This window comes from Budorcas taxicolor, chromosome 2, assembly GCF_023091745.1.
Source record: "Budorcas taxicolor isolate Tak-1 chromosome 2, Takin1.1, whole genome shotgun sequence".
NCBI classification, from domain to species: domain Eukaryota; kingdom Metazoa; phylum Chordata; class Mammalia; order Artiodactyla; family Bovidae; genus Budorcas; species Budorcas taxicolor.
Window position 1 is genome coordinate 165,426,855 of NC_068911.1, and position 142,353 is coordinate 165,569,207.

The 142,353-nt window shown below is 47.3% G+C and overlaps 4 protein-coding genes across 8 annotated transcripts; 2 read left to right on the forward strand and 2 right to left on the reverse strand.

Moving 5' to 3' along the window:
• Window positions 1-5,999: 5,999 nt before the first annotated feature.
• On the forward strand, window positions 6,000-14,138 carry FNDC5 (fibronectin type III domain containing 5). The gene is made up of 7 exons (XM_052653597.1): window positions 6,000-6,207; window positions 6,534-6,554; window positions 7,772-7,887; window positions 8,630-8,828; window positions 9,375-9,464; window positions 11,583-11,716; window positions 13,013-14,138. The coding sequence occupies exons 1-7, from the start codon at window positions 6,000-6,002 to the stop codon at window positions 13,226-13,228; spliced, it is 984 nt and encodes a 327-aa protein (XP_052509557.1). The 3' UTR covers window positions 13,229-14,138.
• A 5,547-nt stretch (window positions 14,139-19,685) lies between these two features.
• Window positions 19,686-65,372, reverse strand: S100PBP (S100P binding protein). 4 transcript variants are annotated; one of them, XM_052635637.1, is made up of 8 exons: window positions 50,866-50,929; window positions 48,365-48,406; window positions 45,336-45,452; window positions 43,772-44,619; window positions 43,239-43,324; window positions 41,759-41,862; window positions 22,077-22,164; window positions 19,686-20,222 (listed from the first exon to the last, which is right to left on the reverse strand). In XM_052635637.1, the coding sequence occupies exons 4-8, from the start codon at window positions 44,615-44,617 to the stop codon at window positions 20,081-20,083; spliced, it is 1,266 nt and encodes a 421-aa protein (XP_052491597.1). In that variant the 5' UTR covers window positions 44,618-44,619; window positions 45,336-45,452; window positions 48,365-48,406; window positions 50,866-50,929; the 3' UTR covers window positions 19,686-20,080. The 4 variants fall into 4 exon arrangements, with proteins under 4 accessions (XP_052491597.1, XP_052491599.1, XP_052491598.1 ...); XM_052635640.1 differs by lacking the exon at window positions 19,686-20,222 and adding an exon at window positions 37,141-37,168 and having other exon boundaries at window positions 22,083-22,164; XM_052635639.1 differs by lacking the exons at window positions 48,365-48,406; window positions 50,866-50,929 and adding an exon at window positions 65,306-65,372.
• Window positions 51,204-83,096, forward strand: YARS1 (tyrosyl-tRNA synthetase 1). Of its 2 annotated transcripts, XM_052635632.1 has the most exons (13): window positions 51,205-51,370; window positions 55,801-55,947; window positions 56,060-56,235; window positions 63,862-63,991; window positions 66,862-66,942; window positions 71,920-72,012; window positions 73,931-74,066; window positions 74,517-74,602; window positions 77,725-77,860; window positions 78,810-78,907; window positions 79,778-79,971; window positions 80,499-80,640; window positions 81,897-83,094. In XM_052635632.1, the coding sequence occupies exons 1-13, from the start codon at window positions 51,314-51,316 to the stop codon at window positions 82,005-82,007; spliced, it is 1,587 nt and encodes a 528-aa protein (XP_052491592.1). In that variant the 5' UTR covers window positions 51,205-51,313; the 3' UTR covers window positions 82,008-83,094. The 2 variants fall into 2 exon arrangements, with proteins under 2 accessions (XP_052491593.1, XP_052491592.1); XM_052635633.1 differs by lacking the exon at window positions 55,801-55,947 and having other exon boundaries at window positions 51,204-51,370; window positions 81,897-83,096.
• On the reverse strand, window positions 83,014-111,520 carry KIAA1522 (KIAA1522 ortholog). Its single transcript, XM_052635627.1, has 7 exons — window positions 111,286-111,520; window positions 89,435-89,605; window positions 89,296-89,351; window positions 88,874-88,997; window positions 88,207-88,323; window positions 85,582-88,101; window positions 83,014-85,149 (listed from the first exon to the last, which is right to left on the reverse strand). The coding sequence occupies exons 1-7, from the start codon at window positions 111,518-111,520 to the stop codon at window positions 85,127-85,129; spliced, it is 3,246 nt and encodes a 1,081-aa protein (XP_052491587.1). The 3' UTR covers window positions 83,014-85,126.
• Window positions 111,521-142,353: the final 30,833 nt, after the last annotated feature.

Below are 142,353 nucleotides of genomic sequence, written 5' to 3' on the forward strand. Positions count from 1 at the left end.
TGTACCCGCTGAGCCGTCGGGGAAGTCCAACCACTACATGGCCTCATCCAAATCTAAGGCAAAGCGCTACCAGACGATTTAAAAATCACCGTCCCACGGTGGTTTGGCCCTCACACCGTCTGTCAGGCAGAGACCTGAATGTTCAGCAGGGCGAGGACCCGTCTGTCACACGAGGAAGTAACACTTTAAAAATGTCAGTCAGATCACATCACATTTCTTTTAGAAGCTTTCCACTGCAGGCAGGATAAATCTAAGCTCTATTCCATACCCCTGGTCCCTGTGCTAGTGGTTCTAGCCACCTTCATCTCTTCCTTCCTGCTCATGAAGCCCCAGTCTCACTGGCTTCTGTAAGTTTTCTGATGGTGCCAAACCTGTAATGGCTGTTGTGCCTGCCTGCTTTTTCCTTCTTAGTTCAGATGTCACAGTCTCCGACCACACTCTGTAACCTTCCCCCACCCACTTTCGCACCCTAAATCATGCGCCACCATTTTTACTATGGCTGTGTGAGTCTCTGAAGGCGTTTCACTTAGTCACTGGTATTGTTGTTCAGTCGCCAAGTTGTGTCCGACTCTTTGCGACCCCATGGACTGCAGCACGCCAGGCTTCCCTGTCCATCATCAACTCCTGGAGCTTGCTCCCACTCATGACCATCGAGTTGGTGATGTCATTCAACCATCTCATCCTCTGTCATCCCCTTCTCCTCCTGCCCTCAATCTTTCCCAGCATCAGGGTCTTTTCCATTGAGTCAGTTCTTCACATCAGGTGGTCAAAGTATTAGAGCTTCAGCTTCAGTATCAGTCCTTCCAGTGAATATTCAGGGTTGATTTTCTTAAGGATTGACTGGTTTGATCTCCTTGCTGAGAGTCTAAGGGAAACTCAAGTCATTATCTCACTTGTTTATTGCCTGTCTCTCCCATTGGAACAGAGGTTCATGGGGGCAGGGACATTGTCATCCCCTTCACAGCTGTGTCTTTAGCACCTAGCACAGGACCTGGCACTTAATAGGTGCACAATATATGTTTGTTGAATGCAGAAAGCCCTCCCCAGCCCCGACTTCTCTTGCAAGCTCAGAGCAGTCTTTCACACCAATCCTATTTTCCCTGCTCCCTCTGTCACAGCCCAGAGCTTATAGCGACCCCTCCCTGCCACCCTACTCTGCCTCCGTATTTCCCCCCCACATAGACGCTATGTCTCCCAGGCCTCAGGGCCAGTGCTTCCTTTTTCCCCTCTGCCTCTTTCCCCTCATTTGACTAATTCCCACCTGACTGTCAGTACTAATTAAAACGCCCTCCCTGCTTTCCTTTTAGGTTTTGTTTGTTTTTGGCTTTGCTGTGAGGCTTGTGGGATCTTAGTTTCCCAACCGAGGATCGAACCCATATCTCTTGTGATGGAAGCACTGAATCCTAACCACTGGACCAGCAGGGAATCCCATCCTTTTACATTAATACTCTCTCCTGGCTCCTATATATCTGTGGTTCCTCTTGGTCCAGAAGGCAGTTCGCTCTTTGTCTTTTAAGAGTGTCTGTCTCTTTAAGGAGTTCCTCAAGAACTTGGACCAATCTGGTTCATCGTGATGTCTTTGGCACCCAGCCCCAGGCTGGCCTGGTACACAGACATTCAAGAAACATTAAGCTGGGTTGGCCTCGTCATTGCTGCGATGGGCACTTTGGGTGATTAGACGGGCCAGACCATTGTCTCCCAGCTGTATGACCCGTGGCAAGCTACCTCCTCTCTTTAAGACTCAGTTTCTATATCCGTAGATGAGTATAACATTCCCAACGTCTCAGGGTGGTGAGGACTCAGGAGAAGCTTCTAGAGTGTATGTAATGCACCGGCACATAGAAACTGTTGGGTCCAGTGGTGGGTCCCTTTCCCGGTATGGTCTTGGGCCTGGGCTTAGCAGCTGCCTCTGTGAGCAACGAGCCTCCTCAAGCCCTCTAGGGAATGAAAATGTATATTCACTGGTGGGACCTGGGCCCAGGACCCTTGAGGAGCACCCAGAGCTGAAGGAAGGATATAGGCAGACCAGATCAAGCCCTGAACTGGAAGCCACATCACTGAATTTGAGCCATGGCTCCATAATTTACTGGCTGTGCCACCCAGAGTGAGTCCTCACACCTCTCTGAGCCTCAGTTTCCTGATCTGGAATAGCTGCTAATAACACTCATCAGTCTAAGACTCAAAATAACATGGACAGCCTTTCTGCCTCTGCAGCCACCATGGTGCCTGTGAAAAAGCTTGTGGTGAAGGTGGGCAAGAAAGAAAGAAGCAGGTCCTGAAGTTTCCTCTTGACTGTACCCATCCTGAGAAGATGGACTCATGGATGCTGCCAGTTTTGAGCAGTTTCTTCAAGAGACAAAGTGAATGGAAAAGCTGGGAATCTTGGGGAAGTGGCAGTGACAATCGAAAGAAGCAAAAGCACGATTACTGCAACTTCCATGGTGCCTTTTTCTAAAAGGTATTTGAAATATCTCACCAAAAAATATTTGAAGAAGAATAATCTGCGTGATTGGTTGCATGGAGTTGATAACAGCAAAGAAAGTTACTAATTGCACTACTTCCAGATTAATCAAGATGAAGAAGAGGAGGAAGAGGAGGATGAAAACTCAGTTATCTTCGGGGGAGGGGCTTTCTTGGTGGCTCAGTGGTAAAGAATCCACCTTCCAATGCAGGGGATATGAGTTCAACCCCTGGTCCCAGAAGGTCTCACATGCCTCGGAGCAACTACTGAAGCCCACGCACCGGGAGCCCGTGCTCCAAAAGCAGCCCATGCAACAATGAGAAGTCCACGCGGCAACTGGAGAGTTGCCCCCATGCACCACAACTAGAGAAAAGCCCGCGTGGCCACAAAGACCCAGCACAGCCATAAATAAATAGACACAATTTTAAAACCCTCCAAACTCAGTTATCTGGAATACTTTGTATAGGTTCTTGAATAAAACTCAGGAACCAAAATAAATAAATAACATGGACAAAAAGCCAAGTTCTGGGTAAGTGCTTGATTACCCTCAAAGCAATCTCCTGTCCTTCTCCTAATTCTTCCTGTGATTTGGAGGGTGTGTATTCATGAGGCACCTTAGACAGGGCTATGACCATTCTAGGTGGCAAAGAGGAGACTTCCCATCCTAAACGCTCACCTGCAGCCTAGGTTAGGCACTGGAACACTGGAGAACTCTGGACACTCAGGAAGATCCAAGCACTTATGATCTCACCAGGTGTGCCAATGTGTAAGTGATGTCAGCCCCCCAGGAGGCTTCTGTGGAGTTCTCCTCCAAATGGAGATCTGTGCAGTTTTGGGGGACAGAGGTACACCCCTCTCCCCCTCCCAACCACATCCCCATTCATGCATTCATTCTTCCACTGCTGTATTTCCAGAATGTTGCACAGAGCCTGGGACATAAGTCTCAATAAATAAATATTAGAAGAACAAGTTTTTACATGCAACACACCCTTTTTGATTGTCTACTGCTCTTAGCCCTGTGCTAAGAGATCGTGTATAGATGGTGCACATAAAGGAACTGGCCCTGACAGCTCTCTCCCAAGATCACCCAGGGGGCCTCTAAATGCTCCCAGCTCTTCCCACCCCAGACCCAGCTTCCACTGGTTGCCACGCTTCAGGCATCAGGACTTTCCCCAGAACTGAGGTAATGCCCCAGCACCCCACGCATCATGGAACCCTCGAAGGCATCATGCCCGCAGCCACAATTCTTCAAATCCTGTCTTTCGTGCCCGGTCCATCCTCCAGCCACGCTTCCCCGTCGTCTCAAACCCTCAAACACAGCCATCTCCCCACTCGCAATGCCCTACATCTACCTGGGCTTATACCCTACGAGGGCAGCAGGTGGCGCTGAGGCTCCCTTTTCCCCTTCGCTGGACTGGACTCCGGACCCGACCAGGACCCTGTCCCTCCCTCCTCTTGTCCCCAGCAGGGACAGGTGTGGACTCTGTGACCTCTGACTGACCCCTCTCCTTCCTGCTGGCTCCTGCGATGAGGCCTGAGGAGACTCCAGTTGCTCCTGCAGGCCCCGGGTTGTCTTTTCCTGCCTGGTGGGTGAGGAGGGTCCCTAAGGGGCCAAGCTGCAGCTGGTGGGGCGGGGCTGGGCGGGGTTGGGCTGAAAGCAGCTGCCAGGGAGAAAGAAAGAGAAAGAAGAAAGGAGAGAGAGGAAAAAAGAGAGAGAAGAGGGAAAGGAGAGGAAGGGCGAAGCGCTCTGGTTCCCGGCTCCTATCCCAAACAGGTGGAGATCTCAACTGAGGCTCACCCCAGGATAAGGTATGTGGTTGAGGAAACAGAGGGGCGGGGGTGTCAGCCAGCCAAGCAGAGCAGGCCTGGGGGTACTGAGGGGCTAGTGCTCAGCCAGAACCCTTGAGCTCCCTCCCATCTTAGCCCTTCCAGGGTGATCAAATAGAGACTTGGGGGCAGTACAGGGAGTCGTGGGGTGGGCATTAGGAGACGCGGGCTCTATTGCTGCTCTGACTTGCTCTGTGAATCTGCACCCAGCTCTTCTCCTCTCTGAACCTCAGGTTCAGAGAGACACAGGCAGGGGGGATCCTGAATGTGTTGTGGGATAACTTTGCAAGGTGTCCCCTTTGCAAAAAGAATTAGGTCTTCCAGGGGCTTCTGAGACCAGAAGGCTTTTAAGACCCAAATGGATGCCCCCTCATGGTGGGATTTCAAACAATGGAGGAGGGGGCTTATTGAGAGAGAAGGGTGGTCCCTCCCTGTCAGGGGCCCTAAGGCCCTGGTCTGTTCGCTGCTCAACCTTGTTTCTCTGACTGGCACTCAGCGTGAAGAGTGACACAGGGTGGGGGGTGGGGGGCTTCCGCAGGAGTCTGGCGCTCCAGAGATGCTCTCATTATTAGGGAGAGGGTGGTGGGTGCAGCGTGAGGGCGTTTCTCTGCCACTCCAAGATCAGAAGAGTGGATGAGACCAAGGATGTGTGGGCCGAGGCAGGGACAGTGGTAGGCATATGGATGTCCCCAGGGTGATGACGGAGGGGTACTCAAGCCCTTTCTGAACTGTGGCTGCACTTTATAGAGTCATTAGCTCCTTCACTAGATTCAACAGGGGCCTGAAGGGCAGGGGTAGGGGGGGTGCTGGAACAATTCCTCCCTCACCCCTGCTCTTGAGAAGAGATTGTTCCAGATTGTTCTCTCACTGGGAAGAAGCTGGCGCAGGCAAGTTAGGATCTCAGGGATCCCAAGCAGGGAGACAGTCCAGTCAGGCACAGGATGGGGAGTCAGATGGGCCTGTGTTCCCTGCTGTGGATCCTTGGGCAAGTCCAAGCTGCTGGCTCCTCCTGTGCAAAATGGGGATAGCAGAGCAGGCCCTGACGGGGTGGCAGGCCCCCGCGTGCATCTGGCACCTCGGGGATGCTCACTGTGGAGAGGAAAACGGAGGCGCAAGAAGGGGAAGGACTGGCCTGGGGTCTCAGGCCCTGGCCCTCACCCTCTCTCTTCCCAGCCCCAGGGTAAACACTGAGCACCCTAGCGCCTACTGAGCACTCTATGGAGTCACCCCCATCCCTACTGGGATTGCTCTCCGCTGCTCCCTCCTGCCCCAGTCTGCAAAGCCTGCTTGTTCTGGGGCAGGGGCAGAGTGAGGATGGGGACCCCCAGGCGAGGGGGCACAGAGGAGAGTCTGGTGGCGCTCGCCCTTCCTTTCTCCCCCCTCCCCCGCCCCCGACAAAGGGCAGCGGTGGCGGCCGGGTCAGGGCTGCGCGCGGCGGGCACAGGCGCTGCGAGGCCAGGGCTCACTCAGCACGGCGGGGCGCCGAGAGCCCGGCTCGGGCACAGGCGAGAGGCTGGGAGCGCCAGCGGGCGCAGCCTCGCAGGCCGGGTCGCGGGCCCTCGGGGTGGGGGCGGCTGGGGGGCGCCCTCCGGCCCTCACCCCGCCCCCGCGCCTCTCCCCGCAGCGGGGGCGCCCCGCCCCCCCGGGCGCCCGACGTGGACGCGGTCGCCGCCGCCGCCGCCGTGCGGGAGTCGCTGTCCGAGGAGCCGACATGCAGGCGGCGCGGGGCGGCGCGGGGCGGCCGGGCCGGGCGGGCCGCGGGCCGGAGCGCCAGCGCGAGCGGCCGCCGGGCGCCGGAGCCGCGTCCCCCTGCGCCGCCCCGGGCCGGCCGGCCGGAGCCGCCGCCATGCACCCCGGGCCGCCCCGCGCCGCGCTCCGCCTGTGGCTGGGCTGCGTCTGCCTCGCGCTGGTGCAGGCGGGTAAGGGGGCCCCGGGCGGGGGCACGGGTGGGCGTCCTCCGGTCCCTTCCGGGCTCCCTGGGGACCCCGTCTCTGGCCCGCTCACTGATGCCCCTTTGCCACACCTCCAGCCCCTTTCCTGCCTACTTGACCCCCGACCCCACCTCCAGCTCTCAAACCCCCTCCCGCTCCCCCTGGCCCTGGGATCTAGGGTCTTGGGATCCCCAGCCCCCTCCTCTGTTGCCCTGACCCTAGGCCTTTCCTTCAGGAGCCCTGGCTTTCTCTGGCCCAGGGAGCAGCTAAGGACACAGTCCCCGCACCTCAGGCCTCTCTCCCTGCCCCCAAAGCCTTGCAGGCCAACTCTGCAGGTCAGGGTGGCCTGGGTCCTGTGGGGGAGAGGATTGGCACCCGAGGGCACCGCATGGGGGGGGTGTGTGGTGGACCCCGAGCCTGGAGGCCGGCTGCCCCCTGGGGCCTGGCCTCCCGGGCACTCTGCCTCTCCTGATGCCCTGTGCCAGTCCCTTCTGGCTGCTGCCGCCTTGCTAGTCTCCGTTCCTGGCCCCTCTCCCTGGCCCAGTGCTGTCTTCCTGCTTCTGTCCTGCGTCTGTCCCCCGTCCCCCCTTGCCTCTTCTCGGGTGCAGTGGCTGCTGCCCCTGTCTGTGTATCTCTGTCTCTCTTGGATTCCACATCTGGCTTTGTGTCCCCAGGCCCCAGGCCTATGAGGTGAGGGGGGCGGCTCTAGGCTTAGGTCTTCTTCCCCTTTCAGCGCCTGCCCTTGGGGGATACAGAAGCTTCAGTGACTCTGCTGCCCCTCTCTTGGGAGGTCCTTGCTTCTCTAACCCTCACCATCCCCCTCACTCTCGTCTCCTCTGATCCCCTTTGTTCTGTCCCCACTTCCAGAAGGCCCTACCCTGTTCCCTTGACTCTGCTGTAGGGGCCCTGCTCTCAGTGACCCCGTCTTCCTCTGCTGCCTCCCCACCTGCCTCCTGGGGTTGGCAGGGTCTGGAGAAGGCCCTTCCCCAGGCTTCTCCTGCCTGGCCCTCCACAATCCTGGGGCTTCCTCTCTCAAGCCTCAGTCCCATCCCAGGACTCGCCCAGCTAGACTCTTCTCGACCTCTGGGTCTTTCTCCTTCCCTCAAGGTCACTCACTTGACAGTGCCATTTTGTAGCAAGAACCCTGGACTGGGAGGCCTTCTGACCGCTTTCACCAGACTCACCTTCAGCTCCTGCAACCCCGGCCACCTATGTCTCCTCCGTGCCTGTCCTCCACCCCACTCCCCACCTCCCACTGACCCTCCATGAGCCCTGGCCCTGGCCCAGGCTCATCAATTTTAGCTGGACTCTAGTGGTGCCAGTTGTGGTCAGCACGGGCCCCTGCCCTGGATCCAAGGAGCCTGGGGCTTCTCAGGCTTGGCTCTTCAACCCCTAAGAAACTGAGACCACCCCTGGGAGCCAGTCCCATCGGAGGCCTGGATTTCTTCCTGTCACTGCATAGCCACCTCAGATTCCCCTTTCATGCTTATGAGACAGTGGATCTGCGCCTCACAGCAGAGGTGCTCAGACTCAGGTGCCTCCCCACCCCCAGACAGCCCCTCGGCCCCAGTGAACGTCACCGTCAGGCACCTCAAGGCCAACTCTGCAGTGGTAAGCTGGGACGTCTTGGAGGACGAGGTTGTCATCGGATTTGCCATCTCTCAGCAGGTAACCCTCAAGGGTCCCTGGGAGGGAAGAACACATCCAGGTACAAGTGATGGGTGGGAGGGGAGGGAAGCAGAAAGACAGAGGAACAAGGAGCAAGAGAGATGGGCAGAAAGCTGCACAGGGGGCTGGGAAAGGAGGCCCCAGAAGGGAAACCTATGGTTGGAACCTGGGAATTAGGGGCAGGATTTTGATCATAAACAGACGTCAGTTTAGGACCTGGTTCCAGTCTATGGGTCGCAAAGGTTGGACACGACTGAGCCACTAACACACCAGTTCTCTTGGGTTTCTCTCGTGGCTAAGTGGTAAACAATCCGCCTGCAAGTGCAGGCAACTCGGGTTCCATCCCTGGGTCGGGAGAACCCCTGGAGAAGGAAATGGCAACCCACTCCAGTATTCTTATCTGGGAAATCCCATGGACAGAGGAGCCTGGCGGGCCACAGTCCATGGGGTCACAAAGAGCCGGGCATGATTTAGTGACTAAACAAAATCACCACCACCACCAGTTCTCTCAAGATATATGTCCTTGGGCAGCTTCTGAAACCTCTCTGAGCCTATCTTCTGCCCTGTAAAATGGAGAGGTGGATACCTACCTGCAGAGGTGATGGGATGCTTGAGTCAGATTGTGGCTGTGGGGGCTTTAGCCCGGTAGCCAGGGTGAGGCCTCATCACTGCTGGAGAGGTGGGCAGATGTGGCATGGGGGCCTGGGCACTGAAACCCGGGCCCCGGCTTTGGTCTTGGCAGAAGAAGGATGTGCGGATGCTGCGCTTCATCCAGGAGGTGAACACCACCACCCGCTCGTGCGCGCTCTGGGACCTGGAGGAGGACACGGAGTACATCGTGCACGTGCAGGCCATATCCATCCAGGGTCAGAGTCCAGCCAGCGAGCCCGTGCTCTTCAAAACGCCACGTGAGGCTGAGAAGATGGCCTCGAAGAACAAAGGCAGGCCCGGGCCACCATCAGCACGGGACGGGGTGTGGGGAGGGGTGGTCCGGGCTGGGGCGGTGCATGGCTGACAGACAGCACGAAACCCGCCCCCCATCCCTCCCCAGGACCCTGCCACCTAGTCAGGCAGCCCCCTGAGAGAGGGAGGTCCTCTCCGGTCCCCCAAACAATGGGACACAAACTTGCAGCTTTAAGTCCAGTTACTGCCCCCTAAGGAGCCATCAGTATGTTCTCAAATCTCTTTGGGGGCACAAGTAGAAATAAACCCTGATGTTGGGAGAGCTTGAAGGCAGGAGGAGAGGGGACAACAGAGGATGAGGTGGTTGGATGGCATCACCGACTCAATGGCATGAGTTTGAGTAAACTCTGGGGAGTTGGTGATGGACAGGGAGGCCTGGCGTGCTGCGGTCCATGGGGTCGCAAAGAGTCGGACACGACCGAGCAACTGAACTGAGAAATAGCACTTGATATTGGGGCTTGGCCCTAGACGGGTGGCTGTTGGAGGGGCAGGGAGCCCCAGACCTAGCGTCTCTCTCCATACAGATGAGGTGACCATGAAGGAGATGGGGAGGAGCCAACAGCTGCGGACGGGCGAGGTGCTGATCATCGTTGTGGTCCTGTTCATGTGGGCCGGTGAGTCGGCCCGAGCTCCCCTTTACTTCACCTGGTGGGGGGGCGGGAAATGGGGAACCCTGACCAGATCCTTTTCTCATGAAAATGAAGGACGAGGGGCTTAGAGACAGTGAGAGAGGAGGATTTAGGAACCTAAGTTCTGCTCTGGTGGGCCAGATCTGATCCTTTTTGTAACTCACCCCTCACCAAAAAAAAAAAAAAAAAGCAATTCAGTAGCTGCCTGGGTGGGGTTGGCCAAAAGGTTCATTTGGTTTTTTTCCATGACGTCGTATAAAATACCCCAAACGAACATTTTGGCCAACCCAATAGGATTCTGTGAGTGCTTGCCCTGCCCCCCCCTCAAAGCAGCCATGGCTGCAGCAGCCTCTCTGTCCGAGCAGCTCAGGGTTGGGCCACCCTCTTATCCCACTCATCTGTCTAGACACAGCTCTGAGACCGCCTGCATGAAGCCTCCCAATCCGTGCATTAGAATGTTTCTCCTGCCTCCGTGCTCCCAGGGCACACTGTGTGCTCCTCTCTGAATGTAGCTCTTCCTAGCTAAGTTAGTTGGGCTCCTCCCTCCCTCTTTTCCCACTTGTCTGTGAGCTCCCTGAGGATAGAGACTATGGTCTCTGTCCTCAACCCAACCAGAATTTACTGAACAGCCACTCCATTCCAGAGAGAAGTGCTACAGCTGGGATTAAGAAGAGCCAGGTGCTTGTAAGGATCTCAGCCTGGGAGATGCCAGGCCCATATTTAACTATAATTCGACGTGATGAGTGCTGTCAGAGCACCATGCGTGGGAGCAGAGGACAGGGGCTTCATTCTGGAGCTTGGAGTAGAAATCAAGAAAAACCCAGAGAGGGGGTAAATGGGGATTGTGTTTTGAAGGATGAGTAGGAGTTCCCCAAGCAGCCAAAAAAGGAAGGGTGTTCTGGGCATAGTGTGTGTAAGAAACGAATTAGGCTCAGTCTGGCTCAGTGCAGCTGTGACCCTAGAGAGAAGGTAGAGAGTGAGGAGGGAAGGATGGTGAGGCTGTCAAGTGGACTGAAGTCTTTTTGAAGGAATTAAACACCATGTCAAAGTTACATTAACATCCATGGTTGAGAGGGTATCCATGGTTGTTGAGGCATATGGAAAAATATGTTCTATAGACGCAAAGGAAAGCAGACGCTTGAAAGAGAAAGGAAAAACAAAGGATTGTACCAAAGGGGAGCTTTGCTTATGTGGCATGCTATTAGACTTGGCACAGATAGTATTCACATAATTGAAACAATATAAAATAGTGAATTAACCCCAAATTGTGGTGTAATTCTGCTAGAATGATGGGGAAGGAAGTTGAGGGGGTTGTTGGGCTTTGTCTCCCATGGAGGGGACATCAACAGATAATCTATAAAACGGATCAAGAAGTAGCTCTCTATTAAAGAGTTCCCTGGTGGCCTAATGGTTAGGATTCTGGGCTTTCACTGCTGTGACCTGGGTTCAGTCCCTGGTCAGGGAACTAAGATCCCGCAAGCCATGCAGCATGGCCAAAGAAAAAAAGCAGAAGCACTGTCAGTCAAGTACAGAGGTGAAAACGGGGAAGGCCTCTATGGGAGTTGGAGGTGGTTTCGTTAATATTACACTACTGGCCTTTCAAAAAAAAAAAAATATTAGTTTAACAGTGTTAAACATTTAGGAGAGTGCAGGCCCTGGAGTGCACACCCCAGCTGCACCCTGTGACGGTGAGTGAGTTATCTGAGCTCTGCCTCAGTTCCTCCTTGGTAACCTGGGGAGGCTAATAACTGGTGCCCCCCGAGAGCTGTGAGGGTTCAGCGAGGTGGACTGTCAGGCCCTGGCACGTGCTAGATGGATGCTCTCGTTGCTCTTTACTCTAAAGGAAAAGGAAGCCCTCTGAGGTCTAGAAAAGGGAAGGGAGGAGACAGGGTCAGAAGGGTGTTGTGGGAAGGCCGGTGAGGTGAAGGGGTTTCAGGGTTACAGACAGGTGGACATGGGAGCCAGAGGCAGCCTCCTGCATCAGAGCGGGTAAGAGGCCACCTGGAGCCTAGACCCGCAGGAGCTCAGCCGGGTCTAGCGGGAAGGAAGCAGAGGGGTGGGGACCAGGGCTCTGGGCTCTGACTCCCCACCTTGTCCCTGCAGGCGTCATCGCCCTCTTCTGCCGCCAGTATGACATCATCAAGGACAACGAACCTAACAACAACAAGGAAAAAACCAAGAGTGCGTCAGAAACCAGCACACCAGAGCACCAAGGCGGGGGGCTTCTCCGTAGCAAGGTGAGGGCGAGATTGGAACCCCGGGGCTGGCTCCCTGGTAGTCCCTGGGCTACCGAGGGGTCAGCTCGGGGCCTGGCGTGGCTGCCGTGGGACAGAGCCAAGCTTGGCCGCTGCCTGTGTGACACAGGGCACGCTGCAGATTGATTTTGGACCCTCTCCTTTTGCAGGGTGCCAGGGGCCAGGAGGGGTTTAACCAGAGTGCAGCAAATGGGGGGGGCAGAGTTCCTGGTTGATGTGGGATGACAAGAGTCGGGGTTCTGGGCTCCTTCCGCTCCTGCTCTGCTGTGTGACCTTGGCAGGTGCTTCATGAACTCTTTGTACCTTCATTTCCTCTCCTGTAAAACAGATATGAAAACAAAACCTTTCAGTGCTTGCTCTGGGCAGCTCAGAAGGAAGACGTAGAGAATGGGAGAGAATCTCATGGTTCTGACGATGGTTGTCCAACAAACATCTGGTCCTCTCCACATTTCCTCCCCTCTCCATCTCCTTACACCCTCTGGCTTCCTGTCCTCTCTCTCGGCTTCTATCTGGCACTTTCCTGAAGCCTCTTATTAACCCCCATCTCCAGAAGCACCTCAGCAATGTCAGTGGCTGAGGCTGTGCTCAAGAGGCAGATCTGCAGGAGGCGAGAGGACCGGCCGGTGGGGCGGCTCTGCTGGGGCCCAGGACCCCGTCCTGGCCATTCAGCTCAGCGAGGCCGGAGGCTGGGCGTGAGAAGGCAGAGAGACCAGGCACCCAGGCAGGGCTCCTGCTGCCTTCCACCTGAGACAAAAGCCTGGCTTTTAGGCTGCAGCCCTGCTGCTCCCTTCCTTCTGGCGTCTTCTCCCTGTTTCCAAACCTTGCAAGAACTCTATTCAATTCAGCCCTGGCCGCTTCTCTCATTTCTTCCCTCCCAGTTTCCAAACAAGCCCTCAGTGAACATCATCGAAGTGTGACTGCCTGTCTGCAGGAAGAAGGATTTGATTTTTCTTCTCTGCTGGTCCCTGGGTCTGTGGGCTCAGGGAGAGAGGGGACTGCCGAGGCTGGAGACGGGGAGGCCCCGCTAGTTGCAGTCTCCCTCGGTACTCCCATCCTGGTCTTGTGACAAAGGCTAAACTACAGACCCCAACTCTGCAAAAAATAAAACAAGCCACCAAACTAAAAGGCCTGGCCCCATTCTGGAAAAGGCAAAGCTGCATGAGACACAGCCTTCTTTCTTCCTCTTCACCTCTCCTGGACTGGCCTCCTCTCTGAGAAAATGCACAAAGCTCCTGGGAGCTGACACACACCTGGACTGACAGAAGCTGTGTCTTTCAGGGAAGCTGTGGGGCTGCCTGCCGGGCAGAGTCCTGGCTGCCATCAAGCCTTCGCCGGATCCAGCCATCAAGGACTTGTTTGTGGTGCGATGCACAACCTTGTGAGTGTGCAAGATGTTTTCTGTTCTGTCTCTTTTGGAAAACACAATTGAAGGGCTTTACTCCAGAGGGCAGAGGGATTCCCCGACTTGTGGCCTGTATCCTCTACCTTCTTTGACCCTTGTTTTTGACTGTAAGATCATCAGTCTGGGGTCTGAAGAAGACAGAATGGAAAAGAAACCTTTGAAGGTACGGGCTCCGTTTCTTTAGGAAAAAAATATCTTGGAGTTGCAACAGTGCTGGCTTGCACAACTGAAAAGATATGTCCACATGGAATACCCTGGGGGCTGCTCATCACCCGCTCCGGGTTGGACTCTGCTGGAAGGCAGGCCCGAGCCATTCACCATGGACAGTCAGCAGTCCCGGCCTCTGGGGTCTCCATATCTTGCCATCTCATCCAGGGTTCTGCGAAAGCTCCCCGGAGTCCTCATGTCCTTCCCTAGAGCCTGAGTGGTGTGAGGTGACGGGTCCCTCCCTCCACTGCCTCTTTCTGGTTTAAAACACAAATGGTGCTTGCTAAGGGAGGGCAGAGCCTTCCCTGGGACTGAAAAGTTACGGCTGCGGAGTGCCTGCGTGGGAAGAGATGGACCTCTGCGTCTTCCATGGGTGACTGAGGACGAGTGTATGGGAGACCACGCCTGGCACAAGCCTGGCACACCATAGGCGCCCAGTGGATACCTGTTGAACTGAACGATAAGAGCAATGGCCCCCAAGCCAGAGAGCTGAAAGCCATTACCCCTGACCGCCCCTTCCTTCCGGTCTATAAGAGCTCTCATGGCTGGGGCAGCCGCCACTCTGCTTTGCCCGAGTGTGGAGCACAGGGAGGGAGGAGACACAGGGTAAAAGGCAGATGTCGGCAACACTAAGGGCTTCCTCATGGGAGGGCATGAGGCTCCACTCATTGTCTTGTGACTTCCATCCCTGCTGAATGGGGCTGCAAGGCCAAGGCTCCTTAGGGCAGAGGTCCTTACCTCTGATCCAGTTAGAGCAATAACCACTTTTTAAATGTAAAATAAAAAGACAAATGAAAAGGCACATCCTTGTCTTCTGGTAAATGCCCAAATGTTGCCCTCTTTTTCTGGCAGTTGGCAGCAAGTCAGGATGTGTGGAGGAGGGAGGCAGTTCTCTCTCCGTTTTGGCCTGCAGCTTCTTTAGGGACAAGCCTGCCAGCCAAGCTGGAGTTGGAAGGGAAATCTCGAACAGATGGGGGTGCACGTGTAGGAGGAGAAAATAGCTGCTCTATCCTATGACTGAGCCCCTCCTCCCCCCTCCACCCCAACCGAGGTTGGGCTGCCTCATCACATAGGTATGCAGGCTGGAGCTCAGTTTATAAAACAAAGGGTTTTCCCCTCTGGATGGGGTTGGTGCTTTCCCTGGCCAAAGGAATGCACACAGCCCTGCTTCTCCCAGCATGAGGGGGAAGTCAGGAAGAACTGCAGGAGCTGCTGGCTGCTGCAGCTCAGAATTCACAGCATGCTGTTAAGGCTGTTAAAGGAACATCATTCTGATCCCACAGCAGGCTGGAAGGTAGAGTAATGATGCCATTAGCCAATGAGCAGACCAGTAAATGGGGGCACCTTGAACATTTCTGTCTAGAGCGGGGAGGAGCTTAGAAAACATCAGGTGAGTGGGACTTAGAGTAGGCTATTCTGGAAGGTTTTGAGAGCAGAGGGAAGCAGGTCTTGGGAGTCTGGGTAAGAAACTGGAAAATTGATTAGCACACAGAACTTCAAGCCAGACCTCAGAGAGGTACTTCCCAGGCCCTCTGAGCCTGTCCAGCACCAGAGGATGGAGAATCTCCAGGTTGGCATCCGGTATAGACAGCTATCCGTGGCGTCCTGGGAGTGCCGCTTGCGGTCTTCACCTTGTCAGTGCCAGCACATCATCTTAGGGCTTGAGGGGAGTGGTGCAAACCACACTCCTTACTAAATTCCATTCCCTGTAATCATCTCCCTAAACTCCCAAGTTCCCCAACAATTGAGCTGGTCTCCAGTTAACTGGAGTTGCGCGGTGGACCCGACCGCTGTGACCTTTCTTTCTTCAGCTGTCCCCTTTCTTCAGCCCTCACTTGGCTCTACAGATTCCCCACAGCTTGGGAAGGGCCCAGGCAAGTTGCCTGAGACCGGGACCCCTGCCCTGCAAGACCACAGGCCTGTGGGAGGACCGCTGGACTGAGGCCGAGACCTTCAGGCCAGTTACTTCTCTGAGGGGGGTCCTGGTCTCCTCTGTCAAAAACAGAAGGGTAAGAACAGAGGATTCCCAGACCTCACCCCCGCTAGAGTGGGAGCCAAAGCGCTTCCCTCTGAGAACAGGGAGGGGACCCCAGGGTCTGAGGAGAGGAAGGAGGACTGGTGAATTTCCATGGGGCAGGAGTCTTTCCTTTCTCCAGTCCAGCCCCCTCAACCCCAGCTTTTCAGTGTGGGCCTCCTCTGGAAAAGACCCTGACGCTGGGAAAGACAACGCAAAAGGAGAAGGGGGCAGCAGAGGATTAGATGGTTGGATAGCATCACCAACTCAAAGGACATGAATCTGAGCTGACTCTGGGGACAGTGGAGGACAGAGGAACCTGGCGTGCTGCAGTCTGCAGGGTTGCAAGAAGTCAGATGTGACTTAGCGACTGAGCAACAGCTCCGCTCAAATCCACTTTAAAGATGTCTAGTTCAGTCCTTTACAGAAATATGTAGTATCTCACCTCTCCAGTCATGTGATGTTCCAGACCTCTACTTTCTTATCCTCTTTAATAAAATCTATTTGACAGATTTTGGATTTTGCTTTTAAAAAGTGGCCTCCAAGAACAAAATGCTTCTGTAAGCAGGACAACCCTCGCCCCCAAGCTCCATGGGTACAATATGCCCAAAACCTCGTTATTTGAAGATCTTTGTGTACCAATAATTCCTTAATGATTCAGCATTTCAGGACTAGATGGCTTTAAAGATTGTCCAAAAGATGACATTCCACTGCTTCCCAACAGGTGCTTGGAGGGTCAGATTTTCCATCTGTGGCATGTTCCAGTTGTCACAGGGTGAGGACAGATGGGGAGGATTGACAAGGCGGGAGCTTTTAGTTAAGGAATTCCACTGTTAGCCAGCTGATACTTCCTGTGACAAGTGGACATTTTTTTCCTGACAGGTGTTCTGGCCTACAAAGCAGGCATACCCTAGAATCAGCTTAGGAATAATTGCCTTCTCTTAGAAAAGCAGGACAGTACTAAGAAAAGCAGGGAACTCTGCTTTCTAGTTTTAGATGGTTGGGATTTTTTCCTCCTGTACAAGCTCACAAGAGGCTCGTTAGAAAATGAGCTTTTAGACAAGGTCCACTTCTCCTCCTCCTCACTTCTCCACAACATAAAGCAAACTGAGGGTAAGGGACATCACCAGCTCGGAGAACCCCGCCTGGTCTCTGAAACCTTTGATGCCTACAGTAACACAGTTAAAAAGGAAATAAGCGGTTACTGGACAAAGGAACACCTATGCCTGCAAGGACAAAATGGGTATGTGTATATAAGCGAGTCAAGAGACCCTTGGGTTCAGACAAGACTATCAAATAGCTGAGTATTTAGCAAATTAATATTGAGCCTTTTGCCTGCACTAGAATACTTATCAGACAAAACTTACATCATGGCAGGACAGACCCTGTCCAAACATGTTGCTCCTTATTTCCTCAGCACAAACCGAGACAGTGAGAGCACTGGTAAATGCAGGCGACAGGCTCTTACTGCCTTCCCTTTCATCCTTGCTCCTGAGGAGAGTCTAAGAAGCTCAGGTTCACAAAAGGGACCTAAGCAAGAAATGCTGTATCTCCCACATCCATCCCACTTATCTGACCTTCGCTTCAGGTTCACAAAAGGGATCTAAGCAAGAAACGCTATGTCTCCCACATCTACTGACCTTTGCCTCAGGTTCACAAAAAGGATCTAAGCCAAGAAACGCTGAGTCTCCCACATCTACCCAGTTATCTGACCTTCACCTCAGGTTCTAGGAGCGATTTCTGGAGAGGCTGGGTTAAGAACAACTATCAGTTCTGGTTTCTCACATCCCTTTCAAAGGAAGACTGCCCCAGATAGCTCGGCTTCTTCCTCAGTCGGCGCTGGCACTGAGGGCAGAGAGCCACAGTGGGCAGCTGTCCAGCCACAGGAAGGGATCCACGGCAACGGCTGTGTGATGGGGCCGAGCCCTCCCCCCACTCGGCAAAAACAGCAGCACAGGGATATTTCAGGCTCTCTCTGTGTCAGGCTCCTGACGTGCACTATATGTAGCTGCAAATCCCAATCAATCTCAACATTTCTTAACTGCTGGAACGCCTTTCTCAACACTGTAATTTACCTTCAGAAGAACTGGGAGCACACACCCTCGCCTCCCCAATGCCACGTTCTACTAACTGCCGCCCCCTCCCACACCCCACCAACCTACCTACATAGAGAAGGAAGGAAGCCTCCTCTAGAGGCCACAACAGAAGGCCATAGTACATAAGCCACTGACAAGAACTTTTATTTCTTTTTAATGACATTAAACACAACTGCTACAAGGGGAAAAACATGATACACAGGAGGCACCAAACTTCAGTTTCATAATTGATCTGACAACAACCAAAGTAAATTGGGGTCGAATTAGATGCAAAACTACAGGTTATTTCAGGCTCTTTTAGTTACAAATAAACTATGTAAACAGCACAAGTCTACTCTGCATTGTTAAGACCCCTGTGGTGAGAATGTCAGCACAGATGAAGAAAGCTTGGTAGGCAGTTCAATGCACAGAGCCCTTACTCAAATAAAACAATATGGCAAGAATTCTACACGAAAATTAGACTTAAGAGGCCAATACCAAATATGAGATACATAGCGTTTAAAAACAAATTTAAACTCCAGATTCTACCCACTACCATCTTTAAGGCGAACATGCCTGATAATGAGTTTTCTTTGGCTTTGTTTTTCTTCTTAAAGAATACCATGTTAACCGCTAGGGAACAGTTCTCTCCTCCCCCAGTCCAATAGATTTAATTAAGCTGCTAAAGCTTTGGAAAAACAGAATTATTTGAGCAAAGAGGAAATGTGATTGTCACATTTTCAAGATAACCCGTCACTCATTAGATTTGGCAAAGGCGATGCTCCCGTGACATGTCAGTCTTAAACCTTCCTGCACCAGGGAGGCAAGCGCATGCGACTCCAGACTTCTGCCCAAGCAAACGGCCATCCCTTCACTCCTTGGTGATCGGCGGGGAACGAGACAGCTAGATATTCCAGCAATACTTAGTTCTAACTATGCTATAGTTTCAAAGTCGGATGTTTGTCTGTCCCACTCCATCAAGCTGATTTACGCAAACTTGGAGAAGTGACTGACGCTGTAAATGCCAACTGAAGTAACAGATTTTGACTCTTGCCTTTGAACAGAACTTCTCCTTTGCATTTTGGCCCCAGATTCTCAACCAAATTTCCAAGGAAAAGAGACTCCTTGACTGGATAGAAATGGTAAACACTCAGGGACATCCATCTAAATTTACTGGTAACAATGACCAAGTTTCTCCCAAGTCAGTTTCTAAAGCAGAGTAGGATATTTATGTTAGGTTACTTGCAGACAAAGATGGGGCTGATGGAGCAACAAAACCTGACAGGCAGCGAGCCCAGTATCACAGGCTGTGCTATAGCAACTAGGTACAACCTTCACAGAGAGTGAACAAAAGCACCAACGCCAGACTGCAAAATCTCCCAAGAGATGTCTAGAGCTGTCTGTAAAGAGCATAACAAACTCCAAAGACATCCATTAAGGTAGCTGCACAAAGCTCATCAACTTGGCTTAGAGTACTAATCCTTAAGATCAGGTAATGCTTTGTGCACCAGCTTCATCAAAACTATTTTAAATCCACTTTAGTAGTTTTGTAAAACTGTACATCCTCTGACCAAGTGAGGAGGTGGTAACATCTGGATCAAAAGGCACCTCTTATTAACTAATAATGGAGACAAAGAACAGCTTCTCCAAAGTCTCTTCCATAGGATGGAGGCTCACTAACTAACTTGCCAACTCATACTCAAAGCTGGGTTCAGCAGATGAGACTGAAGACCAACTGACACCTCTCAATAGCACTGCCTTCTGGCCTGTCCTAGAGTCAAGACTCTGGGTGGGCAGCTCTTCAGTAAAGAGCGCAATGAGGCTGCTCTTAAGAGGCATCTCTACTTCCAACAGGATGCAGGAATATACCAGTAGAGCCCTAAGGTCACTGGGGAAACAAGGAAGGAAGCACAATCCTTGAAGAAAGACAGAGAAGGCAATCAGTCACAAGACCACAAATCAACAGAGGTTGTTAGTCACCAGTCTTCTGTTAAGTTAAGCTATGTAAGACTTAGAAACACTACTGTGTAAAATAAATTTAATGAAGAATGGAAAAAAAAAAAAAGCCAAAAAAATAAAGACAGCTAGTAGGTACAAAAAGAAAAGAAGATTTACCCTTTTAATTTGTCCTTTCAACTACTTCAGATGTCCTGGATTACCAACTTTAAAATACTGACAAGTATTCAGAGATTCAAATAAAAAAAGTAAGAAGGGTTGTTAAAAGTGACTTGTATCCATTTATAAGTCATCAGCAATAATTAAAACTGGTTTGCAGCCTGATAAAGAATCTCTTCCTTCAAGAGATTAAAGAATGATTTCTTTTGGGCACTAGAAGTAGACTTCACCTCTGCAGAGAGGCGGCTCTTTGCTTGAGCTGGGATGTTCTGACTTAATGCTGGCTTTCAGGAGGCAGCCATCTTTAATTTAAATTAAAAAATTAAAACTATGTCAACTCAACACTGCTTAAATGCATACACACACAAAAATGAAGGACCTTATACAAAAAATTTCAAGTCAGCAATATGCATTTCCAAAAGGTGACAAGTTCTTTAAATAAAAATATTGTGAAAAATAAAATTCTAAATCTACAAAGCATGGAACAGCAGAAGAAGAGATGCTGCTCTGGACAGGACCCTGGATAGGGCCCTTCACTGCTGATGGGAGGAGACAAATGGACCGTATGGGAAATCTGGTAGACGCTGGAACCGATGGTGGCTTCGCTTATTCCGGTCAACCCACTGGGTCAGACTGTATCTTTGCAGAGATTTCTGTCGGAACCGGGCGTAGTTCCTATCAGGAGAGGGGAAAATAAAAAGAGGACAGATGAGGGTTTCAGCTGGAATGGCTATTTATACACAAAAAAAGGCCAAGATAACTATTTAAAGAATATTGTTATTTTAGAAAATTGGACATTCATTTTATATTTTGATTCTCACAATTTTAGAAATTTTGTATTATTTTCCTGATATGAAAGTCATTCTGTAAGCATTTCCCTCCAATTTCCAAAGCCACCTAATTCCCATGTAAGTATTATGGTAATATGGTCCACATACATGAATGTTCTAAGAAAAACCAGTGTGTAGCGTATAGTAATGTTTAAGTGGGAAAAAACCATTTCCTTCCTCTGCAAACATTCAAGACAGGATTTATATTTCATTGCTTGCATCAGATCTGTACCTCCAACAGGACCTCCCGGTCTGACAGAGCTCAAGGTTGCTCAGGACACAGCAGTTAAAATTAGAATAAAATTCCCAGAGAAGGTAAGGCATCACATGAGTATCACAGTGTAAGTTAAGAGACTGAACAGACTCGAAGACTGAGAGCCTCCTTTAGTCTTGTACTGGGCTGGGGATTGGAGCAGGACCCTCTGAGTTAATTTCATCCCATTCTCAACTCAGCTGTTCCTAATAAACACCTGGGAAGCTTTTTCTTTTTTTCTTTTTCAAGATACAGATTCTTGGCCCCTCGCTCCACCTTTAGACTTAATAACTTAGAGTCCCTTGAGTCAAGCCCTGGACATCTGTATTTTTAGGTATCTCCATAGGTAATTATGTGGAAGAGCCAAAGTTGAAAGTAATTTTAGCAGCAGTTGGCATTTATCTAGCCCTATATGCAAATAAATACTTGCCGAATTCTTTAAACATGTCACCTCATTTAATCCTAATGACAATCCTACCAGCAAAGTTACTCTAATTTAAACTCCTTGTACAAGTTTAGGAAACTGAGCCTCAGATAAAATAACTTCCCCAAGGCCATATAGTAGAGTAAGGAGAAGCGCCTAGATTTGAATTCACATCTGACTGCAGAATTTAATAACTATTACACAACACTGCTGTTCAAGAACTGCTATCATTTTGATTACTATAGAGGAAATGCTGAGTGTAAAGGCCCTGATGTGGGAGCACATCTGATATACTTGAAAAATAGCAGGGAAGCCAGTGTGACCAGAGCAGAGTTGAGCAAGGTGAACAGTAGAGAGGACGCTGATGAGCTAACCAAGCCAGGTTAGACCATGCATACAGGCACTTGCAGGGGAGCATGGAGATGGGAAGCCACTGGAAAATTCTGAGCAAAGAGAATCTGACTTATGCTTATGGCTGACAATCTCTTAGGCTGCCCCAGTTGAGAACAGTACGCAGGCAAGGGCAGAAGTAGGAAGATCATTTAGGGGACTTGCAACAATCCAAGTGAAAATGACTGAGAAATGGTCAAGTTCTGGATAATATTATACATAAGAGCTTATAGGATCTGCTGATGCACTGACTACGGAGTAAGGACTTACAGGTGACTCCAAGGTTTCTGAGTAATTGGATCGAGTAACTGAACAGAATTGTAAAACAACAATGCATCAAGAAAGCAGAAGATTTCAAGACTAGAAAGGCCCTTTGAGGTCAATTAGTCCAATATCTTATTTTACTGTTGAGAGGACCAGAGAAATGAAGTAATTTGATCATAATCATGTAGCTAAAGTGCAAAGCTAGGATCAAAACCTGTTTCCTGAATTGTAGTCCAATTCTTATTCCATTATTCTCTATCACTTCTTTTCTACCTCTGTAGTTAAACAATTATAGTCCCAAAGCCCTACCACAATTCTCCTGCAGCAAAATTCTACCCTTTTCTTGCTTCTTCTAAATACCCACTTACCGCCTGGTGAGGTCTGAAGGATGCTGCCATTTCTGGTTGTGCATGTGATGAACTTGATCCATCAAGGCACACAGCTCCCCCAAGGTACCTGTGACACAGAGAGATGAGTGGTTAGGAAGCAGCTCAGTGAACTACCATGTCAGCCTAGGTCAAAATATGTGCTTTCAGGAAAAGAAAAAATAGGCACTGGTTCTAAAACTATTTATGATTATCACAAGCACAAAAACAAGCCAGAAAGGAACCTTGCTCTTGGATGATATGAAGATGAAGCAGCAGCAATAATGACAGCCACCATTCATTCATTCGACATTTATTAGCTCCTATCATGTGTGAGAATCTTTACTGGGCCCTAGAATATGGTACAGACGAGACACTGGACCTACCCAATGATGTTTATACAGGAGACAGGCAATTCCAAAGCTGTGGCAAGTGTAGTGTCAGGAGGAATATGTGATGCTATATGAACACAAAGAGTGGAGAATGGGGGTTTGAAAAAGACCCGTCCAGGGGAAGTATATTATAAGCAGGGATCTAAAGGATGTATAGAGGTTAATGAGGTAAAGGGGTGGGAGGTAGGAGTAGCCAATAGAAATAGCTAATATAAAGGCCCAGAGACACAGACAGTGAAACATTCAAGAAACAAGAGAAGTTGAGAATAGAAGGTGGGTGGGGGCTTTCTGCTTAACAAGAAAAATCACTGGAGGCAATTTCTCAAACACCTAGGATCCAGGCAATGTCCTAGGCACTTTATATATTATCTTACTAATTCTGAAAAAATACCTTGAATGGAGATAGATTTTATTAACATCATTTTAGAGATGGGAAACTGTGGCTCAGGGAGGTGAACCTGCCTTAAATGATTATTAAACTGGACTCAAAACTGGCTCCTGTTAGGTTCTATGCTTTTGTCACTTTGATAATACTTATTTTGCACTTAAGGGCTGAGACTTGGGCTGCAGCTCACAAAAGCAAAATTTATGGTTAGAGAGAATAAAATAATTCCCCTAGACCAGTGGCTCTCAAATTTTAACACGCATCAAAATCAGCTGCAAATATAAAGCAGGTTGCTGGGCCTAGCTTCTGTAGGTTTGGAGTGTGACAGGAGAATTTGCTTTTCTAACAAAGGCCCAAGTGATGTGCTGTTGCTGGTCTGGATATCACACTTTGAGAACCACTGTCCTAGACAGTGGAGACCTTTCCTCTAGCTGGTTTACGTATTTCTCATTACCTTTCCTACTCTGCTCTCAGAAACCAAGAGCTGTCCAACTAGGCTAGAGATCATCTTTTCAAGTTCTGATGAAAGATATTTACTCAACTTTTACAACCAATTTAATTTATTTGAAGCCTCAAAAAGCCCAATTCTGTAGAAAAAGTATATACTTTGGAGTTACGCATACTTGAGTTAAAATTCCAATCCAGCCACTAACTAGCTCGGTGACCCTGGGCAAATCATTTCACTTACCTATGAAATGTGGACAGTAGCAATATTTTGCCTGAAACTGAATATTAGAGATATAGTACATAAAAGATCTAGCATACTTCCTGGCACACAGGCAGTGTGCAGTAAGTGGTAGCTATTATTATTACGTTACAGCCTCAGGACTGTTAGTTTGCAAAGACTCTTCCAATGATAGTCAATCACCTATTTACATGGAAAAATGCCTATTATATGCATCAGTCTACATATAAACTATGACTTGTTTTATAATACTCAGTCTCATTCTCTAACCATAAAGAGATGATACTTTTCAGGAAAAATTTCAGATTCATTACATTAAAAATTTCTATGCAGTTTAAAAAAGCACAACCAAGGGAAAAAGAAGGTAACTGACAAGATAAAAAGTATACCTGAAATGTATTTGCAAGGGTTTACTGTCCTTATTCTATAAAGATCAGTCTCCTCATGAAACAAACAAAAGAGATCAAGGATATGAGTAGGTAATTCACGAATGTAATACAGTAATCAGGGTTGTTGTTCAGTTGCTAAATCATGTCCAATGCTTTGTGACCCCATGAACTGCAGCACACCAGGCTTCCCTGTCCTTCACTATCCCAGAGCTTGCTCAAACTCATCCATGAGTAGATGATGCCATCCAACCATCTCCTTCTCCTCATGCCCTCAGTCTCTCCCAATATCAGGGTCTCCCAACATAACAAAAAGATGTTCGATCTCATTAATATGGAAATAAAACATATTAATCTCACTTCTTGAGAAGGAAATACAAATCAGAAATGAGTTTCCCTTTAAGAGAGAGGTAGCTTTTGATTAGAAAATCCTTGGCCAATTTGATTTGTTAAGCTAAAATAAAAGTTCTCTATTCAAATTGCCTTTCCTTTATCATACTTTCACATCATTAGCAGCCCCCTTCTTCTACCCCCCACGAAAAGAACATTTCAATGTTCTTTGGCGAGGAAATCAGGTTTGTAAGAATTTCAAGATACCTTTTTTTCTGACAAAGCATCACCAAGCACTCGGCTAACTGCTTTGCACTGCTGCTGTTGTTCAGTCAATCGTGTCCGACTCTTCGCAACCCCATGGACTACAGCACGCCAAGATTCCCTGTCCTTCATGATCTATCGCAGCTTGCTCAAACTCATGTCCATCGAGTTGGTGATATCATCCAACCATCTTATCCTCTGTCATCCTCTTCTCCTTCCTTCAATCTTTCCCAGCATCAGGGCCTTTCCTAACGAGTCAGTTCTTCAAATCAGGTGGCCAAATTATTGGAGCTTCAGCATCAGTCCTTCCAATGAATATTCAGGACTGATTTCCTTTAGGATTGACTGCTTTCATCTCCTTGCAGTCCAAAGGACTCTCAAGAGTCTTCTCCAATACCAGGGTTCAAAAGCATCAATTCTTCGGCACCCAGCCTTCTTTATGGTGAAACTCTCACATCCATACATGGAAAAACCACAGCTTTGACTATACAGACCTCCGTTGGCAGAGTAATGTCTATGCTTTTTAATATACTGTCTTGGTTTGTCATAGTTTTTCTTCCAAGGAGCAATCATCTTTTAATTTCATGGCTTTACATATATTCTATCATTTAATCCCAACACCTACATGAGACAAATTACATAATCTCCATTTTGTTCATAAATAAACTGAAACTTAGAAAAGATACTCATCTGTGTGTGCATGCTAAGTCGCTTCATTTGTGCCTGACTCTTTGCAACCCTATAGACTGTAGCCTGCCAGGCTCCTCTGTCCATGGGATTCTCCAGGCAAGAATACTGGAGTGTGTTGCCATTTCCTACTCCAGGAGATCTTCCCAACCCAGGGATTGAACCTACATCTCCTCCAGCTCCTGTGTTGCAGGTGGATTCTTTCCTGCTGAGCCAGTGGGGAAACCTGATACTCAACTATCATCGAGTAAATGGGAAAGCCAGGATTCAAATCCATATGGAGCTATTAATCCAAAAATCTTATTTCAGCTCATAGCTTCAATCTCTTCTTCCTACAAATTTAGAGATGCTAACAAGAATGGAAACACTTTACTTTTCTCTTCTCTTCATAGTTTTTAACAGATGGGCTTTCCTGGGCCAACGATCAGGACCACGGTTTTATTTTAAGTTGTGGCTAAAAGGTGGTGAAGACTGTCCTTTGTTTTGTGGCTAAGAATGAAATTCATCTAAGAATGAAATTAGGAGGAAAAAACCTCAACATTTCAAACATGGGATCAACAGTTCACTGAAACCTTAATCTATAAATATGCAGCTGACTGATTTTGGGGAAAATCCAGTCTAGTAACTATCCTTAATAGGTTAAAAGTAAATCAACTGTTATAAGGGGAGGAATGATAATGTTGAATGCTTGCTATGCCAATGGCCCTTCTGACAGGTCTTACATATCACCATACTTTATACCATGGGACCAAGAACAAAGACTCTCTCTGCTGGCTAATGATCTAAGAGCTGGCCTAGCACCAGCAGATCATTAAGTGAATCAATCAGATACTCTCCCTTGGAATGTGAACAAGAGCTTAAATAATAATAAGAGAGAGAATAGCACACACAGGTAGGGCTCTACGACAGGATGGACACTTGAGATAGCTAGTAAAGAGCAGCAGAAGCACTAGTTATGGAGACAGATTAGAAGGATCAGAATCAGTAACTCAGCAGGGAAAACCTATTATATAGGAAACAAAAGGCACCTGTTTTTGAAGGGGCCTGGCTCTATGGCTGATTCTTTTTTAGTATGAGACAGAGCTACATTGTTGAGCCTCTAATCTTCATCCTTTCCTATAAATCCTTAAATTCAGTTACTTAAAGGCAATCACAATGTCTCTATTTAATGTAATAAAAAAACACCTAGTACAGGGGAGGGAATGAAAAAGAAAGGAAAGAAAAAAAACTGTGCTACAGGGTTATAGGCTACTGCTTTTCAGTTCATTCGCTCAGTTGTGTCTAACTCTTTGTGACCCCATGGCCTGCAATATGCCAGGCTTCCCTGTCCATCACCAACTCCCAGAGCTTGTTCAAATTCATGTCCATTGAGTTGGTGATACCATCCAACCATCTCATCCTCTGTCGTCCCTTTCCCCTCCCGCCTTCACTCTTTCCCAGCATCAGGATCTTTTCCAATGAATCAGTTCTTCGCATCATGTGGCCAAAGTATTGGAGCTTCAGCTTCAGCATCCTTCTAATGAATATTCAGGATTGATTTCCTTTAGGATTGACTGGTTGATCTTCTTGCTGTCCAACGGACTCTTTTACAAAGAGATTAATTAAAAAGGAATAGAGAATTCCCTGGCAGTCCAATGGTTAGGACTCTGAGCTCTCACTGCTGAGGGCCCTGGGTTCAATCCCTGGTAGGTTAATTAAGATTCCACATCCCACAAGTCATGTGGTACAATCAAAACAGAAAAAAGAAAAAAAAAGATTAACCAGAAAGCAAGAATGCAAACATGTCACCTCCAGGTCAACAGAACTATGATAACGGATTTCGCTTGCAGTCCAGTGGTTAAGACTCCATGCTCCCAATGCAGGAGACACAGGTTCAGTCCCTGCTCTCAGAACTAAGATCCCACATGCTGTGAAGTATGGTCAAAAAAACAGCAAACAAACAAAACAAACCCCTGTGATGATTTAGTACAAATCTTGACTGGTTTTCCATGCACACAAGGCAAAAAACGAAAGAAATAGGAATTATATAATTCACTTCTGCAGTGTTGTATTATATAGGGGATACTGAATGATGTATGAATGTCCTCAACAGTACTGGCAAATACAGAAACAGAATTTACATAACCACTGCAACTTATGGTTTCAGCAAAAATCAAAGCAGAAACTTCTAATCATAACGAATGGGCATATCTCTACTGCAAGCAACTAGAGACTAGGCAAAATGTATGAAACAACTGTTTTCAGACTGCTCAGAATTGTGATCTGTTCGGGAAGATCACAGATTCCTTTAGTCTTAAAGGAAATCAGTCCTGAATATTCATTGGAAGGACTGATGCTGAAGTGCCAATACTTTGGCCACCTGATGCAAAGAACTGACTCATTGGAAAGACCCGGATGCTGGGAAAGATTGAAGGCAGGAGAAGGGGACGACAAAGGATGAGATGGTTGGATGGCATCACCGACTTGATGGACCTGAGTTTGAGCAAGCTCCAGGAGTTGGTGATGGACAGGGAAGCCTGGCGTGCTTCGTTCGGTCCATGGGGTTGCAAAGAGTGGGACACAAATGAGCGACTGAACTGAACTGAAAGGAAGGGAAACAACTGAGATGAGCCTTGAAATTTCCTATGAGTCTAGGAGCTTATAATTTTTCAAAATTAAAATACTGTTTTTTAAATGAAGGCCCAACAAACATAAAATAAGTAAACAAAAGCAAAGAGACTTCATCACCAGCAGATCTGCACCATGAGAAACTAAAAGGAGTTCACCAGGAAAAAAGAAAATGTGAGATGGAAACAAATCGAGAGCACTGGAAATATGTGAGTAAATATAAAAATCCTTTTCTCATTTAAAAAACATTTTTAAAAGATAACTGTCTTGGGACTTTCCTGGAGGTCCAATGGTTAAGACTTCTCGCTTCCCCTGCAGAAGGTGTGGGTTTGATCCCTGGTTAGGGAACAAAGATTCTGCATGTTATGCAGCATGGCCAAGAAATTTTTAAAAAAAGATAACTACTTATAGTAAAAGCAATAATATATTAAAGAGTTTATAATATATGTATATGTGAAATCAATAGCAAAAAAGTGGAGATTTGGAAGGGTACTATTATTAGGGCCTTACAGTATATGTTAAAGTGTTAGTCATTCAGTCTTGTCCAGCTCTTTGAGACCCATTGACTGTAGGCTGCCAGGCTCCTCTGTTCATGGAATTTTCCAGACAAGAATACTCTAGTAAGTTGCCATTTCCTTCTCCAGGGGATTTTCCCGACCCAGGGATGGAACTCAGGTCTCCTGCATGGCAGGCAGATTCTTAACCATCTGAGCCACTAGGGAAGCTTAACAGTATAAGTGGTAAACTATTTGAATGTAGAGTGATTAAAGATCTGTACTGTAATCTATAGAGCAACAGTTCTCAAATTATGTCCCATGGTCCCCAGGAGTTCTCAGTACTCTTCAAAGCCTTCACAAGATCAAAACTATTTTCGTAACAGCACTAAGATGTTATTTTCTTTTACTACTTGTTACTTGCCAGTGTACTGGGGAGTTTTCAAGAGGCTACATGACGTGATACGGAACCCAGAACCACATATGAGAATCTGGTAGTTTTCTATTAAGCCAGACTTAAAATTCTTTTTATTTATTTAATGAATTTATTTGGCTGTACCAGGTCTTAGTTGTGGCATATGGGATCTTAGTTCCCTGACCAGGGACTGAACCCAGGCCCTCTGCATTGGGAGCATGGAGTCTTCTTAGTCACTGGACCACCAGGAAAGTCCCAAAATTTTGGCATTGTTTTGAAAAGTACAGTTATTTCTAATAAAAACACTATGTTAATTTGTTACCTTAAAATATATGAATAAATATTTTAATAATTTACCAGTTATATGGTTGCGTAAAGATAGATATAATGCACACAAACACTCACTTTGGGACCCTCAATTTTTAAGAGTATGAATAATCTGTAAAACTGCAAATGAGTCCTAAGACCAAAACCTTTGAAAACTGCTATCCTAGAACCACCACTGAAAATAAAGAGGTATAGGTAGTAAGTCAAGCATGGAGATAACAGAAAATACTTAAAAATACTCAAAAAAAGCAGGAAAAGATGAAAGAAGAAACAACTGGTAGACAAACAGAAAACAAGTGATAAATTTTAGATTTAAATCCAACCATGCTGATAATTATTAAATATAACTGAAATAACACCTGAATTAAAAGACAGATTGTGAGACTAGGGGAAAAAAGCAAGACCTAACTATAGGTTGTCTATAAGACATACATTTTAAACACAAAGATATAGCTAGGTTAAAAGTAAAAGGATGAAAAAAACATACCATGCAAACACTAGTCAAAAGAAAGCTCAAATGGCAATATTAATATTACACAAATAAGACTCCAAAACAAAAAATATTACTAAGAGTATAGACAGTTCATAATGATAAAGGAGTCAATTTATCACAAGGACATAATATTCCTAAACATATTATGCATCAAATTGCAGAGTTTCAAAATACATGAGGCAAAAATGACAGAACTGAAAAGAGGAATAAAAATATCTTCAACTAGGGTTAGAGATACGAACACTTCTTTTTAAATAAAAAAATCTGTAAGGATATAGAATTGAACACCACTATCAACCACCAAAACCTCATTGAAATTTATAGAACACTTTACCAAAATCAGAATATACATTTTCAAGTACACATGGAACATTCACCAAGATAGACCATATGCTGGCCTATAAAGTAAGCCACAGTTTATTTAAAAGGACTGAAATCACACCAAGTATATTCTCTAACTGTAAGAGAATTAAACTAGAAATAATAGGAAGACAGCTGAAAATTCCTAAATATTTGGAAATAAAGCAACACACCTCAAGAAATCACAAGGGAAATTATAAACTGCTTTGAATGAAATGAATACACATCAAATTTGTGAGATGTGCCTAAGTAGCACTTAAGAGGGAAATCTGAGACTTTAAATGCTTACAGGAGTTAGAAAGGTCTCAAATCAGTGCTCTAAGTTTCCACAATAAAAGCTACAGAACAAGAGCAAATTAAACCAAAGTAAATGGAAAAGAAATAATAAAGTGAAGAAAAGAAAACAGCCAAAAATAATATAGAAATATGAAACTAAAGACTTACTTTTTGGGAAAAAATAAAATTAATAAAGCTTTAACTAGATTTAAGAAAAAAAAAAACAGACAAATTACCAATATTAGAAATGAAACAGTGAACATCACTACAGATCCTACAGTAAATAAATGATAAGGAAATATTAAGAATAATTTTATGCCAATAAAGTAATCAATTTAGATAAAATGGACAAATTCCTTGCAAGAGACAAATTACTAAAATGGACTCAAGACGATAAAGAAATTCTGAAAAGCCCTGTATCTACTATTAATACATCTGTAGTTAGAAACACTGCCAAAAAGAAAACTCCAGGCTTTATGAGTAAATTCTACCAAACATATAAAGGAAGAAACAATACCAATCCTGCAACAAACTGAGAAACTGAGAAGAGAACAATTCCCAGCTAATTTTATGAAGCCAGCATCACCATGATACTTGAACCAGAAGAGGACAATACATACAAGAAAAATTAAAGACCAATATTCCTCATGAACAAGACAAAAAAAAAAAACACCTAGAAAGAATAGCATATTGACTAAAGATAATTCATCAAGACCTAGTAAGATTATCCCAGGAATGCAAGTTGGTCTAACAGACAAAAAAAGGTCAATAAATGTAATACACCACATTACAGAAAAAAAGAAGAAACACCATGGCTCAAATAAAATTCATTTGACAAAGTTCACTTATTCATGATAAAAATTTGCACCAAACTACTAATAAAAAGGGAACTCCCTTACCTGATAAAGAGCATCTATGATAAAGCTGTATCTATGTATCATACCTAATGTACTAGAGGTCCTAAAGGTCCTAATAATGTTCTAATGTATGATAAAGGTGCTATCAAGCAAGAAATAAAAAGCTTACAGATCAGAAAGGAAGGAGTAAACTGTCCTTATTTGCAGATAAGGTCATGTTAGCACAGTCTAAGGAGTCTATTAAAAAGTTACCAGAAGTTACCAGAAAAATTTAGCATGGTTATAGGATGTTAAGTTCAACATAAAAAATCAATTATAAAAAACCAACACAACCATCTCATCCTCTGTCATCCCCTTCTCCCAGAAAAGCCAAATAAAGTAAATAAATACTTATATATATATATAGTCTGTATATGCTAGCAATGACCAGCTAGAAATTAAAATTTTATTGCTTACAATATCATAAAAAGCATAAATGCTTATGAATTAATTTAACAAAGTATGTACAAGACCTGCAGAAAAAATTGCTAAGAAATTAAACACAGAAATAAATGGAGATATATCCTCATCCACGATCCTCATCATGAACTGCAAGCCTCAAAATCATTATAATATTAACTTTCGCCAAACTGCTCTACAGATGCAACATAATTCCAATGAAATACCCAAAAGGTTTTTTTTTTAACAAATTGACATGCTAAAACTGTTTTTTTTAAATTATGGAAATCCAAAGGACAAAACAATTTTAAGCCTTACTGTAAAGTTATAGTAATATTGACATAAGAAAAGACTCATGTACCAATGGAACAGAACAGACAATTCAGAAATAAACCCATGGAAAATATAATCTTTTTAATATTAGAACTAGATACTCATATTTAAAAACAAAACAATCACAACAAAAAGCCTAAGACTTTGCCTTACAAGAGCATTAAAATAGTATAATCACTTTGGAAAACAGTTTGGAAGTTTCTTATAGAGTTAAAAAAAAGACAGATATTAAATGACTCTAATTCCACTAATTATTTACCTTAGAGAAATGAACACGTTAACACAAAAATCCCATATATGTATGTTCATAGATGCTTTATTCATAATAACAAAAAACTAGAAACAGAAATGTCTATCAACAAACGACTAAACTGTGGTATATTTATACAAGGAAAAATTCAGCAGTGAAAAAGCAGAAAACTATTGATATAGACAACAATATGGAGTCATTTGTTGTTGCTTTAAAAAAACTATTTCAAGTAAAAAACCAAACATAAAAGCACATATTGCATGATTCCATTTATATGAAATCCTAGAAAAGACAAATCTAATCTACAGTGACCAAAAACAAATCAGTGCTTTCCCAAAGCTGGAGTTGGGGCAGGGACAGACTGACTGGGATGGAGCACAAGGGAAATTTTTAGGGTGATGGGAATGTTTTATCAATTGTGATTGCTATGATGATCTCACAAGTACATAAACTGTCAAAACTCACCAAAGTGTACACTTAAAATGGGTGCATTTTATTGCATTGAAACATACTACAATGAAGTTGATTTAAAAAAAGAAAAAGGTAAGGTTTATTTCCAGATAAACATACCAGGTTGGCTTGAGTTTATCTCCTCTTGCCCCTAACATCTTTCACTAAACTAGAAATGAAAGGTCTGAAATCAATGATCTTAGCAACCATCTAAAGAAAACTAGAAAAAGAAAAGCAAACGAAACTCAAAGTAATCAGAAAAAAGGAAGCAATAAATACCTATCAGAATTAGTAAAACAAAAAAATAGAAAAAAAATCAATAAAAGGCTGTTTTTAAGAAAGAAAAAAAAAAAAGAGAATAATACTGTTTATAAAGTTTTAAACCAGACTGATTAGAAGACAGAAAACACAAATGATCAATATTAAAAATGGGGACGATATCACTAGATAATATATAAAAGGCTTATAAGGGAATATTATTAACTGTGAGCCAATGAATTTAACAACTTAAATGAAATAAATTCCTTGAAAGTTACCCAAGTTCACCCCAAAAGGGATACCAGTTTTTCTATACAAATTCTTCCAGAGAATTCTCAATTCATTCTGTTACGCCAACATTACTCTGCTACCAAGACCACACAAAGAGATTACAAGGAAAGTGAAGACCACATCCCTTGTGAAGATAGACTCATAACAAAATTCATGACAAAATTTTAGCAAATCAACCCAATGCTATTATTAGAAAGATAATACTTTAAGACCAAGTACAGAATGCGTAAGACCAGGAATGCATGATTGGTTTAATAATGGAAAAATCAAAGAATATAATTCTCTAACACTGTATGATTATCTCAATAGATGCAGAGAAAGTATTTAATAAAACCCAATGCCCATTTCTAATAAGAGCTCTCAACAGATCTTAAATATGAGGGAACATTCTCAAGTTGATAAAGGGTATTCAAAAAGAAACATAAAGCTAATGTAATAGTTAATGGTGAAATACTAAACGTTTTCCTCTTAAGAGCAGCTGCAAATTACTGGTATTACTTGTATTCAGCACTGTACTGGAGGTTCTAGCCAGCATAATAAGTCCAAGAAAAATAAATAAAATGGCATCCAAATTGGAAATGAACAAGTAAAAATGTATTTATTTGCTAATGACATGATTGCATATGTAGAAGCTGATAGAATCTACAAAATAGGTAACAAAACTAATACATCAATTTAGCAAGGTTGTAGAATATAAGATCAATGTACAAAAATCAACTGAATTTCCATATACTAGCAATGAATAAATCTTGGTAAAGATGGTAGCAACTGGAATTCATACAGTGGGTATATGAAGTGGTACAACTGCTCTGGAAAATAGTTTGGTAGGTTCTCAACAAGTTAAACATATCATTGACAGCATATCCATACAAAGATCTGTACATGAAAGTTCATAACAGCTTTATTAAATAGCCAAAAACTGGAAACAATCCAAATGCCCATCAACAGATGAATGGATGGATACACAAACTGTGGTAGAGCTATTCAGAGAATACTACTCAGCAATAAAAAGGAGTAAACTACCAAGAATATGATGAATTTCAAAATAATTACATTTTAAGAAAGAAGCCATGCTCAAAGAAGTGCATAAAACGACAGCAAACCAGTGATGGCCTGGGGAGTGGAGGGAACAAGAAAAGACAGAAAGGGAAGAATTACAAAGGGGCACAAAGAAATTTTGGGGTATTACAGTAGTTTTATTTTGGTTGCAGTTAGTTTCAGGGTGTTTACATATGTCAAAATTTAATGAATTGTATTTAAATTTGTACAGTTTATTGTATTTCATCCATTATAACTCAAAAGAGAAAAAATATCTGGAGATAAATAAGAAATTAATTCATAAAATAAGAATATTGTAAGGAAAAAGGCTCAAACAGGAAAGAATTCTTGGAAATCACAAATGTGAATGTAAAAATAAAGAAGTCAATACAAGAATAGAAAATATCCCAGAAAATATTAATGGACAAAAGAGACACGTAGAAAAAGGAAAGAAAAGATAAGAGACACAGAAGATCAGTTCCTGGAAGTTCAATATCTAACTATTAGAAATTTCTTACAGAACAGATTATACAGAGAAGAAACAATCAGAAAGAAGAAAAATAGCTACAGGGACTTCCCTGGTGGTCCAGTGGACTAAGACTCCATGCTCCCAATTCAGGAGGCCTGGGGTTCGATCCTGGTCAGGGAACCAGATCCCACATGCTACAACTAAGAATTCCCATGCCCCAACTAAAGAATCCTACATGCTGCAACTACAAAGGTCCCACAAGCCACAACAAAGATCCTGCATGCCACAACTAAGACCTGACACAGCCAAATAAATGAATACATACTTAAAAAAAAATAAAATGTTAAAAAAAAACCTGCACCAAGATATCTCAATAATGAATATAAATTATCAGATACAGTGGATAGAAAAGACTCTAAAAATTTTCAGAGAGAAAAAACAGGTCACATACAAAGAAAAAAAAATTAAACTGAGGGACTTCCCTGGTGGTCCAGTGGTTGGAAATGCAGGGGATGAGGGTTCGATCCCTGGTTCAGGAACTAAGATCCCACATGCTCAGGGTTACTGAGCCCCCAAGCTCTAGAGCCTGCAGGCCACAACTAGAGAGAAGCCCACGCCCACAACGAAAGATCCTGCAAGGTAAAACTAAGACCTAGTGTAGACAAAAACAAATAAATGAATATTTTTTAAAAATTAAACCAAAACCAGATTTCTTAACAGCAACACTGGATGTATGCCTTCAAATTTCTAAGCAAAAACGACTTTTCAATTTAGAATTCTCTATCAAACCATCAATCAAATATGAGGACAAAGACATTTTCAGATATGAAGGAGCCCCACAAATTTATTTCCTATATGCCCTTACTTAGAAATTCTCAAAAAAGAAAAAGAAATTCTCGGAAGATGTGCTTCACTAAGACAAAGATCAAGAAAGAGAAAGAAATGGAATTTAGAAAATAGGATTTAACCCAAAAAGGCAGTAAAGGAAAATACTAAGATGACAGCTCTGCAGCAGGCCTAGAGAACAAGCAGTACAGATTAGAGCAGAAGAACAGAAGGCTCAAGGAAGAAAGTCTCCAGAAAATAATTAAAAAGGAATTGATAATTATTGGGCATATCTGAGCATTTGCAGGGGAAGAAGTGAGTAAGTGTGAACGACAGTCGCTCAGTTGCGTCTAACTCTTTGCGACCCCATGCACTGTAGTCCGCCAGGCTCCTCTGTCCATGGAATTCTCCAGACAAGAGTACTGGAGTGGATTGCCATTTCCTTCTCTAAGGGGAAGAAGGGGGAATACTAATAAGAATATCAGTTGCACTTGTAAAAAAACTAAAGATAAATTCATTTGTAATGTTTAAAAAGTGAGGTAATTAACAACTCCAGAAAAATAAATAAATTCAAGAAAGAAAAATGAAACCATAGTACTATACCACTTGGCTTTGCAGTATACAGTATTTACCTAGTTGTAATACAAATAATGAATACTGATTTAGGAATCATTAGGAAAGCCAGCACCAGAAAACAGAAAATAGCAAGCATTGGTTGTTGTTCAGTCACTAAGTCATGTCCTACTCTTATGTTACTTTTTTAAAATCACAATTAAAAAAAAAGACTTACAGGGTCATGTCAGAAGACGTAGGAGCCCACTTAAAGGATTTCTCATTAGTCAAAACCGGAACAAATTAAGCAACAAAAAGGGTCATGACTATAACTGATTAGAAGATATTGATTTTTTTAAAAAACCATAATAGTGATACCAAAAAAACATTCATAGAAGAATTAACAACTAGTAATTCTAGAAAAAATGATTTATTTAGAAAACAAACATTTCCTACACAACTCTGTGTAGTAGTTAATTCAGACAGAGATCACCAATGAATGTTCAAACCATTTAGATGAACAACAGTTGTGCAAGGATTTTCAAATGGTACCAAAGCATCACCCCCAAGATAATTTACTAATTACAAAGGGGAAAATGTACCTTCAAATGCAAAGATGTAGCAGTGAACATTTAACAAAGTGATCAAACTTAGCATCTCTATTAGTGGACCAATCTGTCATTAGATGGTGCCTCCTTACTTGATACAGGATGTATACACAATGGTATCTATGAATTATTCCAGCTTATTTTAAATGCTTAATCTGAATCTAATCCCTCCTCTAGGCCCAACTTCCAGTTTACAGGAAATACAGTGGATGGAGGAACAAGTTAAACACCACCACAAGGAAACAATCAGACACAATTCAGAAGGAGGGACAATCTACAAAACAAGTGACCTAGATTACGAGAGACTAAGGAGACGATAACCAAACACATGATCCTTGATTAGATCCTGCTTGAACACTTTATAAGACATTTTTGGGAAAACTGGATGGAATACAGACTAGATATTAGATAATTTTAAGGAATTATGATTAAATATAAATTACCAAAAAACATGTGAAAATGTTTAACCTCACTAATTATTAAAACAAAATGTTAAAATTTACTTATTAAATTGGTGGCAAAAATTAATATTAGTTTTTGGGGCAGGACAATTTGGTAACATTTAACAAAAGTTTTAAAAATGTTTATATACTTTACCCAGCAATTCCACTTCTAGGCATTCATCCTATAGAAATAAGAGTTGTACATAAACATTTATGAACCAGAATGTTCACTGCAGCATTACTAATGAAAATGGACATAACCTAATTTATCAAGATGGAATAATAAATTAGATGGTTCTTTTAATCATTAAAAACCCTTTGAGATACTTAATATGGAAAGGTCCTTAAATACATTAAGTAAATGGAAGAGAGTAGTTATTTTTTGTGATCCTAGAGGGCAGAACGAGGAACTACCACTGGAAATTATAAGGAAGCACAAGTTGGTCAATGTAAGGACTAAGTTTCTAACAATTAAAATTTTCTGAAAAGAATCTGAAAAAGAATGAATATATGCACATATATAACTAAATCACTTTGCTATACACCTGAAACTAACACAACATTGTATATCACATTAAATAAAAAAGAATTTTCCAAGCAATAAACGGCCTGCTTCATGAGGTAACAAGTTCTGCACTATTAGATGCTAAGTAAAGGCTTAATAATCTTTTGGCAAAGATATATGGCATAGATTTACATGGTAGGAGATTAAGGAGAAGATCTTAATGGTACTTTCCAACTCTAAGAATTTATAATCCAATATAAAGTTATCTGTTAGTAGGGATGACAGAAAGGAAGTGGTAGGTATTTCTTTGTAAATGCTATTAACGACCCACGTGGCACTAAACTAAAAAGAGATTATACATATATTATAATAATGGAGTTGAAGGATGATTTAATTATTATATTCTGTATCAGTAATATACAAATTACTGACAAACTGAAAAAGATGATTTAACCTAATGCAGAGGGTTCAAATTGAACTGATAGGAACTAATTCTGAATCTGCCCCCTATTATTTCTCTGTGTCTAATAAGGAGCCTGCAGAGTTAAACTCTTCCAAGGTGTAAGCAGCACTAAACATTTCAAAAAGGACAGGAGGTGCTCTGCTCCTTCTCTTTGCTTCCGGCTGCTCAGAAATTCATATATAAAGAAAGGAGACAAAGAATATGCCCATATCCCCCCTGCAATATGATATATAAAATCTTTAAATTTTTGAGATGTGGAAAGTGACACAGAATTTAGTATCACACTGGGTTTCTAGAAGGCAGAAGAAAACACTGGAGGCCTATGAAGGTTTTAGAGTAGCTGGTAATGTCGGAAATTCTTAGATGTCAAAAAAGAAATTCCCTAAAAGATGCACTTAAGAAAAAAACAAACCTTTTATTATGGAAAATTTCAAATATACACAAAAGTAGAGAACAGCATATAATAAGCACCCTCACCTTCAATCACTCAGTCATTGAGCTTCATTTATCAACATTTTTGTAAAGCTGTTTTCTCTAATTTTTCAGATTGAGTTTTTATATTGTTTTGTTTTTCAATTTATAAACAAGTACCTGACATCACATTATTTTACCTATAAAAACTTCAGTATGAAAAGACACAATTTCTTGCTAATAATACTATTCAATAAACTTGCTATGGCAATGTACTGTTCTATGTATTATAATACTTACACATATAATTTTCATGTCAATTAAGCTTCACTGTTATCTTCATCTTATAAATGAGAAAACTGAGTTTTTACTGGCTCAAGGTCACAAAGTCAGTAAGCAGTGGTGCTAGGGTATGAACCCAGATGTTAACTCTAGACCAGACTTTGTTCTCCCAACCATTAAAGCAACTGACTTTTCTCTTAGTTATTCTAGTTGTTCCTCATGGGATACAGATTGTTGCCAGGAGCCAGCACGGGAGATCCCACTCATGACAAGGTCATGTGGAAGAGACCTGATGAGCAAGGCAGATCAGGACTCAAGGGACCCCCTGGACCTGCTCGAGCATCTACCCCAAAGCCAGAATCTGTCTGTCTTACTATTTTGTGCCTTTCACCAACTCTTCTGACATTAACAGGGGGCTATCCCCAACCACCTTTCTCTGGGAAAAAATCAACTTACGGCTCTAGTTGATAAGTCTCTTGGGCATGAAAGGAATATTTCAATTCAAACCCCCTCTGTTGGCATTCTAGCTTGCTTGGCAGGTTTATCCAGGCTCTTGCAGCTACACTTGTGATTGTTCACAGCCTCCCAACTGTGAGAGGCACGGGAAGCCTAAAACATTCTAAAAATATAGAGCCTTTCGAAGAGTTAAAAACTATTAGAGTAGTGCTGGTGTAGGATTTCATTGTTGAGCCAATGCTTGCTGCCAAGTTCCCATATCCATTATCCATTGTGCACCTGGGAGTGCATTAGTTAACATAGTTGGAATGTAAGAAAAACAAGCAGTAGCCTTGGAATTAACCACATCAGACCTTTGAGCTAAGTGGTTCTTTCTTTGTTGTAACTCACTGCACCTTTGCTCCACGAAAATGTAACTCTGTTTAACACTTTCTGAGGCTGACACAGATTAAAAATATAAAGAAAAAACATTTCAAGGGAAAATAAGTTTTCTGGTTGAGCAGCCTTTATCAAAAGAGGGTCATAAAATGTCCACAGGCCTCCAAGGCCAGAAGATAATGTACACAACACTGTTTATGGGAAAGGTATGCAAAAAAAATCCTGATTTCGATAAAGACAAAACAGATGTAATGTTTGGGCTGACTCTGCATGACTGCATCTTTCATTTCCCTCTATGTACAAGTCAAGGTATAAAAGTTCCTTTTGAAAATACAGTTATAGGCCTCGCTCACCAAAGCTTGGTCACCCCGTGTCATTCTTTCTTTCTCTCTCTCCCTTTATTTTTCAGGCTGATCCCTTGGAGCGCAGAGGCTCTCTGAGTTCACTTTCCTGCCCGGGGTTCTAAGACCCTCTCAAGAAGGTGCTCTGCACGTAGGCGCCTGTGGCCTACGTGAACAGAGCAAGTCCCGTGCTGGGGCTTTATTGGCTTTCTGCGTAAACCAAGGAATATCAACCTCTTTCTCTCCTCTATTTTCTTATCTGCAACATTATTTCTTCATCTCTCTCTAAATCTCTCTCACTGATGCGGTCTCCCCTGAGGGTACCCCTGGATCCTGCTGGCGCTAGACCCCAGCAGATTGTTGTGATAAAATGGAAGAGGGATTGTTGAATGAGGAAGAGATTGGAAAAGATACAGTAATATGAGCAGCTACTCACTGCTCTTCCCATGAAATTTTCTTTTTAAATGCCCCAAATGAGAAAGGAAAATGTGACTGGATATGATCATTGTCAACTACCTAAGATATAAAAGAAAGTAAGTCACCTTAGAGAGGGGAGCAACGATCAAGTCTCTTCCACAGAGGCTGAATATAAATGAACTACTTTTAATCTGCCCCTTTAATGACAGCAGGGGTGGGGGTGGGGATGTCTCTAGTTTCACACATGCTTTTAGTTCAAGCAAAGGGATCTCACAAGTAGAGGGCCAAGCAATCAGTACACATGTACTTAATTGCTTAATGAAATCTGAGGAAAAACATAAAAGAACCTGGAGTAAAAATTCTTCTGGCTGATATCTCAGAGTTCTCAACCTTTAGCTCATAGCCTTATAAAACAAAAAAGAAAAAACCACCAAGTAATTCAAGATTTGTCAAAGAAAGGAGAGTTCTCCTTGGATCTTTGGCCAAAAATCCTTCTAAAATCCTCCCTACTGATTTACAATAGATCTTAGAGTAACTGAACTAAATTATCTTCTGTGTGGAGGCTGCTTAGGACATCCTTCTTTCCCAAACACAAACTCCTTCCCTGTTCCTACTCCACCTCATTCATAGTTATATTAGAACACTAACCAATATTGCAGGATAATTATGTTTTCTTTCTCTGGACTATCAACTTCCAGAGTCCAAGACCCACCTTACTCTTTACATTTTCAATCCCTTACCTTCAAACTGAGCACTACTGAAAGTACCTGAGAAAACTGTACTGAATGAATAGAGAAAGAAGCTAAGATGATAGAATATGAACTGATCTTTCTGAGAAGCATTTCTTTCACCAGTATTTTCTAACCTCCATAACTTCAGTATAATTTACAAGCTTCCCTTTAGGAGTCTTCCCAACAAGTAATAGTTTAGGATGAACAAAAACATGAACCATAGTCTCCTGAGGTCTAGAGAAAGAATCTAGCCATTTTGGTTTGCAACAGCTTTTAACCGACTAGGAAAAACTCAGACTGAAGATTCTGAATGGTAGTCAACCCTTCTAAGAGCTTTTATTCAGATGCCAAGATGCAAGATGGTATCCAAAATACCTACTTTTTACTTTTAAAGGCTGAAGGCAACAGGGATAAAAATTTTAAAAAAAACAAAAATACAATGATTACTAAGCAGTGCCTGGTTGTCATTTCTACTATTTTTCAGACCAAAAAAATCCGAAGCAAAAAACATCCCAGACAAAAAATGTCTGGTTATAGACCTCAACCATGGGGGAGACTCTTTTCATGTACTGCTATGAGTCGTCTTGGATGCCTCTCTAATACTAGTTAGCCAAACAAGTTTGAGGATTATCTGGTTAGGCAATCCCTTAAAGTGAAAACCTTTAAGGAAACTACCTTTCTCACCAACTTATAAAAATTCAAGACGATCTCCCAGTTTAAGCTATATCACACTGGAATAAAAAAGTCTCATCATATTTTTTTAGGCCATTCTTTGGTTACCATGTTACCTTGGTTTGAATCCACTGGGTCTTCTATATGAGCAATGACATTCCTGAGATAACTTTGCTTCTGCTTTTCTAGGTCTGACGGTGAAAATGTTGGAACATTAGTCCTTTAACAAAGCAAATCAGGAGGAAAAACAATTGGTTAGAACCGTGAGTAGAGTGCTTTGTACAGAGAAGTCATATACTGTTGATGGATTGTGTGCGCTTAGTTGCTCGGTTGTGTCCGACTCTTTGCAATGCCATGGACTGTAGCCCAGGCTCCTTTGTCCATGGGGATTCTTGAGGCAAGAATACTGGAGTGGGTTGCCATGCCCGCCTCCAAGGGATCTTCCCAAACCAGGGATCAAACCCAGGCCTCCGCATTGCATGTTAATTCTTTACCACCTGAGCCACCAAGGAAGCGATGGATTAGAACAACTAACTCTCAAAACACTAAGATGCAATGAGAAAAGACAGTGTTAGTCACATAATGCAAAGCTGCAATCAAATACAGAGCTGAGGAAAAAAGATACAACCTCCTGTTAACAAAATATAGCAAAGTGAAGACTACCTACTCCACAGAGAGAGAAAGCATTTTGAGAAATTCAAGGTTAGTAAGGAAATAACTAACTTCATAGAGCCACACAAAAATTGAGTAAGATAAAGACCAAAAAGAATCAGCTAGATCTGGCAATCTTTGCTCATGCTGATTACACTGTACTGAGTATCTGTGGATGAGATCGTGAATTTATTACTGCCCCAAGTAGCCTGACTTATGTACCTTGGTATAATTTTCATTGTATGCAATTCACAAAGCTCCTTGAAGTAACCCAAACAAAACAAAGAGAAAAAAAACAGAAAACTGGGATTAGGAGGTTATAGTCAAAAGACTTTAGCCTTATTGTACTACTGAAAAAATTCAATATCTGTAATCAAATTTTAAAAAAATCTCACTGTAAGGAAGCACATATGACACAACCTAAAAAAATAGCTTTGCTAATTGAAAAGGCCCATGTAGAGATACTGCCATCTCCTGGCAACAAGAGAATAGACTGAAAAGGTAACCCAAATCTGCAACCTTTGTAAAATTTTTTCACCAAGGACAGATATACACAAGTTGGGAGAAATGTTTAAATGACTTTCTACATAGATATATCTTAACATTTTTGTTAAAATTATTCTAACCTCCTATGCCTGTGACCAGGCTTCCCCACACATAGGAAAAGAAATCTTACATTTAAACAGTGCTTTCACTAAAGTGTTTTTTCTTCTTAAAAATAACCCTATGAGGCAGCAGAGAAGGCATCATTAGCCTCATTTTATTGACAAAGAAACTGAGGTCATTTGACTTGCCCAAGATCACACAGTTATTGGTAGTCCCAGAACTTCAAGTATGCTTACTCGTGACGCAGGGCTTTTTTCCCACACTAAGGAGAAACTCAGGAGAGGAAGAAAGCAATTGAATAGAACCAAGAGAAACCAGACTATTTCACTATATCCTTACCTCGTTTTGGCTTGCAGAACAGGAATGACTTTGCCTAGTCTTTTTTCATGGACCTTTAGCTTCCCAGAATCCTTGTCAAGAACATCCTGCTTTTTTCAGAGCAGAAGGAATGAAGAAGGAAAGATGGCCTTAGTTATAAGAAAATAACTGAAAATATTACTTATGGAAATATTCTTGAAGTAAAGGTTACACAAGCATACTTGTGAACTTTACTGTACTAGGTACTAACACAGGTGCTTTAAATGAGATAATGATAGTAATCTCAACAAAAAAAGTAAAATAGTAAAATCATCATCTTATTCAATAAATGGTTAATTTTATAAGTTACTATGAATATATTATTTAATTAATTTTCAATATATTATAAAGTACTACTTACTCCAATTTATAGATAAGAAATTGTGAGGAAACAGAGAAGCTAAATAATTTGCCCAGGGACACAGTGCTAGTTAGGCTTCAAACTCCCATTTATCTGAATACAAAGCTCTGTTATATAGTTTCATTCCTCTCTTCACCTTGAAAAACATACTCACCTTGCTTGATGAACTGGAAACTGGTAACTTCATTTCAAAACTTGATTTATATGATCCATTTCTCTGGGATGACCCTGTATTAGGAGTCTCTGAATGGTCCAAGATCTGAGAGAATACAGGCGTAGGTTTCTTACTGTCGGACATATTTTTATCAGAGACAGTATGTTGAAAATTATTGTTTGAAGAAGGGAGTGGGGGCCCATCATAGGCAGAGTTATTGGGGCTGATCCCTTCAGATTCTGTGCAAAGTGTGCTCTCATTTGGGCTAAGATCATCTTCTCTCATCTCTTCCCCAAGGGAGGAGGGTTTTTCAGTAATTCTGGATGTAACTTTGGACACATAAGTCTTGTCCTTATCAAGTACATCACAAACTGTTGGATCAAATGGTGCAACTGTAACTTTTATAAGATTCTTTTCTAGTGCAAAGCGTCTGTTCAATGGTTTCGTAGGAGTTGGTCCATGACCAACTGATATAGTTAGTTGAGGTAGTTTGAATGTGTCAGGGGTCTCAGCTTCTGGTCCCATGTTGTACGGTGAATCTTTCTCTTGGGGAATGTCAAGTGGAATTTGACTCCCTTTCTCTCCCTTCTCAACATTCCTGCTGTCATCACTAGGCAACCCTCCTCCCCAAGGAAAGTGCTCATTTGATAGGTCATCATCCTTTAAGAGTTCCTGAATCTGTTCCTCTGTGAAACTGAAATGGCCATCATCTTCTCCATCAGATAGCTCCAGCAAGGAGTCATCCAATTCATCCTCATCCAAGGAACTCCAAGAAAAAGGAGCATTGTCTTTAGGCAAGAGAGAGGTACCAGAAGACTGTTCAGAGGGCACTAGTGAGCACATCATATCTGGAGAAATAAGAGGCAGTTTCACTGAGAACAGGAAATATCCTTTTATCAACTCCAATCCGCTTTAGAGAGTTATGGTGTCTTAGTATTTCAAATTCTTCGCACTATGATTTGTAACACGAGAACGTTTTAAGATATTTAACTTCACCAGAATCATGGAAATAGGTATCAAAACAATGAGTTGTTTTTTTTTTTCTATCAAAGTGGCAAAAACTAAAATGACACAATAATCTATTTTGGTGAGAATGTGAGAAACAAGGATTCTCACATACTATCAGTGAGAGTGTAAGTCAGTACAATATTTTGTGGAGAGTAATTTGGCCATAGCATCTGACTCAGCAATTTCACTTCTGGAAATTTACCTTGCAGATACCTGTACAAAGGCACACAGATACAGTTACAAAGGTGTTCAAAGCAGTATTATTCAGAACATCCAAATATTGGAAACAACTAGATGTCCATCACCAGAACTGTTCACTAAAATCATGGTGCATTCATCTTATGGAATACTTTACAATTATTTAAAAACAATGAAGTGGATCTGTATGTACTATCACTGGAATAATATCGAAAACATACAACAAAACAAATACACATATATAAAATGTTTGAATTTTCACAGTGTATACTTTTTAGAAAACACACACATATTACTTTTGAAATTTAAAAAGAAACAACTTGATGCATACAAGAAGAAAAAAAATTGTCTTTCATACTGTGTGGAGCTGTTGGTGTGATCCCTGCCTTTGCCACGAGACCAAATGGAAAAAGGGTTCAGCTCCTGCTAGCTGTTCCTTTCGGGAGACTTGTCAAAATGATTGACTCCCACCTTCCTGCAGGCACAAAGAAAATTAGAGGATCTTCTCATCACTTTCAACTCTGCTAATTACAAAGTCAACTGCATTATGCTTTAAGACACTCCATCTATTAATTTTGATCTTGATATTTTTTAAAATACCACAAAGTTGGATTCTGAGTCAAGAACATCAAAGAAAAATCTTTAGAGGAAAAATTATGCAACTTAAGGAACTAGTTTTCTTCCTCCCAACAATTTATACTTTCTTAAGAAAATCATTTGTTCTAGTAGGATGAACATGGTCTTGAGAGTCTAAAGACCTAGGCTACAGTCTTGGTTCTGTCACTAACTAGTTGTGATAATTTGGGCAAACCATTTAACCAGGGACTTGTTTCGACTTGTTTCCTCATTTAAAAAATATGGAAGGGATAGAGAACTGATGTCTAAGATTTCACCAAGATCCAAAAGTTGTAGTCATGACCATACATACAAAAACCTCATTTTCAATACATATATAAACACAAAGAACAGGTCTAGAAAAACACAACACAAAATTGATGATTAATAACCTGCAGGGGCATCAACAGAGGGACAAGGGGAGACTTCACTATTTTACTTAATATTTATATATACTTGTGTAATTAAAAATTAGATCTTAAGTAGCTAACGATGGACCTGATTTCTCATTATTTTCTAGATGGCAAAAGTGATAGAAAATTTGGAAAATTCTTATAGCCTTTTAACTGTAAATTCTTCCCCACCCCACTTCCCTCTCTAAATTTTAGTTCTGGTTCATGCATTCTTTCAGAAAACATTTTCTGAACTACTATCAACACACATGACTGAGCTAGATAGTATGTCTCTATATGATTTCTTAGAAATAAAGATATGGATTCCACCCTCAAGGAATGTATAATCTTCCAATAGAGACAACAGTCAAGTTACGCATCAATGTGAGAAAACACAAAATGGTATGGGCAATAAAGCAGTACAGAACCACCTGAAGTAATGTATGTTAACTCACTGTTGCAATCATCTTGCATTATAGGCATATGTCAAGCCATGTTGTAAACCTTAAACCAATACAATGTTAGTCACTCAGTCGTGTCTGACTCTTTGCAACCCCATGGATTGTAGCCCACCAGGCTCCTCTGTCCATGGGATTCTCCAGGCAAGAATACTGGGGTGGGTTGCCATCTCCTTCTCCAGGGGATCTTCCCAACCCAGGGATCGAACCTGGGTCTCCTGCATTACAGGCAGATTATGTACCGACTGATCCACCAGGGAAGCCCCAAACTAATATAGTGTTATATGGGAATTATATCTCAATAAAACAGGGAAAATTAAAAAAAAAAAAAAAGCCTTGCTCATCTTAGAAATGAGATAAATGGGACAAAAAGGGGAAAACTATTAAGCACCTATACTATAAACTACACTCTGTGAGACACATTTTACAACTCTAACTCATGTAATGGTATAACACAGGTCTTATCAAAGAAACTAAACTGTTATAGTCAAACTTAAGAATTGCTATGATTTTTTATCTTATTTTACCAATTTTTTAGCAATCATGGAAGAGTTCTAGGCACCAGGCTTCCCAGGTGGCTCTAGGGGTAAAGAATCTGCCTGCCTATGCAGGAGATGCAAGAGAGAGATGCTGGTTGGATCCCTGAGTCAGGAAAATCCCCTGGAGTAGGAAATGGCAACCCACTCCAGTATTCTTGACTGGGAAATCTCATGAACAGAGGAGCCTGGCGGGCTACAGGCCATGGGGCCACAAACAGTTGGACACAACTGAGTGACTGAACACAAACTCTAAGCACTGAAGCAGGTGTCTCTATGAAGGAAAAAGTAATTTCTCTGCCCCGTGACTGGGTTATAGAGTAAAGTTATTTCTTTAGGGAGCAATAGAAAAAAGGTTTACTTTTGAAAAATGTTTCCTTTACTTAATAAAGTTTGTGCTTGTCAAGCCCAAGTATGACAGACACTGGGGTTAAGTAGCCATTTTCTGAGAAGCTCTGAGTCACTACCACCACTCTCCTACTCCTTCCAAAAGTCTAGTCATGGGAATTCCCAGGTAGTCCAGTTAGGTCAAGGATTCTGCGTTTCCACTGCAGGGAGCATGGGATCCTACATATTGTGTGATACAGCCAAAAAAACACAAAAAACAAAGGGTCTAGTCCAGGCACTTGCTTAACCAAATGAAGAAGTCAATACATTTTCACTCTTGGGAAACTAAAGTTCAGAGGCATTTAATGTACCAAGTATACAGAGCTGATATGCTAGAACAAGGATCCAAACCCAAGTCTAATTTCAAAGGCAATGTTTTTTCTTGACTTTTCTACTATCCTTGTGATAGACTTGCCCAGAGTCAGTCAGCAAACGGCAATCTTCTACATTCGGTACACTCTCTAATGTACTATGAAGGATGCAGACATCAAAGAGGGCTTTTGGTCCCTTGGCAAAAATAATTTAAGCCACTGTATTATGCACAGGCTCCGCTTGATTTCCCAAGTGGAATAGAAGAATGTAGAAATGACCTGTGAATGTGGTCAAACCTCAATGGAAAAAAAAAAAAAAATCATTACTTGCTAACTTTACTATACACACACAGGACCAACAGTTCCCATAGCCACTGAAAGCATCAATTCCTTTGCCACATGACATCCAGAGGCACAGAGCCAGCTCTTCTGAGCTTTCCTCACAGGATGCTCCAATTGGTCTAACTTTGCTCTAAATTTGCATGTTCTTAGCATGCAAAACAATACCATAAACATATATTTAACTTCCACAAATCATTCTCTTTACAATTTTATTACCTCATTAAATTTTTTTATAATTGAAAACATATGCAAAAACAACGTAATAATGAATACCCACATACCCATAGCCCAGCCCCAACGACTATCAACCCATTGCTAATCTTGCCCCATCCACTTTCCCCTTTACCAGATTATTTTGAAGCAAATCCCAGGCATCACATCATTTCATCTGTAAATAACAAAAATTCCTTATCATATAATATCCAGTTCATATTTCCAGCTATTTTTAAAATGTCATATAAAAAAAAAAACAGTATCCAAGTAAGGTCCATACACTAAAGCTGGCTGATTAATCTTGTATTTTAATCTACAGATTCCCATCTTTTTTTCTTGCAGTTTGCTAAAGAAACAATAAACTGCATATGGATACAAACATGGATATATTATAAAATTATAAAAACATGCCATTTCAAGAGAGTGATTACCTCTGGTGGTAAGGAGGGAAGAGGAATGGTAAGGGGGCGTGAGTAGCTTCAATTCTTTTTGTAATGTTTTATTTCTTTAAAAATCACTAACAGGAAAAGACCTAAAACAATAAAGCTGAGTGGGGGTTTAATAGTATTCATTATTATGTCATATGGTGTAACTGTAACTTTTATATGCTTGAAATATTTAATAATAAAACCATTTCAAAATTAAGAAGCCAGTGGGGAAACAATGATTACATTTTGAAGTTTCAAATGTCCCCTCAAGTAAAATAGGGACCATCATAGTACCTATCTCATAAGGTCGTTGTAAGAATTATAAATGAGATTATGAATACAAAAGCACTTAGCAATACTACAGGCACAATGTAAAAGATAATAAAGTGAAGTTCCACAAAGACAGCCTTAGTATTTGCCTGTCTGCCATTCTACCATCACCTGCCTTTCCTGGCACTTGCTTTGTCATAATCTTAAATATGAAGATCCTGGGACTTCCTCAGCAATCCAGTGGCTAAGTCTCCATGCTGCCAAAGCAGGGGGCTCAGGGTTCAAACCCAGGTTAGGAAACTTAAGATCCCACATGCTACCACCAAAAAAAAATGTTTTAATAAAATATGAAAATCGTATTTTTTAAAGAAAAATATATTTCCCATCTCCCGTTTATCTCTTAATTCTCTGTGACCCTATTCTGTCCTTCCATGTCTCTCTCATCTGTCCACCCCCTTCTTCACACTTCAGTTTACCACCCCCTCGCTCTGTTCTCTAACCTGGTTGCAACCTCAGAAACCAGCTCCCTTTCTATTTTTATCGTACCTAAGAAAACCTATTGCCTTAAAACACAAAGCCTTATTCAGCCCACTAAAACTGCAACACCAAACACAACCTCATACCCCTCTTTCGAGGCTCTAAAACCAAGACCATTACCAAGCTGGATGTGACAGGTTTGGCCAAGAGCAAGGATTATTTCCAAAAGACCCATTGATCTTTGAGCTTTGATTTCCAACCTTTCCTATGTGCAATACGTGTAAGACATACAGCATTAAAGACACTCGGTAGCCTTTATCACTCCATGAAACGGGCATAAAGTTTAAGCCAAATTAAACTGAACTGCAATTATCTGTAAGAATTCTGCAACTCCCTTTGAGGTAACTGTAGACACTGCAGGAAAGAAAAACAACTCCGGCTGCAAATCTCTGCTTTAGGTAACGGCTGACTTAGATAAGGGTGCCAGGACTTTCCTCCCACAGAAACCAAATACTACTCAGCCGAGGCAACAGGTTTCTTTTTAAAAAGAAAATGTTTTTTAAATGATTTAGACAGGATGCTAAAGCTTGAAGCCTCTAACAAACCCATCAAACTGGAAATCAGGTTGGGGCAGCAGATGGGCAATTCAATCACTTCCTCTCCCGGGCCCACCCGGCGGTGCCAAGTGCCCGCTCTCCTGCCCTGGAAGGAACTGGTGGCACCTCCGATCCTCGAGTGCTTGATCGCAGTTCGCCCAACGTAGGATACGGCTTGGCCGCCCCCAGCTCTCCCTCAGAAGCTCTATAGCCGCCGTACTGCACTGCCCTGCGGGCAGGGCCTTCGCACTTCCCTCCTCCCCGAAGACCAAGAGTTCCCGCCTCGCCGCGGAGGCGGGAGCAGCTCGGGGCTTGCTCCCCATTCTTCCCCCACCAGGAGCCAAAGCAGCCCCTCAGCAGAGCGGCGCGGTACGCCCTCACCCTGCGGATGGCTGCCCGTCCCACACCTCCGCTCTCCCCTGGGGCGAGCCAGCCTCTCACCGCTGCCTACCAGCCTGCAAGGCGCGGCCGGAAAGACAGCGATTTTTTGCCTAGCAACACCCTCCCCGCCTTGGGGCAGGGGGCAGAGGCAACCCCCACCGCCACCTCCAGTCCCCACCCCCACCGGGAACAGAAAACGGACGTCGTTCGCCCCTCTCGGGTAACCAGACGGCACCCTATGCCTGGGCAGGGTGAGGGGCATCTATCGTCCGCCGACGTGAATGGGGGGAGGGGGCACAGACACTCCCCCCTCCCGCCGCCATCACCTCAGAAACGAAAACGAGCCCTTCTCCCAGCAGGGTGAGGGCCTCAACCCCTCAACGGGGCGGACGGCGTGCGCGGCCCTCTTGAGAAGCAACAGGCGCCCCCCTCCCCGTCCCAGCCGAGGCTCGCCGACCTCCGCTCCTCCCTCAGCTGTTCACCTCCGGAAGCCGGGCCAAAGCCTAGGCGAACGACTGCGCCTCACTCCGCCCCCTGCGCCATCTTATCGCCCCCTCCCCGACCTCCCCCACCCCGAGGCTGCCGGACCAGCGCCAGGGGGAGGGCAAACAGGCAATGATTGGCAGGAAACCGCCCCGCCTCTCAGAGGGTTGCGCCCGGCGCAGGCGCCGAAACCCCGCCCCCACACCGCCTACCCCCACCTACGGGCTCCACCCCTTTTCGTCTCATCGACCCGCTCGACACTTGGCTGTTCCTGGCTGGTGGTAGGAGGAGAAGGGTGCAGGCGGATCAAGCCGAGCGACGAGTTCAGCTGATGCAACCTAACCTGGACCCGCGTGACAGTTTCCGGCACGCGGCGGCGGCGGCGGCAGCGACCGAGAAAGGGGCCCGGGTGCCGGGCTAACCGCTGGAGACAGCAGCGACAGAACCATGGGGGATTCTTTGAGCCCTGAAGAGAAGCTAAACCTTATCACCCGGAACCTGCAGGTCGGGCCTCGGGGTTGAAAGTGCGCGGTTGGGAACTGGGGGCCGGAGGTCCAAGTGATCCTTAGCACCTCTTACGGGGTCATAAGTGTATGGGACCCGGGATTCCGCGCCGAGGCAGCCCTGAGAGAGATTGCAGTCCTTGCTGCCGGTCGGTCAGTCAATCCATTACTACAGAAATCACAGTAATCTCACCTCCTGTGTGCCATTACTTGTGTTGAGCCAGGCTTTGAATCCACCCCACCCATCCTATTATGTGCCGGTCGCGGTGCTAAGGTGCTGGGGGGTACGTCAGGACCCTACCCTTCCAGAGCATGTCTGGAGGAAATCAGACGTTTGCAAGGACCCAGGATCCTGACATTTAATTAAGTCGAAACTAGTACTGAAAGGTGCTTTACGCGGAGATCTTTATTGAAAGGAAGTTAGGAGGAAGGCTGCGGAGAGTGTTCAGGGAAGGCTGAGAAATAACCTCTAAACTGTCCTGAGGGATACGGATCACCTCTTCACTTCAGCTATGTTTTGCTGGTTCCAGAAACTGCAGTAGTAAAAGTTAACCAGGATAATGGGAGTTAAAAATGCATCAGGTAGAGGGAACCCAGGTCAAGAGCCAGAGGGGAGAAAGAACTCTGTGGTTCTGAGAGAAGGCTAAATTGGCTGGAGTAGAGGAAGCAAAGTGCAGATCAAGCACTTAGAAAATATTTACATTGCTCATTCTCTCGACTCTCTCAGGTCTCTGTTGTCACATCATCTGTGGCCTTTATTTAAATAACAAACCCCTGCCACCAAAACTGCCTCATCCCTTACTCAGCCTCTTTTATTTTTTCTCCATAGACCTGATCACGATCTGACATATGGTACATCTTACTAGTTTATTTAGGAGGAGCAGGCAAGGACCAGGTCATGAGGGTGGTGTTGGCAATGTTTGACAGTGGGGTTTATTCTGAAGGAAGTAGCTTGCTTTTCTCTTTTTATAAGATACAATTCATGTACCATAAAATCCACCCTTTTAAAGTGTGTGGGTCAGTGGGTTTTGATGTAGTCACATGGTGTTCAGTTACCATCATTATTTAATTCCAGAGCATTTTCTTCATCAAAAATAGCCTGTACTCATTACTAATCACTGTTCATTCTTCGCTTCTCCCCAGACCTAGCAAACCACTAATCTCCTTTCTGTCTTTAATTTGCCTATTCTAGGCATTTCATATAAATGGAATCACAATATGTGGACTTTTATGTCTAACTTCTTTCACTAAGCTTAATGTTTTCATGTTTCATCCATGTTGTTACACTTACCGGAACTCTGTCCCTTATTACAGCTGAATAATATCCCATTATATGTTGGATTCCTGGATCGGAAAGATCCCCTGGAGAAGGGAATGGCAACCTACTCCAGTATTCTTGCCTGAAGAATTCCATGGACAGAGGTGCCTGGCAAGCTACAGTCCATGGGGTCACAAAGAGTTGGACACAATTGAGCGACTAATACTACTTTTATATGAATATACTACATTTTATTTCTGTTTGTCAGTTGATGGACCTTTGAGTCATTTTAACTCATAACTTGATCTTTTCTTTTGTCCACACCACACAGCATATGGGATTTTTTCCAACCAGATATTGAACCCGCGTCCCTTGCAGTGGAAACACGGAGTCTTAACCACTGAACCAGAGAAGTCCCATTCTCATAACTTCATCTTAACCAGAGATTCTTGCATGCTTCGCCTTAGCCAGATTCTTTGTTTCCTAGCCTCTCTCCATAAGGAGAGGTTAGGGAGAAACAACACACAAAGCTAGTAGCATTGATTTACTCAGGTTTTAAAGATTAAGTGATATGACCTTTCCTTGAGTAGTAAAAACTCCAAGTGTCCACATAGTCAGGGGCTTGAAGGATGCAGGATCAGCCTCCAACTAGCTTGGAACATACGATTTTAACAAGTACTGCTAATAGAAATTCAAACCAGCAAAAACAATTTTTGTCTTTCATGGCTTCCAATAGTTTTCCCAAACCATCACCTGAAGAAACACTAAAATCTCTTGTCACAGTATACTAGCCTATTGGGCTTCCCTTGTGGCTCAGCAGGTGAAGAATCTGCCTGCAGTGTGGGAGACCTGGGTTCAATCCCTGGGTTGGGAATATCCCCTGGAGAAGGGAAAGGCTAACCACTCCAGTATTCTGGCCTGGAGAATACAGTCCATGGAGTCGCGAAGAGTTGGACATGACTGAGCGACTTTCACTAGTCTAATAGGATTTTTCTAATATTGTCTTAGGGCAAAGGAAATTAAATAAACTATTTAAATGGCTAATGAGTTAATCAAATTTTGTTCTGAAGACCTCTCTGGCTTACTTTTGCGGTGTGGATTGAAGAAAACGGGTAGATTTGGGAGACCTGTTAAGCTATTACAGTTATCTTGGTGTGATCTAATGATGGCCAAGACTTTGTTGGTTGTGTAAAGGTGGAAAGAAGTAGGAGGACTTAAGAGCTGTTTCAGAGTAACTTTCGCAACTCAGTACTGTTTACTGCACTAGGGGTGAAACTGTAAATGAAAAAGATGCCTGGGAAGTGAAGGAGAAAGGTGAAAGCATGAGTTTAATTTTGAACACGTGATTGAATTAACTGGGTTGATAACAAGTACATGTTCTGTATAGGTGTGAGCAGGAGATTTGGTAGTTGCTAGGGAGACCTGGGAGAAGGTGATGGCAACCCACTCCAGTACTCTTGCCTGGAGAATCCCAGGGACGGGGGAGCCTGGTGGGCTGCCGTCTGTGGGGTCGCACAGAGTCGGACATGACTGAAGTGACTTAGCAGCAGCAGGGAGACCTGGGTTCAGTCCCTGAGTTGGGACGATTCCCCTGGAGGAGGGCATGGCAATCCACTCCAGTGTTCTTGCCTGGAGAATCCCCATGAACAGAGGAGCTTGGTGGGCTACAGTCCATGGGGTCACAAAGAGTCAGACACTGAGCGACTAAGCACAGCACACAGCACAGCTCATAGGTAGTAATTGAAGCAGCTGAAGAGGATCAGTTATGGAGAATGTAAAGGAGAAAGAGATAGGCCCTGAGGATTGCTAATATTTATATAATTAGGAAGACAAATAGCTGCAAAGAAATCTGAAGGACAGAAGCCAGAGAAGTAGGAGGAAAACTAAGAGTGAAATAGAGGAAACCCAAAGAGATTTCCATGAAGTGAGGACTAAAAAGTATTCATTCAATTCAGCAACTTGGAGGCCATCTATGATCTTAGCAAGAGCATTTTCAGTTGTGTGATGCTGTGTGGAATTCAGACTGGAATGGGAGGTAAGGAATGGAAAGCAGAAGAGACACCTTTCAAGAAACTGGCTGTGAAAGGAAGGAGCATGAGCTGAAGGTAATTGGAGGGAAGATAGGGTTAGGGACAGTCCCCGTTTCCCTAAAGTCACTGTCATTACACCAGAGTGGTACTAGCAAGAGCACCAGCTTCCTTTGGTTCTCACTCAACACTGAGAGCCTGGCTAGACCTCTCTGCTGGCTCTGAGTCTGGACTCTCAGTGAAATATAGCTTTGTTTTCCTTGTCACAGGATAAAGGATGAGCAGGTGGTGGTGGTCAGTTACTCAGTTGTGTCTGACTCTTTGGGACCCCATAGACTGCAGCATGCCAGGCTTCCCTGTCTTCACTATCTCCCAGAGTTTGCTCAAAGTCATGTCCTTTGAGTCAGTGATGCCATCCAGCTATCTCCTCTTCTGTCGCCCCCTTCTCCTCCTGCCCTCAATCTTTCCCAGCATCAGGGTCTTTTCCAGGAATTGGCTCTTCAAATCAGGTGGCAAAGGATTGGAGTTTCAGTATCAGTCCTTCCAATGAATACTCAGGATTGATTTCCTTTAGGATTGACTGGATCTCATTGCTGTATAAGGGACTCTGAAGAGTCTTTAGCACCACAGTTTGAAAGCCTCAATTCTTCGGTACTCAGCCTTCCTTATGGTCTGATTCTCATGTTTGTATATGACTGCTGGAAAAGCCATAGCTTAGACTATGTCAGCGAAGTGATGTCTCTGCTTTTTAGTATGCAGTCTAGGTTTGTCATAGCTTTTCTTCCAAGGAGCATCTTTTAATTTCATGGCTGCAGTCACTGCAGTGATTTTGGAGCCCAAGGAAACAAAGTCTGTCACTGTTTCCATTTTTTCCCCATCTATTCGCCATGAAGTAGTGGGACCGGACGACTGAAGCGACTTAGTCCCGGCAGCAGCAGTGGGCCCGGATGCCATGATCTTCGTTTTTTGAATGTTGAGTTTTAAGCCAGCGTTTTCACTCTTCTTTCACCTTCATCAAGAGGGTGAAGTTCCCTTTAGTTCCTCTTTGCCTTCTGCCATTAGCGGGGTATAATCTGCAAACCTAAGGTTATTGGTTGAGTGAGGTGGGACACCGCCATTAAAGCAGCTCTTCTGCTTCCACTATAGGAGGTTCTCGGGGAAGAGAAGCTGAAGGAGATATTGAAGGAACGGGAACTTAAAGTTTACTGGGGGACAGCAACTACAGGCAAGCCACATGTGGCTTACTTTGTGCCCATGTCTAAGATCGCAGACTTCCTGAAAGCAGGATGTGAGGTAAGAACTAATATTATAAACTGAGCAGTTGTCCTTGAGCAACAGCCAAAAGAGAGACTTACTCGCTTGTTTGGAGGTACTTGAACAAATTCACATTATCTTTTCTGTCCAGGTAACAATTCTGTTTGCGGACCTGCACGCATACCTGGATAACATGAAGGCTCCATGGGAACTTCTAGAACTTCGAACCAGCTATTACGAGAATGTGATCAAGGCAATGCTGGAGAGCATTGGGGTGCCCTTGGAGAAGCTCAAGTTCATCAAAGGCACTGATTACCAGCTCAGCAAGTAAGTGCTCCACCCTCCTCATGGGTCTGGTGCTTCTAGCTAGTTACAGGCCTGGGGAGTCAGGGCACTCTAAATTTGGATTCGAAGATATTGGGCTCTCCTTGTTAAGAACCATTAAAGATTGTATATACTTTGTCCTTTTAATTCATCTATCAAAAATCTACTGGCTGGTAAATGCCTAGGTACCATACTATTTGCTGGGAATATAAAAGTCACCACAACAAAGTCCTTGGCCTTGTAGACCTCACAGCATATGGAAAAGTGGCAGCCTCCCTTTCTCCTTCCAGACTCAGCAAATAGTAATAAAAGAAATGTGAAGAAAAAATCATATTTGTAACATCAGCATTCATATAATTTTTTGCTCTAATTTTTTAAAAATTATTTGTTTATTAGGCTTTGCCAGGTCTTAGTTGCAGCATGCAGGATCTTTAGTTGTGGCATGCCGGATTCAGTTCCCCGATCAGGAATCGAACCCAGGTCCCTCCATTGGGATTACGGAGTCTCAGCCACTGGACCACCAGGAAACTCCCTGTGCCCTAATTTTTTAGCTTCCAGTTTCCTAAGTAATCCTCCCTGCCCACTGCCTCTTTCAAATAAGCCATGTATCTCTATAAAGGTCACTTTTACATTTAAACCCTTAGACCAACTTTTTAAAAGGTAAGCATTGTTCTATCCTATTTCATAGATAAGGAAATGGATTCAGATTTGACTTTCCCAAGTTCATGCAAGCTAGTAAGTGTAAGGGCCATGATGTGAACTCAGATCTATTGCTTAAGAGTTTTAAATAAAGCGTATACCTCAGAGATATTGCAGGTTTGGTTCTAGACCACCTCAATAAAGGGAATGTCACAGTAAAGTGAGTTGCATGAATATTTTGATTTCCTAGTGCATATAAAAATATGTGAAAATATGTGTTGGACTTCCCTGGTGGTCCAGCGGTTAATACTCCCTGCTTCCACTACAGGGGGCTTGGGTTTGATCCCTGGTCAGGGAAGTTCTGAATGCTGCAACTAAGTGTGGACAAAAATAATAAGTAAATAAAAGTTGTGTTAAGTGTGCAATAGCATTATGTCTAAAAAAGCAGTGTGTGTGCCTTAATTTAAAAATACTGTGTTGTTAAAAAATGCTAACCATCATCTGAGCCTTTGGTGAGTCATAATCTTTTTGCTGGTGGAGGGTCTCTCCTCAGTGGTGATGACTGGCAACCAATCAGGGTGGTGGTTGCCAAAGGTTGGGATGACTGCGGCAATTTCTTAAGACAACAGTGGAGTTTGTCACATCAATTAACTCTTTCACAAACAATTTCTCTGTGATTTGTGATGCCTTGTGATAGCATTTTACGCACAGTAGAACTTCTTTCAAAGTCGGAATTAGTCCTCTCGAACCCTGCCACTGCTTTATCAACTAAGTTGATATAATATTCTAAATCTTTGGTTGTCTTTTCAACAGTCTCCATTGCATCTCCACCAGGAATAGCTTCTATCTCAAGAATCCACTTTCTCTGCTCATCCATAAGAAGCAACTCCTCGTCCATTTAAGTTTTATCATGAGATTGCAGCAGTTTGGGCTCCACTTCTAATTCTAGTTCTCTTGCTCTTTCCATTATATCTGCAGTTATTTCCTTAACTAAAGTTTTGAACCCTTCACTTCCACCTGTGAAAATTGGAAGGACTTTCTTCCAAATCCTTGTAATGTTGATATTTTGCCCACTTCCCATGAATGACAAATTTTGTTGCATTTCTAAAATTATGAGACTTTAATGTTGAAATTACTGTTTGAGCCACAGACTGCAGAATGGATATTGTGGTAGCAGGCATGAAAATAACATCAATCTCATGGTACACCTCAGTCAGAGCTCTTGGATGACCAGATGTATTGTCAATGAGCAGTAATGTTTTGAAAAGAATCTTTTTCTGAGTTGTTGTTGTTCATTGTGTCCCACTCTTTGTGACCCCACGGACTGCAGCATGCCAGGCTTCCCTCTCCTTCACCATCTCCCAGAGCTTGCTCAAACTCATGTCCATTGAATCGGTGATACCATCCTACCATCCAAGTATCTCGTCTTCTGTCGTCCCCTACTCCTCCTGCCTCAGTTTCTCTTAGTTCTTCACATCAGGTGGCTAAAGAATGGAGCTTCAGCTTCAGCATCAGTCCTTCCAGTGAGTATTCAAGACTGATTTCCTTTAGGCTTGACTGGTTTGATCTCCTTGCAGTCCAAGGGACTCTCAGGAGTCTTCTCCAACACCACGGTTCAAAAGCCTCAATTCTTCAGAGCCCAGCCTTCTTTATGGTCCAGCTCTCACATCCATACATGACTATTGGAAAAACCATGGCTTTGACCATACAGACCTTTGTCTACAAAATAACGTCCGTGCTTTTTAATATGCTGCCTAGGTTCGCCATAGCTTTTCTTCCAAGGAGCAAGCGTCTTTTAATTTCATGGCTGCAGTCACCATCTGCAGTGATTTTGGAGCCCAAGAAAATAAAGTCCGTCATTATCTCCCCATTTGCCATGAAATGGTGGGACCGGATGCCATGACCTTGGCTTTTTGAATGTTGAGTTTTAAGCCAGCTTTTTCACTCTCCTCTTTCACCTTCATCAAGAAGCTCTTCAGTTTGTCTTCACTTTCTACCATAAGGATGGTGTGGGCTTAAAATATTCAGTAAACCATGTTGTAAACAGATGTGCTTTCATCCGGGTTTTGTTGTTCCATTTATAGAGCACAGACAAAATAGATTTAACATAATTCTGAAGGGCCTTGGATTGTTGAAATGATGAATGAGCACTAGCTTCAACGTAAAATTGCTAGCTGTATCCCCCCTAACAAGACAGTCAGCTTGTCCTTGAAGCTTTGCAGTCTGGCACTGACTTTTCTCTAGCTATGAAAGTCCTAGATGGCATCTTCTTCCAATATAAGGTGTTTTGTCTACGCTGAAAACCTGTTGTTTGATGGAGGCACCTTCATTAATTTTCTTAGCTAGGTCTTCTAGATGACTTGCTGCAGCTTCTGTATCAGCACCTGCTTCTTCACCTTGCACTTTAATGTTATGGCTTCTTTTCTCTTAAACCTCATGAAGTCTGAAGTTAGCAAAACCCCTATTGCTGTTACTATCACAAAAAAATTATAGTTTGATGAAGGCTCAGATGATGGTTAGCATTTTTTAGCATGTATTTACTAAGGCATGTACATTTTATTTTTCGGGTATGTAGAATTTTTAGGCATAATGCTATTGCACACTTAATAGAATGCTGCTGCTGCTAAGTTGCTTCCGTCGTGTCCGACTCTGTGCGACCCCATAGACGGCAGCCCACCAGGCTCCCCTGTCCCTGGGATTCTCCAGGCAAGAACACTGGAGTGGGTTGCCATTGTCTTCTCCAGTGCATGAAAATGAAAAGTGAAAGTGAAGTCACTCAGTCGTGTCCGACTCTTAGCGACCCCATGGACTGCAGCCTACTAGGCTCCTCCGTCAGCATAGTGTAAATATAACTTGAATATGCACTCAGTTCAGTTCAGTTCAGTCACTCAGTCATGTCCGACTCTTTGTGACCCCAGGAATCACAGCACGCCAGGCCTCCCTGTCCATCACCAACTCCCAGAGTTCACTCAAACTCAGTCCATTGGGTTGGTGATGCCATCCAGCCATCTCTTCCTCTGTCGTCCCCTTTTCCTCCTGCCCCCAATCCCTCCCAGCATCAGAGTCTTCTCCAATGAGTCAACTCTTGGCATGAGGTGGCCAAAGCGTTGGAGTTTCAGCTTTAGCATCATTCCTTCCAAAGAACACCCAGGGCTGATCTCTTTTAGAATGGACTGGTTGGATCTCCTTGCAGTCCAAGGGACTCTCAAGAGTCTTCTCCAACACCACAGTTCAAAAGCATCAATTCTTTGGTGCTCAGCTTTCTTCACAGTCCAACTCTCGCATCCATACATGACCACTGGAAAAACCATAGCCTTGACTAGACAGACCTTTGTTGGCAAAGTAATGTCTCTGCTTTTCAATATGCACTAGGGAACCAAAGCTTTATATGACTGACTTTATTGCAATATTCATTCCCTTGTGGTCATCTGGAACTGAACCCACAGTATCCCCAAGATATGCCTGTAACATGAAAGATCACGTATGACAATAATGAAGAAGTTTGAAATATTGCAAGAGTTAACCAAAATGCGACACAGACATGAAAGGAACAAACACTGTTGGAAAAATGGCACCAATAGACTTGCTTCATGCACAGAACGGTTGCCACAGAGGAAACCCTTCGATTTTTAACAAATACCATATCTGAGGCACAATAAAGTAAAGTGCAGTAAAATGAGGTCTGCCTGTACTAGAAAATTCACCTAGAATGCAGCTCAGAGATGAACAAAAAAGCTTTAAGCATGCTTAAGTTATAGATAAGAACTTTTGTTTCCAGCAATCTGACAGACTAGGTACTCTGATTAACCTTCCTGCTGAAAAGTGTTTTTTTTAATGCTGGATAAGATATTTTTTAAGGCTTCTAATTGCTCGAATATGGGCTTCCCTCGTAGCTCAGACAATAAAAAAATCTGCCTGCAAGGCAGGAGACCCGGATTCAATCCCTGAGTTGGGAAGATCCCCTGGAAAAGGGAATGGCTACCCAGTATTCTTTTTTTTTTAATCACAATTTAATCTGGTAACAAGAGACGTCCATGCATGTGTGTGTGCAAAGTCACTTCAGTCGTGTTCGACTATTTTCAACCCCATGGACTGTAGCCTGCCAGGCTCCTACCTCCGTGGGATTCTCCAGGCAAGAATACTGCAGCAGGTTGCCATTTCCTTCTCCAGGGGATCTTCCCAACCCAGGGATCGAACCTGGGTCTCCTGCTTTAGCAGGCAGGTTCTTTACCACTAGCACCACCTGGGAAGCCCCAACTCTGGTATTCAGTCAGTCCATGGTGTCTCAGAGAGACACAGCTGAGCAACGAACGCACGTGTTCAACTCAGTCGAGAATCCTCAGTGGTCAGGAATACTCAGTGGCCGGGAACCAAGTGAAGGTGGGAGTACAAAGAGGTTTATATTCAGTTAATCTAAGATGTATTTTAAATGCTGCTGATTAATCTAATGTGCCTTAATTTTTAATAGTCATCTAGGTTTCAGAGGTGCTAAATGTTTAAATAAATGTCTTAAAATCTATAAAAGATGATAAGAGGAACACTGAAGACTACACGTACCTTGAGGAAACTCCTTGAATTGTATGTACTTGAATTGTAGTTTTCATGGCCTCACAGACCACAGTGGGAAAAAAGGGAAAGGTAAAACTAGAGCCAAGAGGCACAATATTTAAACGAAAAACCAAGTCAGAGGGAAGGAAGTTGTTGATGAAACCATGTAAGGACAATTAAAAGACATGAATTTCCAGACTGAAAGGGCTCATTGAGTGCCTGATACAATGAATGAAAATAAACCTACACTGAAGTGCCGTATTTTGAAATTTTAAAGCACTGGGAACAAAAAAGTATGTGCAGATTTCCAAGGAGACAGAAGTCACATACAAAATAACAGCAGTCATAATGGTTCTGCACTTCTCCAAAGGAACACTGAAAACTAAAAGGGGATGAAACAGAGCCATTAAAATTCTGAAGGAAAGGAATTTCCATCCTAAAAATCTGTACCTACACAAACCACCATTCAAGTGTAAGGGCAAAATATCTGAAAATATTTATTGAAAAAAATTATTTTCAAGTTTTTGTTTGCCATTTGTATTTCCTTTTCTGTCCGTCAGGTGTCTATGCAAGTGTCTTGGCCCATTTTTTTTTTCACTTTTTTTTATAAAGTTCCTTGTGTTTTCTAGATGCCAAGTCCTTTGTCATTTATATAGCATGGAGATAGGATAAACAACTGGAACAGAATAAACATAAACAACTGAAAGAGTGTTCAGAAATAGATCCTCACAAATATGGAAACTCGATATGTGACAGAGCTGGAAGTACAGGTCAGCAGAGCAAGAATAAACTTTTTAAGAAAAAAATGATGCAGAGATTTTTAGCTGTCCATATTGGGGGAGAAAATGATCCCTTCATTCCAAGTGGATTAAAGATTTAACTGTTAAGGCCAAACTATAAAACATTTAAAAGACTACATAGAGTAAGACTGTCCTCTGATTGTGGGTTAGGGAGAATTAAACAAGACATACCAAAAACACAAATCACAGGAAAAGATTGATGGATTCACCTTTACTAGAATCAAAACCTCCACTACATCAAAAGTAAGATAAAAAGACAAGCCACCTACTAGGAGAAGACATTTATAACATATATAAGTGGCAAAGGAGTATTATATGTCAAAAACTGCAAAACCAGTTGTCAGAAATTGGGCTTCGCTTGTACTCCAGTGGTTAAGTGTCTCGCTGCCAATGCAAAGGACATTAGCTTGATCCCTGGTCCAGGAAGATTCCACATGCCTCGGGGTATCTAAGCCTATGCACCATGACTACTGAGCCTGAACACTCTAGGGCCCTTGAGCCACGAGTACTGAAACCCAAGCTCCCTAGAGCCTGCAAGCTGCAACAAGAAAAACCACTGCAATGAGCAGCCCACGCTCCACTAGGGAAAGCCCACAAGCGGCAGCAAAGACCCAGTGCAACCAGAAATAAGTAATTTTTTAATATAAATAAATAATATTTTAATGGCAAAACTTTATTAAGTAATAAAATGGATTAAAAGCCACTTTGGAAAATAGTTTGACATTATCTTGAACTGAAGTTCAAGATGCAAATCCCTTGTCACACAGAAATTCTAGTCCTAAGCATATATAAAGGAACTTGCACATATGTACCAGGATACATGTGTAAGAATATTTATAGCACATTGTTTAGAGATAGAAACATACTATAAGACAAGACAGAAATAAAAAAGTTCAGGCTAATGGTTACTCTGGAGAAGGAAGAAGTAGGATTGTGGAGGAGTGCACAGGAGCCTGAGAAGTAATTAAGTCTTTTTTTTTTTTCGGCTATACATGTGGGATCTAAGTTCCTCAACCAGGGATAGAACCTGGTTGTGGAGTCTTAACCTGGAAGTGTGGAGTTTTAACCACTGGACCACCAAGGAATTCCCTAGGTCCCTTTTCTTAAACTGAGTGATGGGCAAGCTAGTCATAATATTGTTCATTATTCCTTACATGTATATAAGTTTAAAAAAAAAAAAGACATGACGATAGACTGAGAAATTCTGGCGTTTATTTAATAGGCATCCAGAAGAAGAAAGTAGAGGGGTATGGCGGAGAAGCCCTGTTTTAGGACTTAAGCAAAGAGAAAGATTAAAGATTAACTTAAATCCATTTTTAAAAAGGAAAAATATAAAAATTAAGTCGTATTTTCAGGAGAGGATGGACTGCTTACACTTAGAAACTAGCAGGCAGAGGTGGTCGGATGGCATCACCGACTCGATGGACTTGAGTTTGCGCAAGCTCCGGGAGTTGTTGAAGGACAGGGAAGCCTGGCGTGCTGCAGTCCACGGGGTCGCAGAGTCAGACACAACTGAGCGACTGAACTGAACTGATTCTTTCTGAATGTCTTAAGATCAGGAGAGTGAATTAGCAACACACTTTTAGGGTTGCATTGAGACCTGGGCCCCGTCTTCGAGCTGTCTCCTCTTGTCTCCTCTCAGAGAGTACACGCTGGATGTCTACCGCCTGTCTTCCGTGGTCACACAGCACGATGCCAAGAAAGCTGGAGCTGAGGTGGTAAAGCAAGTGGAGCACCCTCTGCTGAGTGGCCTGCTGTACCCAGGGCTGCAGGTATGGGAGGGATGGAGTCACCTATGACCTTTTCTGCTCTGATCCCAACTACTAGTCACAAACCTCTCTCTCAGCCCCAGTTAGACCAGTGTCCTGGCTGTTCCTTCACCTTGCCAGAGGCCTTCCTTCCCCCCACAACCCCTCCCCCAGACTTCTGGACCACTCTGACTTTTTCCCCTACCTCTCTGTCCTTTAAAACGCTTCTCATCTCACATAGCTTCTTTACAGTAATCACGATCCCTTAATTGAAGAACATTAATTTCAGAGTGATGAGTGAAAATAAATTTTAGGCATGATCTTGTTTCCCATTAAGCAAAACAAACATCATATTTCATGTGTGTGCATTTTTGTATGAGCACGGAGAAAACATGGAAAAATTCAAACCAAGCTATTGATACTGGTTATTAGCTCAGGAAGGTGGGATGAAAATGTCGATAGACTTTTCTTTTCCCTTGTATATTTCTCTAATGTTTGATATAAGAAAATCAAGTCATACAAACTACTGTATATAAAATAAACAAGGTCCTACTCTAGCCCAGGGAACTATATTCAATATCTAGTAATAAACTATAATGGAAAAGAATCTAAGAAAGAATATATGTATATATACGTAAAACTGAATCACTTTGCTATATGTCAGAAACTAATATACATTGTAAATCAACTAAACTTTAATGAAATACATTAAAATTGTAAAAATAGATAATTTTTTTTAGACTTGAAAGAAAATCAAGTCTTCTCTTGTTCAGGAACTCTTGATCTGTACTGTCCGTTACGGTGGGCTCTTGTCATAGTCATATGTGGCTACTGAAGTAATTAAAATTCTAGTTTTCCAGTTCTACTGGCTATATTTTAGGTTGCTCACAATTCACATGTGGCTAGAGGCTAACCTGTTGGACAGCACAGGTGTGGAACATATTCACCCTCACCAAAAGTTCTGTTAGACAGTGCTGTTCTGCGTCCTGTTTGCTTACCTTTCTCTTCCTCTCCTTCCTCTTCCCCCCACATCCAATCGGACACTAAATTTTATTAATCCTACTTCTTGAAAATCTCCTGAATTCATTCTTGCTCTACATCCCCACCAACTTGAAAGTGAAAGTCAGTCCGTCGTATCTGACTCTTTGCGACTCTGTGGACTATACAGCCCATGGAATTCTCCAGGGCAGAATACTGAAGTAGATAGCCTTTCCCTTCTCCAGGGGATCTTCCCAACCCAGGGATCAAACCCAGGTCTCCTGCGTTGCAGGCGGATTCTTTATCAGCTGAGCCGCAAGGGAAGCCCCCTCACCAACTTCGTTCATTGTTATTTCTTACCTGGACTCTCACAGCAGCTTTCTAGCTGTTCTTTGTCTTCAGCCCTCAGGCCACAGCTCTGCATTCTGCCGTCTCACTGGTGAGATTTTCTGTAGTACATGAATTGTGCTTCTTCTCTCCTTAAAATCTTTCAGTGGCCAGGATGATGCTAGGTAGCCTCACATGACATTCAGTGTCCTGACCAACTTTTCTAACCTCATCACTCACCACTTCCCACATGCCTTGGAGTTTATGCTTTTTCAGACTGACTTAGTCATAGTTTCCCTAAATATTTCACACCCCTGTGCCTTTCACATTCTGTTTCCTCTCCTTGGTGAAAAACATCTATATGTTCTTCAGAAACAATCTCAGCCCACAGTCTGATTCTAGGAAGCCTTCACCACCACTAGGCTGAACAGATAGAGATAAACATTTCTTTGTGTTAACATGTTCCTTAAATGAACATGTAAGTTAGCCCTTGGCATGCTGTATTGAAATGACCTGTTTATGTGTCTTTCCCCCCAGCTAGTTAATTGACTTCATGAAGGCAGAATATGGGTCTCGGTCTGACTCACATCCACAGGGTTGGCACTAGGCCTGGCATGTAATAAGTGATAGTAACTGTTTATTTACTAATTCAGTCTTGCCCCTTTTTTCTGCGCTTTCACAGCACTTGCTTCTTAATGCCAGTTATTTGACACTTGTCGCAGGCTGCCTTATTAATTGGGTACCTTTGATGTGAGTATCAGTTCAGTTCAGTTGCTCAGTCGTGTCTGACTCTTTGCGACCCCATGAATCACAGCACTCCAGGCCTCCCTGTCCATCACCAACTCCCAGAATACACTCAGACTCAGGTCCATCGAGTCGGTGATGCCATCCAGCCATCTCATCCTCTGTTGTCCCCTTTTCTTCCTGCCCCCAATCCCTCCCAGCATCAGAGTCTTTTCCAGTGAGTCAGTTCTTCACATGAAGTGGCCAAAGTACTGGAGTTTCAGCTTTAGCATCATTCCTTCCAAAGAACACCCACGGCTGATCGCCTTTAGAATGGACTGGTTGGATCTCCTTGCAGTCCAAGGGTCTCTCAGTACTCTTCTCCAACACCACAGTTCAAAAGCATCCATTTTTGCTCAGCTTTCTTCACTGTCCAACTCTCACATCCATACATGACCACTGTAAAAACCATAGCCTTGACTAGACGGACCTTTGTTGGCAAAGTAATGTCTCTGCTTTTCAGTATGCTATGTAGGTTGGCCATAACTTTCCTTCCAAAGAGTAAGCGTCTTTTATATAGTTTCGTCTTTTTCCTTTCCTTCCCTTCCCTACAGGATCGTGAGCTTCCTGAGAGCAGAGACTCTTCTTATTTTTTTACCCTGTAGTATCCACATGGAGTGGAGTTCACAGCAGGCACTCAGCAAGTGTGTGTCCAGCTCTTGAAGCCAGCAGGAAGACTGAGTGCTGCTTATTTGCTGCCTGGTTTACTTTCTGAAAGTTCTAATGGTTTTCAAAAGTTTCTGATTTCTTAGACCCATGTAGAAGAAATACAGTAGGAGTTCATGCTCGCGTGTTTCTTCCCACAGGCCTTGGATGAAGAATATTTGCAAGTGGATGCCCAGTTTGGAGGTGTTGATCAGAGAAAGATTTTCACCTTTGCGGAGAAGGTTAGCGTCCTCTTTCTTGTCTTTTTGCTTTTGAGTCGCAGAGGTATACATTAGAGTTTCTTTCTTTGTTTCTCTTTATTTTGTTTTATGTTTTTATCTGGGTCGGGTCTCAGCTGTAGCTTGTGGGATCTTCGTTGCAGTGTGCAGGCTCCAGAGCACGTGGGCTCTCTGGTTGTGGCATGTGGGCTCAGTGGTTGCATCTCACAGGCTTATTTGCCCTGCAGCATGTGGGATCTTGGTTTCCCAATTAGGGATCAAACCCACCTGCCGCATTGGAAGGCAAATTCTTAACCTCTGGAACACCAGAGAAGTCCACATAGAGTTTCTTAGATGTGCCAGTCCCCGCAATCATATGGTATGGTAGGTATTATTCTCCTTATTTTGCAGATAAGAAAACTGAGCACAGAGAATAAAAAAGCTGTCCAGTATCACACAGTTAGTGACTGAGCAGGAACTAGCGTTCAGGTCTATCTGACTAACAAGCCTGTACTCTTGCTGCCACCAAGAAGCTGCCCTCAGGCCTGCTGGATTTTCTTCTTCTTCTTCTATTCACCACCCCCCACCTTTTTTTTTTTTTTTTTTTTGCTTCTTGCCTAATAGCTCGTTTCCAGGGAAAGGCACCACCAGATAGAACTATTGTTCTTTCCCAGAGCATTTGGTCCATATTTCTCTGAATCTTACATAAACCACTCCTCTCTGCAATGAGGTTTAACGGGGTTTAGAAGAGGAAATCAGCACAAACCCCTAATAGTTCTTTTCTGGGAAATAACTTGAATAAGTTGAAAAGGGCTTTTGAGAAGTGGTTGGTATTTTTGAAAGCTTCTCAAAACCTCATGTTGGCAAGGGAGTACAGAAAATACTGCCAGTGAAAATGTAAATTCCGGATGGGTGATTTGATGCCTCTGAAATGTTTCTACACTTTGTCCTAATAATAATTACACAAATTATTTCCTCAGGAAATAATTTTTAAAGTGTAGCTTGGTTGGAGTAGCGAGAGGGGGGGAATGTATAGCTGGGAGTTCCCTGGTGGTTAGGATTTGGCACTTCCACTGCTGGGGCCCAGGTTTAATCCCTGGTTGGGGAACTGAGATCGTGCAAGCCATGCTGAGTGGCCAGAATTCTAAAATTTTTTATTAAAGAAATAAAAGTGCAACTTGAGTTCTGTATGGAAGTATTTATCATGTTATCAATTTAAAGCCCACTCCCGTATTCTTGCCTGGACAATTCCATGTACAGAGGACCTTGGTGGGCTACAGTCCATGAGGTTGGAAAGAGTCGGACACTACTGAGCGCACACACCACAATTTAGAGCACAACTTAGAAATAAATTAGTATTCAGTGGCAGGGGATTAGTTAAATACATTAAGATAAATCCTCCAGTGGGATATAATATAACATTTTTAAAAATAGTTTATTTATTTATTTATTTGACTGCGCTGGGTCTTAGCTACAGCATGTGGGGTCTAGTTCCCTGACTAGGGATTGAACCTGGGTCTTCTGAATTGGGAGTGTACTGTCTCAGCCGCTAGACCACCAAGGAAGTCCCTATATAACATTTTTTAAATGGTTTTTGGATATATTTAATAAATGGGGAAATGTTTACAAGTGTAAGGTTTTTACAGTTATTGAGGTATTTTCTATTCCATTTTATCTCTTAAATTTTTTTTAAAGAAGAAAAAGGGGTTTTAATTGTAGCAAAATACAAAACAAAGCAGTGTTATAGTAACTAGTACATGTAAGTATGCAAGGCACTTAGCATAGAAACAACAAGAAGTCTTATCCTTGTAAAGAAATTATATATATGTATATATATGTGTATATATATATATATATATATATATAGAGAGAGAGAGAGAGAGAGAGAGAGAAAGAAAGAGAGGGAGAGAGAGAGTCCCCTGGAGGAAGGCATGGAAGCCCACTCCAGTCTTCTTGCCTGGAGAATCCCATAGACAGATGAGCCTGGCGGGCTACAGGCCATGGAGTCACAAAGAGTCGGAAACAACTGAAGCAACTTAGCAGCAGCAGCAGCAGCAGCAGCATGCATATATATACACACACACACACAATAAATTAGCATATTGTTAGAAGTCAGTCATGTAAAAAATAGATGTGTGTGTGTGTGTATACAAATATATATTTTCTCTCTAAGAATATTTTTTTCTTCTCCTTGACTTTTTTTCTTAATATATATGTATTTTTAATATATATATTTTATGAAGTATAGTTGGCTTACTTTTTAATTGAACCTTTTATTATTCTAACAGATACAGCTGATGGCCTGTTTTTGTATGACTTAGAAGCTTTAAGAACGGTTTTTGTATTTTTTCTTAGGGTTGTAAAAAAATGAAAAAAGATATGCAATAGAGACTATATATCACCCAGCAAGCCTAAAATATTTACTATCTGACCTTTTACAGAAAAGTTTTGCCCAGCCCTGTCCTAGAGATTGCATGTCTTTGTAATTCATAATAGTTAGATGCTTTTACCACTTCCCAACAATGCAAGAACCTACAACAGTTTTACCTTATTTAATGCCCTCCTGCCCTTTGTGCTGTTGTCATATATTTTAGTTTTACGTATATTTTAAATCCCAAAGACCTGTTTATAATGGTTTTCTAAGCAGTCAATTTTCATGTATATTTACCACCGCTTACCCTTCCTGATGGGCTTCCCTGGTGGCTTAGCCAGGTAAAGAACCCACCTGCCAATGCAGGAGACACTGGCTTGATCCCTGGGTCACAAAGATCCCCTGGAGAAGGAAATGGCAACCCTCTTCAGTATTCTTGCCTGGGAAGTCCCATGAACAGAGGCGCTTGATGGGCTACAGTCCTCGGGGTCCTGAAAGTCAGACATGACTTAGCGACTAAACAACCACCATCACCCTTTCTGATACTATTGATTCCTTCTTTCAGTTTTGTGCTTCCATCCGAGATTAGTTTCCTTCAGCCTGAAGCTTCCTTTGTGTTTTGTGTCTGCAGTGCAGGTGTCAGTAAGGAGTTCTTACAGCTTTCTTTTTATCTGAGAACATCAATTTTTTTTTTAACTGTCTTTTTTAGTTGTTTGGTAGGTTTTTAAAGAATATTTATTTATTTGGCTGTATTGGGTCTTGTGGGCCTCCCTGGTGGCTCAGCAGTAAAGAATCTGCCTGTAATACAGAAGACGCAGGTTCAGTCCCTGGGTCAGGAAGTTTCCCTGGAGGAGGGCATGGCAGCCCACTTCAGTACTCTTGCCTGGAGAATCCCATGGACTGAGGGCGGAGCCTGGCAAGCTACAGTCCATAGGACTGGAAAGAGTTGAACATGACTGCAGTGACTAAGCATGCACACATGCACACTGGGTCTCAGTTTAAACATGTGGATCTTTGCTGTGGTAGGTGGGCTCAGTAGTTATGCCCCGGGGCATGCGGGACATTGGTTTTCCATCCAGAGTTTTAACTCTGAGCTTGTATCCCCTTTTTTGTTCCTCTGTGTTTTAGCTGAATATTACCTGTTGACTTTTCTTCATGTTCATTAATCCTGTCTTTTGTTGAATCCATCCACTATTGTACTGTGCCATTTTAGAACTTCCATTTGTTTGTGTTTTTTTTAATAGATGCCAGTTCTTTTTTATATTTCTCCATCTTTTATCCATTTCATTCATCTTTTCCTTTATTTCTTTTAATACACCAATCACAGTTATTCTGACATCCTGATCTGCTTGTTTTAGTATCTGGATTGTTTCTGTGTCTGGTTTTATTGCCTGTTTCCTCTTGTCTGTCAGTCACTTTTTTTCTGCTTCCCGTTTCTTGTACTTTTTTATTGTATCAGGGACACCATAAATATGCTGTGGCTGCTCTCAGTGCTGTGTTTTCTGTAGGCTATTAAATTACTGACTCATCACTTTGATCCTGTCAAGGGTGGATTTTAGGCTTTGTAGAATAGGTCTACCTTACTCCTGTGAGGTAAACCTTATCTTAGGATGTGGCCTTTCTGGGGTCTCAAACTGAAATGAAACCTCAGGGTATTCACAAAGCCCTCTGTGCTTTGATTGAACCTAAACTTCAACTTCTGCCTCCCCAGCACTGTGCAGCCCCCAAAATTTGCTCAAGTCTCCAACCTCCCAGAGCCTGTTCTCTGCTGGGCTTCCCTATGTCTCTCTGAATTCTAGCACAGTTGTGATTCAATTAAAGAAGCAATGGAGGGGCTTCCCTGGTGGTCCACTGGTTAAGAATCTGTCTTGTAATGCAAGGGATGCTGGTTTGATCCCTGGTCTGGGAAGGTCCCACATGCCGTGGAGCAACTAAGTCTGTGAGCCACAAGCCCCGAGCCCATGCACTGCAGCTGCTGAAGCCCGTGAACCTAGAGCTTGTGCTCCACAGCAAGAGAAGCCACCCCAGTGAGAACCCCTTGCATCACAACACAAAGGAGCCCCCACTTGTTGCAACTAGAGAAGGCCTGCCTGCAGCAACAAAGACCCACTACAGTCGAAAATAAATAAACTTTTTTAAAAGAAAGCATTGGAGCACTTTGGGATTTTTGGAGGGCCTCTTCACTCTGGAACCCTTTCCAAATCCTTAGCCTCCTTACATCCTCTGTCTCCTCTGCTTAGTCAAGACTGCTTCTCTCTGCTTGGTCTCTTTTTCTCAGCACTCAGTTTGAAAACAAAAATGCCCTCAAAGAGAAAGTCAGGGTGGGTATGGGGTCACCTCGCTTCCCTGCTCGCCTGATTTGTAACCCTACACTGGTTGCTATCTAATAGAGTTGTTTATGGTGGGTAGAGTAAGTCCAATAGGTTCATCATGTAATACTAATAGACAATAGGGGAAAAAAGCTTTGTTCATATTATGATAACCATTCAAAAGTTATATATTCAGTAGAAAAAAAGATTGGAAGGCATATATCAAACTGTTAAGTGACAGGCCAGGTTAGATGAGATTGGAGCACTGGGGAGGAATTTATACTAAAATCTGCTTTTGTGTGTTTCTCTCTAACTCCTTAGTACCTCCCTGCACTTGGTTACTCAAAACGAATCCATCTGATGAATCCTATGGTTCCAGGATTAACTGGCAGCAAAATGAGCTCTTCAGAAGAGGTGGGTTACGAGCTCTGACTTGAGTTGAGAAATCTTTAGCAAAAGATGAAGAAATTGAGGACTAGAAAGAAAAGTAACATGGCTAACTAAAATGCACAAATATTTAAGCTGTAAGAAATCTTAAGTTATCTAGTTAATTCCAGTGGTTCTTGAGTATTGAAGCAGTCCTGATGGGATCCAATTATAATTTTAAGTTTTACTGCTACTAATAAGAAGTACAAGCAAAAGTAGTTTCTTCAGCCATACAGTTATGACAAAGTTCAGCCTTATTAATGAGAAGGCTACAGTTGCATTTCACCAAGTAACATATTTTTTATTTATTTAGCTTTTAACTTATTTTAGAGTATAATTGATTCACAGTGTTGTGTTTCAGGTATATAGCAAAGTGATTTAGTTATATATATATCCATTCTTTTTCAGATTTTTTTTCCCACGTAACTTATTACAGAATATTGGGAAGAGTTGCCTGTGCTATGCAGTAGGTCCTTGTTGACACCAGTTAGCACTTTGATTCTTACGGTGGTATTTAATATGATGATTTGATAAATATGGTGTCTTAACATTTAAAAGTCCTGCTTGGGGAAGGTACACTTTTGTTCTGATCACTAAGGGCACAGAGTAGAAGAATTGGTAGAACCCAAAGATGTGGAAGTTTGGCTTCTGGGTTCACAAACATGGCTGATCTTTAGAATCACCTAGGGAACTTTTATAAAAGAGAGAGAGTATGTGTAGAGTAAGGCCCTGTCCTTAGAGATTCTTTTTTTTTTTTTAATATTTATTTATTTGGCAGTGCCAGGTCTTAGTTTCAGCACACGGGATCTTTGATCTTTGTTACAGCTTGCGAACTCTCAGTTGCAGCATGTGGGATATAGTTCCCTGACCAGGGATTGAATCCAGCACCCCCTGTGTTGGGCGCACTGATAAAGTGGTTCTGGGGAACAACTCAGGAATCTTATTTTCTTTCACAGCCTACTAGTTGATTCAAATTGAAGTCATTTTTGGACATTCATCTAGTTCTTTAAGTCTGATTTCTAGATTATCCTATTTGGTCACGTTTACCATGTCTTCATCCTAGAAATAGCACCAGCATCAGTTCCAAAACGTGACTGCATCAGAACCACATGGAGAGCTTTTAAAAATGCAAATGCCTGGGTGGACCCCAAGAAATTTTGATTTATTAGCTTTGGGTGGGGCCCAGTAGTTTATGTTATTTTAAGCACCCCAGGTGATTCACATCCAGTCCTGTGTTGACTGAGCTTGGTAACCACTGGACACAAATGAGCATGAGCTCACTCACTCCAAAATAAGAAACAAAGCCTGTTGCCCTATAAAAGACAAAGGCTCTAAATAATACCTGGTGTTGGTGATTGCTGGGAAACGTCTCCTCACACATGGAGGATGGCAGTGTCACTTGGTGTATGCCTGTTGGAAAACAGTTTGGGGCCCAGCAGTGTTTGGTAGCTTAAGGAAGTAATCCTAGAGAAGGCAAGAGGACCTCTGCAAAGAGGTTCGTTGTAGCATTGTATATAATTTGTAAAGATGAGAACAAATCTGACAGTTTAGAAACTGCTAAATAAATTATATTATCACTAAAAATTAGGAATATAATACAACATAAAATCTACAAGTGAAGACTAGGTAGCCAATCAGAAGTACTTGTGATATAGTCCCAAGTACATTTATTCTCTAGATATAAATTTGCAACGATTCCGTATGCTACAAACAAGGCCTGGGAAGAACAGAGAAAAATTAAAATGTTTTTATGTAGTATAGTGAGTGGTCCTTGACTCCAATTAATTCTGCTATTATTAAAGTCATTTAATGTTTACATCTTTGTCCAAAAAATTAAAATACAGATGAGTTGAGCATATTCTCATTTTCAACCACAAGAGGTCCTCCTCTCCTCCCTGGCTTCTAGGAGTCCAAGATTGATCTGCTTGATCGGAAAGAGGATGTAAAGAAAAAACTGAAGAAGGCCTTCTGTGAGCCAGGGAATGTGGAGAACAACGGCGTTCTGGCCTTCATCAGACATGTCCTCTTTCCCCTCAAGTCTGGTAAGATACTCCCTGTTTTCTTCTCAGAGTTTAGGCTGGGTCATCCCTGTGGCTTCTCACAGTCTTCCTCCAGAGACTGGCTTCTCTGATTCTCTCCTGTGATTTCTCATACGTTAATGTGTGATTGAAGTGGGGATATCATTGAGATGTCTGGGTGTTTGTTACCAGAGTACCTTCTAAGTGGGGTGTCAGGGTGGGCATGAGCAGTAGAAACGAAGGTGGCAGGCATGGAGAGTAGAGAAATACGAAAGATATGTAAGACACAGTTGTTTCCCCTGAGCTTGGATGCTAGCTGGGTGTACAACACTGCCACTGATCCAGTTTAAAAAACAATAAAGTACTGTATGATTAAGTTTAAAATACATTGCAGAAACTACAAATACACGTTTGGGCCAGGGATGCTGACTCGCCATTGTCTGTGTTTGTTGGCATGGATCCTTTTTCTTACAGAGTTTGTGATCCTTCGAGATGAAAAATGGGGTGGAAACAAAACTTACACAGCTTACTTGGACCTGGAAAAGGACTTTGCTGATGAGGTAATACCAGAGGAGGATAATCCCCACTGAACTCATTCTGACAAACCTCTCCGTGTGGTCTCACCAAGTTTCTCTCTGCCATAGGGCTCTGTCATGATGATCTCAAGGCTGTATACTTTGTTAATGGCTCAGATGAGGATTCAGATGGTTCGTGGAGTAGATTAGCAAATGGCAGAAAGCTAGTATGTTGGTGTCTTAATCACTCTCCAAAGGACTTAACCTGGAATGAAGGACCAAACCCAACAAGATGAAGCATTTCAGGTACCAAATCAAGGTTCAGAAAAGAGACATAACTATAAAAGAACAGAAGAGAGACTACTATTCATTTCGACAGTTTGACAAAAGACCTACTAGGTGCCCTTGTGTTTGGCACCATGCTAGGGGCTGACATTACAAAGAGGATTAAATCTTCGTGAAGCTCCTAGTCCATAGGAGAGGATGACATGTAAATAAACGTCATTTACTGCTTACTGTACCATGTATACATGGTCCAGAAATAGAACGGGAGGAAGTGACTAACTGGCTGTCTGGGAAAGCTTTGTGGAGGGAATAACGTTCACACACTGTTCACTCATTAGGGGTTCTTCAGGAAACCCATGAGGGAATTCATTGTGTGAGACATGGTAAGAGGAAGCAGCGTGGTATCTAGGGACTCACAAGTGGTTTAGAATCTGACTGGAGTCCGCAAGGCGAGGGGGCTACTGTGGGAGAGGAAGACAGGGCCAGATGATAAAGGGAAGGAGTAATGACTATATAGTGGATGAGATGGGGGTCTTACCTGGCTCTGAACGTGGGCTGAATCAACAGTATGACAGGGCTGTCAGAAATGTTCATGAGGTCTTAGCCTCATCGTCCAGACTGGGGAGTTGATCATTCAGTTCTCCGATGTTTGAGTACCTTTGGTAAGATACATGTGCTTATCTGCACTAACACAGTTGCCACTGGCCATTTTGGTTGTGTTGGACTTTTTGTGAGGTTTTTTTGTCAAATAAACCTCACAAAAATAAATTTGGTAATGTTCATTTGACAATCTGGAGTGTATTGATGGGGAGAGGAAGGATGCCATGATAGGGAACAGGTTGCAAACCAGGTCATAGAGCACAAGCTGAAAGAACTGGGCATGTTGAACTGGAATGCAAGTATGTGTTCACCTATCCTCAAACCCAAGGACTCTCCTGAGTTAGGGGTGAGGTTTCTTCCTGTGGCAACAGAGGGCTGAACCAGGACTGCAGATGCAGACTGCAGGGAGGCTTGCTTAAGCTTGAAGAACTTTGTAATGACCTCAGTTGTGTGGTGATGGACAGGGCTGTCTTGCCTGACCTTTCATTCCCCATCACTGGGGTGTTCAGGCAGAGGCCAGAGGACCACTGGAGGCAATGTCATATGAGAGTTTGAGCATCGAATGGAAGAAAAGACTTAGTGACCTCTGAGTTCTGAGGTTCCTTCAGGCCCATTTTTTGGAAATTTGGCAACTGTTGCTCTGAAACCCTCTGTCTGCAGCCTGAGGCAGGCCACGGAACCCACACTCAACTCTTCAACCTCATGAGCAGTCCTTCATGGGAATGATAAGAAGGCTTCCCTGGTGGCTCAGATGGTAAAGAATCTGCCTACAAAGCAGGAGACCCAGGTTCAGTCCCTGGGTCGGGAAGATCCCCTGGAGAAGGGAATGGCTACACATTGCAGTATTCTTGCCTGGAGAGCCCCATGGACAGAGGAGCCTGACGGGCTGCAGTCCACGGGGTCGCAGAGTCAGACACGACTGAGTGATCAACACTTTCACTTTATTTCATGAAGAAGGACTAGAAGAAATGTTTCTGAAGAAAGAGCCTGACAACATAACCAGCAGCACTTCCTGTGATGGTAGACTCGTTCTCATCTGTACCAACACAGGTGCCACTGGCCACATGTGACCAGGACAACAGAGGAACTGAATTCTAACTTAGATTTAAATATCTACATCCGGCTTGTGGCCACCATACTGGACAGTGCAGGTCTAAAGCCTATCTTTTGTTAAAAAGGAAGGACTTCCCTGGTGGTCCAGTGGTTAGGACTTGGTTCTAGAACCAGGTTCAACCCCTCGTCAGGGAACTAGATCCCACATGCTACATGGTGTGGCCGACAACAACAAAAACACCATTCCCAAGAAAACGAAGGAATAGCATCGCAAACAAAACATAGGTGGTGTTTCATTACATGTGTTCATACCTAAGGGACATCTGTCAGAATACCTGAGAAGATCCTTTCGGGCCAGATTTAGGATGTAAAGGTTCTAGTCCTGGGACACAAGAAGAAAAAATGGAATTACTGAGCTCCTACCATGTACTAGCACTACGCATCATTTTCACCCATGTTAAGTAATTTAATCCTCATTCCGACGCTGGAAGATACAAATATTGTTATTTTCATTTATTTTTTTTAAGTGAAGAATCCAAAGCTCAGAGAGGTTAGGGTGATTTGAGGTCACCCAGCTAGCTGGGACTCTCACCTCAGGTGATCTATCTCCAGAGCCTTTGTTCTTCCTTCTTGCTCACTCATCTCCCCCTCAGGCTGTCTGTAGCCCCTGGGTCCCCGTGTGAATGTTTCCGTGCATATAAATAATACCTGCTTTATGCCACTACTCAGAGCGTAAATGGAGGAATTTGAGTCATCCCAGGTGGCGCTAGTGGTAAAGAACCCACCTGCCAATGCAGGAGACTCAAGAGACTTGAGTTCAGTCCCTGGGTCAGGAAGATCCCCTGGAGAAGGGGACAAAAACCCACTGCAGTATTCTTACCTAGAGAATCCCATGGACAGAGGAGCCTGGCGGGCTACAGTCCATGGGGTTGCAAAGAATCGGACATAACTGAGCGACTTAGCACACACAGTGAAATTTGACTAATCAGAAACATTTAGCCTCTACAAACTCTCACGTTAGTATGGAATTCAGTGTCAGAAGACCTAGGTCTCTGACAAACTAGATAACCTTTTGAACCTGTGTCCCCTTCTCTGCTCTGCCAGCTTCACAAGGTTGTTCTAAGGTTCGAATAAGACTGCTGGGAAAACGCCGTGCATTCTATCCGCACATTTTTCTTAGTAGATCCAGGTGTCCTGTCACCCTCTCACCCGGCCTTGCACTCTTTCAGGTTGTACACCCTGGAGACCTAAAGAATTCTGTTGAAGTTGCCCTGAACAAGTTGTTGGATCCCATCCGGGAGAAGTTCAATACCCCTGCTCTGAAGAAACTGTCCAGCGCTGCCTACCCAGATCCCTCAAAGCAGAGTAAGTCCAGCTGGGGAGGGGCCCGGGAAGGGGGGTGTGTGGGGGCTGCTGACATGAGAGAGCATGAGCAACATGTAGAGAGCCTGTCAGTGCCGCAGAAGAGCGTTTGTCCCAAGAAGCCAGGAGGATCTGAAATGCAGGAATGTCGTGCCCCATTGACTGCTGGAATGGAAAACTCCAGTCATCTTGAGTTTGGTTTGGTTGGTACCATGAAGCAATTTTGCTCTCGTTTTAGTCGCTAAGTCATGACTGACTCTTTTGCGACACCATGGGCTGTAGCCCCACCAGACTCCTCTGTCCATGGGATTTCCCAGGCAAGAATCCTGGAGGGGGATGCTGTTTCCTCCTCCAGGGGATCATCCGACTCAGGGATCGAACGCGCGTCACCTGCATTGGCAGTGGGTTCACCGCTGAGCCACCTGAAGCGGATACCCTGCTGGCAGTGCTGCTGTGAGGCACACGCTCTGGTCCTTTCACGAAACCCACGTCTTCAGTTAGGGAGACAGGTTGCGTTAGACCCTGAGGCTGACGTAGCTGCTCAGGCAGGGCCTGCACAGTTCCTTAGGGAAGCCGATCTCTAGATTCGCCCAGTTCCCGCTACGTTTTCCTGACTGGCTCTTAGTCGACCAGCCATGTAGCCACGAAGCTGAGATGTTAACATTGATCGTCTTTGTGGGGGCCTCCCAGAAAAGGCTCAGGACTTACATATGGAACGTGTGAATGGCGGCAAAGCTACCCCAACCCCTCCTCTCCCCTCCAGCCCAATACCTGAGGTGGGGAGAGGTGAAATCTGGTACTTCTCAGCAGCGGCTGCCTCTGTTCCAATTCAGTGGGTGGATTCTGGGGATTCTGCACTAAGTCCTGTTTGTGTCCTCGTTTGAGGGCATCAGCAGCTGACTTGTCGTGGGAAGGAGGAGAGCTCTGAGCCTTGGGTTCTTCTCATCCTCAGAGCCAGCTGTCAAAGGCCCTGCCAAGAATTCAGAACCAGAGGAGGTCATCCCATCCCGGCTGGATATCCGTGTGGGGAAAGTCATTAGTGTGGACAAGGTACTCATTTTCCACCACATCCTGGAGAGGCAGACAGGGGTCAGGTTTGTCTGCTTCCATCTGGAGGAAACCTGGCCTGGGAGGGAAAGCAACAACCCGTAGGTCATACTGCAAGTCAGCACCTAAGCATCTAGTTTGAGGCATCAGGCTTTTCCCCTGGCCATCTCTGAACCTTATGCAACCAAACACAACCAGGAACTCAGAGTACAGAGCGGATGTTAGTCAGAAGGAACTTGTTTATCACATCCAGTCTGATGGACTCACCTGGTATCTCCCAGCTTGTCTGGACTAGTTGCAGGCCTTATCATTGATCAGCCACTTTGTCCTTCCCTGTCCCCACCCCAGAAAATGGTGAAGGGAGAAAGAAGGACTTCCTCTTTCTCAGAGGCAGAAAGCTTTGTAGCCAATGTCCTAGGATCAGGGGTCTGGGTATTTTTTTTCTCCCAGTATATATTTGCTTTTCGCCATTTAGACCAACCGCCAAAACTACCTTGAAAGAGGTGCTGATGCTCTCGTTTCAGATGGTGAAGCCGGTAGCCATCCCCCATCTTCCAGTCCCCCCCAGGATTGGGTTTGATCCAGCACACATTTGGCCATAAGGATGGTCACCCAGGCACTCCAGGCCATTTTAATCTCTGTTAGAGAGTCCTTTCACCTCTAATGCACGTAATTAGCCTCATGTTACTCAAATCTGCCTCTTCGGGGCCCTTTCTCATGTCTGGTATCTGAGACCTGGAGAGTTAGCTCTAGAGGGTTCCTCTTGGGGCCCCTGTAGGGAATGGATGCCCTTTTCTAGAGCCAGAGGACTCACCAGGCCCCATGATCTGTTCCACTGGGATACTCTCCAAGACTTGACATCTCTTGTGGCAGCACCCAGATGCAGACAGCCTGTATGTGGAGAAGATTGATGTGGGGGAAGCTGAGCCACGGACTGTGGTGAGCGGCCTGGTGCAGTTTGTGCCCAAGGAGGAACTGCAGGACAGGCTGGTGGTGGTGCTGTGCAATCTGAAACCCCAAAAGATGAGAGGAGTTGAGTCCCAAGGCATGCTCCTGTGCGCTTCTTTGTGAGTGAGAACCAGGGGTTAGAGGGCGTTGGGAGGCCAGGAAGAGGGGGGTGGCCCACATGCTGCCCTTCCACATACCAGGTGGAGGCCCTGAGAATACGCCCCAAAAGATGATGCATGGAGGAATTACTTATTGTACAAGAACCGTGGATGAAGCACCTTACCTGAAGTTAACTGTATTAAAATAGAAATTGAAGATTCAGAGCTATGTGCATGCTCAAATCTCTCTACTAGTAATGGGTGAAGCCAGGATTCAAACCCAGTTCATTGGCTATTACGTCATATCCCTTAAAAGCCCAAATTTTGGAATCTCTCCTGACACAGGATTTCAGTTGAGCCCTGGTTGACCCAGTGCTGGTAATGTCCAGAGATGTGGTCCAGCAGTGAGGAGCTCCTGGGGCTCTGGCATTGGGGGTACCCTAAATCCTATTAGAGCCCCTGAGGTAACGGCCCCAGTGCTTTGGCCTCCACGGCGGCTGGAGGCCATCCATGGCCTCACTGCCTCATTGTCCTGTGTGTCCTTCCAGAGAAGGGGTAAACCGCAAGGTTGAGCCTCTAGACCCTCCTGCAGGCTCTGCTCCTGGTGAGCGAGTGTTTGTGAAGGGCTATGAGAAGGGCCAACCAGACGAAGAGCTGAAGCCCAAGAAGAAAGTCTTTGAGAAATTGCAGGTAACAAGCTGCACTTTTTCCCTCTTTCCGGGGCTGCCCGGACTGTCTGCAAATTGCTGTTACTGATTCCACACCTGCCCTTTCCCCAGCTGGGCCTTCCTGCATCTAAGCCCTTCTCTTCCTTCATTCCAGCCCTCTGAAATGAGGTGCCTGAGAGCCCACGGGCCTTCACAGGCACTGAGCACTGACAGGCTGTTAGAGGCAGCATGTGAGGCACTGCAGATGTTTCCTCGTTAGATCTTCATCTGTGATGGGAGATGATCCCCAGTTTATCTGGCACGGCCACGCAGGGTCACCAGAAGTGAAAGAGCCAGGATCAGAGCCCTCCTGGAGTCCTTCCTGCCCAGCCTGGTGTGAGAGCACTGATTCTCAGAGCACTGACTTGTATCACCTGCCCAGAATTCATTCATTCATTCAGCACCTGTTGAGTCCCTAACATGTACGTCTGGCACTGTTCTAGGTGCTGGGGCTACATCACTGCATAAAGCAGCAGAGATTCACTCTCCTTGCGCAGCTAAGTCACTGCACATGTGGCTTTATCTAGTTAATACTTTGTTTCCTCAACAGACAAGTGTTTCTGGAGGGCTTTTAGAGTGGTTTCTACCTCTCCGTGCTCCTGCAAGTGACACCTGGCTTTATCCACTCCCTCCTTTGCTAGTTTCCCAGGCTGCTTTTTTTGAGTCAACTTATTTTTTTCTGGCTATAAAATAAGTTTTCATTGTAGAAATGTCTAAAATGTAGGGGGAACAAAACTAACATCTATAATTCTGCTACCTACTGGTTCTGAAAAATGTCCTTAGTGATTGGTTTCCTTCTGGACTTCTTTATGTGTAGTGATAATGTGTTTATATTGGTAGTTTGAGTCGTACTATATGTTTATTCTTTTTTTTAACTTTATGCTTCAAAAATTTACCCATCTTTTAAATACTGAGGAGTGAGAATCATATATATATAGTATAGTATCATAATGATCATTTCCAAAACCTTATTTGGACATTGAGGTTGTTCTCAGATTTTCACTTAGAATGCTACAGTAGATGCATTATACCAGTTCTTTGTACTTATTCATGATTATTTTCTTAAACTAAATTCCTAAAGTGAACTTACCTTAGGCAAATGATAGGAGATGAAAGTTGTCACAAACTGCTCTCTTAGAGAAGTTGAGTCACCTTACATTACTAGTAGTATGAGTCTGTTTTCTTGCAGTCCTGCTACCATCACTATAATCACTTTTTTTTGTTGTTTTTCTTGCCCAGGCTGACTTTAAAATTTCTGACGAGTGCATTGCACAGTGGAAGCAAACCAACTTCATGACCAAGCTGGGGTCCGTCTCCTGTAAATCGCTGAAAGGGGGGAACATCAGCTAGCCAACCTGGCGTCTTCCTCCCTTTTCTCATCATCCTTAGTCATCTGCTCTCTCCTTAATTTGCTCCGTCCGTCACCTGCTTATCCATCTCCCAGGACACTGAAGCAGGACATTCAGGACTCTTTCAGGCACAGACTGGGTGAGGGGCAGCTCAGCCTCCCTAGGATCCAGGAGCACCCTGTCTGGCTGCAGGGAGAGGCTGACCTGGGGAGTGAAGGGGAGTCCAGCCCTACCTTCTTCCCTTGGCAGCTGACCTGACAAATCTGGCTTCAGTGTAACATAACTCAGAAAAAGTCTATGCCATAACCCTTCCAATTGGAAGAATATTGGTTTCCAGTTTTCCTAGAGTTGTCACAGCAGCCATGTCTCTGGCTGGGATCTGGTGCCTGAACCAGGCTAATTACAGCCTCTCCCCAACAGGAAACTGTGGGATTTGAAAAGGGGAGGGAAGGGAAAACAGAGAACCTAGTGGTCTACCAAGTGGCTGGCAGCTTTCCCCCAGCATGCCAACTCTGAGGCTTGGCGCTGGGGGGTAGGACCTGCCCCAGGGCTCCTGGAATGTCCTTTGATCATGCTAGGTGGGGATACTCCCTCAACCAGCTGTGTGGTGTTGGATGGCACAGACTGGTTTTTCCTTCAGGGAGGGTGGGGTACTTCTCCATAAGCCATCTCAGAACCGCTAAATGTCGCTGTCATAAATTCAAATAAAATACTTGAACAAGGGTGCCTGGATGGGACCTGTCTGAGCTGGGCCAGCTCGGCAGAGAACACAGTATAGCAGCTTCTGGGCTCCTCACCTGCCTAGGGCTGCATGTATCTTGGACTTTTGAACCTGTAATGGGGGCATGGATGGACTGGGCTGGACCGCAGATACCTTGAATTTCCCTATAGCTGTGTTGAACAGAAAAGGCTCACTTTGGGGTCCAGAACATTTTCCTTTCTAAATGTAGGGTGCAGACCACCACCCTGACCCTCCCCATTAAGAAGCACCAGCCACAACCAAGTTTTAATCATTTAATTAACACCTTCGAATGAAATCCACACAGAGTTTTTCCATGTGTCTCACTCCGGCTTCAGGGCAGAAGGAACAGATTGTATAGACATATCAAAGACTCAAAAATTTAAAGAAATATATATATATATATATACTTCTCTCTCTAACATTTTTATGGAAATTAAAAATCAGAGGCTTTTGGTCTCCATGTGCACTAGGTCAAGTTCATTTACCCCAGAGGACAAAGAAGGATTGCCTCTTAGGAGATCCTTCCTTCTCCTTTCAACTCTGTCCCACCCAGTGGGGAAACAAGCTCAGAGGACTAACTGAAGATAAGGAGTAACAAAGAGAGGGGAGGGAGAGAGAAGGTGGGCTCCCTCCCACTTCTAGCAGCTCTCTGGCCGCTGCCTAGGCTTGATGTCATGGAAGCTCTGGCCTGGTCCTAGTCCCTCATTCCCAGGAGGTTGATCAGGAGCTCTGAGCAGAGCTGGTTTACCGACTGTCTTCCCCATCTTACTGGGCAGGCACAACACAGCAGGCAGGCAAGAGCACTGGTTTATAGCTGCAGAGAAGATGGTAGAGAGGGCCAGAGGAACCTGGGCTCTCCAACTACATCCCCTGTGTTCCCAGCTCTTGTTCTGGGAGAGGGTCAACCTGTCTCCTGGGTGGAGGAGAAGCAGCTAAAAAGGTTCCTTGTCCAGCTCAAGCCTGAGTCACTGTTGAAGAAAGAAGATCAATACAGAAGGGGCAACCCTGGTGACAGCCACACTGCAGGAGGAAGCAGTAGGGTCACCCCCGTGGAACCTCAGAGGAAACTAGCTTACCAGCATAGGTGGCGCTGGTTGAACATGGAAAGATCAGTAAGATTCCTCGAGATATCAGTAGCAGAGACTTGACATCTACAGGGGGGAACCACCCAGCCCGCCCCTAGGAGCAGCAAGTGCCCCCGCTTTGACTGGGAAAAGTCTGGAACAGAATGCACCCTTGGCTTCCCATCCTGTCACTCAGTGTCAGCACCCTCCCCCAGTGGAACCACCTGCACTAACAGGCAGCTGCAGAAAGGACATGCACAGAGCAGAGAAAAGGTAGGTCAGGATGAAATCCACAGGGCAAGGTCCTAGCCCACTGCCCAAAGAAGCTCTTCCCTGCCAGCCCCAGCCCCACCCTTTGATCCACGTCCTCAGTACTTCCTAAGCTGAAAGGGACCCAACTCTGCCACGGCCTGTGGGCTCCTGCCTCTAAAGAGTCATGCTCGCCCACCCCAACCTGATCAAGTGAAATGGGGCCAAGTGACCCATGACATGACTCCCTGCTCTGTTCTCGGTGGGCAGAGTGAGCCTGTGAACCTCCCCTATGGTGGTCTCCACCACCCATTTGGACCTTGACAGGCTCCCAACTTCCTGTCCCCTGCATGAAGCACCTGGTGGAACTAGAAGGCAGGAAGCTGATTGATGGTAAGTTGAGGCACAGGGGGGCTAACCCCCGCTGCACCTTTTGTGCTTTGGAATGCCACAGCCCCAATCCTGCCTCCAGCCTGTAGAAGCCTGTGGGAATACGACTTGCCTACCTTCAAGAACTAAGAAAAGGAGCAAACTGGATCAGAGGGTGGGGACAGGTTAGTTCCAGCCATGGGCTGGCTGCTGGGGACTGATGCTGCTGCCATGTAAACAGGCCCTTGGAATGTGGCTTCACGGGCCCTGGGGGATGGACATGCAGCCACTTTTCAAAAGTGCTTTGATTCTGGACTACAGCATGTGCATGATTTGGATATGGAAAAAAAGAAAAAGTGAGGTGCTGTGGTCCCCCATCTCTGTGGCCTTGAGGCCAGCAGGGGGCGCAGACATCCACTCCCACCAGCTACCTCCTCCAAGATGAGGCTAAGGCCAAGACTGAAGCAGCAGCTGCCAGAGGTGAGTCCATTCAGGAAAAGGCATGAGAGAGCTGGGTGACTTGGAGGACAGGATCCACACAGGCTTGCATAAATACCAAAGGCCGTGGAGGTTAAGGCTGCAGGCATCCCCCCATTAGGTTAAGTGTCTGCCGTATCCTCTCATCCTCGGAGCCGCTCAGGTCCCTGAGAATGTATTCCTGGGATGGGTCAGCAGTGCCAGCGAGGTGTCTGGTGGTCAGACCAGCTCTTTCTGTGGGTCTGCAGAGGGCAAAGAAAGGACACTCAGCCAAGGGCCCCTGAGTTTGGTTCTGGCCACTAAGAGCCCAGGGTACATCCTCACCCCCTTGCTTTACTGACCACGCCAACAGCACGGGGCTCAACATTTTACAAATGCTCCCTCTGCCTCTATAAAGTATCACTCCTCACACTTCACAGTGAGGAACTCGAGGCCAGGATGGGTGGATAAAATAGCAGAGCTGGAATTCAAACTCAGTAGGTCTGACTCCAGAGACCCTCATACCAAACTCCTTCAATGGAGCTCATCGGAGGTGACAGGTCACCCTCCCCAGACACCCCCAGACCAGAAAAACCTTCAAGATCCAAGAGCAAGTCCCTAAGGGCAGAACTTCGATACCTGTGTCCCATGACCAGTGCTGGATTCCATACCCCACCCCTCCCAGCCCACTGTACCTGTAGTAGGCGGGCCCAGCTTCTGCTCCTCGGGGCCCACCAGCTGCAGGACACTTCCATTCTCTGCCAGCTCCTCCTTAGTCCTGTCCTCGGCATGGGGGAGCCCATTGGTGGGAGGCGCAGTAAGGGGCTCAGCCCGAGGAAAGCTGGGGGAGGTGGGAAGGGGAACGCCCCCAGAAGGCTTGCGAGCCACAGGCGGGGGAGCCTTAGGTGGCTTCTTTGGGGCCTGGGGTGGCCGTTGCTCTGAGATGCTCCTTAGTTCAGCTACCAGGTTCCGCTGGAGGTCAGCCTGGGTCTCCGGGGACACAGGCCGCTCCAGCTGCAGCTTCTTAGTGCCCTTGGAGAAGATGAAGCTGGCCGTAGAGGCAGGGGATCGTGGCTCTGCCTCAGGTGGTCCATTGGGCTGGGCACCCACAGGGCCCGTGCTGTCAGCCAGGTTAGAGGCCTTGAGCCGAACAGCCGCATGGAGCCCCAGGGATGCCGCAGACGCAGGGCTAGCCCTCCCTGAAAGGGCCCTTCGGAGTGGCTTCTGGGGGGGTGATGGCCCCAATGCTGGATTTGGAGCCACCGTGGGAGGGCCCACAGAGCGCAGCCGAACCGTCTGCAGGAGTGAGGGTGTGACCAGGGGTGGGCTGGCATCCTCCCGGGGAAGGCCCCCACCCTTGCTGCAGCCCACTGGCTCCTTCCGAGGGGCCTTGGCCAGGAGCCCTGCGACAGAGCCGGCAGCAGGTGGGGCTGGAGGGGCTGGAGGAGGGTCTGGGGTACCAGAGGGCTGGTTCTGGAAGGAAACAGCAGATAAGGAGGCCTCTGGGAGGGGTGAAGGCCCTGCAGGCTCAGGGCTAGCCACAGAGAAAAAGGCTTCCTCAGGTGGTGGGAAGTCGGCCATGGACAGGTCCTGCTCCTCTGGGGTAGGAGGTGGGGGAGGGGGCCAGTTGGGATCTTGGAAGGGCTCCTCAGCGGTCTCCGGGGCCAACAGGGCCCCCTCAACCACCTCTGGCTTCTTAGTGGGGGGTGGGGGTGGGTGATATGATGGCGGTGGGGACGGAGGGGGTGACTGGTCTTTGGAGGCAGCACATGCCTGAGGTGGGGTCAGGGATGTCTGGGGAGTGGGTGGGGACTCAGAACTGGCAGCGGTGGTAGGGACGGGCCCCGGGACTACAGCAGGAGCAAGGGCAGCTTGGTTTGGACTCTTGGGCTTAGAGGGAGGTGGGGAGAAGGGGGCAGCCACCTTGGGGTGAGGAGGTATGACAAACCTGTCGCCCAGGGCAGTCGACATGTGAGGACCAGAGCGGTCTGAGGGTGCTGGATCAGAGGAAGAGGAACACAGAGACGTGAGCGAGGAGGAGACCGAGGCCCCGGGAGATCGAAGGGAAGTGACACGTTCTGGTTTGGGGGGCTGGGCCTTGCCGGGGGAAGCAGGAGCCCCTGCTAGACCCTTGGGGGGGAGGGTAGGGGTACCACTTTGGCTCGAGTATCCACTGGAGGGTGAGAGTGTCCGTTCCGGGGAGCGTGGGGGGCGCCGGGAGCCACCCGGAGACAAGCCAGACACCCAGCCGCCTGCCGAGCTGGGTGGACAGGGCGGGGCCGCCATCCCTTCAGACCCTCCAGTGGTGGGCGGCCGGGGCGGCTGCAGCTGCTGCTTCCGCTCGGGCTTGGGAGGCAGCCCCAAGGGCCCATCAGGGACTGCCGAGCTGCGCTGATGGAGCGAGTGGGTCCGGCGGGGAGGCGGCGGGGGCCGCTTCAGCTTACGTAGGGACACGCTCCTGCCAGACAACTGGCTCCCGCTCCGAATGCTGACAGTGTCCGAGGCTTCGGCGGTGCTGCCCCCGCTGGGAGAGCCCCGCCCGCTGCCCCCCTGCGGAGGGGGTGCCACGCTACTGTTGGCCACGGAGCCCTCTGGCCGGCCCTCAGAGCCACCCTTAGAGGAGAGGGTGGAGCCATCAGACACGATGGTCTCAGAGGACTGAGAATGGCTCCAGGTATCGCTGGAGGAGGAAGGGTGGCGGCTGCGGGGTCGCGGGCTGGAGACCGAGGAGAAACGGCCCAGAGAGCGGACAGAGGCCGGGCTGGCTGAGAGCAGGCTGCAGCGGCTCAGGGTGCGCAAGCTGCAGCGGCCCAGGGCCACCACGTCCACGGTGGGCGGCAGCACGGCGTGTGGGATCAGCTTCGACAAGTAGGTGGCCTGGGGCGAGATGGACATGGCCGGGCTCAGGGGTTCTGGAGGCCCAGCCCCTCCCGTCAGTCCGGGCACTGCGAGGGACATGGGCCGGGTTAGCGGCGGGGGCCGCGCCCCCGTGGACCGGCCGAAGAGCATGTCATCGCGGTAGATGCGGTCAATGTGGCGCTGCAGCATGGCCTCGGCCCCGGCTTCAGCCTCTGCCTCCAGCGCCTGCAGGGACACCCTGGCCCCCGGCCCTGCGGCCGGGCCTGCCGTACGGCCATCCACTGTGGGAATGCGTATAGCGTCCCGTGGACCCGGAGGCCGAGGCGTACCTGGTGGCTCACGTTCATTCCGCAGGCCTAGAAGGACCAAGGAGGACGTGGGAGTCAGTGGAGATGTGGGCGGGAGTCAGCGGAGGGGTGGGCCAGGGCTCCCAACCACAGCCTCCTCGATGGGGTGCTCACCGAGTTCCTTTTGCACGTGCTGCGGTAGTCCCAGCACCGTGCTCCGCCGCTCCCGCCGCCGGCGCCCCGACTTTCCAGATGGTTTGGGAAACGAGTCGTGGGGCCGGAAGGTGGAGCCTGGGGACCAGTCCAGGGGAGAGAAACTGTTAGAGCAGGCCTTGGGGCACATTCCGGCAAGCACGACTTTTACAGACTATTAACAAGAGCTCTGTGAAAAAAGATTTCCACCGTCAAGTAGGCATGGGCAAAACTGGGTTAAAGCTAGATGCTCTTCTGCAAGGTTCTACTAGGTCAATAAGGATAATTTCCATTTAGTGAACACTTGTTATGTGTTCTAAACACTTGGCGTTTGTTCCCATAAGGTAAGTATTCTTGTCCTCTTTTTTATAGAACATCAAACAGAAACACAGAGAGGTAAAGGCCCAAGATCACACAGCTGTATCAACACAAGGCTCAAACCCAGGTTTCTCAACTCTGAACTACCCTGCTTTTCAGTTAACATTCATCACGAATCTCCAAGAGGACATAGGGTACTATGTTTCCTGAATTCACTGAGTCACAGTGTCTTGGGAAACACTAGATAAGGAGGAAAAGGGAAAGATGCAGGTGCTAGGTGCCCGCCGCTCCCCCTCCCTTGCCCAAGAATCCCTGGCTGGTAAGCAGACACCTTTGCGCTGGATCATCTCAGAGCGGATGGAGAGCGCGTCCTCTGCCGTGGAGCTCTCAGCCGTGTAGGACGTGGTCTGGCTGCAGAAGGAGATGCTATCATCATCTGGCCCAGTGCGGGAAGACTGTTGGGAGAAGAAGGATCAGCCCAGAGGCGTGAGTGGGGCTGACGCTTGCCTCTGCCGGCTCCCCCTTTTGAACTTCTGACTCAGATTCACCCCTCCTAACCTGTCCCAGTGTCACCTAGCACTGAGCAGGCATCCACCAGAGCTACCCTGGACCAGCCCTCAGCGGGAAACTAGTCTAGTTTTCACAATACAGAAAGGAAACAGATCCAGAAAAGTTAAAAGACATACTTGGCAGAGGTCAAGTCAAGCAGGGAGGGAGGAACAGAGTCAGGACTGAGCTGGGGGTGGGGCGCACCTGTAAGCTCTGGGTGTCTCCATGGTCCCAGGCACCCTTATTCAGTTTCTGTTTTTCTGAAAGACATCAGAGAGGCATGCTGAGCCAGGCCCCTGAGTGCGAGCGGAAAGCATCACTAGACGCGGAGGGAGGCAGTTACCTTGGTGCTGGAGGGAACGGAGCCCTTCCTGGGCCTGCGTGTGTAACTCTTCCAGGTGAGGCGGTCGCCCACTGGGGAAGAAGACATTGTCCTGGTGGTCATCCACTACAGACCCTGGTCCCTGGCCGGGCCCTACACTCAGTCGTTTGTCGCTCTCAGCCTTGGCAGAGCCTGGTGGGATGAAGGAGGAAGGAAAGTGAGGCCCAAAGGCATCTGGGTCCTGCGAATGTACAGACACTGCAGCAAGGACACCCACAGTCCCCAGGGTGCACAGGGCACCTGCTCAGTACAGACTTCTCCTAGTCTGTACTCACAACCCACAGTCCCCGGGTATATACTCCATACACACAGCCCCCAAGAATTGGGTTGGCTGAAAAGTTCGTTCTGGTTTTTCCATAACATCTTATAGAAAACTCCCCAAATGAACTTTTTGGCCAACACGATACATACTCAAGCTGTATCCAAGTGTACATATATCTGAGTACCCACAAGACACAAAGGGCCCCATATAGGGGCATATATGCCTATTATATATGCACACAACACCCACAGGCTTCATTTAGTGTGTACACAAACAAATAGCATCCAAGTATAACCACATCTGTGTGCCCACACCACAGCACACCCAGCCCCCAGGTATACACACGACTCCCATAGTCCCCATTCTGAATCTACGCAAACAGTACCCATATATACCCACAACTGTCACTCAGAGCCCCATGTAAGACACTCCAGTGTACACATAGGCCAGAGCAAATACATTTCTCTTGTCTCCAGATTCCGAACTCGACTTTACAGAAAGACAAACCACCTTTTTTGTACACCTCCTTGGCCCAGGTCCAAGAAAAAGACACACGGGACACTAGGAAGGGGTGGGCTCTAACACAGGTCATAACTGGATTCCCAGAAGTCCTGGGGTGTGGGCTAAACCAAGGATATGGCCTCCTGGGTCCCCCACTCACCCATGCAGCTGTCCCTTAGTGGAAGGATAGGCAGGGGAGGGGAGAAGATGGATCCCAGCCCCTCCACTCCCAGATGAAGCAACTCCAGCCTCTCTTGGGGACCAGTCCCAGGTATCCCCCTCTCCTCGAGGCCCAGGCCCTGATGCCAACGAGCCATGGATCCATTACAAAGGATCTTGTTACAGGCCTTGCCCATGGAGGAGCTGGTCACCTAATCCTGGGAATAGGGGGCTGTGTCAGCAGTGTGCAGCCCCAGCTCCCCTTTAAATGGAACCCACAACATAAGCAAAAGCTTGGTGTGGGTCACATGACCTTGGCAGCACCTTGTGGAGCAACAGGAACAAAACAAGCCCTTTAAACGGCCACGCCCCAAGATCAGGGTCTTCAGTTCAGACACCTGACCTGTCCCTTCCTCCCTCCTCAGCCCAGTCCTCAACAGCCGAGCTCCTGCCCAAGGAATCCTCAGGAAACCCACAAGGTCAGAGCTGGGGGCGTCTCTCAGCGATCCTCTCCCTAATCTTCTGAGTTACAAGTCCATAAGCAGGCCCCAAGAGGAAAGGTCTTGCCTAAGGTCACCCAGCAAACTGCAGTCAGAGCCAAGGCTAAACTACAGGTTCCCAGAGGGGCCTCCTGAATCATACCCACATTTGGGGGCCCTTTGGCACCCCCCCAAAAGTCTAATAAGCTCTGGCCCCTATATCTTAATCCAGGCCTGAAAGCCCATATCCTAGAAGAAAGTGGGGAGAGGCCCCTCCCCTCAAAACAAACCCCCAGGCCTTCAAACAGGATTTCCCTGACCTGCTCCCCAACTTCCAGGGTTACTACTTCCCTCTCTACTCTGCTCCCCACCTGCCATCCTCCCACACACCTGAGCCCACCTGGGAGGGGGTGCCCTACCTCTTGGAACTGAAGTACTGGGATGTACCCAGTAAAGTATGAGCACCCCTGGAGGAAGGCAATCCTGCCGGAGGGCTACAGGCTTCAAGGTCAGAGACACCTAGAGCCGCCCTCGGAACAAGCAGAGAGCAGACAAAGGCAGCGGAAGAGCAGTGGACAAAGGCATCGCGGCCGACAGGGCAATCTGGCCTCATTACCAGCCCCCAGCCCCCATCCCATGACCTTCCCCGGCCTCGATCCCCCATCCTACAGAAGGGTCTGGCAAATGGGGGTGTCGGGGATCCCTCATCTAAGCCCCCCAGCCACACCCACTCACCCTTCTTCTTAAAGAGCCCGAGGAGCGCCGGGAGGTGGCGGCCCAGGAACACCACCATGACTGCAGGCGCCACTGGGGCTGTCCCCTACGCTGACCTCTCCAGAACGCCCAGCGACGCCTTCTTCCCCAGAACCCAGCGCTGAGGGGACCAGTCTGCCAGAGCCCAGCTGCAGAGCGCCGGCTCCAGCCAGAGGAGGGGGAGGGGCTGCTCCCCAGGTCCTCCTCCCACTTTCGCCACTGATCCCGCCCACCACCGACACCGCCCCCGAGTGCGGGGCTGGGACAGGAACCCTCCCAGGCTCCGACAGGGAAACTGAGGCCCAGAGTCTCTAAATACCCCGCTCTTGTAGAGGGGATGACTAGGAGGGTCAAAGATAGTCAACTCCAGGGGCCGTCCAATGCCCTCCCCCTTGCCCCACTTCCCAAGTCTTTTTCTAAACAGTAAGGAGCCAGAGCTAAGGCAAGGGTCCCAACTGCCAGATGGGAGGGGGAAGAGCCACTAGACTAGACTTGGCATGATGCCCAGCCCCAAGTCCTGGCTGGTGAGGGTGCTTCCCTGGGAAAGGATCTCAGAGCAGGCAGCGGCCAAGCAGAGGCTCAGGACTGCCTGTGGGGATAGCAAAGCCACTGGCAGAGGTTCTGGAGGAGTGGGGGCCAGCCCAGGACACATGCTGGGAAGCCAGGGAGACACCCATCACAGTAGCAGGTGCTAACAGCCCCTCATGTGTGTGTTCAGCCCCAGGTTTTCCAAAGGACTGTCTTCCCACTTGGGTGACATGACATCAGCAACCCCAGAAGGAAGCATTGTGAACTCTGCAAGGCCACACGACAGAGGCAGGCCTTCCACACAGACTTCTTGCTCCTCCTGCCCAGGATCCTTCTCACTGGCCTCACTCTGTTGACTCAGTGACTCTGCTGGATCACCAGGCAAGGAGAACAGGATTAGCCAAGAAACAGCTCATAGATAAGGGCAATAAGAGTGGGGGCAGGAAGGCACTTGCAGGGAACTTGGGTCCAGGTTCAAATCCAGCCCCATCACATACAAGTAATGACCCCTTATGGAAACAAGGCCAATAACTACTCTTTGTAAGACATTTGTTTAATCAGCAAATATTTATTAAACTAGTACTAGGGGTTATAGCTAATGGAGAATTTTTACCTTGTTCACCAGTATATCTCTAGTGTCTGGCACATACAATGAGTTCAATAAATATTTGATGAATACATGAATGAGGTGAACTAACAGAATAATTTCAGATAGTGAAGGCTGAGGAGCTGTGACAGGAAGTGCGTAACTTGAGGGGGCATCAAAGGAAAGCCATTGGAAGCAAGACCTAAAGAATGAGAAGGAGCTGGCCAGGCCAAGTGCTGGGCACAGAAACTTTTAGAAAGAGGCAACAGCAAGCCTACAGCCTTGAGGCAGGAGTGGTGGGGTGGGTTTCCCAGAACAGAGCAGAGGCCAGTGTGGCTGGAATACAGTGAGCAAGGGAGAGAAAGCAGGTGAGAAGGGGCAGAAGCCAGGTCAGGGAGGGCCCCGTTGGCGCTGGCAGTCTGGATTTTATTCAAAGAACCCCAAGAGGTCAGTACTGAAGGTTAAGCTGAGTATTGACAGTGTTAAAAGAGATTGCCCCTGGCAACTCCAGAAACAAGTAGCTAGCGGAGGGACTTCCCTGGAGGTCCAGTGGTTAAGACTCTGTGCTTCCACTGCAAGGGGCAGAGGTTCAATTCCTGCTTAGGGAACTAAGATCCTGAATGCCATGCCAGGCGGTTCAGCCAAAAAAAAAAAGAGTAGCTGAGACTGTGGAAGAGAAGATCTGTGAACCATAAAGTGCAGTCTCCCAAACTCACCTGAGGATACCCCTCTCTCACAGCACCTTTCTCTCTCTGAGTCCCTAGAGATCTATGAATTCACAGTGGCTCCCATGCCACAAGATCCTTCTGCTGGTCCTTCACTTGCTGCGCCACTTCTTAAGGACCACTCACCCAGACAGCTGAGCCTTCACTCTCCAGAGAACAAAATTCTGTGGGGCTACATAGTATATATCCACAGATCACTGCAATCTAAACAACACTTTTAAGAACTAGGCTTTTTTTCCCCTTTGGCGGCACTGCATAGCTTACAGGATCTTCATTCCCTGACCAGGAGTTGAACTTGGGCCCCAGCAGTGAAAGCCCAGAATCCTAACCACTGGACCACCAGGGAATTCCCAAGAAGCAGGCACGTTTATCTCCATTTTACAGATGAGGATAATGGACACCAGAGAGGGGAAGCATTATAATAAAGCTGGTAAATGACAGGGCAGCATTGGCACTCAAGACCACTTGAATCCAAAAGCCATGTTCTGCCTGCTGTGCCAGCTACAAACCTGATCTTCCCTCTGAAGCGAAGATCACCCCCACAGATGGGAGGTTTCTTGGCTACATCGTCCACCCTTCCCTCCCTCTTAGGCCAGACCCATCCACCCCTCTTATAAGTCCTACTCAAACAGAAATGAGCAGTCGAGTGACACTTGTAGGGTGATTAATTCATGCCAGGCACCATGCCAGACACTGGCAGAAGGCAGTCTCTGCCCTCTCAGATCTGACAACAGTCCTTTGAGGTAGGTGCTCAAACGTACTCTCCTGGTAACTGACCTGTGAGGCTCAGAGAGCCAGGAGACTCCCCAAGCTCTGGCTGGCCCCCAGACTGGAGCCTTCAACCCTGCAGGACCAAGTCATGCTCAGCATTCCCCAACCAGGGAAACTAAGGGCTGAGCTCTGCTAAGCCAGGGGCGGGGGGAGCATCAAGGTCCCAGGCCTGCAGCCTGTGGTCAGGGCCACAGCTGCAAATTCCCCAGTCTGATCCAAGGCTCTCACACTTGATAACATCTGGTTCCCCCAGCAACACCCTGCCCCCAACCAACTGTGGCTTGGCCAGGGCCGAAGCCACTCTGAGCCACTTCAGGCACAGGTCAACACACCTGTAGCTCCTCTGGGGAGAGGCTCAGCAAGCTGAGTCTTAGGTGGAGAGCATGCACCTCGCCAAGAAACTGAGGCCCAGAGGACGGAAGGACCTTGGCAAAGGCCACACTTGGAGTCCATGTTCCAGGACCTCCTGCCCTGGCAGAGTTCAGAGGTGCAGCCGGGCTGAGGCGCACCGCGCTGCCTCCGCCTACCTGCCTGGGGGAGGAGGCTTCCTGGATCTGAGAAGACACCTTGATCCCAGGCACGCCTCCCAAGATGCAGGGCACACCAGGAAACACACCTGCAGATACTGTCCACCAGCAGAGGTGTGCAGCTTGCACCTCCAAAATGTCCCACTGGGGCCACCCTCACAGGCGGGCCCCTCACAAACACATCCACAAAGCACACCCATGCCTCCTTAAGCCACGTGAGCACCACTGTACAGATTCACGCAGGGCCCTGCTAGGTGGCTGCTTGTACACAAAGACAGGTACATGTATCCGTGGCTCTGGGGCCCTCCTGAGCCTGGGAACAAGGAGGAATGGGGCAGGGAGCCCCCGCGCCTCCAAGGCCACGTGCACCTGTGCGCAAGCGTACACACTGTCTTGGCAACATGCTCCACGGGGTGAGGCCTCAACCTGCCCCGTTCCAGAGCAAGGGGCGGGGGCTATGGCGCACCCACAGCCAGGCTGGCCTGACTCAGGGGAGAGGAATGAAGGGGGAGGGCACAGCTGCCCAGGTGGCCTTGCTCTGGAGCCAAGACCCAGGATCCAGGGTGTTTGGAGGCCCCTGCATCTCAGCCCCTCCACAGCTGTACTGGTGGGCCATCCAAGGCCCAGAGGGGACCACGGCCTTCCTATAGGAGCAGCATCCAAAGCACGGGTAGATTTTATTCTCTTAGAGGCGAGGCAAGACAAAGGGAAGTAAATGTAACTCTCAGGTGGAGGCGCTTTACAGTTCTCAACACACTTTCTCTTCTACTGTCTCGAAGAACTTGAAGAACAAGAAACTTGAAAGGAAGGTGTGAGCTCCCCTCTTACAAATGAGTGCAAGGAGGCCTGAGGGAAAGTGACTTGCGGGAAAGTGACTTGCTCAAGGTGACCCAACCAGGAAGTGGCTGAGCCCAGAACCCGGGTCTCACTCCAAATGCCTTAGTGACCCTAAGTCTCAGGAAGTTAAGAGGTCGGAGAGGGGGAAGGGGGCAGTAGCCTCAGTCATGGGCCAAAGTAGGAGAACTCTGTACCCCACTTCTACACAACGGGAATCCCCCTTCCTTTTCTCAGTGCGAAGCTCCGCCCCAGCCTGGGCAGAGCTGACAGGCTGGTTCAAAGGTAAATATTGGGGGCAGGGAGTGCCAGGGACAGGGAGAGGAGGATCCCATCCCACAGGCGCCTGGGGGAACAGACAGTAACACAGGGAGGAATTAGCTACCATAATATTAGTAAATGTCATAATGAGTTTCCGGGTCAGCATCTGTTGCTGACAATGACATAATAATCTCTTTCGGCCAGGGTGCGATTCTGACTTTCCCAAACCCTTTCCTTTGTTCCTTCAAGGCATGATTATCCTCATTTTATAGATGCCAGAGAGGCAGTCACCATGAAGCCAGGAGAGAAAAAGGCCGGGAGTCAGAAAGTCTGGATTCCAGGCCTTGAACAGAATCAGCCTCTCAGGGTATCTGCAAGGTGGGACTAATCCCCACTCATAGAGTGCCTGGGAAAGTTAAAGCCACACAACAAAGTGTAAAGGCAAAGTGTTAACATCAGAGGGAGCCTCTGCCTCTCCAGGTGTGTGTGTGTGTGTGGGTGTGTGTGTGTGTGTGTCTGTGTGTGCGTGTGCACAGTTGCTCAGTCATGTCCGACTCTTTGCAACCCCAAAGACTGCAGCCTGCCAGGCTCCTCTGTCCGTGGAATTCTCCAAGCAAGAATACTGGAGTGGATAGCCATGTCCTTCTCCAGGGAATCTTCCCGACCCAAGGATCGAACCCACGTCTCCTGTGTCTCCTGCACTACAGGTGGATTCTTTACCTACTGAGCCACCCAAGAAGCCCCGTGCGGCCTTTTTACTTACAACAGTAAATAAGCTAGCACTGACTGAGTGATGACTGAGACACACATGGTCTCACTAAATGCCCCTCGTCATACAAAAGCACTCCCCTAGGGTTAGTGACCTGTCCAAGGTCACACAGCTAATAACGGCAGAGTCAGGATGTGAGGCCAGCTCAGACTGGCCGCTGCTCTTCCCATGCCACCAGAGGCCTCCTCTCCCATCCACTTGCAGAGCGCTCTTCAAATCTCAAGTGGCATTAAGAACCATTTTTAAGATAAACTCTGATAAGGGACACTTAACATCAGCTTCCTATCAGCTCCTCAGTGACCTAGCCCCATGTGGTAGCCCTAACCCCCCTCTTTGGGAAGAAAGGGAGTTCGGATCCCACACCAGATATCCCACTGCCCTGGGAGTCAGAGGTCCTAGGCCTGAGCTCTCATTGCTCCTCCACTGCAGTCTGATCCTGAACCAGGCACTGCCTTCTTCTGGGCCTCAATCTCTATGAGGTGGGAGGGCTGGGGAGACAAGTTCTAAACAGCCCTTGGCATGTATGACTCTGCCCCTAGAAAGAGGGTAGTGGTCCCTCATTTTGGGTCAGGGCCTGGGGCAGCGAGGGGGTTCAGCTTATCTCAGATCCCTCAGACCAGAGAGGGTTGGCCCAGCCCTTTATCTGGAAGCCCAGGGCTCCAACAAGCAAGTCCAGACTTACAGTTGATCACAAGTTGTCCCACCCTAGTCAAATAAGAGAGATGCACAGGGAAGGGGGCAGGGGAGGTAACAGGAGCACCCCTTCTCCCAGCTGTGGCCCTGGGGCTCCAGGTCCAGAGGCAGGGGGAGTCTGACTCCACCAATGACTTGGTCCTGTCCCTCAGTTTCTTCATCTGCAAAGTGGGAAAAATAAACCCTACCAGGAGGGGGGCCGTGTGTATAAACCTGACAGCATAATGCATGTGGGGACAGGAAGCGGGCAGGGTGCTGGGGGTACTGCTCGAGCTCCCAGTTCACATCCTCCACCAGTCCCCCAAACTTCCCAGGACTAACTGCCCAGCTGGCCTGGGGCTGGGAGAATTGAGTTGGATTCCTGAGAACCAAGGTCACACAATCCTAGCGGGTTCCAATGTCTTTCCAGCAATGAGGAGGCCTCTCCCCATCCATCCTCATCCTTCTCTATGGTTCAAGGACATTTGCAACACAGGGCCGACCCTTCCTTAAAACTCAGTTTCCCTTCCCACTGCCCACCAGCTCCCTCGCCGAGCCCTTGGAGGGTTCAATGTTTAGTCCTCAACCCCTGCCCTTCCTCCATAGTGTTTCCTCCACCTTTGCTCCCCACAGAGTCCCAGTCTCCCAGGGCCTCAGGCTTTCTTCATCAGAGGACCTGCAGGCCCCTCCATCCTAGGAGGAAATCCATCTATACCTAAAATAATTAAGAGTGCAGTCTTTGGAATCTGACAGGTTTGGGTGTGAATCCCCATTCAGCAACCTCCTTGCTGAGTAGCCTTGGACAAGTGACTTAACTTCTCTGAGCTCCAGCTTTCTCATCTGTAAAATAGGGAGGACAATAGCTTCTGGCTTGTAAAACAGCTGGAGGACACATGAATTAATTGATGTAAAGGGTTTAGCATAAGGTTTATCTCTGCATAGGACTTCCCTGGTGGCTCAGACAGTAAAGCTTCTGCCTACAATGCCAGGGACCCAGGTTTGATCCCTGGGTCAGGAAGATCCCCTGGAGAAGGAAATGGCAACCCACTCCAGTATTCTTGCCTGGAAAATCCCATGGATGGAGGAACCTGGTAGGCTACAGTCCATGGGGTCCCAAAGAGTTGGACATGACTAAGCGACTTCACTTTTTTCTTTTTTATCTCTGCATTATCTCTGCTACCATCCCCCAGTCACGCAGCCTCAGGCACAGAGCCTTCACAGCCCTCTCTGGCCCATACAGCTCAACATCTGATTAATCCCGGGTCCCATCACTTCTGCCATCTCCTCCCAGTGTCTCTGCAGTGGCCACTCCTTTTCCACTCCCACAGTCCTCACCCTGCCCCAGCCCTCACTTCACCACCTCTCCCCTGGATTACTGCAACAGCCTCCAGACTGTTCTATGAGTCTCTACTCTCACAACCCCACCCCGCACCCTGTCCTGCGGCACCTGCCATCCTCCTAACACACCACATTCATAGGCTCCTCCCTTGCTCAAACACCTTCACTGGCTCCCTGCGGCCTGTAGACTGCAGCCCTCTCTGTTTGCCTGGCATTCTTTCCCCCATCCTTTCACAGACGAATCCAAGGAGTAAGTACTCAAGCCTCAGTCCCATACCTAGGCCTGTGTCAGCAGAGGCTGAGGCCAGGGAAGCCTCAGAATCCTCAGCAGAAGTAAAATTAAAGATTGAAGTTTACGTTCACTTTTTCCCCTCCCAGGCACAAGGAAGAAGCCTCAACTATGTTTCTTTCCAACCTCCATACTCAATGTCAAAGCCTTTGTTCGTGACCATACCCACAGCTGGAATGCATCCTTGGCCAGGTTCTCTCATCTAATCAACAGTTAACAGTACAGTTAACTTTTTTCTTTTTTTTTTTTTTGCCATTTCATATGGGCATGTGGGATCTTAGTTCCCTGACCAGGAGTTGAACCTAGGCCCCTGCAGTGGAATCGCAGAGTCTTAACCACTGGGCTGCCAGAGAAGTCCCAACAGTTAACTTCTTTAATACCAGCTCCCCAGTTTTCTAAAACAGACCCCAACCCAAAAGCCTTTTAATATAGCCTTAGAATATTCCCTAGCCCCCACACTTACTTTTGTGTTGCTTTGACATCGCTTTCTGGGTTTTTAGGAACACCTTCAAAGCCTGGTTGACCCTTGAGTTGTAGCAGGAACTGAAAGAACACAAGGGCTGCTAGAAGCCCCAGGCATCTTCCTTAAGGGCAGAAGGCAGAAGACTGCAAACACAGCCCTCTTAATCTCTCTCTCCCACCACAAATGGTCACAAGTCTGGACCCACAGTTGGTTCTCAGGAAACCATCAGATTAGAGTGGCCATCTGAGGGCAGATGAAGATCCCCAGTCCCAGCCCCACCCACTCGGAGCAGATTCCGAGAGGAGAGACAGGTGGGCACAGGCCAGATTTCAGGATTACTGGGACAGGGAGCCTGGAAGGTTCAGGAGTCTCTCATCAACCCAGCTTCTGAGGAACCTCAGAGATTTAACCCCAGAATTTAACTAACCTTCTTCCTAATAACCATGATTATTCTTCAGACCACTGCAGGCAGTGAGCTTGGATAAGTCCACCTTCTCTAGACTTCGGTACCTTTCACCATGAAATAACCAGCCAGAAACTGCAAGGATCCCAAGAAGTCACCTAAGCTACGCCGCCCTAATTTGACAGACAGGCCTCCTCTAGGAGCCAGGGACGTCCAGAAAAGTGAAAGCAATTTGCTCAAGGTCTTTGAGCCCATACCAGAGACACTTGGAGAACCCAGACCCCCTAATTCCCAGGCTTGGGCCTTTCTGTCGCCCCCTGCCTGGAGGGATGAGATCATCAGGCTCAATTCAGAACCTCTAGGAATGTGGAACCTGGGAAGACAGGAGTGTATTCCCCCACCACAACAGGGAGGCCTCCCTAAGCCATCTTCTCTAGGAGTCTCTCATTCCCAAAGACCAGCAGACACAGACTCTGTTGGAGACCCCTTATCTTGTGGGGTAGGGAGTGGCTCACTGTCCTGCCCCTACCCCATGTCTGAATTCACCAGGTGAGGGAACTAGGCACTTTCGACAGCCCCTCCTCCACAACACCCCTTGGGACGCGGGGATACCCTGAACCGCCACACCCGCTGGGGGAAACCAGGAATTCCGGCTCCCAGCCCTAGAGCTGGAGGCCTTCCCAATTCTGCCCCCTCCCCCCGACTTGGAGGATGGAATGTGACACGCGGAGGGATCCCGCAGCACGCCGGGAAGGGCTGCGTTCCAGCTCGGTGGCTGCACTGAAAGGGGTAGATGCGGCAGCGACCACGGGGACCGCGGGTGGGAGGGGATGGGGGGACAGATAGAGGCAGCGGCGGTGCGGATGGGGGTGGGGAGGGAACCCAGAGAAACCAGTCCGACTCCCGATCACGCCAGATGGAGGCGGCCCGAGTCTCCAGCTCCTGGTTTCCTGCTTCTCCCCTTCACCTTTGTCTCCCCCTCCCTCCTGCAAACTTTCAGCCTGTGGGGGCTAAAGCCTGGGGACCAAATGTGCGTGCGTGAATGTGTCGGTGTGTGTATAAGTGCTTTAGGGTCTGGATGGTTGTGCAGTTTTGAACCTGTGTGTACATATGTGTGCCGAAGACGTTGGGCAACTCTACCTCCATGAATGATTGTGCCTGAATCTGTGCGTGTGGTGGTGTTTGTGTGGCTGTATAAGCCATATACATAGGTAGGTGTCCCACTCAGGATCTGTGGGTCCCACGATGGTGTGGGTGTGAACCTGTATGTGATTTTGTGTCTGCATGTCCGTACATCTCAGTGGGTGTTGTGTATGTGACCGTGTAGATTGTGAACATGTACGTGTGCCCGCCCGCGGGTATTCGTGCGTACATGTGTCTGTCTGCATGTGAGGGGTGGGGTCTGTGCGGGGGATTCCCGGCCCCCCCAAACTCACACCCGACAAGCCCCGGGAGAGGGCAGCAGCGGCGGCGGCAACTGCGGCAGGCAGACCCTCCTCCCCGCCTGCCCCGCCCCCACCCCCAGCCCCTACCTGCCGGCCGCTTCGCCGACCGCCCGAACCGCCAGAAGCTGCGGGCCCGGGGGCCGCTGGGGGCCTTCCTCTTGTGGTGTGAGTTGCCCATGGTGGGCGCGGGAGCCGGCGCGGGAACCCTAGCGCAGCCCAACCAGCCCGGCCGCCGGGCCCGCAGCCACAGGAGGGAGGCAGAGAGAAGCGCGGGCGGCCACCGCAGGCGCCCCGAGCCCCGGCTCAGCCACGCCCCCAGGCTCTGCGGCCAATGACCGGGGAGAGGCGGGGCCAGGGGCAGCTCCGTCAGGCTCCGCCTCTCCGAGGACCTGGGAGACCTGCTGAGCCGCCCCGCCCAGTTGCTCTGGGAACGGCCGGGCCTGTCCAGGTGGGGCCGGCGGGTCGCTCGCTCTCCCAAGCCAGGGACTGCCTCTGAGGATTGCAGTGGAACCAAGAGAACAAGGGGCCCGGGCTTCAGATAGGCGGGGTTCGGAACCTTGCCGCTGCTAGGGACAATCAACCACTACCCCGTGAGTGTCACGTGTCTGCGTATCTCTTGTCTCTGCTTGTTCGTGCAAATATGTTTATCTGACTATATTTCTGTAGTAACTGTGTTCAAAATAATAACAGAACACTTTTATATAGCACTTACTATGTGCCAGGCACTGTGATAACTGCTTTCATGCATTACTTCATTTCATCCACAAAACAATTCTGTTAAGGTAGGTATACTTTTTATCATCTCCATTTTACAGATGGGAAAACTGCAGTTCCATGAAGTTAACTGATGAGTCCAAAGTCAAACAGCATTAAGCTACAGAGCCAGTACTCAAACCCGGACTGAGACCAGTATCCACTGCTTCAAGCTACCTACCCCTCCACTTTATCTGTGGCTTTCCATGACCTTGAAGGACATATACTTGGATATTTGTATTTGTGTGCTTGAATGTGGCTGTGTAGCTGTGTATCTGTAACCCTGAACATGGGGGTTCCTCTTTGTGTAGTCATCTGAGTGTGACCGCATGCCTGTATCCATATAATTGAGTCTGTTTACATTTGTTTGGATTTGTGCTTTTGCATATTTCCCTGTGTAATTCTGACTCTCAAGCTGGTGGAATATCACTGATTCTTGTGTACTTGAGTGTGTAACAGTCTGCTTCTGTGCATGTAAGTGAAAAGGTTTGTCTCTAAGACTTTAAAATTTGCATGTGCTTTTGTGGATCAGTATGATTGTGCAACTATTTGATACACCCATATCTGGGCTTCCCAGATGGTGCTAGAGGTAAAGAACCATCTTGCCAATTCAGGAGACATAAGAGATGCAGGTTTGACCCCTGGCTCGGGAAGATCCCCTGGAGAAGGGCATGGCAATCCACTGCAGTATTCTTGCCTGGAGAATCCCATGGACAGAGGAGCCTGGTGTACAGTCCATAGGGTCACAAAGAGGTGGACATGACTGAAGCGACTTAGCATGCACACACATACCCGTATCTACATGGGGGGGGGGGGTGTATGTAAGTAATGGAGCACATGGGTAAACATACATGAAACAATACATGTCTGTGCATCTGTCGGCCTCTCACACCTCCCCTTATACAAGTCTGTTTTTCAAAGTCCAGGCCAAGCTTTACCTCTTCTGAAAGCCTTCCAGGTTGCCTAAGGCATTCACTTCTCATGTTCTCACAAGTACCCTGTGTCCAGGGACCTCCCCAGGGCCCTGCATACTGAGCGGTGACTCTCCTTTATGATCACTCTACCATCTCTCCAACCAGGGGCGGCCTGCTATAAAGAGAGTATCCCCTGGGCTGGGAGTCCACAGTCCTCAGTTCTCATCCTTTTATGGCTCCTCTTTCTGCCACCTGGGCAAGCCCCTCCACTACACCACATTGCCTCTTATGCCCAGTGGCTCTAAGACACCCTGTTCCTGCCCTGCAAGATGGGAGAATTAAAGCTGATCCACACCCTCCCTGAGGCCCCTCTCTTGCTAAGAGACTGAGGTTGACAACAGTGCAGTCCCTGGGGGCTGGTATTTTATTCATCCACCCAGAAGATACTTACTGAGAACACACTGTATACTACGCTGTGTGCATCAGACTCCTTGCTTTGCACAGAGAAAAGGGTCCCAGTGTCAGAGCTAGATGAGACCTCAGAGATCTGCTGCCCCAGTTCCCTAATTCACAGGTGGGGAACCTGAACCCCTTGAAGGGGAAAGGTGGTATGGGAGAGGGCAGAGAGAAAACACAAGGGTAAAATCCAAACCCCATGGCATGAATGGAGTGAGGACAGGCACACAGAGAGTTTAGAAGGTGCCATGGCCTTCACAGACCCTGCAGGAGCTAGTCCCGCCCACCAGTTCAGCTTCATCTCTGACCACACCCCTCTCATTCTCAGAGCCCCAGGACACAGAACTGCTTGTGGCTCCCCACTGCACACCTCCAGGCCTCACACATGCTCCTTCCTCTTCCACCTCTGCCTGTCTCCAGGGCCCTGCTAGCCAGTGTCCTTCTCCATGTCTTCCTTGCCCCCCTCCTTGTGCAGCCCAGTTCTCGGGGCTCCCCTCTACTGACACAGTACTGATCACACCCATACCAGCACTTGTTTCAAGGCAACAGTTTCCTTTGGCATCTGCCTGTCCAACCAGAAAACAAGTTTCTCAAGGACAGTGATCCTCTCACTCCTCTTAGTAGCCCCAGGCTCAGATCGTGTCTGGCACACAGTAGGTGTGCCCCACGTGCTGAACAGAAACTGGCGGAGGTGATGGTGATGGCACCTTAAGTGCTGGTGGAAGTGAAGAGGCACAGGCAGAAAAGGCTAAGGCATTTTCCCAGTCTTATATCCTTCCACTGCAAAGGCTGTGCTTTGCTCCTGGGCACAGGGAGGAAGAGTACTACCAATGAGCCAAGTGCCTGGGAGAGCCTAGGGTATGACTGGTGGGAAGAAGTAGGTGATATGGAAGACAAATGGACCAGAACTCCTGGAACCACAAGACAGAGCTTGAGTGTCTCTTGACCCTCGCCTGGCTAGGGACTTGGAGGAGAGGGTGTCTGTAGGCAGGCAGGAGATCCAACTTAGAAGAGGCCCCACCAGCAGCCTCTTGGGAAGCATGCACTTTGCCAGAAGATTCAGGGTTTAAGCCCTTGGCAGGCTGAGCTGTCTCTGTCTATCCCTTCATGCCAGCACAGAGCACCCTGCTGAGTGACCCTGCTTGATTAATGAAGGCCCCCAGGACAGTGGATGAAGCCCAGAGTCCTGGGGAGTGTAGTAATGGGGGGAGGTGGACAAGGAAGCTGCTTCCACCCACTTCCTTCCCCAAGTCAGCCACGGGGTTGGAGGTGGGGTCTTCGGATGGGGCAGAGGGGTGTACCTGCTTTCCCCACTCCAGCACATTCACTGCAGCCTCAACAATACACAATGCCTCCTCTCATTAGTTCTCTTCAGCATGTGACAGACCAGGAGCAGCTGAGACAGCTTTGAAGATTTGGGGAAAGGGGAATTTCCAAGGGGCAGGTGGGTGGAGGGAGGCTCCCCCTCTGCCCTTTGCAGACAACAGATTAAGAGATTTTTCTGGCCACAGGGTGTAGCCGCCCCAGAGCAGCAGATCTCGCTGGCAGCCCTGCTTCAGGGGCAGAAAGTGGTGGTGGGGGCCCCCCAGCCTGAGGGGGATTTCCAGGAGAACCTGGGCCCTGTGCCACGGGGGTGGGCAGGGGAGGTGGGGTGCGGATTTGGGGCCTCCGTGAGGAGGGAGGAGAGGCGGTTGAAACAGCCCCTGAAGGTGTCAGAGCTAAGGGAGGGGATGAATGAGGCCTTCTTGGCTTCGCTTCCTGCTCCTCTCATCCCACCCCGGTAGAGGCCCCTCTCTGCGTTGGGATTTTCCATCTGAAGTCAAAACAAAGGAGTGGGGAAGCTGAGGTCAGCCTGGCAGGTGTGGGCTCCTGTTCTGCCTCCAACACTGACTGGCGGTATGACCTTCAGCAAGCCACTTCCTCCTCAGATGCCCATCTGTAGGTGCCATAAGGGCTCCCCATGACATCTCAGGCCATCAGCTCTGAGCACCTCAGATCTGGAGATGCCCATGCTCTGGGGGCCCGTATCAGACCACCCACTTATCACCTGAAGCCACTTTTTAGGGCCAGGCCCTGTGCTGGGCAGGGCAGAGGCAAAAGACAAGTCAGCCCAGCTGCCCTCAGGGTGTTCAGAACAGTGATGTCTGGTGATGCCTGTGCTCATGGAACCGGACAGCCAGCTGGCCCCAACCCCTTGCAGGAGCCTTGCCTGATTCCAGCTCTGCAAATGCCTCAACCCCAGCTTCCCCTCACCCTTCCATTATAGTTCATGTTACCTGGGGAAGCCGTCTTTGATTCCCCCCTAGGTTCTCTCTGTGCCTTCCTTAGTTACACTTCTTGACCCTTCATTACTTGCTCAGTCTACCAACCCCCTCAAATTGAGAAGTTCATGAGGACTGGGACGTTGTCTTTCTTTCCCCCAGGACAGAGTCTAGCCCATAGTAGGTACTTAGTACCTAGTATTAAAAACTTAAGAAGTATTTGTGAAATAAATTAGTGAGCACCGTCTCCCATCTGGACCCAAGGTAAACAATGCTCATCCCTTCAGAGGGGTCTGGAGGAGGCAGACTCAGACTCCTCTGGGGAAGCCACTCCCCCACAGACACATCCCAGCCCATATGACATTAGTCCAGGCCCCAGGCTGAGGACGCTGAGATGCCCCTCCCCACAAAGAAGGTGCCAGAAAAGCACATCCTGTCCAATTCCAAATCACTTGAGCACCCTGCTGTAGAGTCTGGGGCAGTGATTTCCCCGGGAGTATCACAGAGCAGATGACACTGGACCAGGTCTTGAGGATGAATAGGAGTTCTGGATGGAAAAGGGGAGGGAACACATCCTCGGTGAGGATCAGTGCATGCAATGGCACCAAACGTGGAACTGCATGAAATGTGTTTATCGACAGGCAAACAGATATCACACAGACCTCAGAGAGGCAAATGACCACTAACCGAAGTGGCTTTGGGTCCTCAGTTTGCTTTAGAGCCACACAGGCCCCTTCCTCAGTAGGAAGACTCGGCACCATTCACCCTGCATTCTCCTCACCCACATTCCTATGACATCCAGGCCACTGGGTCCTGATGTCACATCCACCCGACTGACCAGAGGTAGGCTCTCCTTCCCTTAACACAGCTCCCACCCCCAGCCTCCCTTCCAGCTTGCTCCTCTAGCCCATTCTCAAACCCACAGAATTTTAGAACGAGAAAGGGCCACTAACAGTGGAAGCCATTAAACCCCATCTTTATTAAGAGAGTGTCTTTGCCAAGAGTGGGGCAGGACTTGGCAAAGCAGAACTCACACTCAGGAATCTCTCTATAACCCCATGCCAAGGATGGTTTGCCATGAATGAGGGCCAAAGTTCATGGGGTCAAATCGGCTGAACCTGGCAGTTCAGTTCAGTTCAGTGGCTCAGTAGTGTCCGACTCTTTCCGACCCCATGAACCGCAGCACGCCAGGCCTCCCTGTCCATCACCATCTCCCGGAGTTCACTCAGATTCACGTCCATTGAGTCCGTGATGCCATCCAGCCATCTCATCCTCTGTTGTCCCCTTCTCCTCCTGCCCCCAATCCCTCCCAGCATCAGAGTCTTTTCCAATGAGTCAACTCTTCGCATGAGGTGGCCAAAGTATTGGAATTTCAGCTTTAGCATCATTCCTTCCAAAGAAATCCCAGGGCAGATCTCCTTTAGGATGGACTGGTTGGATCTCCTTGCAGTCCAAGGGACTCTCAAGAGTCTTCTCCAACACCACAGTTCAAAAGCATCAATTCTTTGGCACTCAGCTTTCTTCACAGTCCAACTCTCACATCCATACATGACCACAGGAAAAACCATAGCCTTGACTAGACGGACCTTTGTTGGCAAAGTAACGTCTCTGGCAGAGTACCTCCTAAATTCTCACTATCAGTACCCCCGTCCCTAGCCACTGCCCCCTGCCTGAGAGAAACCTTCAGGAGGGCTGGCATACATCTTTCCCCAAAGGTGGTCCCAAGCTCTACAGTTACTCCCCACCAGAGTCAGAAACACTTCCAACCATATTATCTCGTGTGCGCAGTGAGGCCTCGGGAGGCCAACTGTCATTGCCACGCTGTGTTCATCACTTCCATGCAAGTGACAACCATGCCTGTCTTGTCCCAAGTATTTGCCTTACCGTGACTTTTCACTTTTCACTTTTATGCATTGGAGAAGGAAATGGCAACCCACTCCAGTGTTCTTGCCTGGAGAATCCCAGGGACAGGGGAGCCTGGCGGGCTGCCGTCTCTGGGGTTGCACAGAGTCGGACACGACCAGCAGCTTAGCAGCAGCAGCAGACCAGTGGCTGACACTATATGGTAAGGAATATGTCTCTTTCACCCTGGAGGAGGAAATGGTAACCCACTCCAGTATTCTTGCCTGGAGAGTCCCATAGACAGAAAGACAAGCAGGCTACAGTCCACAGGGTTGTGCAAAGAGTTGGACATGACTGAGTGACTGAGCACATGTCTTTTTCAAGTGAATGAAGCTGAATGACGTTGACCAACTTACTTTTACCCTCTGAGCCTATTTTCTCACCTGTGAACTACTTCCCAGGTTGTTGAGGACAACAGGGAAAACATTCATGAAAATGCTTGGCCAGGGTCTAGCACATAGCAGCCTTCATGTTCCCCTTCAAATTAGCCAACACCCTGCCTTCCTTCCACACCCTGCTCACCTCCTCCAGGAAGCCTCCCCCGATTATCTCCCGGGCTCCAGTCCTGGCCTCTGTCCCAGAAACACTTCCTCCCCACATACTTGTCTAGAGTCCAGGTGATATTTCTGAAAAATATGGATTCCTGCTTGTTTTGTTTTTTTATGTTTTCTGTGCCTGCGTCCTCCATTGAACGAAGGTAAGACTCCACCTTCTGTGTAAGCAATGAATTGTTTTCCAAATACGAATAAGAATACACTCAGCCAATACTCAAGTCCTCAGCATCACAACAGCAACTTCCTGCCATCTGCACCACACTCCACGGTTCACAAGGCACTTACATGTCTGTTATCTGATTTGATCTTTGAAACACCCCTGTAAAGCCAGGATTTGTCATCTCTATTTTACAGATAAGGAAACTGAGGCTTGGAGGGGTTACTAACCTGATGGTGTTACATGGCCCGAGACAGCAGCAGATCACGGCTCAGGCCAGAGTTGTCCTATCAACCTCAGAGCTCATTCCTTCCAGACTGAGTCCTTACAACTCAGGTGAATAAACTCACAAACACAGTAACAGCGACCCCTTACATTTCTATGGTGACTTCCCTTGCATGTAATTTTCACATCCTCTTTTGTGAGAATCTTGGAAAGCTCACAGACCTATCAAGGATATGGGTCTACCTGGATGGATACCCCAGTGAGAGGGTCCCCTCTGTTCCAAAGAGAGTAATGGTAATGAGACCACAGAGAAGCTGCCTGCCTGGTGTCACCAAGCTTGCTAACTGCTGGGCCAGAATGTGAACTCTCATCAATTTGCTTGCCTCTGATACTCTTCCTACTCTACCAAGTTCCCTCACTTTTCTCTGGGCCTCTTCCCATCTGTAGAATGGGTTGGGTGAGATCTTTAAACCTTACCCCCTGGTCTCTTTGGGTAAATTAAGAAAGCAGGACCAGTTCTGGAATCAGAACTTGAGTTAAAATCCCAGGTGGGTAAATCAATCACTCACTGTTCCTGAGACTCAGTTTTTTCATCTGCAAATGGGTATAAATGAGATTATGGATACGGGGCTTCTGGCACATTCAGAATAATAAATAAATGTCAGACTTCCTCTTTTTCCTTTTTAAGTGTGTGGCAGGGCAGTGAGGGGAGCAGGGAAGGTACAGGCTCAGAAACTATACCAAGCTCAGTTTTCCCATTTATAGTAGGGGACTCAGATCAGGGAAGCCAAGACCTGCATCTATCTTTGGGTCTTTGGTTCAGCACCTGGGAGTGGGGAAAGAATGACCTCCATAGCAAAGGCCCCTGACCTCCTAGGAATTTTGTGTGTGTGCCCCTCTCCCCAAATCTTCATTCTAAACATCTTCCCCAGAAAGAGTTAAGCCTTCTTTGGGCTTCCCCTTCCTGACCAGCGGTGCCAGTGGAGATTAGAGAGATCGGATTTATTTCTCTTAATAAACAGAAAAGAAGTTTGGCCAGGCAGGTGACAAAGAAACAATTGGCATAATAGGAGGTTGGAGCAAAAGGGAACAGGACTTCCTCCAGACATACCTGGGGCCACCCCCAGACCTGGGGAAACAACAGCCAGGGGCAGGGAGGTTTGGCCCATGCACGTGGGCCCAAATCAGGCCGACCTGCTGCCCAGAAAGCCCAGTGCTACCCAATACCAAACATAAGGCCAGGGGAGGTCTGCCACTGACCCAGTGACCTCTAAACAGGCTGTCAGAGCAGGGACCTACAGAGTCAGTTTTCCTGTCTCCCCCTTCACCACCACCACCCCACCCCCGCACCAGGCTGGTCTCCCAGGAGAGAAGGGTCCACTGGCCTGAGCCACACCATTAGCCTGAAACTGGGACCACAACCCATCTTGTCCAGTTCTGCCCCAGGTCTCTGTGAATGAGATGGGGATGACTTCAGGCTGAATCCTGGTGCAACAGCCCTGGGACACGTTTCATGTATCGTGGGAGCTGCCCTTGGAAACACCCCCCTTGCAAACCTTCCCTCAGGGCCTGGCCCAGTGACCTCAGCCCCAGCACCCAACCTCCATTTGTGGCTGGGTTGCAGGGATGCAGGGCCCATTTCCAAAAGGAAGATCAGGCCGGATGCAATCACACAAGAGGCTTTTCACCCTCTTCCTGACCCCAAGAAGTGTTCTTTCTAATTCTCCTCCAGAGGAGGTGGTTAAAGGACACTGGGAGGGTAAACACGGCGGAATGGGATGGGCCTACACACACCGCCATTTCCTCACCTCTGGCACTAGCATTGCCAGCAGGAAAGGCAGACTTCCTAGGATGGCAGCCCCAAGGGAGCCCCACCCTCTGGCAGAGATTCATGCCCTCCCCCTCAATCAGGAGACACAAACAGAGGGGAAGATGAGGGGAGAACCAAGTAAGTGGCCAAAAGGAAAGTGACCCGGTAGGCATGGGCCAAGTCAGCCACGCCTGCCCTCAGGCTGCCCAACCACCAGGCCAGAGGGAGCCTACAGGCAGAGAATTAGCTGTAGTATTTCAGGTACCCACCGCTGTCACAGGTACAGCCTCTCCATTAACTTGGGCCTCAGTTTCCCCTCTCTGCAAGCACACTTCCAACACAGGAACAACGTTGGGCTGGGGGAAGGAGTGGTGGGAGGGGCTGTTGGCTCAAATTCTGGAGCTCACCACCCCAGGAGGTGGATGTTTGCAGCTTGGCCCAGGTGAGTGGTAAAGGGGAGCCAGGTAGGAAAAGCTGATACTGCTAATAACGTAAAGCATGTCACTGCTCCGTGCTGGGTCCAGTGTGGGGCTGGCAACCCAGATCCACCTCCACAGCTGACACACCTTCTGAGTGCAGTTGACTTTCCAGACCCAGAGGAACCCCCACCAGACATGCAAGGCCACTTGCCTCTCCCATTGGCCCCAAGCCAGAGTCAAGTCTCTGACCCCCTGACTCAGCAGCAGAGGGCAGAACCTGGGTGAGCCTGGGGGAGGGGGGGACTGCCTCACCGTCCCAAGAGCCGGGCGGCCAGCACTTCCTGTCTGAGCCGGGGGACCCCTGCCCCAGTCGGGGGTCCCCCTGCCCCTAGAGCGCGGCTGGGTTGAGTCTGGGACATCTGGGGGCGGGGTGGCTCAGAGTCGGGGTGCTCGGACCGAGTCCCGGCTCTTCGCTCCCCCAGCACCAACGCCTAGGAAGTCAGCACTCTCCCGACACGCCGCGGACCCCCAACGGAGCCATTCGGGCCGCACCCCGGGCGCCGCCCCGCGACTCCCCAGGTGCCCGGCCGCCTTACCTCGGCCCTTACCCTTGGCCTTCCTGGCCTTGTCGTCCGCCTTCTTGGCCCGGGGGGCGGCCGGCTCGGCGCCCTCGGCCCCCGCCGCCTTCTTCTTGCGCCGCTTGCCCCGCAGCCAGCTGAAGGCGCGGCGGAGGCCGGACGCGCCCGAGCGAGACTTCTTCCTGCGCGGGGGTCCGCCGGGGCCCCCCGGCTCGTCGGCCGCAGGTGCGGCGGGGGACGCGCGGGCCGCCATAGCGCGGCGGGCGGACCTGGCGGCGGGGGTCAGGCCCCCTGAGGCGGGGCGCCCATGGGCCGGGGGCGCGCGGGCGGGCAGGCGGCCGCCGCGCCGAGACGCGCCCGGAGAAAAGTTTGGGCGGCGGAGGCAGAGCGGGCGAGGAGCGGGCGGGCGGCGGGAGCGGCGCGGGAGGGGCGGCGGGACGGCGGGCGGGGCGCGGAGGCCGGCCGGGAGGGACGGGGCCGGGAGGGAGCGGCCACGGGGCGGGGGCGGCGCTGCCTGCGGCCCCTCCCGCCTCCTCCGGCCCGCCGGCCGGGGTCCCGGAGCTCAGGGGCTAGCGGAGGGAGCGGTCCGGTCCCGGGGGAGGGTGGTCCCCCGCGCCCCCGAGCCGCGGCGGCTGGCCCGGACGGAGAGGGCGGGGTCGCGGGGTGGGTGTGGGAGGGGCGGTACCGAGGTTCCGTCCCGGCGGGGCCATTGAAGAGAGCAAGGTTCGGGCAGAGAACTACTGGCGCTGGGGTGGGGGTGCTCAGAGAAAGCCGGGAGAAAAATGCTGGGGTTGGATCCCAGGAGAACTTGGTGTCCTGAGTTCGGTCCAGAAAAAGATGGGGGGATTCTGGAATCCTCCTTCTGGAGTAAGGGGGTTCTGAGAATCCTTTCCAGGACCTGGGTGGTATTGGAGGTTTTGCTCTAGAGACAGACTTCAGACCCACCTGAGACCTGAGCTTTCTTCTCCAGTCTGGCAACTTGGAGTCTCCCTTCCCTTCTTTCCCCTTCCTCACCACACCTTCCCCCAACCCCCATCAATCCTCACTGTGGAGCTGGGACCCATGCTTCCTGGGCTCCTGCTTCACCTTGGGTGGCGGGTGACAGGATGAGGAGAGCCGTGCCTCAGTTTACCCTTGGACCAGGTTGTGAGTCCCCAGAGCACTAGTGTCTGGGTCTGGATTTTCCACTGAGTTGCTCAGCACTGATCAGAACTGATCTTGGACTTGAACTCACAGCTTTGTAAGATGCTTTGAGATCCTCCGCAGGTGACAGGTGTGACTGAGGAAGCCAGCAGAAAAAGAAAGCCTTTAAGAATCACAAAAATGCTCTGCTTTGTTTCCTCCAGGCCTCTGGCTCTTTATTGTAGCTGAGGGAGCCCTTCTGTATGATCCGATCCTACAAGAGGCTCTGAGGGAGGCAGGCCAGGGAGTGATACCCCCATAGTACAGAAGAGAAACTGAGGCCAGAAGAAGACAGGGATTGCCCAGGAGCACGGAGAGGGTCATCAGCAGAGGAATTAAGATCGACAATGTAAGTCTTGTCTCTGCCTGGTCCCCAGGAGCTAGAAATTGCCCTAGGGACCAGCTGGGAGATCCTGGACTCCCTTTTGACTCAGAAGGGCATCATGGTCACCCCCCCGGTTAAAATTTGTCTTCATCATCCAGCCTGACCTTGGCAAAACAGCCTTCTCCTTGTCCTTACTCAGCCTAGTCAGCCCTGGTGTAGTGTCAACAACACTCGCTATGATATTGTAGAAGGATTAGAGTGAGCAGTGTGACCTTTTGAACTTGCCTTAGCTCCCTGGGTAGGGGCTCAGCTATGGCAAACCTGGGCCATGACTGACAACCCCCCCCTACCCCCCACACACACATACACGTGGTGGCCCTGGGGCAGATCACTGTACTTACTGGGCCCGTTTCCCATCTAACCATCGTCACTCCTTTGGTTTCAGCCCACAATCCCAGAGCACCCATTCCGGATCAGTGTGCATCACTGGGCCACGCACAGGGATCACACTGGACTTGTCCTCATGGTGCTCTCTGCCCCGTTCAGCACTAGGTGCGTATCAGAAGAAAAGTGATACCGGCGGGGCTGATGCTTTAAGAGCAATGCACAGAACTTCAGCCTGTTAGGTAATATGGATGGACTGGTAGGGAGGAGAGAGAAGGCAAACATACTCTGGCTTTTGGAAGGGGTGATCAGGAGAGGACTAGTTGGGCAGCCTTGCCCCCTACCCACTCTTTCAGCACCTCCTTTTTTCCTGGTGGCCAGACTGGTTACACAGTTTTAGAGCCCAGTGCAAAATGAAAATGCAGGGCCTCTGTTCAACATTTATTACAAATTTCAAGAAAGTAACAGCAAAACATGATCAAGCATGGGGTCTTTCAGAGAGCAGGGCCAAGTGGATTATGCCCATGAAGTTGATCCTGCCAGTGGCTCATATAATTCCTCAGTGAAGCCTTCGCCTCGAACCACAGTCCTCAGGAGTCAACTCACAGATTAGGTCCCCTGATTTGGAGGTGGGGAGAGAAAAGGGAGTAGGGAGAGGTCAGGGCTATATTCCCCTCACTGCTTCTAACTCCAACACCCAGACGCTCTCACCTCCCATCTCCAGCCACCCTTAAACTGGCAGCCCAGCTTTCCTGTTTGTCCCCTGGCCTGATAGGCCTGATTCTGAGCCCCTCAGGGCTAGCTGGAACAGGCTAGCCTGCAACACTGCTCTCTGGATTCACGATTACTCAGCTCAGCTACATTTCTTTGCTGGCCCTCTGGGCAGCTAAGGAAACTGACTTCCCAGCAGCCCCTGTCGGCAGGGCCCAAAGTCCATCCTGGAGCCAGGCCGTCACCTGACCAGGAAGGAAGCTGCCAGCCTGTCCCCAGGGAGGAACGAGCCATAACCAAGCTTAGGGCTGTAGCCCCTGAGGTCATCCAGCTTTTCTCCCTCTGTTATTGTTTGTTATTGTTGTTGCTCTCTGACTGTGCCCCACGGCTTGCAGGATCTTAGCTCCCCTACCAGGGATCCAACCCAGACCCTCAACAATAAAAGTTCAGTGTCCTAATCACTGTGCCGACAGGGAATTCTCTGTTCCTTCTGTTTCTGGAAAACTCAGGACCACCCCAGGTGGCCCTCACACCAATCCAACATTCCCTGATCCTCCGACCCTCGGGAGACCTGCCTTTCATAGGATCCAGCTTTCATAGGATTCATCAGTCCTCCGCTAGGTCTGACCCATGGACTTTATTCAGACTGGGCAGCCAGGCCAAGGTGTGGCTGAGCCACCCTCATTTTACAGGGAACACCAGGAAGGGTCTGTAAATCAAGCAGCCGCTGGTGGGAGCACCTGTGGCTTCCCTCCGTTCTTAGACCAATTGGAGGGTGGAGCAGTTCCGCAGAGTTGATGATTTTGAGAGATTAACAGTCCTATTCCATGGATAAGAAAGCCTAAAGAGAGGTGGAGTGACTTGCCAAAAGACACACAGCTCCCTCTGGGCAGCAGTGAAATTTGAAACTGCTTTATGTTCCTGTGTGTGTGTGTTTTCTAATTGGTCACTAGCTTTGTGCTCCTGCCTCACTGCTGCTGCTTTCAAAGGTTAGGAAAGGAAAGTATTTATTCTGGGGCCACAGCTGGGCATCTAGGAACTTCCAGAAATGTTCTGCTTAACTTCAGATGCACCTGTATGCATCTTTTCTGGGGAAAGACTCCACGGCTTTAGCAGACTCTCTAACCTTTGATCCTTTTCAGTGGGAGAAGATAGAAAGAGGCTCCTTGTGTCTGAGGCCCTCCACTTCTTCCCTCCCTAACCTAGGAGCTGGGGGACCCTGCAGGTCTCATCCCCACCATAGGCACTCCTGTGCCCCTGTCCTGTGGCTCCTGGCATCTGTGGCAGCATGTCAACGTTTCCAACAACCTCCCTGCTGAGTTCTTCCTTGATCCTCCCAGCATCTCTTAGAATCAGGCCCAAAGCCTAATTCCACCCATTTCCCTGCTGGGTTGAGAGATCCAAGGTGCTAGTGGCGTGTGTGGAAGGAAATGGAGTCTTGTGGGTTCCCTCCCAGCTCCAAGTTGCTGCCAGCTCCTGGGAGGTTAGGGAAGGGAAGGGAAGAGAGAGAGGAGGGGGAGCCTGAGAGAAAGAAGAGGTTGACTACGTAGCCACTGCCCAGTCTCCACTGTGGAATGAACTCTGATTCCTCACATTCTTTCAGCCACTATCTCCTAAGCACCGGCTCTGTGCTCCAGGCCTCCAGATTGACCTGTTATTATTATTCTATGATCAGATCGTCACTCTGAGCTGTCCACAGTATAGACAAGTGGGTTTCAATCTTTTTCTTTTAGCAGTTTTTATTTTTCCTCTGAAACAAAAGGCCCCAGAATTTAACCTGACAAATAAAAGTCAGTGCTTTTACATATGAATTTATTTTTGTCAATCAAAATGTATAACCTTTACTTACCACAAAATAAATCAGCAGGAACAATGCCGACATTTTGATGGACTAAAAATTTGAAACCCTGAATTACAGGTGATGGTTATGGTTTTAACTGAGAGCCAGCATTCAATTTATTTCTGCGGCAGTTTCTTTTAGTCAGTAATTAGAAATTACTGCACTTCATAGACATGCAGAGGCAAATGGTAACAGTTTTAACATCTTGGTAGAAGTGTCAGGAGAAGCTTTATTCTGAGGTCTGCACAGAAATAAGTTACGCAGGACTTCCCTGGAAATCCAGTGGTTAAGATTCCATGCTTCCACTGCAGAGGGCATAGGTTCGATCTCTGGTTGGGGAAATTCTGCATGCTGCGGAGAAAAAGAAAAAGAAAAAAGTTGTGCATGATGTGAAGAAAAAAAATGTTCTGCATGCTGTGGCCAAAAAAAAAAAAAAAGTCATTCAACCAGCCTAGCCTAATGGCTTGTTTTTGGTTTGTTTGCTTTGGTTTTCTGCCTATGGTGATTTTATTATTGCTACAATGGCTTGTTAAAAGTTAGGGACTTCCTGGGCTTCCCTGATAGCTCAGCGGTAAAGAATCTGCTTGCCAGTGCAGGAGATATGGGTTCAGTCCCTAATCTGGGAAGATTCCCACGTGCTGAGAAGCAACCAGGCCCGTGAGCCACAACTACTGAGCCTGTTGTCTAGAGCTCAGGAGCCACACTGCGGAGGCCCACGTGCCCCAAAGCCTGTGCTGTACAATAGGAGAAGTCAGGGCAGTGAGAAGCCCATGCACTGCGACTAGGGAGTAGCCCCTCTCTCCGCAGCTAGAGAAAAAGACCCGAGCAGCAGTGAAGACCCAGCACAGCCAAAAATAAGGACATAAAGATTGAAGGCAGGAGGAGAAGGGAACGACAGAGGGCAAGATGGTTGGATGGCATCACCAACTCAATGGACATGAGTCTGAGCAAGCTCCAGGAGACGGTGAAGGACAGGGAAGCCTGGCATGCTGCAGTCTATGGGGTCGCAAAGGGTCGGACACAACTGAGTGAACAACAAAAACATTTAAAGTTACATGTCACTTAAAAAAAAATAGTTAGGAACTTCCCTGGCACTCCACTGATTAAGACTCCGTGCTTCCACTGCAGGGGCATGAGATCAATCCCAGGTCCAGGAACTAAAATCCCACATGCCACACGGTATGGGCAAAAAGTTTTAAAAAAGGAAAAGTTAGCCTAGTTTGTTTCTCATCTCTATCCTGCTACTAACTTACCTGTTTCTCATCTCAGTCCTGCCACTAACTTGCTGGATGTCTTTGGATAAGACATTTGCCCTCTCTGGGCACCAGTTTCCCCTTCAGAACATCTGATTTCACCTAGAAAAGGAGTGTGTGTAGAGGTACTGGAGTGGGTTGGGGCGTGTGGGGTGATGCATGGAGCATATACGGAAGCTTCATTACTCATCCTCACCACTCATGCCCATCCAGTGCTGAACCTAAAGAAGGGGCCACAAAACCACTGAACTGCCCAAGTTCAAAGGCAGAGGCGAGTTGCCATGGAGACATGCTTTGTTTCCTAACTGTCTGATTGCATCTGACAAGCAGAAAGCCAGCCAGATGGACACTGACCTAGGCGGAGAGAACCAGGATTTCCTGACCCCAAGATCCACAGGGCTCACTGCTCTCCGAGGAGAGCCATCAGTTCTCAGTTCTCACCCCCAAATCAGGGGCATGACCAGCCTGGCCTGCCAGCTGATAAGACTTCCTATACGGAGCTGCTGGGTGGGGCCTTCAGGTGTTTGCAGACACCCACTCCACCAGTCCTAGGCAGGGAGGCTGGCCCTGTGCCCAAGGGCAGGGCTAGGAGGGAAGTGCCCACGTTCAGGGCCCACAGAAGCTGGGGGAGGGGTCAAGATGTGTGGGCAGAGCTCCCTGCCCATGATCAGAAGGAAACATCTGGGTGTGGATTCTCAGCAACACCCTCCACCCCCCAGCATCCACACAGAAAGAAAGAAAGTGAAGTCGCTCAGTCGTGTCCGACTCTGTGATCCATGGACTGGAGCCTGCCAAACTCCTCCATCCATGGGATTTTCCAGGCAAGAATACTGGAGTGAGTTGCCATTTCCTTTTTCAGGGGATCCTCCTGACCCAGGGATCGAACCTGGGTCTCCTGCACTGCAGGCAGAGTCTTCACCATCTGAGCCACCGGGGAAGCCCGCCATGCACACAGGGGCCTACACAAACACACCAAGACACAAAGATAGGATGACAGACCCACATGCACACCAGTTCACACTGGCATGCCCAAACACATGGATACACCAAAACACAAGCCCAGATACACACGGACAATTCTGGGTACCCATAAACACCCAGGTACACTAAGATAGCCTGATGTCTAAACACATGTAAACACACACAGATACAGAAATGTACCAAATTACACAGACACGCTGACACACACAGATATACAAATGCTCACACTCCCAGATGCACACTCATACAGACATCCACTGTACAAAAACAACACACACAGATTACCCACTGGCCCATAAATCAGAGAGAGGTATACAGAAGCCCTTGTTACATAAATATAAACAAACAGTTACAAGGAGCAACATCGATACACAAAACTCAACACAGATTCAGGCAAGAGGAAGAGAAAGGAGCTAATACTTGGTGAGGGTCCATTCTGCACAGGCAGCATGAAAGGAGTTATATCTGTAGGATCTTTTTAAAATCCTTCCGACAATCTGTGAAGTTGGCAGTGTTATCCCTGCTTTTTACAGATGCGAAATGTAGGATATATGTGCTTATAAAAGGCCCAAACAATGCCGAAATAAATAGGGTAAAATGTGAAAATGCCTCTTCACACACATTCCCCACCCACTCCACACCACTGTTCATGTTAGTGGGCAGTATACATATATCTTTCTATGCATTTACATACAAGCATTTAAGAATACTACAAATTTAGGGGGCTTCCCAGGTAGTCTAGTGCTAATGCAGGGGGCATGGCTTCACTCTCTGGTTGGGGAACTAGGATCCCACCTGCCTGTGGTCAAAACAAAAAAGAGAGAGACAGAGAGAGAGAGATCATAAACTGGAAAGTCTAAAAAGTAATAAAAATACAAGTTTGAACGTTTTCCAGGAAACCAGCTCAGAGTGGTTAAGAAATGTGACCAAGGTCATAGAGCCAGTTAGCAGAATCAGGGTTTGGATTTAGCTTTGGCTCACTCCAAAATACTGTTTCTGCTGCCTCAGCCCACAGACAACCACAGAGACACAGATTCACAAAGGGGAGGCCCAGGGCAGGGGGAGGGGTGGCACCTCGGGGCTGGCCCAACAGGCTTTCTGTCTGATTGCTCTGGGTCCCTTGGGTGGTTCCTCTGGCTAAAGGCGTTGTCCCTGTAAATTCCTGTTAAGGGGCAGATATAGTCCTGGGACGGGAACCTTTGAATCATTGACCCCGGGTGAGAACCAGGCAGCTTCCCCGTCTCCTAACCTCCCGGTCTCTTCTCCACATGCCCCAAAGGGACCTTTTCAAAGGCTATATCTGGACCTTGTCCCTCTCGCTGCTTAAATCCCTTCCTGTTGACTCCAGCATAAGTCCCAGCCTCTTGGACGCATACAGTCCTTTGCTCTCTGGCCTCACCTGCCTCTCCCCATTTTTCCTTCTGGTAAAGCACTTGTCCTTCAGGAGCAGCTCAAATGGTCCTTTTGTTGAGTCTTCCCTGACTCTTCTGTGCAGAATGCCCTCTGTTTCACCCCCTACCCTGCCCCACAGTGTGCACACAGACAGCCACCGTGACTTACAATCATCACCATCAAGGCGTCTCCGCTGATGGACTGACCAGCTTCCAGGGCCTGCCCTATGTGTATTATATAACTGTTGTTGTTTAGTTGCTAAGTCATGTCCGATTCTTTTGCAACCCCATGGACTGTAGCCCACCAGGCTCCTCAGTCCATGGGATTCTCCAGGCAAGAATACCAGAATGGGTTACCATTTCCTTCTCCAGGGAATATTCCCGACCCAGGGATTGAACCCATGTCTCCTGCATTGCAGGTAGATTCTTTACTGCCAAGGTACCAGGGAAGCCCCAATTATATAATTGCCTCCCTTAATCTTTACAACAGCCCTAAAGAGACAAAAAGTCTTGTCCCCATTTTGCAGATAGTTAAATGGAGACACAGATAATTTAAGTCCCTTCTTTAAGGTCTGATTTTCCCTGGCCATATCACGTACCACCACGTTATTGCAAACATGTTTCCCTTGCCCTCCCAGCTAGACTAGAAGCCTGGAGGAGAAGGACTCGGCTCCTTCATCTCTGAATCTCTGGTGCCAGCGTTGGACAGAGGCGAGGGGCTCAGTGAATGAGCGCCCCATCCACCCGCCCCCTCGAGTGACAGAATAAGAGAGGATAGGAGAGGAGACATTTGGGGGACTAGGTACCCTGGGAGTGTCCCTGCTGGATGGGATTCCCCCAGGAAGTCATTGAAAGCAAGAGTTCCCTCGGATCAGGATGTGGGTGCCTCTAGAGCCTGGGGACATCTGTGTAGACCCTACTGGGGGAGTGGGTGTCCTCTGGCTCCTCCACGTGTCCCTCCCATCAGGAAGCTCTCAGCCTATCTGTTATTAAATATTTACTCTTTCCCACTCTGCTTGGCTTGGTGCCAGGTGCTGGAGGAGGGGACGGACCAGACAGCAGGAGACAGGGCCATATGCAGTTAGTGACCACCTACTGCGTGCCGTGGAATCCTCTCAACAGCCCTGCAGTTGGATCCTCAGCCCTGTTTTTGCAGCCAGGGAAATGAGGCTCAGAGAGGGGAAGAAACTGGTTCCAAGCCACACAGCCAGTGAGCTGACATCCAGAGTCAGGTGTGTGCTCCTCTATTCCCCTGCATCTTACCACCCACCCCAAAGCCAGGGAGGATGTGGGCTGACTCAGAGGAGACTCAAGGAGGCCATTTTTGAGGTGGGGCTGTGGCTGGAATACAGCCTGCCCTGGCGGATATTTGACAACAACAGCTTGCATTTATCCGGCACTTTCCCTTCCATTAGCTCATCCAGCCCTCCCTAACATCCCCTCGGGTATCTCCATTTGACAGATGAGGGATGGAGGCTCCATGAGGTCAAGTGACTTTCCCAAGGTTGTACAGCGACTGCAGGGCAAAGCAGGAGTAAATTCTCAGACCCTAATCCTTCTCCTGCATTTCCCTGCTGCCTTCACTTCTGCCTCCTCCCAGCAGTCCTCCATGCTGCCCCAAGAGAGCTCCCTAAACCCAACCATGGGGAATTCCCTGACCTTCTAGTGGTTAGGCCTCAGCTCTTTCACTGCTGAGCTCCTGGGTTCAACCCCTGGTCAGGAAACTAAGATCCCACAAGCCGCCTGACACAGCCAAAAGTAAAATTAATTAATTAATTAATGCAGTTAAATGTTTAAAGTAAATAAATAAACCCAACCATGAGCCTCCACCTCTGAGAGCCCGGCCGGTCTCTGCTCTCTCATACCTCACATGGCTGTGCCTCTGCCTGCGGTTAGTGCCTCAGCTCTCCCTGATTCATTCACCTTGCAAGCTCCTACTGAGCCTACAAGTGCCAACTCAAATGCCCCTTCTCTCGAAAGATTTCCTAGACTGGCTTTCTCCATACCAACCTCTAATAGAACAATTATCTTATTATATTAAATTGCTTGTCTCCATCCTCAGACTGTGAGCTCCTTAAGGGCAAAGACAATGATTTTTCAAGTCTGTCTTCCCTGCACATAGCTTTGCATTCTCAGTAAGAACTTGTTGAATTAATGGATGACATTCTGAAGGTTGGGCCCAGTGGAAGATGATGAGGCCTTAAAAGAAAAGGCACGGGGGTGTGGGTGTGGGGGGAACTTCCCTGGTGGTCCAGTGGTTAGGACTTTGCCTTCCAATGCAGACGGTGTGGGTTCAATCCCTGGTCAGAGAGCTAAGATCTCACATGGGGCCAAAAAAACCAAAGCATTAAAAAAAAAAAAAAAAAGTTGAAGCTATAGGGATGTCAAGAAGAGAAGCTAGTATTTGGGATGGGGAGAAGGGCTAGGATTTTTCTTTTGGACATTTTGAGTCTGAAGTGTCACTAGGACATCCAGCTGTATGTGCCTAACAGGTAGGAGCTGGGAGTGGGGTGGGGAGGAAAACTTACCAGGAAGAAAAGATACTAACAGCAACTGCCAGGAACTGACTACTGACTATTTGTCAGACCCAGTGCTGAAGGCTTTACGTGCATTATCCCATGCTTTATGTATATTATCCCGTATAGCTCAGACGGTAACTAATCTGCCTGCAGTGCAAGAGACTCAGGTTCATCCCTGCGTCAGGAAGATCCTCTGGGGAAGGGAATGGCAATCCACTCCAGTATTCTTTCCTGGAGAATCCCATGGACAGAGGAGCCTGGTGGGCTACAGTCCAGAGGGTTGCAGAGTCAAGACACGATGGCACGACTAACACTGCTACTACTACTATCCCATTTGATCCCCAGGAGATAGGTAATCTCAACCCATCTGATGGAGGAGGAAGTTAAGGCTCAGAGAAGTAATTTATCCAAAGTTACATGGTTAGTAAAAGGCAGAGGCAGGATTTGAAACCAAGTCCATTCGATGCCAAAGTCCAGACACTTAATCACTCCTCCATATGGTAGACTATGGAAGTTTATAGAACACATGCCTTTAAGGGGCACGGTCGGAAGTTGAGATCAGAGAGGGAATCATTCAAGAGATAGAAGGAAAACCAGCAGGGTAGTATCTGAGGCCAAGAAAAGAACTCCAAGGAGGGCCAGGTTGGCAGTGCTTACCTTCCCTGAGAGATCAGGGTGGGGTGAGGGATTTAGCAACTAAGTTAAGGCAACCTTCCAGAGAGCTGCTTCCACGTGCTGCTTCAGGGAGTCCGTAATAGGACCTGCTGAGTGGGAGGTGAGAAAGTGGAGGCGGTTGGCTAGAAAGAGAAGGAGAGAGCAGGGAAGGAAGAGAGCACCCTGTGGGTATGTGGGCCTAGGAGGGCGGGGCAAACAGGTTTGGGCTGGCCCAGAAATACTGGGGAAGGGATGCTCGGCTGGTGGGAGGAGGAGGGGGTGAGCATTTGAGCATTTTAGGTTGAGTCAGCATCAGCGACTAGACTCAAGGACACCCTCACTCTCTTCCTTGACAACCCCTCCTCCTCCAAGCCATCCCCATCTTGCAGGCCAGGCTACATTAGCCTCATTCATCCTCCCCTCTCCCTCCCCCACCACTCCCCTGAGGTTGTTCAGGACCAGCCACCCCCACGTCCAGTCTGCTGTCTCACCGCCTGGCCCAGCCTGGTGAGGCAGGCGGGGAGGAGTGTCCAGGCAGGAAAGGGCTGAGTCACTCAGCCACGCATCTGGTCTCAGATCTCATCTATATACCCAGATGAAAGGGGCAGGAAGGAAGAGGGCTCCGCCCCCCACAAGCTCTCCTGGCCTGTCCTCACTTTGCCAGGTTGGGAGAGGAGCCCCCTTGTCACATTAGCAACCACCATTTGCTGGGCTGCTTCACCCCCTCCAGCTGGGGTCCTTTGCTGCTCTTCTCACCTTGAAAAAGTAGAGTCTGGCCTGCAAAGTAGGGTCTGTCACCTTCATTTCACCAGTGAGGAAATTCAGAGAGACACAGGGGCTTGGGCAAGATCACACAAATTGGAAGGCTGGCCCACTGGTGTCCTCATTCAGTATTCCGGGGAACACAGAATTGGGTGGTGTTTGGAGACAGTGGACCAAGGTGTTAGGGGCTCACACATGCCAGTGGGTGATGCCTGCAGAAGCTGGGTGGCGGGTGGCGGGAGGCACTGGGCTCATGCTCCTGCCAAAATGGCCTCTTCCCCAGTCCCAGCGGAGGGCAGACCCTCCTTGCTCCACTCCTTGCTCCACCCTTGCTGTTGTTGGCTCTGCTCGGAGCCACCCCCTACCTCATTCCTCAGCATCTCCCATCCTCTCTGCACTTTGCCACGCTGAGAGGAACAGCAGGGGCCTTGGCAGGCCATGTCCTGCCACCCTGCACTCTGCCAGGGTGCAGTGTTCCCATTGTCTTGAACAGCGAGAGGTGTCCAGGTCCTGGCAAGGGGTGGGGGTCATGCCAGGCCTCTCCTGTCTCCACGGGCTGCTCAGCAGCTTTCTCTGGGGCCCAGGCTGTTTGTCCACATAACATCCAGAGTGCCATTGGTAAGTCACCAAGGAGTGAGCAAATCAGCATTCTCCCATAGACCTGGACCATCCCTGATATTAACTTTTGATTGATTCAATTGCATTAATGTGGTTAGAGTCACAGCTGTGCCACTTGCTGTATGACCTTGGGCAAATGTCTAGACTTCTCTTTCTTCCTCTTTAAAACAGGAATAGCAATGGTAACAACTCCCTACCAGAGTGGTTGTCAGAGTTGATTTAGATAATGCTTAGAGCAGGTAACAGTTAGTGTTTAAAGGGGGGAAAAAATACACTTAGTATTATTAGGGGATATCTGACTACAGACAGAATTCAGGCTCAAAGAGAATCTGAGAAATGCAGAAAAGCCCTATGTTGTAAATCAAACTCACCTGTAATTCCACCCAGATACACCTTCTTGTGATGATTTTCTTACCCAGAGTGGAGTTGCCCTCTCACACCCTCCAAGAGAATGACCCCTGTGCTTCCAGGCTGGGCAGGTAGTGTTGGGGGTGGATATGGTCTGCATTTTCTGCATCCTCTCTGGGCCTCAGCTTCCCTGTCTGGAAAGGAAAGGATTGAAGTAATCAGGGAAGATAAATAGATTTAATTTCCTATACAAACTGCTGCTTCAAATGGCTCTGGGTTCAGAGTGCCATGATCAATTAATTATGTCTGCCGTGGATACAGTGGCTGCAGAATGGAGCAGCGGTGTATATACATACCCTGTGTAGCCACTGTGAAGAGTCTAAGAAATCCCTAAGAACCCTTTCAGTTTTTAATACTCTAAAAACCTTTCCCCCTTTTCATTCTATTAATACTCCCAGTTTTAGATCCTGGCTTCCTCTGGGAAATGGGGAGGGAATCCTTGCTGCTTCTCCCACTTCACACCTGTCTTCAGCAGGCTTCTGGGGTCTGGTACCCAAAATAGCTCCTACTTAACATTCTCCAAGTTGTACCTTCTCTGCAGAGGCCAACTTAAGGCTCTCGCCAAGTCAGGCTCCAAATGGGGGAACTGGAGAGGGAGGAGGATTTGGGTGTCTCCCTCTCTAAAAAGGAAACCCGCAACTGCAAGTCTGCTAGCAGCCATTCCTCACCATCCCAAGCTCGGACATTTGAATATTAAATAACTCCATGCAAATGAATACGAATGAGCACCTCTTCTCTCCTTGCCCCTGCAATTCTTTGGGCACTAGGGCTTTCGGTCCAACCTGAGTGGATGGGTCTAGGGTCCAGATAGCCCTTCCGGCAGGGGAGAAATGACAAGGCCTAAAGGACTCCACTGAAAGATTTACCAGCTTCTGTTCTGGCGTGGGGGCTCTGTGAGGGGGATCTGAGCTCAGTAAGGGGATGGAGATCAAAGAGAGCTGGGGACTCTCAAGGGACAGGGGTGACCTCAATCAAGGGGGAGGCCCTCTGTAAAAGAGGAAGGACTCAGTGGTGAGAGGGCTGCTGAGGAGGGGGGAATAAATCTCAAGAATCTGAGGCATGGTCCCACTGCCCATCCCTTCTCCCTCTCCCAGTCCTGGAGGCCTGCCAAGGCCTATAACCTGAGGGGTAAGTGAGGGAGTCCCTGAGATCCCTGGCTAGGGCCATCCCAGGGTTCCAAATTGCCTTTCTGGACCCCAGAGGTAGGAGGAAACTCCCAGGAAATGAGAAAACCTGGAGAGACTCTCAAGTCCTCAGTAACCCCAGGCCAAACCACCCTCTCACTGGCTTCCAGGGCCTTGCTCTCAGCCCTGACTCCTGAGCCCCTAAGACCTCACAGTTTGCTGCTGAGGACTGTTTGGTGTTGCCTGCCTGGGCCCCCACGCCCCCACACTGGGCCCCACCCCCATCACTGAGCCCCCATTCCCTTCACTGAGCCCCCACCCCCCTTCTCTGAGCCCATCCTCTCACTGATTCCATATCTCCCTAATGGAACCTTCCACCCTGAGACCAATGTTGCATCCCCAGTCTGGTACACCCATTTCAGCATGTCCTTGTCTTTGTCATGGCCCAGGGCACAGACCATGAGACAGAGGAGCCAGAGGCAAAGGGATCAATAATAGCCTGGAAGGAGAGCCCAGCTAAGGGCCTTCTTGGTCGGGTTCCATGATGGCGCTGGGCCCGCTCTGCCGGTGGGACGGATGTTGGGATGACGCTGCAGGCAGAGAGGCAGTCCCCACCGCCCCACCCCCAGCTTGCCAAGATTCAAGCCAGGGGCTGGAACACAAGAGCAGGCATCAGTCCCACCCCGATCCCCTGAACGAGGCTGCACTGTGCACATCCTTCCATCCCCTCCAGCCTCCCCTCAAGCCAGCCCAGAGTTGGTCAGGGCCACACATGAGGGCCGGAAACAGGACACCCAGCCAGCCAGGGAGCAAGGGAAGAAGGCTGTGAGCTGCGGGGTCAGGGACACAGAGGCAGACCTGCAGGCAGAGAGGCTGTGGCTCACACTCCCCAGGCTGGAGTTGTGGGGTGGCCACAGGGTGTTCCAGGCATCTCCAGGACACAGAGAAGCCCACCCACAGGAGGGAGGCCCAAGTCATGGAGGTGGGCGCCGACGGTGACCATTAGTGCCCTGGACAGGGGCACAAGGGTCACAAGCCCCACGGCACAGCCACACCTTTGCACAGAGCCCCAAGGCTCCTTGGCTGACTTCACTTACTTCGGCCTCAGAACAGCCACCACAGCTCAGCCCTGCCAGCCCTGTGTGGGGCACTGTCCCAAACTTCACTGAAGCAGCTGAAATCAGGGTCTGGATTCAAGGGAGTTGTATATGCTCTAGATGCCTGGCTTACCCACAGTCCTGGGTGTTAGGAAGTTTTACTATGAAGAAAGCTAGTGGAGGTGATGGAATTCCAGCTGAGCTATTTCAAATCCTAAAAGATGATGCAGTGAAAGTGCTGCACTCAATATGTCAACAAATTTGGAAAACTGAGCAGTGGCCACAGGACTGGAAAAGGTCAGTTTTCATTTCAATCCCAAAGAAAGGCAATGCCAAAGAATGTTCAAATTACCGTACAATTGCACTCATTTCACATCCTAGCAACATAATGTCAAAATCTTTCAAGCTAGGCTTCAACAGGACATAAACAGAGAACTTCTAGTACAAGCTGGGTTAAGAAAAGGCAGAGGAACCAGAGATCAAATTGGCAACATCCACTGGAAAAAGAAAAAGAATAAGCATAAGAAAAAGAAAAAGCCAAAAAAAAAAAAAAACACTTCTGCTTCATTGACTAGGCTAAAGCCTTTGACAATGCTTAAAGCAATGAGGATGCCAGACCACCTTACTCATCTCCCGAGAAACCTGCATGCAAGCCAAAAAGCAACAGTCAGAAGCAGACATTGAACAATGGACTGGTTCCAAACTGGAAAAGGAGTACATCAAGGCTGTATATTGTCTCCCTGCTTATTTAACTTCTATGCAGAGTACATCATGAGAAATGCCAGGTTGGATGAATCACAAGCTGGAATCAAAAGTGCCAGGAGAAACAACAACCTCAGATATGCAGATGATACCACTCTTATGACAGAAAGCCAAGGGGAAGTAAAGAGCCTCTTGATGAAGGTGAAAGAGGAAAGTGAAAAAGCTGGTGTAAAACCCAATATTCAAAAAATGGCACCTGGTCCCATCACTTCATGGCAAATAGATGGAGGGAAAATGGAAACAGTGACAGATTTTTTTCTTGGGCTGCAAAATCACATGGACAGTGACCACAGCCATGAAATTAAAAGACTCTTGCTTCTTGAAAGAAAAACTATGACAAACCTAGACAGCATATTAAAAGGCAGAGACATCACTTTGCCAACAAATGTCTGTATAGTCAAGGCTATGGTTTTTCCAGTAGTCATACAGATATGAGAGCTGGACCATAAAGAAGGTTGAGCAACAAAGAATGATGCTTTTGAACTGTGGTGCCGGAGAAGACTCTTGAGAGTCCCTTGGACTACAAGGAGATACAACCGGTCATTCCTAAAGGAAATCAACCCTGAATATTTATTGGAAGGATTGATGCTGAAGCTGATGCTCTAATACTTTGGCCACTTGATGTGAAGAGCCGACTCACTGGAAAAGACCCTGATGCTGGGAAAGATTGACGGCAGGAAGAGAAGCAGGCAACAGAGGATGAGATGGTTGGATGGCATCACTGACTCAATGGGCAGACTTGGAGCAAACTCCAGGAGATAGTGAAGGACAGGGTGACTGAACAAAAACAACATAATCTGAACCAAGTTGCCCAATTGCCCTGCCATTCACTGGACCAGAGGTGGGTCTGGATCTCACTCAGCTGGCCATAAATTGCCTTCCAGGAGTCAGATTCACTGAACAAAGCAGATCATCTCTTGGAGAATAAAGGAGCGGCCCAGAAAGAAGCATGGACAGGGTCACAAGGTCATAGGAGCCAAGCAGAGCAAGGAGTCTAGGCATGCAGGACGTGCAGGAAGGACAGAAGTGAAGGCCCAGGAGGGCCGAGGCTGTGTGACACTAAAGGTCAGACTTGGGAGCCTGCAGCTGTGACCAACGCAAGACTCCAGGTCAGGGGAGCTGTTTGCTTCCTGAACACCTCTGGTGACCTGTGAGGCCTGGAGATGAGGGCCACCTCCCTGTCTTCCTTAAGCCCCATCTCCTGAAGCCCAGGGGCTTTCCTGGTGGCTCAGATGGTAAAGATCCACCTGCAGTTCAAGAGACCTGGGTTCGATCCTTGAGTGGGGAAGACTCCCCTGGAGGAGGGCATGGCAACCACTCCAGTATTCTTGCCTGGAGAATTCCCATGGACAGAGGAGCCTGGCAGGCTACAGTCCATGGGGTTGCAAAGATTGAGTCGCTCTTAGACTGAGCAACTAAGCACAGCACCTGAAGCCCAGGGTGAGTGTTTCCGGGGTCCTCATCTGAAGGAGACAAAGGGACACCGCTTCTCCGCTCCTGCCTCTCTGGCTCTTCCCAGCCCATCCAGAGGGGGCCACAAAGGGTAGAAAGAGCCCTGGGCCTGAAGTCCAAGATGAGACTTGAGCCCTGTTTTGCCAGGCATCTGGCTCTCAGCGTCTCAGTCTCTCCTTAGAAACACGGGGAGTAAGGCCTGCCCTGGGGGCTTTTGGGAGAGTGAAATGAGACTGCAGTGAGGAGCTTGTTCCAGCCTCTCCCTGGGGGTCCACCGCCCTTGCTCCCTCTGGCTCTTGGTCCTGTTTCATTTTTCCCATCCCTGGACCAGAAAGGCATCCAGGACTTCCATCCATATGAGACCCTCACTCCAATCAGACTCCCTTAGGCTGGGAGGCGGCTCCAGACACGTCCCCCAGTCTAGGGTTCTGATCTAATAAAGGAGGCCTCCAGGGGACATAGGTCAGACAAACGGTGGAATGGTGGAATTTCAAAGCTTGTGACCACATAGCACAGGGAACTCTGCTCAATATTCTGTAATAACCTAAAAGGGAAAAGAATTTGAAAAAAAAAAAAAAAGATACATGTATATGTATAACTGAATCATTTTTCTGTACACTTGAAACTAACACAAAATTGTTAATCAACTATACTTTAACATAGAATATGTAAAGCAATTATCCTTCAATAAAAAAATAAATTTAAAAATATATAGAGAGAATAAAAATTAAAACAAACAAAAAACTTGTGACCAGCTAGCACAGAGGTTGCTCCATGTGGCCTCCTTAGTCACATTTTCCCTCAACCCAGTGCCTCAGTCCAGGGGAGGGGGCCCCAAGAAAGGAAGCCAGACTTCGGTTAGAACAGCAAGTCCTGCCAGGCCCTGGGGGACACGTGAGTCTGTATCACCTCCGTTCTGGGTATGACGCCCCATGGGAACTGCCTTGAGCCACCTTTCCTCATTTCTACTCATAGCTCATCACCTTTATGCCTTTTTCTCTGGGACCAGTGGCCAGTCAGCCCCAGACTAACCCCCCACCCCTCAACCTAGCCCCTATTAAGCATGAGCTCCGGAGATCAGCAGACCAGGGTTCAAATCCTGCCTCAGCTACTCCCCGACTGTGACCTGGGCAAGCTGTCTCACCTCTGAGCAAGACTGGAGTGAATGAAATGACAACACAGGAATAGCCAGCCCTTCCTCCTTCCCTGAGCCCCGGCCTGGGACCACTGATGGGGAGGAGGCCAGGAGTCTTACCCTGAGCTGTAGAAGTCCTGGGATCAAATGTACGTGCCTACCAATGGGACCTGCTCTGGTCACTGCGGTACTCTGAGCCCACGTCCTCATTTGTCAAGTGGAGGTACAACCGCTGAGCTAATGTTAGGGCTCCTCTGATCACAGAAGGCTACCTGCAGGAAGTGACAGAGACTCCCTTTTGGGGGGAAGAAGGCAAACTGAACAGAGGGGACTGCCCTTCAAGACAGGAGGCTGGCGGGGGAGGGGGCAAGGATGGCAGGGAGGTGAGTCACCAGGAAGGGAGGGGGACACAGAGGCTGGGCTTTTTGAAGGGTCAGGGGTCAGTGGGTAGAGGTGGCTCAATGTGGACTCACAAAGGTTCAAAGCTGATCTGAGAAGACTCTGCTAGCAACACAGTTACACGTGCCCTTGTCCACGTGGTCCCACCAACGCATACTGGAAACACACACAGACACATTCACACACTTCTGTATGCTCAGGACATTCACGGAGTCACTCCCAGACACAAGGACACACTCAGAGACATTCACAAACTCATCCACGAGTGTTTTTACCTTCAAGCGTATCCACACCTTCAGACACCTTCCTACAAGCACCTGTGGACAACATCCACACATACAAGGGCCAACACAAAGGCACACACTTGTACACTCAAGTGCATTCACAGAGACACAAAAAGGAATGCACTCAGGCCCAGGGATACTCTGGCACACTGAGAGGTATCCGTGCACGGGGGCACACCAAGACACCCTCAGTGACACACATTCTAGCACACTTGAGTACATTCACAGTCAAAGCCACACATGTGTATATACACTCCTGTAGGACTCTGGAACATTCACAGATGTTCAGTCAGGTATCAACGGTCAGGCACACACACACAGTCTCCCCAACCCGCCGGTGCAGCCACCACCACCCCCTCCAGCCAAGCGGGCTGAACTCTCTCTCCACCCACTTCCCACCGTCCTCTGGGGCCTCGGGGGCCTCCCTCCGGAGCTGGGGGAGGGGGTGGGGCGGGGTTTGCCCTGCTGATGTGGCAACTCCGCTCACCTGCGGCTGGCCGCACCCTCTCCATGGAGAAAGGCTTAAAGGAGCAGGAATCCCCCGGTGCTATAAACCGCCTCCCCCCAACCCAGGTCTCTGGCCCTTGTTTCTCTGATGCAAAAAGCGAGGCCTAACGAGGGGCCAGACAATGAATGGGACTTGCAACCCAGACTCCAGTGCCAAGAGCCCGCTGGCTAGGGGACGCTGGTGCTGGGAATAGAAAGACTGGGTTCCAGGCCCAGCCCACCTCCGCCTGTCCTGGCCGGCTGCCTGCGGAACCTGCTTCTCCTCACTGTTCCCCATCACCCTACCAGGCACTCCCATCCCCTGGCAGTCCTGTCTCCTAGCTAGCTGCACAGGCCCGAGCCAGAAACACACACATAGTCACTGCACCCTGTTGACCCGACCTTCCCAGCATCCCGCCAACCTGGGCTGGAAGGAGATAGCCTGTGCCGTGGGAAGCCCAGCTCTGCTACTTCCCAGCTCTGTGACTTAAGGCAGGCCACTGCTCTCCTCTGAGCCTCAGTTTCCTCATGTAGAAATGGGGTAATGGTCACACCTACCTCCCAGGATTGGATTGGTGAGTGAATTAAACAATAAAGGTGGAGGCTTCAGGGTCATGCTCAGGGACTCAGGACAGGCTTGGTGAATGAAGGGAAGACGCATGAAGGACTTGCTGGATACACAGAGCTGGGCCACGTCTCCCCTGCTGAAGCCTCTCTGATCTCGTCACCTCTTGGGGGATCCTACAGGACCAGCTACTCCCAGATTTCCTGTTAGTTTTGCTGCTGCTTCCAAAGCCCCTGATCACTACCATGGTGAGAGGAGGGTCCAACTGGTGGACAGGTGACAGGTGTGGAGAGGGGTCAAGGGGACACAGCCATGTCCATGGGAGCCACCAGTCTGATGGGGAAGATCCAGCTCAGCTATGCTCCTATTTAATCAGACCCAGTCTGTCCTGAGGCCAAGACTAGCTAGTGCGGGAGATATGGCCCTGCCCCAAGGGTTCCAAGTCTGATGTGGGAAACAGCCTAATCCAAGAGCACTCCGGCAGAAGACACTCCCTGGCCCCAGCCCCCCAAACCCCTTGGGGAGACATACACTTCCCCTGGGAGTCCCAGTCTGATGGGGACAATTCACCCTCCCTAGGGGTTCCCAGGCTGGGAAAGGAGACACAACTGTTCTCAAGGACCCTAAGTCACAATAGGAGAGAGAGCATGCATACCTAGGACACAGAGGTACCCCAGACACTGAGAAGCAGAAGTGAGCACAGATGAGGCGGCTTTGTGCACGTGCCTCCTGCATATGACCGTGACTCTGTGTGTGCGTGTGACTCCGTATGTGACTGTTGCCTCTGATTCTGAGATGATTCTGAGATTAGGCACGTGCCTCTGAGTTGAGGCTGTTGACAAAGGCTGTTGAGGCTGTGCTTCCATTCAGTGAGTGGACCCAGTTGTGTCTAATCACTCATTCAACAGCCATGCATTCACTGAACATTCACTTTGTCCCAGTTGCTGGGCCCCACCCAGGGATGCTATGCAGCCTTCAAGAGGTGCAGAAAAATTGGTGGGTGAAGCATTGAAAAAGCAATCCCCTGTGCTGCCATCTGTTTAGAGGCACAGGGGGCTGCGGTCGCATAGGGAAGGTGGACTTCCTGGAAGAGGCAATATTTAAGCTGTGCCCTAACAGGGTTTACAGCTGAGGGAAAGGCTGTTCTAATTAGAGGGAAGAGGACTTCCCTGGCTGTCCAGTGGTTAAAAATCTGTGCTTCCACTGCAGGGGGCACGGGTTCAATCCCTGATCCGGAAACTAAGATCTCACATGCCCTGTGGTACTGAAAACAACCACAACAAAAACCCACCAAAAAAAAAAAAAGTGCAAAAGCCATGTAGACCTGGGAAGAGAGCCAGAAAAGGTTTTTCTGGAGGAAGTGACTGGGTGAGATTTTGGAAGAAGTAGGTAGACAAGGAGAAGGCATAGCTTCAGTTTAGGGGGTGAGGGGTGTGATACAGACTAGCCAGAGGAAGTCGGCTGGCCTGAGCCTGTCAGTCGCTCCAGACCCTTTGTGACCCTTTGGATTGTAGCCCAGCAGGCCACTCTGTCCATGGGGTTTTTCAGGCAAGAATAGTGGAGTGGGTTGCATACCCTCCTCCAGCGGATCTGATCTTCATGACCCAGGGATCGAACCCGTGTCTCTTGCATTGCAGGTGGATTCTTTACCCCCTGAGGTAACAGGGAAGCCCATACTTTACCTAGGGGTGGAAAGGCAGTATCCAGAGGAACCTGACGGTCTGAAGGGGAACCCGCACCTCCAGAGAGAGGACACAGCTGCTGAGCGGTGGGGTTTAGGGGGTGAGCTCCTCGACTAGCCTCTGGGCTCTCCTAGGAGAGACCCAGCCCAGGGAGCCTGGGGAAGGCCTCCCAAGTATCCTTAGCAGTAAAGGGAATTGAAGAATAGCTCCCTCTCAGGGCAGAGGGGAGAACTATCAATACAGTAAATGCACTTACTCAAGTCGCTCTCCGCTGAGCTCTACAAGAGCGCATTTATTCCTTTCAGTTCAGTTCAGTTCAGTCGCTCAGTCGTGTCCGACTCTTTGCGACCCCATGAATCGCAGCACGCCAGGCCTCCCTGTCCATCACTAACTCCCGGAGTTCACTCAGACTCACGTCCATCGAGTCGGTGATGCCATCCAGCCATCTCATCCTCTGTCGTCCCCTTCTCCTCCTGCCCCCAATCCCTCCCAGCATCAGAGTCTTTTCCAATGAGTCAACCCTTCGCATGAGGTGGCCAAAGTACTGGACTTTCAGCTTTAGCATTCCTCTCAAGAACTGTATTATTTGGTTCCCATTTTAATGCTGATGAAGCAGGCTTAGAGAGGCTCAAGGCTACAGAGCACCCGGAACACGAGAGTGAGCGGTCTGGATTAGACTCAGCCTGGCTCCTTCCCTTGAGTCCCACCGCCTCTCAGCACGCGAATGCGCCTTTTAAATCGGTAACAGCTGGTTACTGCTGGATCCCGTGCTGTTCATATTATTATGGTTTATTATTATCACTGTGATACCCGAAGAACCTACTTGATTCATCATCGCGGGCTCCACCCTCTCCGCCTCCCGCGCTCCTTCGGTCCCTGAAAACTCTAGGCCCAGGCGACCCCGCGCGGCCACGGTGGGAACAACAATCCCTGGGGCGAGGGGCCCTGGAGGGGGTGTCGGTGTGATGGCACCCCCTGGAGGCAGTGCTCGGTATTGCTCCAGAGTCCAACGGAAGAGTGCGGCGTCCTTGGCACCCTTCGTAGTGTGCGGACCGACAGTGGTCCTGAAGGGCTGGAAAGAAGGAGGAAAGAAAGGCAATAACACTTATTAAGCGACTCTGGTGCACTGGGCAAGGTGCTGGGCATTTTCTCATTTAACCCCTCAGTCAGTTCAGTCACTCACTTGAGTCTGACTCTTTGCCACCGCATGGTCTGGAGCCTGCCAGGCCTCCCTGTCCATCACCAACACCCAGAGTTTACTCAAACTCATATTCATTGAGTCGGTGATGCCATCCAACCATCTCATCCTCTGTTGTCCCCTTTTCCTCCTGCCTTCAATCTTTCCCAGCATCAGGGTCTTTTCCAATGGGTCAGTTCTTCACATCAGGTGGCCAAAGTATTGGAGTTTCAGCTTCAGCATCAGTCCTTTCAATGAACACCCAGGAATGATCTCCTTTAGGATGGACTGGTTGGATCTCCTTACAGTCCAAGGGACTCTCAAGAGTCTTCTCCAACTCCGCAGTTCAAAAGCATCAGTTCTTTGGCGCTCAGCTTTCTTTATAGTCCAACTCTCACATCCATACATGGCCACTGGAAAAACCATAGCTTTGACTAGACCTTTGTTGGCAAAGTAATGTCTCTGCTTTTTACTATGCTATCTAGGTCTGTCATAACTTTTCTTCCAAGGAGTCAGCGTCTTTTAATTTAATGGCTGCAGCCACCATCGGCAGTGATTTTGGAGCCCCCCAAAATGAAGTCTCTCACTGTTTCCCCATCTATTAGCCATGAAGTGATGGAACCAGATGCCATGATCTTCATTTTCTGAATGCTGAGTTTTAAGCGAACTTTTTCACTCTCCTCTTTCACTTGCATCAAGAGGCTCTTCAGTTCTTCTTTGCTTTCTGCCATAAGGGTGGTGTCATCTGCATGTCTGAGGTTATTGATATTTCTCTCAGCAGTCTTGATTCCAGCTTCATCCAGCCCAACATGGATGTACTCTGCATAGAAGTTAAATAAGCAGGGTGACAATATACAGCCTTGACTTACTCCTTTCTTTAGACACTCTAACAGATCTAATCCTTTTAATCTCTTTGTCTCTTCCACTGTATAATCGTAAGGGATTTGATACCTTACCTGAATGGCCTAGTGGTTTTCCCTACTTTCTTCAATTTAAATCTGAATTTGGCAATAAGGAGTTCATGATCTGAGCCACAGTCAGCTCTCAGTCTTGTTTTTGCTGACTATATAGAGATTCTCCATCTTTGGATGCAAAGAATATAATCAATCTGATTTTGGTGTTGACCATCTGGTGATATCCATGTGTAGAGTCTTCTCTTGTGTTGTTGGAAGAGGGTGTTTTCTATGACCAGTGTGTTCTCTTGGCAAAACTCTATCAAGCTTTGGCCTGCTTCATTCTGTACTCCAAGGCCAAATTTGCTGGTTACTCCAGGCAAATTTTCCCCTACTCAATCTCATTTCTCAGGAGTGGAACTAGAAGCTGAGGTTCTGGGAAGGTAGGTAACTTGCCAGCAATGAACTGGAATTGAACCCAAATCTGCCAAAGTGTGTAGCCATACCAGCAGCCCGTATAGGGTAAGTCTGGGCAGAAAAAAAGCCGTCTGACCTTTAGTATAAGCCCCTGGAAATCAGGTATAATGATAGCAATGATAATAAAAAAAAAATAATTCAGTCATTAGGAGAAGACTCTTTAGAGTCCCTTGGACTGCAAGGAGATCAAACCAGTCAATCCTAAAGGAAAGCAGTCCTGAATATTCATTGGAAGCACTGATGCGGAAGCTGAAGCTCCAATACTTTGACCACCTGAAGCGAAGAACTGACTCTTTGGAAAAGACCCTGATGCTGGGAAAAATTGAAGGCAGGAGGAGAGGAGGAGGACAGAGGATGAGATAGTTGGATGGCATCACCAACTCGATGGAGATGAGTTTGAGCAAGCTCTGGGAGTTGGTGATGGACAGGGAAGCCTGGTGTGCTGCAGTCCATGGTGTCACAAAGAGTCGGACACGACTGAGAGACTGAACTAAAGTGATACTGATTAGAGGGTCTCCATTTCCTGCCTTTGTGACTTTGGTCAACTAAACTGCTTAACCGCTCTGAGCCTCAGTTTTACGTAAAAGGACTAGGACTCTTCTGAGGACACATTGCAATAATGCAGACAAAATGCTTAGCTTAGGAATTCCCTGCAGTCCAGTGGTTACGACTACAAGATTTTACTGCAGAGGCCCTGGGTTCAGTCCCTGGTGTGGGAACTGAGATTCCCTCAAACATCATGGAACTGGCCAAAAAAACCAAAACCAAACCTTAGCACCTGGCATGTAACATGTGCTCAAGAAAATAACTAATACTATTTGTTCATATGGCCGTTATTTATTCAAAGCCTAGCAGCTAGGGATACAGTAAGGGAGAAATACGTGGATTTTGCTTGTCTTAATGATTTCCTAGTCTTGTGTTCCTTGGCTGTAGCACATTGTCTGATTAATAAATGTTGAAATGAATGAATGAAGTATTAAAAGAGTGAATGAAGGAGTGGACACACTGCAGTCAGTCAGTCCTTAGCTGCAGTTTCAGGGAGAGTAAGAGGGAGAAAAATTTTTTTAATAATTGTCACTATTTCTTGAACACTTACATTGTCAGGTACTTAACTAAATGCTTGCTTTTTGTATTCTCAGTTCATCCTCACAGCAAACTCATGAGATCAAAAATAACATCTGATTTTACAGAGAAGAAGAAAATAATCTCTGTGAGTTAAGAACAATTTTCCTAAGGTAACCCAATGAGTAAACTCATAGGCAGGTTTTAAGCATAATAAAGGACAGAATCCACATCCAGCTGTGGATGTGACTGGCGATGGAAGTTAAGTCCGATGCTGTAAAGAGTAATATTACATAGGAACCTGGAATGTTAGGTTCATGAATCAAGGCAAATTGGAAGTGGTCAAACAGGAGATGGCAAGAATGAACATCAACATTTTAGGAATCAGTGAACTAAAATGGAAGGGAATAGGTGAATTCAATTCAGACAACCATTCTATCCACTACCGTTGGCAAGAATCCCTTAGAAGAAACGGAATAGCCATCACAGTCAACAAGAGTCTGAAATGCAGTACTTGGGTGCAATCTCAAAATGACAGAATGATCTTGGTTTATTTCCAAGGCAAACCATTCAATATCACAGTAATCTATGTCCAACCATTAATGCTGAGGAAGCTGAACAGTTCTGTGAAGACCTACAAGATCTTCTGGAACTGACACACAAAAAAAGATGTCCTTTTCATCATAGAGGACTGGAATGCAAAAGTAGGAAGTCAAGAGATATCTGGAGTAATAGGCAAGTTTGGCCTTGGAGTATAAAATGAAGCAGGGCAAAGGCTAATAGAGTTGTGCTAAGAGAATACACTGGTCATAGCAAACACCCTCTTCCAACAACACAAGAGATGACTCTACACATGGATATCACCAGATGGTCAACACCAAAATCAGACTGTGGCTCATAAAATGAACTCCTTAATGCAAAATTCAGACTTAAATTGAAAGTAGGGAAAACCACTAGGCTATTCAGATATGACCTAATTCAAATCCCTTATGATTATACAATGGAAGTGACAAATAGATTCAAAGGCTTAGATCAGATAGACAGAGTGCCTGAAGAACTATGAACAGAAGTTAATAACATTTTACAGAAGACGATGATCAAAACCATCTTCAAGAAAAAGAAATGCAAAATGCAAAATGGTTGTCTGAGGAAGGCTTACAAATAGTAGAGAAAAGAAGAAAAGTGAAAGGCAAAGGAGAAAAAGAAAGATATGTCCAGCTGAATGCAGTGTTCCAAAGAATAGCAAAGAGAGATAAGAAAGCCTTCCTCAGTGATCAGTGCAAAGAAATGGAGGAAAACAATAGAATGGGAAAGACTAGAGATCTCTTCAAGAAAATCAGAGGTATCAAAGGACCATTTCATGCAAGAATGGGCACAATAAAGGACAAAAACGGTATGGACCTAACAGAAGCAGAAGATATTAAAAGAGGTGGCAGGAATACACAGAAGATTTGTACAAAAAAGCTCTTAATAACCTGGATAATCACAATGGTGTGATCACTCACCTAGAGCCAGACATCCTGGAATGCAAAGTCAAATGAGCCTTAGGAAGCATCAATACAAACAGAGCTAGTGGAGGAGATGGAATTCCAGTTGAACTATTTCATATCCTAAAAGATGATGCTGTGAAAGTGCTGCACTCAATATGCCAGCAAATTTGGAAAACTCAGCAGTGGCCACAGGACTGGAAAAGGTCAGTTTTCATTCCAAACCCAAGGAAGGCAATGCCAAAGAATGCTCAAACTACCGCACAATTGCACTCATCTCACACGCTAGCAAGTTCAGTTCAGTTCAGTTCAGTTCAGTCACTCAGTCGTGTCCAACTCTTCGCGACCCCATGAATCGCAGCATGCCAGGCCTCCCTGTCCATCACCAACTCCCGGAGTTCACTCAGACTCACGTCCATCGAGTCCGTGATGCCATCCAGCCATCTCATCCTCTGTCATCCCCTTCTCCTCCTGCCCCCAATCCCTCTCAGCATCAGAGTGTTTTCCAATGAGTCAATTCTTTGCATGAGGTAGCCAAAGTACTGGAGTTTCAGCTTTAGCATCATTCCTTCCAAAGAAATCCCAGGGTTGATCTCCTTCAGAATGGACTGGTTGGATCTCCTTGCAGTCCAAGGGACTCTCAAGAGTCTTCTCCAACAACACAGTTCAAAAGCATCAATTCTTCAGCACTCAGCCTTCTTCACAATCCAACTCTCACATCCATACATGACCACTGGAAAAACCATAGCCTTGACTAGACGGACCTTAGTCGGCAAAGTAATGTCTCTGCTTTTGAATATGCTATCTAGGTTGGTCATAATTTTTCTTCCAAGAAGTAAGCGTCTTTTAATTTCATGGCTGCAGTCACCATCTGCAGTGATTTTGGAGCCCCCAAAAATAAAGTCTGACACTGTTTCCACTGTTTCCGCATCTATTTGCCATGAAGAGATGGGACCGGATGCCATGATCTTCGTTTTATGAATACTGAGATTTAAGGCAACTTTTTCGCTCTCCTCTTTCACTTTCATCAAGAGGCTTTTTAGATCCTCTTCACTTTCTGCCATAAGGGTGGTGTCATCTGCATATCTGAGGTTATTGAGATTTCTCCCAGCAATCTTGATTCCAGCTTGTGCTTCTTCCAGCCCAGTGTTTCTCATGATGTACTCTGCATATACGTTAAATAAGCAGGGTGACAATATACAGCCTTGACGTACTCCTTTTCCTATTTGGAACCAGTCTGTTGTTCCATGTCCAGTTCTAACTGTTGCTTCCTGACCTGCATATAGGTTTCTCAAGAGGCAGGTTAGGTGGTCTGGTATTCCCATCTCTTTCAGAATTTTCCACAGTTTATCGTGATCCACACAGTCAAAGGCTTTGGCATAGTCAATAAAGCAGAAATAGATGTTTTTCTGGAACTCTCTTGCTTTTTCCATGATCCAGTGGATGTTGGCAATTTGATCTCTGGTTCCTCTGCCTTTTCTAAAACCAGCTTGAACATCAGGAAGTTCACGGTTCATGTATTGCTGAAGCCTGGCTTGGAGAATTTTGAGCATTACTTTACTAGCGTGTGAGATGAGTGCAATTGTGTGGTAGTTTGAGCATTCTTTGGCATTGACTTTCTTTGGGACTGCAATGAAAACCGACCTTTTCCAGTCCTGTGGCCACTGCTGAGTTTTCCAAATGTGCTGGCATATTGAGTGCCGCACTTTCACAGCATCATTTTTCAGGATTTGAAACAGCTCAACTGGAATTCCATCACCTCCACTAGCTTTGTTCTTAGTGATGCTTTCTAAGGCCCACTTGACTTCACATTCCAAGATGTGTGGCTCTAGATGAGTGATCACACCATCGTGATTATCTGGGTCGTGAAGATCTTTTTTGTACAGTTCTGCTGTGTATTCTTGCCACCTCTTCTTAATATCTTCTGCTTCTGTTAGGTCCATGCTATTTCTGTCCTTTATCAAGCCCATCTTTTGCATGACATGTTCCCTTGGGTATCTCTAAATTTCTTGAAAAGATCTCTAGTCTTTCCCATTCTGTTCTTTTCCTCCATTTCTTTGCATTGGTCGCTGAAGAACGCTTTCTTATCTCTTCTTGCTATTCTTTGGAACTCTGCATTCAGATGCTTATATCTTTCCTTTTCTCCTTTGCTTTTTGCTTCTCTTCTTTTCACAGCTATTTGTAAGGCCTCCCCAGACAGCCATTTTGCTTTTTTGCATTTCTTTTCCATGGGGATGGTCTTGATCCCTGTCTCCTGTACAATGTCACGAACCTCACTCCATAGTTCATCAGGCACTCTATCTATCAGATCTAGTCCCTTAACTCTATTTCTCACTTCCACTGTATAATCATAAGGGATTTGATTTAGGTCATACCTGAATGGCCTAGCGGTTTTCCCTACTTTCTTCAATTTCAGTCTGAATTTGGTAATAAGGAGTTCATGATCTGAGCCACAGTCAGCTCCTGGTCTTGTTTTTGTTGACTGTATAGAGCTTCTCCATCTTTGGCTGCAGAGAATATAATGAATCTGATTTCAGTGTTGACCATCTGGTGATGTCCATGTGTAGAGTCTTCTCTTGTGTTGTTGGAAGAGGGTGTTTGCTATGACCAGTGCATTTTCTTGGCAAAACTCTATTAGTCTTTGCCCTGCTTCATTCTGCATTCCAAGGCCAAATTTGCCTGTTATTCCAGGTGTTTCTTGACTTCCCACTTTTGCATTGCAGTCCCCTATAATGAAAAGGACATCTTTTGTGGGTGTCAGTTCTAAAAGGTCTTGTAGGTCTTCATAGAACCGTTCAACTTCAGCTTCTTCAGCATTACTGGTTGGGGCATAGACTTGGATTACTGTGATATTGAATGGTTTGCATTGGAGACAAACAGAGATCATTCTGTTGTTTTTGAGATTGCATCCAAGTACTGCATTTCGGACTCTCTTGTTGACCATGATGGCTACTCCATTTCTTCTGAGGGATTCCTGCCCGCAGTAGTAGATATAATGGTCATCTGAGTTAAATTCATCCATTCCAGTCCATTGTAGTTCACTGATTCCTAGAATGTCGACGTTCACTCTTGCCATCTCTTGTTTGACCACTTCCAGTTTGCCTTGATTCATGGACCCGACATTCCAGGTTCCTATGCAATATTGCTCTTTACAGCATCGGACCTTGCTTCTATCACCAGTCACATCCACAGCTGAGTATTGTTTTTGCTTGACTCAATCCCTTCATTCTCCACTGATCTCCAGTGGCATATTGGGCACCTACTGACCTGGGGAGTTCCTCTTTTGGTATCCTATCATTTTGCCTTTTCATATTGTTCATGGGGTTCTCAAGGCAAGAACACTGAAGTGGTTTGCCATTCCCTTCTCCAGTGGACCACATTCTGTCAGACTTCTCCACCGTGGCCCACCCGTCTTGGGTGGCCCCACGGGCATGGCTTAGTTCCATTGAGTTAGACAAGGCTGTGGTCCTAGTGTGATTAGATTGACTAGTTTTCTGTGAGTATGGTTTCAGTGTGTGTGCCCTCTGATGCCCTCTTGCAACACCTACCCTCTTACTTGGGTTCCTCTTACCTAGTGTGTGGGTTATCTCTCCACGGCTGCTCCAGCAAAGTGCAGCCGCTGCTCCTTACCTTGGATGAGGGGTATCTCCTCACCACAGCCCTTCCTGACCTTCAACATGAAATTCTCCAAACTAGGCTTCAACAGTACGTGAACTGAGAACTTCCAGTACAAGCCGCGTTTAGAAAAGGCAGAGGAACCAGAGGTCAAATTGCCAGTATCTGCTGGATGATATAAAAAGCAAATGCATGTTAGCCACTTAGTCATCTTCAACTCTTTGCGATCCCATGGACTGTAGCCCATCAGGCTCCTTTGTCGATGGAATTCTCCAGGCAAAAATACTAGAGTGGGTAATCATGTCCATCTCCAGGGGATCTTCCCAACCCAGTGATTGAACTGGCGTCTCCTGCATTGCAG

Coding starts and splice junctions, on each gene's coding strand:
- FNDC5 (XM_052653597.1), top strand. CDS start 6,000: ATGCAGGCGGCGCGGGGCGGCGCGGGGCGGCCGGGCCGGGCGGGCCGC. Junction 6,208..6,533: donor CCTCGCGCTGGTGCAGGCGG/GTAAGGGGGCCC, acceptor CTGCCCCCAAAG/CCTTGCAGGCCAACTCTGCA. Junction 8,829..9,374: donor GATGGCCTCGAAGAACAAAG/GCAGGCCCGGGC, acceptor CTCTCCATACAG/ATGAGGTGACCATGAAGGAG.
- S100PBP (XM_052635639.1), bottom strand. CDS start 44,617: ATGATGTGCTCACTAGTGCCCTCTGAACAGTCTTCTGGTACCTCTCTC. Junction 41,863..43,238: donor GTTCTGCAAGCCAAAACGAG/GTAAGGATATAG, acceptor GCTTTGTTAAAG/GACTAATGTTCCAACATTTT. Junction 22,165..41,758: donor CCCAGTGGATTCAAACCAAG/GTAACATGGTAA, acceptor TCTGTGTCACAG/GTACCTTGGGGGAGCTGTGT.
- YARS1 (XM_052635632.1), top strand. CDS start 51,314: ATGGGGGATTCTTTGAGCCCTGAAGAGAAGCTAAACCTTATCACCCGG. Junction 72,013..73,930: donor AAATGAGCTCTTCAGAAGAG/GTGGGTTACGAG, acceptor CCTGGCTTCTAG/GAGTCCAAGATTGATCTGCT. Junction 74,603..77,724: donor AAAAGGACTTTGCTGATGAG/GTAATACCAGAG, acceptor GCACTCTTTCAG/GTTGTACACCCTGGAGACCT.
- KIAA1522 (XM_052635627.1), bottom strand. CDS start 111,520: ATGGCGGCCCGCGCGTCCCCCGCCGCACCTGCGGCCGACGAGCCGGGG. Junction 88,102..88,206: donor GCACGTGCAAAAGGAACTCG/GTGAGCACCCCA, acceptor TGGTCCTTCTAG/GCCTGCGGAATGAACGTGAG. Junction 85,150..85,581: donor GCTGGGCCCGCCTACTACAG/GTACAGTGGGCT, acceptor TGCCCTCTGCAG/ACCCACAGAAAGAGCTGGTC.